The sequence below is a fragment of the Ruditapes philippinarum genome, unplaced genomic scaffold (assembly GCF_026571515.1).
Source record: "Ruditapes philippinarum isolate M1 unplaced genomic scaffold, ASM2657151v2 ctg201_1_1_1_1, whole genome shotgun sequence".
Classification (NCBI taxonomy): domain Eukaryota; kingdom Metazoa; phylum Mollusca; class Bivalvia; order Venerida; family Veneridae; genus Ruditapes; species Ruditapes philippinarum.
The window spans coordinates 144,180-260,237 of record NW_026867332.1 but is presented as its reverse complement, the minus strand read 5'-3'; the positions used below and the strand labels follow the sequence as shown (position 1 = coordinate 260,237).

At 32.3% G+C, this 116,058-nt stretch overlaps 2 protein-coding genes and 1 non-coding gene across 3 annotated transcripts; 2 read left to right on the top strand and 1 right to left on the bottom strand.

Moving 5' to 3' along the window:
• Window positions 1-17,851: 17,851 nt before the first annotated feature.
• LOC132735750 (metabotropic glutamate receptor 3-like) lies at window positions 17,852-39,739 on the top strand. Its single transcript, XM_060722742.1, has 13 exons — window positions 17,852-18,910; window positions 22,469-22,607; window positions 28,829-28,931; window positions 29,331-29,443; window positions 30,801-30,929; window positions 31,459-31,538; window positions 32,777-32,981; window positions 33,635-33,774; window positions 34,138-34,317; window positions 34,648-34,752; window positions 35,377-35,564; window positions 36,046-37,006; window positions 37,677-39,739. The coding sequence occupies exons 1-13, from the start codon at window positions 18,643-18,645 to the stop codon at window positions 38,168-38,170; spliced, it is 3,105 nt and encodes a 1,034-aa protein (XP_060578725.1). The 5' UTR covers window positions 17,852-18,642; the 3' UTR covers window positions 38,171-39,739.
• Window positions 39,740-39,751: 12 nt separating this feature from the next.
• LOC132735755 (uncharacterized) lies at window positions 39,752-113,700 on the bottom strand. Its single transcript, XM_060722747.1, has 13 exons — window positions 113,635-113,700; window positions 109,157-109,537; window positions 106,794-107,918; window positions 88,596-88,675; window positions 86,231-88,053; window positions 85,534-85,736; window positions 50,568-50,788; window positions 46,601-46,754; window positions 44,865-44,997; window positions 42,797-42,918; window positions 42,258-42,395; window positions 41,021-41,710; window positions 39,752-40,758 (listed from the first exon to the last, which is right to left on the bottom strand). Exons 1-13 carry the CDS (start codon window positions 113,698-113,700, stop codon window positions 40,696-40,698), a joined length of 5,199 nt encoding a protein of 1,732 aa, XP_060578730.1. The 3' UTR covers window positions 39,752-40,695.
• Window positions 110,514-110,599, top strand: Trnay-gua (transfer RNA tyrosine (anticodon GUA)). The gene is given in 2 exon segments: window positions 110,514-110,550; window positions 110,564-110,599. It is a non-coding gene; the product is annotated as a tRNA-Tyr (tRNA).
• Window positions 113,701-116,058: the final 2,358 nt, after the last annotated feature.

Genomic DNA, 116,058 nt, shown 5'->3' with positions numbered 1-116,058 from the left:
ACGAGTCATTCTCGGAGGTTTTCAGATTGCATCAGTTGTCTGTGGTTTTTTATTGTTTCTTTGAGTGGGTCTTGTAGCTGGTACTTTTTACGCTATGAAAGTAATCAGATCTTGAAATTAGCATAAAATAAATGAAGTGTCTTCAAATCTCCTTTATTGTCCGGTGATATTTTTGCTGTTATTTCAGAATAATAGTTAAAGGCACATTATGTCTCAGAAATTTATATTTATTTTCTTCTAGAAGATATGCAAACATGTGTTTAATAATGTTTTAATTATTGACTTTAAGCATATTAAAGGCTTATCACTGAAATTAGGTCGCCCTGAATGTGACAGCAAGCGTAATGTAAACAAAGTTTTATTTTGGTATATACAGAATTTATTTTAGTTCGATTGTGTAGGAAGCTATAAGCTTATAAAACACTTTCGAATCCGTTCCTGGAACCAAACAGTACTGAGCAATGAGTGAAAAAAATTCTTGCTCAAGGAACGACTTGCCCCTGACAGGGTTTGAACCTATGCGGCTAGCGATCATGAGATAACTAGTCCGACGCGTCAATCGCTCGGCCATGCCGCCACAAGTGTTATTTTGACTTCCATACAAAAAACTAAATCATTGTACCAATTGAAAATTGATTGCAAAAGAGCAAAACAGATTGGCAAGGCTATATGACCAATGTGTAACTTTTTGTTAACTGTTACAGTATAGCAAAAAATAAATTGTTATTGCAAACTCAAATAAAGAGCAATTTTAGGCATACTTGGCCTTGTTAAGAAATTGTTCAAGTGATTTTTACAATGAAGGACACGAATTAAAATTTTCTGGACTGTGTGTGAAACTCTAAATGACTTGTGTTCAAAAATCACTACCAACGTCGTTGATTAATTACTTGTAATTGTTCATCCTGAAAAAAAAATGATACATTCGTCAAGATTTTTGTAAAAATAAATAACTTGTTATAATTTCATTTGTTAAAATATTGTCTTCAAAATTCTATAGAAAATATTATGCATTGATACGTAAATCGTAGGCCAAGTCATTGATATAAAGTTTCTATAATGTCAGTTTCAATGCAGATCTAAGCATCATGAACAAAACAAATTTGTGTTCGTTTTTATGAGAGTAAATTATATTATGAGACTGTGAGCGAGAAAGGAAATTTCAACAAACCACGCGCACTTATCGCTTTTTGTCGGGTTTAATTTCATTGTAACAATCTTGACGTAAAGATAGATAGCATAGTACTTATAGTACTATTCTCAGCCATAGAAACGAAACAGTACATTTTACCAGACAGAAATGTCCGACTTGATTTACATGGTGGTTGGTCTCGTCAGTGTCGTCAATTGTCATTAAAATAGTAATGTAAACAGTAACAAATGTGTGCCCATTTTCCTTGATGATATGTTCACTCAGTGCATTTAAAGTGTAACTGCATTATATCCATGATGATAATTGATTGTTCTGTAAATTGTGAATAATATTTTTTATTTAAAGGGCTTCGTTATTAGAACATTTCTGATCCTGATGGACCTTTACTTTTATATTACGCAACATTTCATATATCATAACCCTGCGAACAATAATTAAGGGAAGTTAAGTTGTATAGTCAATAAATTCACGCTCTGAAATACGTATTCTTTTGTTTCGCGTTGTCTTTGACGTTGACGAGTTGACGACGTTCGTTTGTTGTTGTTTTTGTTGTTGCTGCCTTTTAGTACGTGCTGGTAAAGGTATCGAAAATAGCACTATCAGTGAAAAAAAGAGTTGTTTTAAATTATATAGAATATTTTGAAGTGTTCAGTCTAAAAATAAAAACTGCGTTTCGATTTAATTGAAACGTATGCTTTATTTGAGATATGTTCCGTATAATGTTACTTTAACAACAAATGGAGACAGTACGGGTTATTTAAACAGCCAAAATTATAAGCGGAACGTTAGACAATATTTGAAATGCTATATTAAAATATATTTAATTTATTTGAAGACTGTTTGTCTGCATACAATTCCCAAATGAAAATTAAAACAAAAATCGGAATAGTTCTTACTTCTTTTCATTTATGCAAATGTACTGAAAAGATCTTGGAATAAGAAAAGAAAACATAATTGAATAGACAAACAGGAAAAGCATTACCTTTTTTCTAGATCGAAATGTTATATGCGTTTTCTGATATAGCCGTCGGGATTCACTGAACTTCGATTTTGTTTTGACCAAATGAAAAGTTCTATAAATTTTCTATTTAGGGGTGCCTGAGTTGAACTTTTAATGACCACCAACCGTCAATATGAGTGTAATGATTTCCTGGAACGTGTTTTGAAAAATAAACCATCTAATGTCAAGAATAAAACTACCAGCAAATAAGTGAAATGTTGATAGGCATCAAAAATAATTCTCATTTCGAGAAACCCTCTACACAATCTACTTAATAAACTAAACGGAATTTCTGTTGAAATGCATGTACGGATGCATGTGTTCTTTTCACGATAATCATCAAGATAATGAAGAAGTTAATTTGTTGTCCATTTAAATACTACGTTCTTTTCTGATAAGTAAACAAACTAGCATGTCTTGATTTATATGATAGCATAAAGTGTTTCCGAAATAGTCGAGAAATTAGAATTGATTTTATTAATTGTGTAGTTTACGAAAGCAAAATTGTTTTAATACGTAATACGGAAAACGAATTAATCAAATATATCAACAGTTTGACAGTGTCACAATAATAAATGCTAGTGAAACTTGGTTTTCATAGTAATTAATTTACTTTTGACGGGTATATTATTTCCGTTTTTGTTTTTTTTTTTTTTGTTTTTTTTTGGGGGGGGGGGTTGGGGGTGAATTAATCTTGACAATGGGGGGACAATACCCATAGCATGTTACCATAGTTATAATGTATATTTTTCCGTTTTTACTTTTATTCGTTAGTTTCATCTCGTACTTGCCTTTTAAAGATCATTTTGTTTATTTAAGAATCCGTAGTTCTTGTTTCATATCCGTTACCATATAATATGTAAAATATTGACGGAAATAGTTAAACCAGTGATAGTGATGGTATCACCTATTTTTGATAAGATGGCGATTCGTGTGGTTACATAATGTACTTTTGACGGATTGCGTTAGTGTTTGTGTTGTTCGCATGGTCACAAAATGTACTTTTGTAGGACTGCGTTATTGAACGTGTCATTTGCGTGGACACATATTGTACTTTAGACGGATTGTGTTTTTGAACGTGTCACTAACCCGAGAATTCAAGATGTTTAATTTTCACCACAGGTCTTTAGTTATTTTGACAACATCTTTGTAAAGTTCCTCTAAAAAGACAATTTAAATTGATGACAACAAGTTACAAAATTATTTAAATTCAGTAATTATAAAGAACAACATGTGTACCTAAGTATGTACAAAATGCAATTAAGGCCAAACTACTTACATTTGGTAAAAACTATTCACTCAAGATAATATACAATACATGCATTTGTGAAAGAGAGCGACTGAAGTTAGTTTGTGAGTACACAACGAACACTGTCAGCAGAACAATCAAATATACCATTCCAAAAGTTAGAAAACATATGGCTAATATCAGATATGAAAATTACAGCTTCAGATAATGTTTTTTTATGTTTTGTGGATGAATTTCTTATCTTGCATGATATATATGCTTAGTACAAAATTACAAAGATATTTTGCTAAACCATTTCTCCAATGCCTTTTTTATTTCAGTTAACTAATCGAATGCTCTGGAGAATATGGCCGACTAATTAGATTGTTTATCCGCTTTATTTGTGATTTATCTCTATATAAGACAAAAAAGAAAAGAATTATCTGTTGCTGTTTGTTCACCCTTTTTTCAATTTGTCAAGTATGAATCAACAAGTTCAACCTAGTGTACACGGTAATGAAAAAACATTGTCGTTTTGTCGTGTCAATTTAACATCGCCAGAAAATATTTCTGTTTTATCGAGTATGCGATAATTGACAAACATGGGAAAAGACCAAGCTTTCAATGGACTTAAATGCTATAGATGCAGTCTTACGTTAGAATGGACGTAAATTATCTTATTTGAAATTCTGCCCTGGAATGAGCGGTGCGCTCTCAAACCTTCCGCGATTTCAATGTGAGAATGATATAGGTCGATTGATTGTCACTTTTTTTGCATGTTCAATATATTAATACAATTGGAATTTCTTGAACCCCCGTTTCGGTTTATACCTGTATTTAAACCTTTCGTACAATATATTAAGTTTGCAAAATTAAATCTATAATTGCTATTCAAAATATGCAAATCACTAACATTTAGAAAATAAAGTAGTATCGTCAGTACAAATAAAAAAACACTATTTTTAACGGTAATTTACGTCTCACTTACAGCTTGTACTCGTTTAAAATAGAAAAGTGGCGTGAAGCGTTGTTCACAAATAAAACTGATGAACAGAAAATCTTTAAACCATGACAAAGTATAGTAAATTAAATGTTTTAGATGTGATTTCATGTTCTTTGATGTATTCTTTAATATTTATTTGTTTTCTTTTTTATATTTCTTTCGAAATGAACTTTGGAATTTATTTCTTTGTTGTTATTTATTTCCCTAGTGAGAGAAGTGCATACTACGGTATCATAAGGAGACAAATAACAAATGCGACTTAAAGGGATAACAAGCAGATACATTGTCTACTTTAACTATTTTTAAAGCATGTTCGATATTAAATGAATCCTTAAGATTGTAATTGAAACATATAATTGTTAAATCGTTTAGAAGAAAATTATCTTTGTAATTCAATCAGGCAAGTATATGTAACGTCAAACACGTAAGTTGAATTTATGACATCATTTCTAAAACATCATTAGAATAATTATATTAATGAATCCGAACAGAAAAACTAGAACTTAAAACCACAAAGATACAAAACGAAATACCTAGTTTAATTACACGTTTATACGAATCATCAGGTATTTAAACAGAGTTTGTTTACCAAAAAAGAGGAAAACATACTATTGAATCCAACAAAAAAGTTCAACTCTTTATCATAATTGTGCCTGCATTATTTTTAAAATCGCATTTATTAAACACATAATTATATATATCTTTGAACAATATGATTTGGTGAATATAAAATATCATTGACTGCGAGTTGTAATGCATCATTTTACCGTTACAACTGCGTTTGGTGCATTTTAGACAAATGCATAAATCTTTTGTCATACACTATTAAAATGAACCATGGTCGTAGTGTCCCTTGTGCTTTTGTCAACAACTTAAGAATTCGATTTGAGACAATGTGCAGAATAAAAATGTTTGATGCATGAATGTAGATTTTATACACTCTTAGACAGTTTAGTGCATTTTAATTTGTTTACGAGTCGTTCTCGGAGGTTTTCAGTTTGCATCAGTTGTCTGCGCTTTTTTATTTTTTCTTTGAGTGGGTACTGCAGCTGGTACTTTTAACGCTTCGAAAATAATCGAATTTTGAAATTAGCATAAAATAAATGAAGTGTCTTAGAATCTCCTTTATTGCCAGGCGATAATTTGTGCTGTTATTTCAGAATAATAGTTAAAGGCACATTATGCCTCAGAAATTAATATTTATTTTCTTCTAGAAGATGTGCAAACATGTGATTAATAATGTTTTAATTGTTGACTTTAAGCATATAAAAGGCTTATCACAGGAATTAGGTAGCGCTGAATGTGAAAGATGTTGTCATACAGGAAGCATAATGTAAACAAAGTTTTATTTTGACTTCCATACAAAACACTTAATCATTGTACCAAATGGCAATTACAAAATAGCAAGGCTATATGAGCAATGTGTAACTTTTTATTCAAAGTATATCCAAAAAAAAAATTGCTATTGCAAACTCAAATTAAGAGCATTTTGAGGCTTACTTGGCCTTTATGGGAAATTGTTCAAGTGATTTTAACGAAGAAGGACTCGAACTAAAATTTTCTTGACTGTATGTGAAACTCTAAATGACTTGTGTTCAAAAATCACTGCCAACGTCGTTGATTAATTACTTGTAATTGTTCATCCTGAAAAAAAAATGATACATTCGTCAAGATTTTTGTAAAAAAAAAATAAATTGTTATAATTTTATTTGTTAAAATATTGTCTCAAAAATCTATAGAAATATTGTGCATTGATACGTTAATCATAGACCAAGTCATAGATATAAAGTTTCTTTAACGTCAGTTTTAATGCAGATCTTAGTATCATGAACACAATAAATATATGTGCTATTTGAATTGAAAGAAAATAGAGAATAAACAGTGAAAGTTGAAATACATTTTTGCCATGATTCGTTACAGTTTTTCGATTATATTCCGTAACTCGGATGGCTCAAGGAACATTTTGGAAATATCTGTAGAGGGAAAAATTATATTTAATAAAAGTATGGGACAGTCTTTTATGTATTAGGCAGAGATATATATATATATATATATATATATATATATATATATATATATATATATATATATATATATATATATATATATATATATATATATATATATATATATATATATATATATATATATATATATATATATATATATATATATTATCCAAAACTTTTTCTTATATCAACTGTTGTTGTAATAGTTGTAGCAGCCCAAGAGAAGTACAGGAACTGAGAAAGTTTTGATATATATTTTATTCTCAAATATCCTGGTTGATTATTCTTAAATGTTCCTAAATGTTCCTAAATGTTCCGTCAAACTGAAATATAGTACAAAACAAGACTTCTTAGAATTTAACATTTCAGCACAAATAGCAAAATTGATTTTCACAAGAGCAATATTAAAATCATCAAAAACCGATATAAAATACATGAATACGGCATAATTACATATACAGGTTGTCAAACGATAATAGTACTATGTTGGGGAATAATAAATACCTCTTTGGGCTTGCAATGAAACGCAATAAACGCAAAAATTCTTTGTCCGCCTTTTTTTCCACGGACATTCGCAATGTGCTACAAATGGCGCACAGATCAACAAGGGACGCAACCCGCATAAACTTAAACGACTCAATATCGTTGTCGTCTTGCCGCAGCCACAGTTGTCAAGCACCACTATTATTGTCAATATTGAAATTTATAGTCAATAAAACTCAACTTGACATTGAAAAAAATGAGCTTAATGTCACTTAAATGTTTTAAGTAGAATATGATGACATATGCCATGAATTGATAATGTAAGGTACAGTAGGGGATGGCTCTCTGACCCCACTGCACCAATTACGGGGAAAATAAATGGGCAACCTATGTTGCTGAAAAATTTAAAAAAAATAATTACTTACGTCCTGGTAAAATCTACACACTCATTTATTTCAGTAATGTATATTTTGAATTAGGGGAAACTTAAACGTAAATAATGGACAGTTTGTGAAAGCTATTTAATGATTGCCTATTAACGAACGATTTGCTTATCTATGATTACGTGTTAATCATTTTAGTATTCGTACCAGTCATCAAATCAATATGTCCGATTATTTGGAGTGTAGACAATGCAAAAGATAACTACAGATAAAAAATGGTACGCAAATTTTCTGTACATTTATACACTCGCTTGTAAAAGAAGTATTTTAGATTGGTTTTGATGAAAGTGAATAGCATTTATAAGATTAAGACACGTTGCAAGTTCTTGATTGTGACACTCAAGTTAATTTGAAATCATGTACTCGTTGGCTTAATTGTACACAATTCGGAATGCATCGAAAAATGAGAGCGCATTACAACTGAGAATGTGCAACTCGCTTCAACAAAGGTTGCTCAGTAAAAAATTAAGTGCTGTCTTCCTTAGGAAGACATAATGGTTAATGCAAATGTCAAAAGGACGTAAACAGTCAGTAATGACTCAAGTTTAATTTTTTAAATCCCCTTCCTCCGTACCCAAATATAGTGGCTTTTAAGTGTAACGTTTTTTATCATTCAATAGTCTCATATAATTCTTTCTTTAAAAAGAAATTTATGTTTGGTGGACATTTTTATGTTTTACTCTGTAGTCAATTTTAACAACGACATGCAAAGGTTTTGACAATCTTTGTCTTTATAACTTAATCATATATGTTCATGTTTACATAAAATAAAGATAAGTTTTGGTACCTACACATATCTGATATTATTACATATCTAAAATAAATCGGCTTGTGTTTGATAAAAAACTGATCTTTTCATTTTTTTGCAAATTTTTGACTCGTATCTGTACATGTTCTGTAAATAAGACGGGAAATACTTATATATTTTGGTGTGTAGTTATCATATCACATTTGGTGCTCAAAGATTTGCTCAATCATTATAGTTGATTTTCTGATATCGAGTGTGTGTCGAAATAATAGCAAGAGATGAATGACACACACTATCAAAATAAAAAGTTAGTGATTAAATCAGATATACCAAAGAAAACTCTTTACAATAAAATACATCGCACAAAAAAATGTGCCTCATACTTTGATGTAGAGGTTAGATGTCGTAGAATTAAATACAATCAATACAATTCTACTCACTTGTGGGAATAACAACCCATTAAACCTCTGTCTAGAGAATCATAGAAAGAATGAAGAAATAAATAAAGTCAATACAAAACACGGGAAAGTATTTGGTTTATGAAACAGCATGTGTCCCTTGTGATCTTTTTATATCTTTAAAAATGCAGGTTTTGTACGCATCTTATCTAGATTATCTAGTTTGTTTGTCCTCATTGGTTTTCTAATATTTATTTTCTTACGATTTCAAAAATTATGAGTTAATTTGTCTTGAAATAAAATGCTTTTTATTAATTTCCTTTAGTAGCTCATATTTCAAACAACCGAGATTTAATTTTATCTGTCGAGGGAAAGAACTAGGGGTTATTAAATGAATACCAATTAAAGAAGCAAACTCTTATTAATTTGCTCAAGGTAATCATTTTTGGTAATTATACTAATCAGTCGGCACAATATATGCGTTCATATTCCGTGTCAACAGATGAGTATAAAAGGTTAATATGGTATTACTATAAAACTGTATATATTTATGGAACATACTGTTTGATATTTGAATGGTTTTTGAAAGATTTATATTTACAAGTTTTATAGATTTGAAGTATTATGGTTTTGCAATGGTTTCATAAGAGCCGACACTTTCTTGTGTCATAGTGAGATTTACCCTAATACAACAGGACGAGTGTTCGTATATTAAAGTATATGGTGCAGTGAAATATCAGAGAGATCGAAACAAGAAATTTTCTAAGGTTTTAAAATTGCGCGTGTGGGACGAAGAAAATGCAAAACTATCTTCTGCCTTCTTTCGTAATACTCCTTTTAAAAGAACCTTGATCGTAGTTTGAGATGCTTATCTCTTTAACATAATTAGTCGATGTGCGTTAATTTGTAACACATCTCTTCCGTTGATTTCTAACCATTTCTTTCATAATTGTAAAATTGCATCCTTTAAAGTGAACCGTGTTAGGAAATGAAAAAAAAACACCTTTTGAAGACTACAGGTAACAGAACATAGTTCTTAAATATCTTGCATATTCTGTAATAAATCATGTTATATTGTAAACCAGAGACAATGAACGCACATTAACAAATTGGATGCTTCATTATTTTTTGTTAATGTAACAAACTATTAAGCATGCTGTAAAGGTTTTACACACTATAATTTGTCACAAAATCCGCTTATGAAAAAGGAAAGACCTAACACAATAATAATAACTTAGAACATTGTCATGCATCAATGTATTGTCTGAAGAATTGTGATTGCAGTGAATAAATAGCATGCAAGTAAGTAGCTGTAAGCAGGTCGGTATCACATAGAAAGCAAGCCAGCATTCACTTTTGTTCAAACTCACACGTGTCCATATTTTCCTGCTTTTGTCAACACATTTGGAGTGGTGTGACGGAGTGGTTAAACGCGTCGGACTAGTAATTTAAGGATTGCTGATTGCATGGGTTCAAACATTGTCAGGGGCAAGTATTTGTTTCCTTGAGCATGGAACTTTATATTCATTGCTTTAGTACTGGTTTTGCTCCATGATACGAGGGTGTTTAAAAAGCTTATAGCTTCCAACACAATCAAATTAAAATATTTGTTTAATCTAACAACTTTAGAATAAGAACTTTGGATGAAATAAACTGTATAAACATGTTTCAATTGTTTGATGAATGTAGACTTTATGTCCTCCTAGTCATTTTTTACTGATTTTTTATTTGTTAACGAGATCGTTCTCAGAGGTTTTCAGTTTGCATCAGTTGTTTGCGCTTTTATTGCATCTTTAAGTGGGTTTTGTATTTGATTACCTTTAACGCTTTAGACGTAATCGAAATCTTGAAAGTAGCATAAAATAAATGAAGTGTCTTCGAATCCACGGGGAAGAATCACGCCGTTCATTACCCAAACAAACACGATAGCGGATGCAGTCGAAAAGTAAGTTTTTCCTTTTACTCTGCAACTCGTGAATTTCTAGGTTCGTGCACACATCATTTTATTTCATGATGTTTCACCACATACTTCATCTGAAATGCGCGTCACCAGATTCGAACCGAGAGAATTTTCCACCCGTTTGATCGTGATAAGGCAAGGCGTCTTTTTTCAATTTACATCTTTGTATATTGACTGAAACTACTGACTTTAAAAAAATGTAATATATCGTCATTTCAGCATTCATGCCCATCCTGGCTAGATTTGCCGGTGTAAATATAAATATCGGGCATTTTCCAGAAATAATAACTTATGACGCACAAAATATCAGTGATAACATACGGCGCATTTTTCTACTTCAGTTGGTGGAGTCCAATTCTTAATCTAAGTAGATGTGAATATTTCAATCCGCTTATGCCCAACTTATCTAAATTTCTTCTACACCAGTATATACTACATTGAATATCATATCTTCTAACAGCATACAAAGATTTGCGTTTATTTCTGGTTTCACAGCTGTCAAATGTACAAATCAAGTTATGGCCTTGTTCAAAGATTTTAATATCTATTTACATTGGATATATTTCCTATAATCATTGTGGGTTAAATACGCAGATTTTTCACTTAATCTGTTGGTCACCAACAAACTACATTCTTATCATGGTCCAATAGTTTTTAAGAAACTTCAATTTGAAAAAAACCTAGATAAAAAAGCATTTTTTTTGATAATTTACTAACTAGAGCCAGAAAAGGCAAAGCCACTTAAAAATTTGAATTATTAAGTCTTGATATAAAGTAATCCTTAAGACTTAAATGTTTGGTTTTTTTGTCTAATGTTTAAAATGTGATTAATGCCCTCATTATCAGTGTCAACTTGTTTATTTGCTGGCCAGTGCACACAAGTTTTAATTTAACTGAAAAGGTGCTTGTGAGTCACATTTAGGCAACTAAAGTCACGAGTCACGAAAGTCATGAGTCACATAAAATACTACCAATTGTGTTTGAGGATAAAATATGGCTCATCAAAATTATTAAATGATTTCAATAAAGACACAAACTTTTTGATTTTACCATTTACATGTACATGTCATTTACATTCATTATGTCCTTGTCAATCACAGTTTGATATTTAGGGGGTTTGAATGATGTCTTTTAAAAAATAAAATCACCAACTATTAGTTACAAGAACCAGTTTTATTAAGTCTGGTGACGCGCATTTCAGATTAAGTATGGGGCGAAACATCATGAAATAACATCCTGTGAGCCCGGAAAATTGTGGATAAGGTTATACAGTTTGTACTTTTACACTAAAACATCACGAATTTCAGAGTAAAAAAGGAAAAACTTAATTTTCGGCTGCATCCGCCATTATTTTGTTTGTTTGGGTAACGAACGGCGTGATTCTCCCCTCTCTCCCCCCCCCCCCCCCCCCGGAATTAATGTCCTTTATCGCCAGACGAATATTTTGCTAGTGTTTGCGAATAATAGTTAAAGGCACATTTTACCTCAGAAATGGATATTCATTTTCTTCTAGAAGATGTGCAAGGAAGTGTTTAATAATATTGTAATTATTGACCTTAAACATATTAGAGGGTTATCACTGGAATTGTGTGAATCTGAAATATGTTGTCATATAGGTAGCAAAACAAACAATAAGTTTTATTTTATTTTTTTGCTTCCATACAAAACACTAAAAATCACTGCTACAATTGCAAAAGAGAAAAACAATCGGTTCGGCTATATGACCTTTGATAGGAAATTTTTCGAGTGACTTTTTAGGATTAAGGACACGGATTAAATTTAATGACTTGTGTTCAAAAATTCCTGCCACCGTTGTTAATTAAGTACTTGTAATTGCTCATCCTGAAAAAAAAACTGATTAGATCGTCACAACTTTTGCAAAAATAAATAACTACATGTAGTTATAATTTCATTGGTTAAAATGTAGTTTCCAAAATTCTATAGAAAAAAAGTGTGCATTGATATGCAACTCGTAGACCAAGTCATTGGTATAAAGTTTTTTAGCGTCAGTTTTAATGCAGATCTTAGCATCATGAACACAATCAATGTATGTGCTATTTAATTGGAAGTGAATTATTTAAGCAAACTCTTAGAAAGAAAGGAAATTCTAACAAACCACGCACACTTATCGGCATGTTTTTATGTACGAAAGTGTTTATATCTATTCCATGAAATTTCCTGCTATAAACGCATTTGAATTAGTCTGTCTGTCTGCCTGTCGTAATTTTACCAGACGGAAATGTCAGACTGGATTTACTTGTTGTTTGGTCTTGTCACGGTCGTCAATTGTAATTAAGTTATTAATGTAACTTATGTGACATGTTTCCTTAGAATCTTTAAAGGGTGGTTACATAATGATGATTATTGATTGTTGTGTAAATTTTGTATAATATCTTAAAAGGTTTTTATTATAAGGACATTTCTGAGCCTGGTGGATCTAAACCTGAAATTTACACATTTGCAACATTACATAAATCATATAAATGCAACAGAAAATTTTCAACAATTTTGTGTATGTTATAATCCTGCAAATCCTACTCTAGGACAAGCTGAGTCCTGTAAATGAGGGACTCAACACTTAAATACGCTATTTGCTTTGCAATTTTGTTCATGCTGACGTAATACGTTTCTTATTATTGTCTTCTTCTTATTCTTCTTCTTCTTCCTCTTCTTCTTCTTCTTCTTCTTCTTAATGGGACAGAAAATAGCACTATCCATTTATTTTTAATTAAATAGAATATTTTGACGTTGTGTTTCGATTTGATTGAAATGTTTGCAATATTTGAGATATACTTTGTATAATGTTACTTTAACAAGAAATGGAAACAGTGCGGGTTATTGAGACAACAATAATTTATAATAAGAGGAACGTTACACAAGATTTGAAATGTTATGCACGTTATATTTAATTTATTTGAAGACTGTGTGTCTACATACAATTCCCAATATAAAAATTAAAACGAAACTAGGAAATGTTCTGACTTCATTTACATGTAAACAATCTCAAAACAATTGCACTGAAAAGATCTTGCAAAACGATAATTGAATAAACAAATAGAAATAGCTAAACCTCATTTCTAGATCAAAATGGTATATGTGTTTTCAGAAATAGCTACAGAGAGTTTACTAAACTTGTTTCATGTCCGATTTTTTTTTTCGCTTGACCAAATTAAACTTCGAGAAACTATTTTCTGTTTAGGTTCCTCAGATGAACTTTTAATGACCACCAACAGTCAATTTGAGGGCAATGTTTTCCTGGAACGTGTTTTGAAATATAAACCTTCGAATGTCTAGGAAAAAAAACTATTAGCAATTAATTGAAATGATGATAGGCATCAAACAAAATTATCGTTTCGAATTGGACTCGAGAGAAGCCTTTCCAAAATCTAATTGAATTTAGTTTTGTATTGTATTAACTAAACTAAACGAAATTGTGTTTATAATGCCTTTTGTTGAAGATAATCATCAGGATATCGAAGAATATGATATGTTGTCCATTTGAATTCTACGTAAACTAAATTGTCCTGATTCATATCATAGCGTATAGCGTTTCCGAACTTGTCCAGAAATCATAAATGATATTATTTGTAGTTTACGAAATCAAAATTATTTTAATAAGTGATCAAATTAACTAAATATATCAACCGTTGGCTGTATCACATAAATAAATGCTGGTGTAAGTTAATCTTCATAGCAATGATTTTCTATTGACTGGTATATATATTTTCGGGGGGGGGGGGGGGGGTATTTTTCGGAGAAAGAACTCAGTTGAACTTGAGCAGGGGGAACAATAACATAGGCAAAAGGGGAAGTCAAACAATATGCCTCTCAAACAAGGGATAATGGGTCAGAGTCCTAATCGGATCACGTCCATATTTCTTCGTATGACATTAATACTGGTTGGTTCCAGGAAGGGGACTCGAAAATGATTATTATGAGTTACAAGAACTTGTTTTCGAAATCGAGCTTAAATCCAATACCATAGCATATACCTTAATAACATGTTTCTGGGGTTACTTGTGCCGTATAAGGCATTATATAGGTGTAGATCTAATTACAACTTATGTATACAAATATTTATTTAAAAACAAAACAAAGTAAACTTCGAAATGACTATCAACCTAGCAAATAAAACTGATACTGTACTTTGATTTAAAGGTGAATACCCTTGAGGGTTTAATGACCGTGTGTGTTTACTGTCAACATATAGCAATGATATAAATAGTGTATAATTTGAGGTTAATGATGTTGTACTAATTTATGGCATCTAAAAATATTATCATACATGAATTAATCTCTAACATCATCAACAACATATCTCTTTGTATTCTTAACAGTTCTCATAGCTTAAAACATATTTGTTTTTGTTGTTGTTTTTTTTTTTTTTTTTTGTTTTTTTTTTTTTGTTGTTGTTGTTGTTGTTTTTCCCCCACAATTATTGGATCTGAGGTCATACTCTTAGCTTACTGCCTACTGGCTTGATTATCCTTTCAACAAAACTATTCTGACTGATATGTTATTGATATAAATCAAAGAGAATTAATTCTGTTGATATTCTAAGTAAATAGTAATCAATTAATTCGTTGTCCTTTTATCACCGGCGAATCAATTAGCACTGAGCAATGTTCTGTGTTGGAGCACCATCCAGATTGGTGAAATAGCGGCCAACGATCGGTCAATTGTATGCTGCAAGTGCTGGCATCCTGAAGTGAGCACAAGATTACCAAAGTCAAACGCAATTAATTGATACGAAACTATTGACCTATGAATGTTTTATTTATGATTGAACTTCGGTTAAAATAAAAATCATGAACTTAATACGTTAGTAGATAATGGAGTCTTAGAACAATTAACTTTCATGGTGCATGTTATTTCTTATCAATGCCCATAGTGTTAAAGAACGGTTTTTCATTAATTCATATTTGTACATATTCGTGCTTTATTACAAGTAACATCACTTGTTGACATCAATATTAATACGAGTTATCAATATTTCAAAGTAACTAAGCATAATTACGTAGATAAAATGTATTTTAGATAATAGTGCACTCTTGTCATATTAAGCTTTACCTTTCGTTTGACAAAAACATAATATTATGTCAACTTGATTATACTGAAAATTGAAGAACGAAATCTACAAAAAAATATTTTTCAGTATAAATAAAGCAAATGAATGATCAACAACACAAGTATGATTTTGTTTCTCCTGTCTTGGGAAGTCAGAACTGTTTTATTTAACCAATTTTGAATATCCATAAAAAACAGTCTTAAAGTAAATGAATTTAGAATTGTCCTCTACCCACTATACCTATGATATTCGCACAACCTAGCTATCATCAGTACGATTTTGAACCCGAACAAAAAGAAACTAATGACAAAGCTTTAGTAATTGAAATGCCATTGTTGTAAATTTTTTACAGTAAAGGGAGATAATCTGAGGAGGAACTTATTTATTACCCAAAACAAGATAATCCCCCTTTATAAACGCTTCTCAAAACAATATTTGTTTCTTTCAGGGAGTCATATTCTTGACGAATTAAATCTATCTGCTTCATTCGAAGCTTTGACATGGTTCTTTAAAAAACTTTTATTAACTCATTTTAGAACATATTCATGCTCATCAAGAAAATATCAAGAGTTGGCAATTCCTGTCAGAATGAAGAATTATAAACCCTGCAGGCGGATACAGAATATATCCATCTGACCAGTGCAAACCAAGATCACCCGGCACATCCTTTTGATCATGGGTCTGTACAAGGACTGAGAACATAAAACTTTTTCTGAATTTCTTCTCAAATCACAGGATTTTCATTGGTCAGTGAACATTTTGTGACAGTTTCTGACTAATCAAATACCCGAGATCCGAGTTTGAGCTTAGAGGAATTCTTTATAACCTCGGACCCAGTTCGCTTTTTAGCCAGTATTTATCTTTTTACAATTTCTTTTTAAAATAACGAACGGTCTCAATATGTATTAATTTTCTCTTTTCATATTTTCAATAGAAAATAACAATATATAAATTAAAATTAGGATTGAGTAGGAAACTTTTAGCTTATAAGAAACTCTCTCACGAATGATCTTGTACAGATTTAAAAGAAGGATAAGTATTTTATATGATATTAGAATAAACAAATTAACTTAAATTTACCACTGAATATTCAGATTAAAGGCATAGTTCATTTAATTAAGAATGAAATTAGGTACATTCGTATTTCAACATCAGCCATTTAATTCTTTAGCACTTACAAAACTAACTTGCCCAATATGTGCTTAGTAATAATGTATTAGAATAGCAATAAATGTCATTTAATAAAATCAGTATGTTACTATTAAGTTTGTTATCAAAATTTTGTAAAGAAAGACGTATTGGGTCATAAATTATATCTACTACTGATAATTATTATCTCGGTATTTTGTTTGTGTGGTTGAAAAATTTAAATTTGAATCGAATGTTATTACAGTCATAAGACGAGTTTGACATCTAATTGTTGCATTAAATGTGTACTACAACACAAGAAATGACAATTACTTTCATTACTGGTTTTGATGTTAACTGCATCTAATGCTTCAGGCGTAAGTAATAGTATATCTCTATACTACGGTGTACTGTAGGGGCCTTCGTTCAGTATAATTTATAAAAAGATCACATTGGTGAAAAATAGGGGGATTCACAGTTTAAATGAAGTACACATGATCGACAGGAACTAAAATATATTATTAGAAGCTGTCGAGTATTTCTATATTTAATGTTGGTTTTACTTTTTTACTTCCGTCTGTTGATTATGAGGGCTTTCCATCATAGTTCTTTTAAAGTTAGTAGGTCTTGATGGGACTTCGTATTTTTCACATCACCTAATGGCTTCTATTTGACATAATGATAAGTTAGAAGAAATTCACGTTTGGGGAAAATGTACACAGAAGTATGGGAACAGTTTTTCTTCTGTTGTTTGATATGTATTTATTGCGGAAAGATGATTTAAATTTAACTAGAGTATCAAAACTCATCTTTATAAAGCAGTGTGTCATGTCTATCTCTCTTACTAACAACGAAGATTAAAGCATCTGAAGCAAACCGACAAAAATGCTGTACAGATAGATAATTTTGTTCACGTGCCTGTTATTCTGTTGTAGCTGTTGTTGTTGTTGCCTTCTTCTTCTTCTTCTTCTTCTTCTTCTTCTTCTTCTTCTTCTTCTTCTTTGTTTTTTTCTGAATAAGCTTATTATCATGAAAGTTCTTACTTTCTTAATTTTAATTATAAAGTGTACAACAAAAGAATACAAATATTACAAAATCAAAGTAAATGATCTAGTTACTCGCTTTTGCCCCTTTTTAAGTTTAAAGGTTGCTCTTCAACATCATAACCGGAAATTGAGCCGTGTCACGACCTCCAATGATGTTAAGAAAGACAATCAGTTGATAAAAATGTGTTAAGTAAGATAGACTTAATAGCCTCCGTACCGGACAAGTAGACACTTGATAAATAAACATTTAATCAAAGTATTGTGATAATACCGTACGGATGTACATTACATTTATTATCAAGTGATACACAGTTGAAACGTGAAAATTTATTTATATTTATATAGATAATGTGCATATTTATATGATTGATATTGTATTGGTCAGAATACATAACAATTAAAAGCGCGGTACTTTTTCTTAGAAAATGGTGGTGATGTGAATTTTTTGTTTTTTTTTTGTGTGAAAATATCACCATATTAAAAGTAGTATACAATAAAAGCAGACAATATGAACTATATAACATTATCAAAGGGAATAATGAATGAAATTATATATCAAATGAACATATATGAATATTACATTAAAAGGTTCATCTGTATCAACAAAGTAACCTATAATTGCTTGAAAGAAATTAAATTTTAATCATAGAAAGTGGATAAATTTTCGGATATACAATGGGCGGATAGTGTATACATCATAATTACATGCCTGTGAGTCAAATTCGCGTGGATAAAGATTTGTTTCGCTTGACATGGGAATGTTAGTTTACTCAACAAACATTATAGATACAGATTTTCTTCACAAAGTTTTATACATGAAATTCAAACATACGCACATCAACATTTATAACATGTGAATTTCACGAAAATATGTAACAGTTATTTTCAAGTTTGTGACGAGACAGATAATGCGTTTTTGCATACATATTTCAAAACATATAATTATAGAATAAGTTTATGTCTAAAATATAAAAAATGGATTGCAAAGATACTAAACATTTTGCAATAATTTGCATCTGCTGCCTTCTTTTAACTAGGTTTTCTAAAGTCAATGCTATAACCAGTAAAGTGTCATTTGTTAATAAAACTGGGGATTTTATCATTGGGGGTATGTTTCCCATACACGTACTCACAGAGAAGGGAAACTGTGGCAAAGAATTCAACGATCAGACCGGGATTCAGAATTTAGAGGCGTTTTTGTACAGTCGAGAAAAAGCAAACGAGCTGATTCTAAAAAGTAAAAGTAGGTAGTTATTTCATACTTATTACATAACCATGAAAATGATAAATTAATTAACACTTAACTGATTTCAACATTGACACTGGTGCAGACCAAAATCAGTTGGCACATTCGTACTGTCTGATAATTGGTCTGCACTGTTCGCTTTTTGGTCAATATATACATAGAAATGTTATCTACAAAAAGATGAATGGTTTTGTGCAGACTGAATGATGATGGGCGAGTCCATTTAATATATACAGCAGGGTAAGGCTAAGGTACGTGACTGTACCCATGTTTCTGTGTAAATAGGACCCAAATGAGGAAGAAGGTAAGTAAAACAAAATAGTCTAAGAAACAAGTTTTTCATATAACAGTAGTGTATGCTGCGGTTTTGTTTGTTTCATTACTTAAATTACCTGTTCTTTAACTTCTTGAAAAACAGATGTCACCACTCTTATGGAAAGATTTATAATTTATAGAGCGCATGCAAACCAAAACACGAAAAGGATATGTCAGTAATAACTAATATCGTTAAAAAATCTTATTTTGTTATAATACCTATTTGACTATTTATTACTTCCTCTACTCTAGTTTGCACTATGACACTCATCTTCATATTTTAGGACTGCACGCGGAAATTAAGTGTAAAGAGGAAACAGATTACAAAAAAATCACTTATATAATAAAGTTCCCCCTTGATGCATTTTTGATAAAGACAAAAAATACTTTTATACCATGCATAATTTTTTTCCTTATTTACCTATGATAGTGCCAGTACAATATAACTTTCTTCCTAAGCAGCAAGCTTTGAGAGAATAAGATTTAATCTGTTGTTAGAGGTGTTGCTCAAAAGATGTTATATCTAATGTTAATTTTTTCTAAAAGAAGAATTGCTACTTTTTTCTTGTTGTGAAGATGTTACCACTTTCCCGTGTGGTCACACTTCAAAGGTTGCAATGTATTGATTTTTAACGGGCACTTACAGATGCGTTACTGCCCGAACCATGTGTGTAAACCCCCGTTCACACAGAGCTGCGACTTTAGGACGATCATGCCGATCAAGCCACGATCTGAAAAAGTATTGGATCGGGGCCGATCGGCGTCGAAATCGAACAATTTTGCAAATTTTGGTCTTCATTACGACTTTACTACGATGTTCCGACGTCAAACGCGCTGCTGACACGCTTCAACTACGATGTTACGCTGACCGATGCCGACCAGCGGCCGCGTTTACTGCGTTTATACTACGCTGCCGCTACGACATTCAAGCTCGCACTACGACGCTACGCAGACCTGAAAGACTGTACAACGATATCGCTACGACGGTGCCGATCATATCACGCTTGTAGTAAGCTTCTGGTACGATTTTGGCGATTATATATAGATATCTTGGGTTTCAAAAATTATTTTTCATTTACTTCCAAACTTCAAACATGAACGGATGTATTAATGCTGACCTGATTCATCTGGCTTTACTTCATCAAGAACAAATATTGGTTGAAATTGAAATTGCGCAGATTTTTAAAGGCGTGTTAACAGGCGGGGGCGCAGAAGGAGGCCAAGAAGATACTGGGTACGGACATGGCTATCTGCAGATAGGAGGCTCCAGTTTAGACAATATGATACACTGATGAGAGAACTCCGAATGGAAGACACCACTTCCTCAGAGTATGATTGGTCAAATAGCAGCGCTATAAAAACAAACTGCTACCTGACAGGTCGTGGTATGATCGTCGTAAGGTCATGGTAGGTCTTCGTAAGATCGTCATGAACGTAGAGAGACCGAGGTGGGAACGTAGTAAGAACATAGTGGGAACGTTGTAGAAGCGTACTCGGTATGTTCCCGTCTGTACTACGCTTTTACTGCGCTCTTACTACGATCATGAAGAACTATCCACGATGCTTCCGCGCTGCTTGTACGATTACGGCGCTTCTACCACGCTCTTTTTACGACTTTACCCCGATTCTTGTTGGCCACGATCCCGCTACGCTTGTTTTGAGCACGTTCAAAATAAACGTGGCGAAAGCGTAGAGCTTTCCGATCATGAAGACGCTACCGCGATCATACTGCGCTTATGTAGACTCCACTACGTATCTCCTGCGATTTGTCACGATCGGCCACGTTTTCGGCCACGCTTTGATCGTAGTAGAAGCGGCGTCTATGTGTGAACGGGGGGTTAACGTTGCTGTCAAAACATCTACTCTTTTTTTCATGAGCATATCTTGATTTTTTTAGTGAAATCATATTTTTATATCCCTTGGAATCTTTGTTGTTGTAGTAAAGTTATACAAGAAATAGTACCTCTTAGCAATTAACCCTCAAAACTAGAATGAACCTCACCCAGAAAATTTAAGGCTGACTGGTCCTTATAACACTGGGAAAATGTTGTGTATTAAAATCACACCCTTTATTTCACATAAAGCTTTCATAACGCTTTTAGAGCCTATCAGAGGATGCGCCTAGATCTGTTTTGATTTTCCAATTGAACAATACCCCTCGGATTAAAACTAAAAACCAAAATATGGTAATAGTAATGAAGTAAAACATCTTCTAGCTAAAAATAATTCACATTCGTCTATAATATTCAGAATGCGATCAAGAATTGTTTCTGTTTTCTTTTGTTTTCTGTTAATAATAAATTTTCAAAGAATTACCCTCTCAACAAACTTCAACGTCAGCAGCATATTGTAATTAGCCAAATTGTATAAATATTAGACATCATTTTATGTAATTACAGATATAACAAAAGGTGTAAAACTATTTTATTACAGATATGTATATTTTATTACAGATATAACATCGAGGTGTAAGACTGTGTTTTACTACAGATATAACATTGAGGTGTAAAACTGTCCTTCATTTCAGATATAAAATTGGGTTGAAAAAAAAATGTGTTTCATTACAGATATAACATTGGGGTGTAAGACTGTGTTTTATTACAGATAAAACATTGAGGTGTAAGACTGTGTTTTATTACAGATATGACATTGGGGTGTAAGACTGTGTTTTATTACAGATATCACATTGGGGTGTAAGACTGTGTTTTATTACAGATATCACATTGGGGTGTAAGACTGTGTTTTATTACAGATATGACAGTGGGGTGTAAGACTGTGTTTTATTACAGATATGACATTGGGGTGTAAGACTGTGTTTTATTACAGATAAAACATTGAGGTGTAAGACTGTGTTTTATTACAGATATGACATTGGGGTGTAAGACTGTGTTTTATTACAGATAAAACATTGAGGTGTAAGACTGTGTTTTATTACAGATATAACATTGGGGTGTAAGACTGTGTTTTATTACAGATATAACATTGGGGTGTAAGACTGTGTTTTATTACATATATAACATTGGGGTGTAAGACTGTGTTTTATTACAGATATAACATTGGGGTGTAAGACTGTGTTTTATTACAGATATAACATTGGGGTGTAAGACTGTGTTTTATTACAGATATAACATTGGGGTGTAAGACTGTGTTTTATTACATATATAACATTGGGGTGTAAGACTGTGCTTTATTACATATATAACATTGGGGTGTAAGACTGTGTTTTACATTGTATTACAGATATAACATTGGGTGTGATAGCGTATGACACGTGTGACAGTGATACCCAGGCGTTAGACCGTGCACTTGAGTTTGTTAAGTTTCAAACTGTTCTCCAGCACACGACGGACTACGTTTGCGCGGATGACAAACCACCAAGGTAATTCTATCCATTTTCCAACATGATTTGGCTAGAATAATATCAACTGCAAAATGCTTATATAGACTAAGTTCTTGAGATATGCTGTTAAAGTTAACAGTTATATGTTTTATTTAGCTACGCATTCTCAGTTTGATAGAAAAGAAATGTTTTTGAAAACACATGTGTAGCGCCGATACTAGTATATGTCCAAACGTCGAAAAATGTCCAAACGACGATAAATGTCCAAAAATTGACGATAAATGTCTCAATCGCCGATAAATGTCCAAAGCTCCTTTAACGATAAATGTCCGAAAATTAACGAAAAATGTCGCAACAAATTAGGTGCTCATAAATGTCCAAATCGGTTAACGATAAATGTCTGAACTTTTCATATGTTAATTTGTAATTTATTGTATTGGATACTGTAACAGTCTATCCAACTAACCCGTGATTTTACCCTCTGGTTTACCCCCGACGTAAAATGTATCATACATTATTGTGCATGGCCAGTTGCAGATCCGGATGGGGCGCATGTGCCTTCTTAACTCACCGAAGCAATACGTTTTAGCATTGTTTGTGTTCTTCCAATATTTTTGTGCCCCATATAGCGTTGCCATTGTCCGTCCGAGTGTCTAAGTGTCCGTCCCGAAAGTTTGTGAACGGTATAGGGGCGTGGACAGAGTTGCATATTCCTTTACTGTCAAGTGGTCAAAAGTTAAGAAAAATATGCAACTCTATCTGGCAAACAAAGCAGTTAACCTGTATAAACCATGGTGAGCTAATCAAGGAGTTAACTGCTTTGACAGTTAAAATCTGACCTACTGATTCAACAGCGAACAGTGCAGACCTTGACAGGATGACGCATTTGCTTGTCGGGGGATATGGTTCGACAATGGTCGTTATAAGCATATACGCAACACGTGTTAAATGGGTTTTGTGACTTTTCTCTTAAGTGCTGCGAAGACGGTCCTTCTCATGCTACATTGATTAAAGACATTTGTATTTGATTATTACTCATTCGTGCGTGGTGGACTGAACGCCACTGCGAGGCCACCGCCTTATAAATACAGAGTTTTGAAAGGCTACTTACATGTATCCCTCCAGTGTCGACCCAGATCAGTTTGCACGCAAATGCGTCACCAGATGAGGGTATTCGCTATTAAACACCAGTAATTGGTAGTTAAGGTTTTGTATGTCCATACAGTGTGGCACTATCAAGATCAACCTACATGGTTATACATGAATATAATCTATAATTATATAATCAAGTAAATGTTCAACTAAATAAGGGGAAGTAACTGCTATATACCATTTTACAGCTTCTGATTGGCTATAAATATGTCGTTTGAACAAGATAATTATTTCGTGGGAACAAGATATTATCTCGTGGGAACAAGATAATTATTTCGTGGGAACAAGATAATATCTCGTGGGAACAAGATAATATATTGTGGGAACAAAATAATATCTCGTGTGAACAAGATAAATAAAGACACCCATGTGTCACATCTGTGCCACCGTAATAGACACTTGACGTAATAGTATGTTTTCTTGCTGTGCTGGTTGGATACAAACATGTACATTTATGAATTACTTATATGTCAAATATTAACTTAACAATATTAAATAAATAACACATGGCTGTCATTTTGCATTATGCTAACTGGTTACTAAAGCATTATCGTTTTTATCAATACTGAGTTATGTAAGAGTTATGTACCCCAGGGTGATATAAGAAATATTCCCCGGGAAATATATGCTAGGAGGGTGCTATTCGATGAGAATACATTGTAGCCCTATGGGAGTTTTACATTGAAGGATATATTGAGGTATAATAATATATAATTAACACATGACTATCGGGGTGATAGAGGATATTGTCAACACGAGAACTGGTATAATACACCGAGGCGCAGCCGAGGTCAAGGGTTGGCAATATCCTCTATCACCCCGACAGCCATGTGTTATTTATTTCATTATACCGCAAAAAACCCTTAGGTCAGCAGTCTTTGCCTGAAAGAAAATACAGATCATCACTTTACAATTATAGCGATTTTGATCTGTAAATGTTCGATATACACAAAAATAGTATATTGTATATAGATAAAAACAAGAGACAGACAGACAGACAAACAGACTAGGAAATAAATAATATGAGTTATGTAAGAGTTTTGTGCTCCAAGGTGATATAAGAAATATTACCCGGGTAATATATTCTAGGAGGGTGATATTCGATCAGAACACATTGTAGCCCTATGGGAGTTTTACATTGAAGGATATATTGAGGTATAATAATATAAATGTTTAAATGACACCATCATATAGCAATTATAATGTTGCTATTCGAATACTGTGTAATTTTTTTTAATCTGTTGACAAAAACTTTTAACATTTCTTCTCCATTCGACAAGCGTTATTTTGAAATTATCACAATTTGACAATGAATATTTTCATCTTTAAACTGTTTTTACACATATATTAACTGGTTTTACACTTGGTTATGTCTTGGTTGCAACTTCGGTAATGTACTGATGTCATTTCTTACGGTCTTCTGTACCATATATCTGCAATCTCGTACCAACAAAGGGCATCAGTACATAACCGAAGGTGCAACCAAGCATTGGCCCATCTAGATTCTCTTATAATATTGCGGATTTCTAATATTTAGGCCACTGAACCGACCAAAATTCAGCAAAAGTCGTCTCACGCTTACAACATTTGGCACATCCTGCATTATATCAGGTGAAATGTAAATTCTAGGTAGGTAAATGTCACATAACTGCACAACACTACTAAGATGACATCTGCTTAAGACGTATCTCATTGCCGGATTTTCGTTTATACAGTATCGCACTATCTTAACTTGTATAAGTAGTGGTAGATTTGTAAATATCCGTTAGTATATTATTTGTGAGTATATTATTTGTTAGTATATTATTTTTCGGGGGGATAGTGCATGATACAGAAGACGCCCAGTTCCAGAGGCGACCCTGGTTCTTTTAAGTGCCCGGTGTAAAGCACCAGTACAATGCACCTTGGTTTAACTTATTTTTTTCCCTTTTAATAGTAAGGGAGATAGACTGTATCCAACAATCAACTTATTTTCAAATACATTTTTTAAACTTTTTTTACAATCTCACAAGCATCCCGCTAGAGTCCCGGTGGTCGGTCGGGTGATCCAGGAACGACCGGGGTACGTCCGTAACTCTGTCGGCAACGTCCGGGATGATCAAGGGCTCTGCCGGGGCTCTACCGGTGATTGTCGGCACTCTATCTGACCGTACCGGGGCTCTGCAGGGATCATCCGGGACTCTGCCGACATCATCCGGGGCTGTGCTAGCATGGATCTCAGCTTTTATGATCTCTTTGATCGAAGACTTAACAGCGTTTGAATATCGTGTTAGGTCATCCGTCGTCCACTTACTATCTGCATTATCCGTAGTTTCAACTGGACTCTGCATGGATGGCCCGGAGTTCATCCTGGTTGTTATTAGTATGGAAATTGGGTATCGCCGTAGTGCTACCGGGGTTATTGAGACTGCAACAATATTTTCATCCCGGATCGTCTGGGGTGGTCCTGGGCTTTGCCGGGATGCTGGTGAGAACGCTACTTAAATCGGTACTTTTAATCCCTATAGAAACCTTTATAACTGGCTGATGCATTACTGTTGATCATAGAAATAAGTGCAATTAACATATGAAAAGTTAAGACATTTATCGTTAACCGATTTGGACATTTATGAGCACCTAATTTGTTGCGACATTTTTCGTTAATTTTTGGACATTTATCGTTAAAGGAGTTTTGGACATTTATCGGCGATTGAGACATTTATCGTCAATTTTTGGACATCTATCGACGTTTGGACATTTTTCGACGTTTGGACATATATCGGCGCTACACACATGTGCCTTACAGTATGACATACGTTACATTGACATCTTTTATGGTTAGGCTGAGGCCATGGTTAAAGTGTTTAAATATATCCTTAAAAAGTCAAAACTATTAATCTAGTGATCGCTATCCACGTGGGTTCAAACCCGGATGGGGCGAGCCATCGTTTCCTTGAGTAAGAAACTTTACACTCATTGCTCAGTACTGGTTGTTACCAGGAACGGATTCGAGGGTGTGTCTATAAGATCATAGCTTTCTACACAATCAAACTGAAGTAAATTCTGTATAGTCCAGAAAGTCAAAAGTTGATAAATCTTATCCAAGAATCAAATTTCTGGAATGTCGTTCCATTCCTCTAGCATAAATAGGCAAAATTAGCCCTGCCCAGTTTGTCCAATCACGACATCTCCGAAATGTCATTCCAACGGTCAGTAAAGAAAAAACATACCCTGTGTACTGAAACATGATTTGGTTAAACTCGTGTGCTAGTGCGCATTTCATAATTATCTTTGACAGGAGTTTAAAATTAGTCTTAAAACCGGACACTTTTTCGTTTAAAAGAAAATTTTCTTACTCATGACAGCTACGATTTATGAATGCCAATGCAGATGAACTTTGAAACATTGCGGATTTCAGTACGTCATGTTTTGTTTTTTGTTGTTTTTTTTTTTTGTACAACGTAGCTTTTCTCAGTAGAATGAATTCATTAGAGGTCTAAGGTATTTAAGGTATATATGATTAAAATTTTAATCGAAACAATCGAAACAATTAGTCCTAAAATCTTACGTTCTAGAACATAGGATACACTTAAGACTTTCTATGAAACGCTGCCCACGAATATTATGACTGTAACTATCCCTACTAACATGAATAAACTATGTATTTCATAGAAAATCATTTAAGGAGAAATTAGTGCAAATACTATGTATGTCTCACTTACCAGCAAATGCAATATTTAATTTATTTCGGAAATGGCCATGTATTGATTAAGCTTTATCTTGATTAAAAGTGGTCGGTTTGCGCGTGCATTATTGATCGTAAGTGAATATAATGTAATTGATCTAGTACGTTTTGTAATGTTTAGTACGCAAAGGTGACAAATATCCTTAAATATCATTACGGCATCTATGTTTGTGCAATCCGTTATAAAATGCCTTTTAGGCTTCAAAGTTTACATTATTTATGGTAAAGTGTAATTTAGGCATCAATGTTTACTCATTTTATGACAAAATGTCACTTTGGCATCAATGTTAACTATGATACAGTGTCATTTAGGCATCAATGTTTACGCAACTTATGGACAAGTACCATTTAGGCATTAATGTCTACGCATTTTATGATAAAGTGTCAATAAGGCATCAATGTTCAATCATTTTATGACAAAATGTCATTTAGGTATCAATGTTTACGCAACAATGATAAAGTGTCATTGAGCATCAATGTGTACTCATTTTATGACAAAATGCCATTTAGGCATCAATGTTTACGCAACTTTGGTAGACTACTATTTAGGCATTACTCTTTACACAATTTATCATAAAACATGTTATTTAGGCATCAATGTCTACACAGTTTATGCTACAGTTTTTATTTTGGGCACCACTGTTTACACAATTTATTAAACGTGTTATTCAGGCCTAACTATTCACGCAATTTATGACTTAACAACTTAATCCGTAAAGTTTTCACAATCTAAGATAAAATATCAAGAATTAACTTTATAAACATAATACATGATAACATATAAATTGATCAGAAATGTTTGCGCAATGGTTACCCAATATCTATACAGAATAAATGTTAACACAATTCATGACAAATATTACTAAGACACAATTGATCACATTATTGAGCATAAATAACTTTCGCCATTTTGAACATCATTTCAGCATTAATATTTTCGCAGTAAGGTCTGAAATATCACATGCGCCCGGTCATTTCCGCATTTTATGATAATTTATCATTTTTTATGACTTTTTACGCCAATTTATGATAAAATAGAATTATGAATGTTGTCGGAATCGTTGTCATCAAATCATATTATGTTGTAGTCTTATCTGTTTTTATGATCTACTGTTAAATCATTTTTCTGTTAACTCTATCCGGATAGCGTGTGTTCTAAACCAATTCTGACTTAACTAAGAGTTTATGTCATTTTAGGAACTGAAACTCCTCGAATTATGTATTTTATCGTACGCTTCATGTATAAAAAGTGTTATTACCGTATGAATATAGACGTTTTTTCAACTAGTATAAATGTTATATTCTTAGTATTAAGTATGTACATGGTCTTTTTACAATTACTTTACAATAGTGTATAAAGTCTAAGTGGTATTTTCTGTTTCAGTTATGTAAAAAATCATGGAAAACTTCTCGGTGTGGTAGGGGGATCATCATCTAGTGTGTCTATACAACTTGCAACGTTTCTGAGGTTGTTTAAAGTACCACAGGTTTGTCTTTGAAGCAATCAACACATTGTTTTCGCTGTAATGCTGAAAAAAGTTTAATCTAATACTGTTATGTCCAAAAATCTTTGTCATGAAGACTTAACACTTTAAGGAATTGATCAAGTGTTTATATAAATGGAAGTTTTTCATAACTATCATCATACATGTATATCATACTATAAATAAAGTACAGTGCTTTTTATATGTTATCTAAATAAATTACCGTCATATTTATATTTTATCTAGATGCATTACAGTGCTTTTTCATCTAGATCGATAATACTTCTAAATCTATTCTAGCTAGATACATTTCAGTACAATTTATATTTTGCCTACACAAGTTAATAATGCTATTCCTATATTGTCTAGATAATTTACAATGCTATATCTTTTTCGTTCTAGATTAGTTACAGTGCTACAAGCCCAGCATTAAGTGATACCTCCAGATATGAATATTTTTTTAGGACTGTAGCATCTGATAAATACCAGGCGAAGGCTATTGTGGAAATATTAAAGTAAGTCTCTCCTCTCTTTCGTTTGTCCCTTCCTTTTTCGAGTACAGTTTGTTAAATATTGGTTGCACTTCGCTCAGAATTTTGATAAATTCGGTTTTTCATACATTTTTGAAGAATCTTTTTACACACTATACTAATTCAGAATAAAAGGATTTTAAATTATATGGATTCAGAATGGTGTTTAGTTTTCTTAACCCATGGCTTGCTTATGACCACAGAATCTATCAATGTGGCATGTGCAGACCAGCGTTAGGCATCATCTCGATATCGTCTGACCATTTTCTCCAATGTTAGCTATTCCGTCATTTAATTTATTCTCCCAAATATGATGAATGGTTTTGTCAAGATTTATAAGATGAAATAATCCATTAAAGACATTTAGCGTGGTTCTGTTAATGGTGACGTAAAATTTAACAGAAATTAAAAACTTAATATGAGCAAGTTAAGCAAACCCGATTATATGAAAAATGACATGACATGCTGCATCAGATAAAGAACAAAAATGATTAAAAACGGGTTATAAAGTATTGGATGCCAGAAACTAGAACTATACTAGAAATATAGCAATAATTTTTGGTCTAGAATTTTATATGTGTTTTCATTTACTGAATGATACAAATATTAACAACTGACTTATTCACTTCCTTTATCAGAAATTGTTAAGTAGTTGATATATCAAAACAGAACACAGCCATTTTAACCAAAAAACATGTCCGACACGATCTAAAAATAGATTGGGGGGGGGCATGACCAAAGTCTCAGTTCCGATCTTGTTAATACATCCGGATAAGATTTTATTCATTACAAATAATATATCGTTCGTGATGGCTAAATGTGCGTAACTATGTACATAAAAGAAGACCCGGATGTTCACCGAATGACCTCCTATAGTGACAATCATGCACAATGCAATTCCTTTACATGTACAATCTCAAAATGTATGTTCAAAAAAGTTAAAAGTCAGCGTTTATAATGAAATAAAAAACAATAACTTGAAAAAAACTTGATTCAGAAGGTTAAATAAGTCGCTGTGTAACATGTCGTACAATTATAATGTTGCTGATGGTGTTGTTGATGCTGCTGCTACTACTACTAATGTAGCAACACTAGGAAAATCAAACTTGCTTCCTTACTAACACTTTTAAGCTACACTTTTTTAGGGGAAAGTAGAGCTGTTGTTGTTGACATGCTGCTGTTGCTGCTGCTTTACAGTGAAAATATCATTGACAATGGACTTTTTAGATTCTGTTCATACGTTTGCAGACATTCTTGATGACTTTGTCCATTGTTAATATCCAAAAACGAAACAGTTTGTAAAATATATATGAAATAAAATTATTGTCTTCAATTTGTGCAGGACCTTTGAGTGGAAGTATGTAATTGGTTTTTATGACGATTCGAGTTATGGCATTGAAGGATTTCACGAAATTACTGCGCACGCGGAACGTGCGAACATCTGTATTGCAAAATCATATAAAGTCAATAGGTAAACTAACTTCTGTATATTTAAATAAAACTACATTTACCTAAAAATGTATATAAATGTATGTTTTTGTATTGATTGATACGTGACTTAAGTTAACAAACACTTACAGGGAAGCACTTTTATTTTTTTTTCATTTTCGGAATAATTTGGTTTATATCACTGTCAATCAATTACATGTATTGTGAATATGAAAAAAATATAAAGCAAGAATGATCAATGTACAATACAGAAAGATACTTTGAATACAGGCCCAAAGTCCAGTAAAAAAATATACCCGTTTCCCCGTACTTCACTTCAGTGTTGTGATATTTTCCCAGATCTTCGGGATCATTGACTGCAGCACGTTAAAAGTGTTGAATATTAATTACCGCTCAAGTCGGTTCTTGGGAGCGTGAGGAATGTTGCACTTTTTTATAATCCCTCATGTACAGACTCAATCAAACCGAGTCAGTAATTTTCATGTAAATGTGTTGCTATTAATATTTTCGAGGGATAGCCCATTTTCCAGATGTGTATCATTATATTGTAGATATTTCAAGAATAAAGAGAAGTATGAGGATGATCTTCAGATGAAAATAAATGATACACTTCAATTCAACAACACGGAAGGTAAGTAAAAACAATCAGCTACAATTAAAAACTATGTTTATGTCAATGAAATAAAGGTATATTTGATACAGTAAGAAAGCACAATTCGAATGATTTCACTGTTTCACGTATATATTAAAATATGTGATTCATGTAAAACAGTTAACAGATGTAATGTAGCTAACATTTGATCAAAGGTCCGCTCGCAAAGCTTAATTGGGATTCGTAATTGATTTGTCTGGTCCTACCTTCGAGCAAGGCTTGATTTCTCCGTGACAATTGCTCTAAGACATTGAAAGCCTACTAGTAATTTGTCTCCCATGGCTTATTCAGAAATCATGAGGTGTTAGTATTCGGTCACTTGCGAAGAAATTGGTATGTAATGGTATGTTACCCAGGAAATCCAGTCCAGTGGCCAGTCCGCTGGAATTTGGCCAAACTTTGTATAAATCGGCAAAATACATGTTGACAAAGAAACAACAAACATTTGATTAAATCGTTTACTTTGCAATGATTGTTAAATCATGTTAAATTCTATACACATTTAAACTTACTTGAAGCTAATATAAATTTATTGGCAAATGGTCGACTTGAAAAATGTGTATTGTTTTTATTACCAACAGTATGTTAGTAATGCATTTACTTTTAGCTGTGTAAGTATCAAACTTCTTCTGATTACGTTAGTTAGAAGACACTTGATATCGATAATGGCAAATGACCTTTTGACCTTTGTGTTGACCTCACTTTTAAGACTGATCCAAAACAAACCCTATAATAATAATAATCCAAAAGTACTTGTTTGCTTTTAAGGACATTAACGATCGAATAAACAAAGTGTGAGCATACAGTTAAATAATGTGTAGTATTTAATTAATTAATTGATTAATGTTCTAGCTAGAAAATGACGATATAAAACATTAGTCATCATTATTTATGTTCCAATCATCATCGTCGTTATTATCATTTTTATTATTATTATTATTATTATTATTTTATTATTATTATTATTATTATTATTATTATTTATCATTATTATTATTATTATTATTTTTATTATCATTATTATATTATTATTATTATTATTATTATCATTATTATCACTATTATTATTATTATTATTTTATTATATTATTATTATTATTATTATTATTATTATTATTATTATTATTATTATTATTATTATTATTATTATTATTATTATTATTATTATTATTATTATTATTATTATTATTATTATTATTATTATTTCAACATTTCAGATAAGATCGTTGCAGTGTTATTCGTATCAGCTAATATTGCCAATAAGATATTTACTATAGCCAATAACTTGAACATGACCGACAAGTACATCTGGATCGGTAGCGACGCGTGGACGGGCCAATATCTGGTGGGCGGAGTCAAGCATGCTCTCGGTATACAGCCGAAAATTGAAGTAATAAAAGAGTTTGACGATTATCTAAACAGGTATGATGGTACAATTTAAAAATGATTAAAATGTCCCGTAATGCTGCCAAAAGAAATGATTCCAAATTGAGGTCCGCTTCTTTCATACGCTGAACAATTTTGTTTTTTACATGTACATATCAAAGACAAGCAAAAGTAATATTTTCATTTCGGAGAGTTAATGTGAAAACTGTTCAAGGATATGGCGATTTGATATAAAGTTTACTTTTTGTTATGTTGTAATGTTTTAGTAGATGAGCTAGGTTCACACAGTGAAAAACTATCTTTCATTTGGTAGAGAACTATACTCGGTATGCGATTTATAATGGTTTTATTGGGGGTAACTTAAAGTCATGAGGACTTTATTACAATTCAGTAGTATCTTTAAATAGATACACGGACGAGGTAGAACTGCTTTTACTTGACTTTCGGCATGCACATATTTTTCTGGGATCGTTGACGTTATTGGTAATCTCGTCATTGTAGATTGTCATTTATAACTCGGTATATTCTTATGTTGAATAAGCTATGAACAATGTTAAGCTAGAGGTTCCTTTAAATTATTTCATAATCTGGACGCGACTGAATTTTTATGACAATCATATCGCATCCACATCTACAACTTCTTTATGCAAAACGCAATTCATAATATCTTCTATGAAAATATTTATCAGTTTGACAACAACCCATGATGGTACAAACCCATGGTTTAAACAGTATCGTGAACATGTATGCAGCGACGAAGATCAAACGCCAATACGGAATACAAAACAAGTAGATTGCAAAGATGCGAAATTGTTCTTCAACAATAATGGTAATATATGTTACAATAAATCGGAGCTATTTTTTATATTTATTTATTTATTTTATTTTTTTCTGTTTTTTTAGTTTTAATGCAAAAAAAACAAGGAGAAGATGTCTTTTGATACAAGTCGTTATAAGAATATTTATGTTATCCAATTACGAATGAAAGAGAATATTTTTTATAAATTTAATTGCCAGTTGAACGATAGTTTAACCAACCTCGGCACCTAGGTCTTTGTCTTTTTACGGTGAGTGATTTTGTATCCAATTCTTAAAAAAAGAAATTGGAACAAAAGGAAAGAGAAAAACGTTTAAGGAAATATACAAATGAAGTTTAAATGTATTGATGATTTATGAATGTTTCTGTCGACAGATAAATTTAAGAAGAATATGAACACCTATGCTGTAATGGACGCTGTGTACGCGTTCGCGCAAGCACTAAGCGACCTTCATACTGACTTGTGTGGGAAAGATGAAAAGAATATATGTCTTGATTTAAAGAGTATAGAGGCTGAAAAACTGATGCGTTATTTGAAGAATGTGACATTTACTGGTGAGTTATATTGACATTGAAAACCTGTAATTGTAAAATTTTACTATACATGATGTAGGAGAAGCTTTGTATGCCAAAAATTGCAACTTCAGATAGCTTATGTATTTTATTTACTCATTGAAGTTTTAAAAATATATTTGAAATTACCTTTTGAAAGTTTGTAAAAGCAGCGGAGATGACTTCATTGAAAGCCTCGTCCCTGATGTAATGTACACAGATTCAATCAATTCATGTTCTAGTCATTATTCATTTAAGAGTACGATAGAATGGTTTGCACGACATTTCGTCTCTGGCAGTGCTCTCAGCGCTTTGATTATCGATATATTTTAGGAACTTCTGGACTTGAATTCCGATTTGTTAACAACAGTGGCCCAGCAAGATATAGTGTTATGAAATATACCAACAATGTTTGGAAGGAGATTGACAACTGTCAAGGTTCTAAAAACGTTTCTAGCGTTCTAATAATATAATAAGATAAACTTAGTTTTTATTTTTATTCCTTTGGTGTGCTCACTCAACAAATTTTGAAAAGAACAAAACATAGCATTTCAACTTAATTTTAAAGGCATGTTTTAGAATAGTATTTGTTTTAAATTGAGTTATATAAAACTATTTTATATTGACATATAACGCATAGTGATACCGGCTTTATTCATGCCAGGGAATAAACACAAAATACTTAGAAATAACAGTAAGCACATAAATTATGTTAATAAAATTATAGACATGCTGGTGTAAAAAGAAGATTTAACCCTGAACATGCTGAACATCTTAAATGGACTTGTCCCACTTCCATTTTTGGCACTGTCCATTATCAACTTTAGGGATATCAATTTGAATATTTAAAAGTTGTCAGCCTACAGTATAGAGCCTGGTCAGACTGTACGGATGTGCAGGCTGGCCTGGCTCTATACTGGTGGCAAAGACTTAATGCTTTCGGGTCCAGCACTTAAAGGGTTAATGAAAACTTTGCTTTGAGATTAACCAAATAAGGGCACATTGAAAAGTACTTGTTTAAAGATAAACGAATGATTTCTCAGTGATTATTATTTCTTTTAGTCACTAACTACTCATCAATTGATGACGACATATGGTTTCACAATCTAAGAAAGAAGAAGACTGATTATAGCGGAGTTTATAAGCCATCTAAATGTTCAGTTGAGTGTGGAAAAGGGGAAGCCAAACTGCTTCATGCCAATAAATGTTGTTGGACATGTAAACGCTGCGAGGCCAATCAATACCTACAGGTAATCTATAACCATTTCTCTAAAATGTCTTGTTTGGGACATGCCGTTTGTATTTTGAAGATTTCAATGACATTTATTTAACACTTGAAAGTTTTTGCCAAACAATACGGATGTGCTGGCCGGCCTGGTTCCCAGCTGGTGACAAAGCCATTTTTTGTGGCATTCATTCAAAATTAGTCATATTATGATGCATAATAAATGCAGGGGAAGGTTAATAAAAGCAAAAAAAATGTTTTTTATTGCAATCGATACATGTGTTTCTTTGTTGATGTTAATGTATATTAATATGTTTATTACCATCAAAACTATTCATACATTTTGATATATCATTCTTTTTGGTACACCCTCGATTTCTAAAAGCATGTTTTACAATGAAATCAGTTAATTATAGGACTGCAACATTTTAAAATGCTTGTTTCAAAATCCTTTAAAGTTAAGATACAATTTATTAAAAATGTACCATCTTTCCTTTGCTTGATAGGTTCGAAACCAAAGTTGTTTGGATTGCCCCGAAGGTCAAAGGGCAAACAGCTCTCTAAATGGATGCGAGATAATTCCAGAAACGGAAGTGGACATTGGCTGGATCATTTCCGCTTATACCTTCAGCAGCCTTGGTGTGATAGCTACTTCCGTCGTGGCGGCCATTTTCTATTGGCAGAAGCAGACGCCATTAATAATGGCCTCCGGAAAAGAGTTGAGTTTTGTGTTGTTATTGGGAATCTTGATGTCTTACCTGTCTACGTTTACTTTTGTTGCCGAACCTAGCGCGGTGTCATGTGGGGCAACAAGGATGATGCTTGGACTAAGTTATACAGTTGTGTACGCAGCCATTCTTGTGAAGACTAACAGAATATACCGAGTTTTCAATATCAATACGAGCAAGCCAAAGAAAGTTAGGTACATCGACGCAAAGTCGCAACTTTTGATAACATTTATGATCGTCTCGGTGGAGATTGTCGCACTAGTCACGTGGTTAATCCTAGATCCTGCAGACGACACCTATATGTACCCCACGCCAACAAAGAAGATTCGTTTATGCGATGACGCGAAAGATTTTGCATACCTTGGAGCTCTTGTCTATCCATTCATTCTCATGGTTTTATGTGTATATTACGCAATTCGGACGCGAAAGACTCCGGATGGTTTTAATGAAACACGTTATATAACATTTGGATCTTACTCATTCTGTGTTTTATGGATTGCATTCACGTCAATTTACTTCTCTGTGACAGACAAAACTATAAGAACTGTTTCTCTGTGTTTTTCGTCTTCAATAAACGCCACAGTGACGTTGATAACGTTATTCATCACAAAGACTTACGTTGTGATCTTTCGTCCTGAGAAAAATACGAGAGAGAATGTGATGTCACGAAGAAGAACGCATAGTTATGATACAGTCAATATGAGCAATATGAACAATCTAAGCAGAATGGCTAGTGCAGGTAAAGTTGACGAAATTAGGGACCAGTTCACGCAAATTGAGTCATTTAGTTTTTCATACTTGTGTTTTTAAAAAAAAAAACATTATTTGAATTAATAATTTAAATTAGAATTTGGAAAATTGGAATCAGAAAAGGAAAACAATAAATAGATGAAAGACAGTTTCAATGAAAGTTAAAGAGGGTAAAAACTAAGTTTTAAAAAAGAGAAAGAAGAAAGCATAAATCAGAGAAGGAGAAACCAAATTAAAGTTGATTTATTGTAGATTAATTTGAAAAAGAAACGTATTCATAATCTGTTTTCGTTTCAGTGTAACCTAGTAGTATAGTATAGATATAGTATAGTATGGTATGGTATGGTATGGTATGGTATGGTATGGTATGGTATGGTATGGTATGGTATAGTATAGTATAGTATAGTATAGTATAGTATAGTATAGTATAGTATAGTATAGTATAGTATAGTATGGTATGGTATGGTATGGTATGGTATGGTATGGAATGGAATGGTATGGTATGGTATGGTATGGCATGGCATGGCATGGCATGGCATGGCATAGCATAGCATAGCATAGCATAGCATAGCATAGCATAGTATAGTATATAGTGCTGAACGTTGAAATTGTGGAAATCATCAAAGATTTCACAAATGTACTTATCAATTATATTTCAGTTTCAACTTGGCATTCTGTGAATGCACGTTTCGACTCGGAAGATTCACAAAACCCAACAATAACAATCAGTCAAAAACCAAAGTTTTCAAACCACTTGTCCGTATCTGTTGTCTCAATGAATAATCTCGGCCAATCAGATGGCAGCGTGTATTCAAATGTGACCTCAATCTCCGCCCCTCCAGATCATCGTCACATGACGGAAGAGGAAGTGAAGGCACTGTCTGCGCCGTTTAAACAATCGTCGACAGATTTAGGTGATGAAAGACTAAAGCAATTTCTTGAAAAACACGAAAAGCCTGAAACCGATTTAGAAAACGGTATAGGGCCAGCGGCTAGCAGACGGTCAATGAGATCTTTCAAGTCCAGACGAAAACGACGGCGCACAATGAAGAGAACACGAAGTTTAGATGGCGCTAATGTGCTTAATATTCCAAATATAATAGTAACTACAAGTTCTCAGGAAGATAACTCTGTCAAAGTAGTGAAGCTGTGAGATCAAGTGATTAATGTATCACGTGATGAAGACTACGAGATCATGTGACTGAAGCTATTCGAATAGGGCAGCTCTTCTAAATTGTTCACAGTCATAATTATATGCTATTCGTTTTTGGGATGGTTTTTTACTGATGACAGTTCCGTGAAAATCGTGTAATAATTTAAACTATGCCAGATTTTTTCTATGTTTAGTAAACATGAAAGCATTTCTTTATTACCATACGAGTTTGTGATACAAATACAAATTTGTCTGTTAACATTACCTATGTTGGGATGCCTTCAAAGTTATATATATTTTGTGTAGCGAAAAATTAATTTAATAGGTATCAATTTATTTTTACTGTATTAATTCTTTAAGTCGTGTTATTCATTTAATTTGACTGTACACATTTAAATAACTACATATACATTATAGTACTTTATGTACAGAAAATTATTGAATTTATATTTATAATATACTGTATACTTATTGAGCGTCTACCATAGAAAAGGGTTTGAAATGGCTTTTCAGTTAGGGTCGAAAAGTCTCCTTAAAAAGTGGCCGAAGAGTCAATGGGTTCATAAGTCGGCCAAAGATCGTTAGTTAGATCAGTAGATGTAAATGTCTTACTTGCTTACATCTGTTTTTGTCGGGGGTTTTGTTGTTGTTGTCGTTTTTTAACTAAAGTTACAAGAATTTTATTATATTTTAACAATGAAGTATGCATCAAGACATCTGGAGTAACAAGCCGATGCCTCAAAATATTTTTCCTAAAATGACCGACTGGGCTTTTCATTTTATCTAACAATGCCTTAGACAATGCCCTGGTTTTAACAAGAAATTACTAAATATTTCTTAATTCTACATTATACCACAAAAGCATTCATTTCATAATACTTCAAATGAATTGTCGAAGATCATATTCCTTAACACTTATTCACAGTGACTTAGAAAAAGAGCCGCACCATGACAAAAGCAACGTACTGCGTTTGCGACCAGCATGGATCCAGACCAGCCGGCGCATCCGCGCAGTCTGATCAGGATCCACGCTGTTCGCTTACAAACCATATAACAAGTAGAGAAACTGATAGCGGACAGCATGGATCCTGATCAGACTGCGCGGATGCGCAGGCTGGTCTGCATCCATGCTGGTCGCAAACCCATTATGTTGGTTTGGTCATTCACGACTCAAAAGTATTTGGTTTAAATTTGGATTCAAGTTTGATTTCTCGCCCAACCCTATCACAATAGTTACCTCAGCTTTAAAATTAAATGTCCCTATAAAGTAGATTTAAAGTTTGACATGTATTAATGATTTTATTTATACGAGAGTGTGTGTGTAAATTATGTCAATATTAGTTAATAAAAGTTAATTTATGCTTTTATTGATATATGTATATAAATTCTGTCAATTTCAGTTAATAAAAGTGTATTTAGGCTTTTATTGATATATGTATGTAAATTATGTCACTATTATGGATATTGAAAGTGCCAAATGTTATTTTTATAATTCTATAATCAAACGCATGTACTATTAATATAGATAATGAATTGCCATATATTAATAATAATGAATAAAATGAAACAGAAAAACAACGCTTGTTTCACTTTATAACAGTTTATTTAATATGCATAGATACATAATCGATAACAATTGCACATCTTGTTTATAACAAATAGGAAATGCTACATTACACGACAGTAACGTAATGTGTATACATCATTTTACATGTTAATAAAGATTGAGACTTCATCAGAATGAAGGACAATGATCAATGCTGGCATGGAAGTCAGACGATTATATTGTTTGACGCTTTAATAACAAACAAGGGCGACAACTTTGTTTTTCATGTTAAGTACAAATATTGTTTTACAACGTCCCTGCTGCTATTACAAGTCTATTGGGCCCAATAGTTCACACATCTTGGCTGGCAGATTGGACAAATACCATTTTATGCTGCGTCGTTTTAATTATAATGCTTAATAAGATTTCATTCTTCACGACAAAGTCACGGGTGCAACAATATATATTTGGTATAAAATGATGTATTACTAGTAACAGTAAATCGATAGTGTCTTAGTCGGATAGTATTTGCAAAAGTTCAAACCATTATTAATAGAAGAGGTCATTCGCTTATTATTCATAATATACATATAACGATTTTCATGTAAGTTAAAGCATAAAAGAATAGAAACATACATATTCAGGAAGCAGACGGATTTCCAGTCATACAATTTCAGGAACTTCCGGTATAAATGAATTTTGAATTTTTACTGTGGATTTTAATGTTCAACTATTTCGAATAACTCTTTTTTACAGGACTGGTAATCTTTAACAGTGATACCATAATTACAAAATAAGATCGTGTTTTTCTTTTCCTGAATTTTAAATTAGTCTCACAAGCCATTGGTATATCAATCATTTATATTGTCTTCACATGAACTTTAAACATGATTATAAGATGATCAGTCAACCGGAACAATAAGAAGTCTGATGAATAGCTGCATTGTAAAAAGTCAATAGATTTTCCTCGACACTTCCTTCACTTTGTCGGCATTTCTTTTGACCTTGCACCAAGCACTTGTTTTGTCAGTTCTTCAAATGCCTGAAAATAAAAACAACGTGACAGTTTTCATACAACATCATGGAAATCGCTGGTAATAGATTGATCATATCAATAACTTTTTAATAATGACGTGAAAATACCCCTAATAATTGTTAAGTGCCTTTCGTAGGTTGTTTTTTGACTGATATACTAATCAAAAGTTGTTATTTATTTTACTTTGAGACAAATATGATCTGCAGCCAAACCTAAGTAGGAACGATAACACAAACACTTAAAAGTAATGAAAGTACGATCAACTTACGTCTATTTCTGCTAATACTGAAGGATCAATCTCCCGTCGAGGTGACGACAACGATGACAATGTACTTGATCGGCTGTGACTTCTATTATACCCTACCGAAGATGGCGATGGTGACCCGCTTTGACCGTTTTGCGTAAGTGGTAAACTTAAATCCAATTTTAAATCTGCCAAAGGACGTGTAAGGTCAGTCACACTACTCTCCAATGACGTAAACTCTTCACGATGTATGTCACTATTCACGCCATTTTCTAACTCTCCATTCATGTTTATTTCACCGTTTTGTTTCAAATTTGGCAAACTACCATTTAACGGAATTCCCTGCTTCCTTTTCACAGACACTTTTGAAAATGTTTTATTAGTCCATTTCTGCATGGTGTTTTTTATACCCGTTCCTCTCTTAGCGTCCTCATCTTCACTGTCAACCCCTCGTTCTAAATTGTGTGAATTAGAGGTGTGGTGCACCGGCGCTGACTTTCTATTTTGGTTGACATCGTAACTATCAGAGAACAATTTTTCACTTTCTACCTGATTAAGATCCGTGTCTATCTTTTGTAACTTATGAGTAAGTTCTTTCAACTGGTCTTGTAAAAACACATTTCTGTTCTCGTCGAGCTTTTTTGATTTTCCAAATCCAAAAATTCCACGTTTTGTACCACCTGGCTTTTCAATTTGTTTCTGAATTGTTTCAACCTGAAATGGTATCGTTTAAACACATAAAGAACAGACAACATAAAAAAACATTATCTAGAAATTAAATATGTTGAAGCTAATCAGACGTCCTATAAATGAAAGGGAGGTTACTCTTATTCGTCTATCAAGATAGTGAATACAGTATCATTAAAAGTCTGAAAAAGTGGAGATCTCTCGATAGTAAAAACAATAAATATAAATAGCTGTTAATCGAATTCATGTTTTAATTGAGCTGTTTATGATGGTTGAAAGTGCATGACATTTAACGCCCTCTACCACCAGCTTAATCTGTATTCAATCTCTAGCACATAAAATATTAGAATCAGTGATAAAATATAAAAAATAGTTAAAATACTTAGATGAAATACAGGATAATTTTTACATATGCCACTTATCACTTTACACCTGTTTCTGTAGGTATAATTATCATTTACTGTAGGAAAAAAAGGGAAGATCACATAATATGGTTTGGTTAAGTAAAATACAAAAAGGCACACACACAAACAAGATAATAGACAAGTATGAACCTTATAAAAATTTTTATTACCTTTAACTGTGTAGACATTCTCCGCTGTCGTAACCTTGTGACGTCACATGTTCTCTGTTCGTCTGACAGGAAATCTGGAGGATATGGTGAACTTGGTGAACGATCTGGAGAATCCATACCTTTGCTGCCTCGTTGTTTCTAAATATAGTAACATGGCTGGTTTTATTCGTTTGAAAGTACAATAGAACTAACATAAACCTTGCATTTTTATAAATATTGTCTTAAGATTATAAAGTTATAGAGATTTAAACCCGTCAGTCTGAGGGGTTGCCTATAAGTGTTAATGAAATCGGTATTGCAGCCTCCGTTTATAGGCGACTAAATGGGTTAGAATTACCGGAGTCTATACACCTCTAAGCTCCAGCAGGTAAGTTTGAAACCCCAGAGGTAAGCCAAAATTATCTTTTCTGTTTCGGCGCCAAATGACCTTAATTATGTTGGTGCGCCGTAAAACAAAACTTCATGGTTATGTCCAGACTGAAAGATGGAAGGTTTAGCATGGTAAGATTTGAAAATACATTATCATCTAGTATGTTTACCTTTTGCCTCTCTGCTTGTTTTCTCTCTAGTTCATATTTCTGACGTAACACTTCTTCAAGAAGTTTCTGTTTCACTTGCTTCCGCTTTTCTCCGACGTCATCTTGTCTGTTACTCTCGCATCCTGAATGTCAACAAAAATACACTTAGTACAAGAAACAGATCTTTTAGACACGGTGTTTTTCTATGTTTGAAATTGTACTTCGTTAAAAAAGCATTTGTTTATATGTATCGTAAACAGACTGAAGTTTTCATCGACAAACAAACATGTTTACATATCTCCAGCCTCACAACGAGTTTGCATGATATAGTGTTAAATCGCAAAGAACATATGTGTAGCAAATGGTAAATACAAGCGTCTGTTTGCACCGTATGTCTAAACAGTAGATTTTTAAACAGTTATACTTATTTAGCCTGTCATAGCCTAGAATGTTTTAGTTTTATGTTGTTAGTGTTGTTTCATGTTCTTCAACTGCTTACGTCATCGGTACAATTTTGGGTTATAAATACCGGTTGGGCATGTACTTATGTCCTTTTAGATATACTTCAGCAACAGGGTATAACAATCTTTAAATATAATCCAGCGACAGGGTATAACAATCAACTTTTATGAGCCATGATGAAAAATGCGAGTTCTATATGGCGCATCAATACAAGGATCAATTGATTTTGAGTCAGTTATCATAACAGTTTTATGAACAGTTCAACAGGTCTTTGCGCTTGATTTATTATTTAGAACTTACGCCATCTATATTTTGACAATGTAATTCTTATTCCAAGAAATTTCTGAGATTATCGATAACCGAAATGCCAGTTTGCCAAAAGGAAACTTCCCATTGATATATGATACGTTTATTTGGAACTGGTTTCTAAACGATAACAATTGTTTAAGAATTCAAATCTTAGCCTGTTCTTTTACATTTTCACTTGTACGACCTAGCAGTCGAGAATGAAAAAACTTGAAAACAGTCTCATAAAGTGCTTTTATTTTGACTAACAGAAACAAGAGGGCCATGATGGCCCTGAGGTCGCTCACCTGTATATAGCCCCCCCCCCACACACACACCCATAAGAAGATGTTTCATGCTAAACATCTAAGCTCTAGCCCATTGGCCTTTTTAAAAGAAGATTTTTTTTTCACTTATAGTTAAAAACAATGACACCCCTGGGGCGGGGCCAGTTTTGACCCCAGGGCTTTTATTTGAACAAACTTTGTAGACACTCACTAGAACATGTTTCATGCTTAATATCTAAACTCTAGCTATTTGGGTTTTTTCAAAGAAGATTTTTTAAGTTTTTGCTATACACATATAAGGAAAATCAATGACCCCCGGGGCAGGGCCAATTTAGACCCCAGGGCTTTTATTTGAACAAATTTGGTAGACACCTATTAGAACATGTTTGATGCTAAATATCTTAGCTCTAGCTCTTTGAGTTCTTTAAAAGAAGATTTTTTAAGTTTTTACTATATGCATATAGGGAAAATCAATGACCCCCTGGGGCAGGGCCAATTTTGACCCCAGGGCTTTTATTTGAACAAACTTGGTAGGCACTCATTAGAACATGTTTCATGCTAAATATCTTAGCTCTAGCTCTTTGGGTTCTTTAAAAGAAGATTTTTTAAATTTTTACTATATGCATATAGGGAAAATCAATGACCCCCTGGGGCGGGGCCAATTTTGACCCCAGGGCTTTTATTTGAACAAACTTGGTAGACACTCACTAGAAGATGTTTCATGCCAAATATCTAAGCTCTAGCTCTTAGGGTTTTTCAAAAGAAGATATTTTAAGTTTTTTCTTTCGGTTGCCATGGCAACCAGAGTTCTGCATGGAATTAAATTCTTTGAACAATTTTGAAAGGTGACCACCAAAGGAACATTCTTGTGAAGTTTGGATGAAATTGGCCTAGTGGTTTATGAGTAGATGTCATTTAAAGTAAAAGTTTACGGACGACGGACGACGGACGGACGACGGACGGACGCCGGACGAAAAGCGATCACAAAAGCTCACCCTGTCACTTTGTGACAGGTGAGCTAAAAAGTCCTGTCCTCTATTAATAGATAAGCTTACCTGCGCATGCTCCTTGAGCCGAATCGACTTCCTTCATAGCACTAGACGGTTGTTTAATAGCGTGTTCGAGATTTTCCAACCAATGTTCCATCTCGTCACGTGACTCCATAGACAAATACAGGGAGGTAAAATTCTGAAAGAAATATTCAAAGGAAATATATAATGGGGAAATAAAGTGTTGCTTTTATTTGTTTGATATAAGTGTATGTTTGAAAAGTAATTATACAAAATGACTCAAATGCAATTTTGAGGCTAAATTATTGATTTTTTTTTTTACTTTTTCTTACTTATCCAATTACCGATGAAAAGGTGTCTCGATGCAACCTAATAGAAAATGCTAAAAAATGAAAAAGTAAATTTCCGAATTACAAAAGCAACATGTTTTCTTCCGTTTCATTTCCGTTTCGCTCTCTTTTGTTCTGTTGATGTTGTTTGTTATCCTTCTTTTTTGTAAGTTATAGCGACCTTTTGCGCTTAACTGATAGATAATATTGCTGGCCTTGTTTATAGGTCTATAAAAACTTAGTAAAAATGAGATTATTTTGTAATAAACCCAGCTTGACATGATTCCAAAAATCATGATAAATATATAAACTTTAACATTAAGGGTGAGGCTGTGTTCATAAATCATGTAGACGAAATCAATTTCGTAGAGAAATACCAAGCTTGTTGCTGGAATAAGCAAAAAAAAATGCCTCACCCAATTTCATATCCATTTCAAAGCTGAATTGCAACTATTTTTTTTTTTGTAATTTGCGTTTATTGCAATCTTGCTAGACCAGCTTAATGAAATGAAATGCTTAAATACAATTTTTCTAATTGAATGTTCTTGTTTTGCAAGATTCCTGCCATTTTCTATCACGTCAAATAAGCTACTTTACAATCAATTGCAGATAGGTAAATTATATAGAAATAACTTTTTTGCAAATTAGTTTTTTGTTGTTGTTGTTTTTTCCTGCTAAGTTTATAAGAAAAACGCTTGATTTTATGCATAAAATGAAATTGACGGCATGGAAACACTTTTACTTAATAACAACGTAGCCACTTGTTTCACATGTTGTAGTTGCACGTTTAACACAGTGTGCACGTGTCACACGTGTTACATTCTCTGTAATTTTGTGAATACGTTAGTTTTTCTACATAGTTACCTCAGTATTTCTACATGGAAGTTCCAAAGCAAAATAATCAACCTCAAACATATAGAATTAATGGCTTAGTTACATGAAAGTCAAAATGCTTAAAAAATGAACACTTAAATCTAGGTTAAACTCTTTATGCAAGAGATCTCGCTTGTTATGATATCTGTTCATCAATTACAGAAGCCTCAAGTATGGAAGATCGCAATAGTCTAATTTGCTTATTAAAAAAACGAAATACTTTTCGAGAATTGTGCATCGTTTGATGTAGGTCTTGACTAATTAATAACTTGGGTGTAAAATTCCAGGTCATTCCCACTCCCCATGTTCCAAAAGTATTTATATGACTCAAAATGAAAAGCTTTGCACCGAAACCAGGCTTTAAAAAAACGTGCCAAAAATCAATTGTGGATTTAACTCTATAACATTTCTTTTTTTTAATCTTAGAATTTTTCCATTTTTAGAGGATAAGATCTATGCAAGAATTTCAAATTTTGCGTTTCTAGATTTAAGGACCTGTGAAATCTATCTCTTTTTACACACAAAAAATTACACTTGATTTGCATCTGCAGAGTTGGTGATAAAACATTTTGAACTTACGTCATGTGAAAGCTGCAGTACAAATCGTTTTCCTCTGAATTTGTCGACAAGACTTGTTATACTGTAACCATGGAGATTTAATACGTCAACAGTGACGTTGTCGTCTGACGTCAGGTAACAAAACAAAGTACCCTCATGTAGAACATACCAATATCTGAAAGTAAAATGAATATCTACGATAAAATGGCATAAAAATTGTAAATCCTTTGGCGTATCATGATTGCACGTGTAACACGTGACGTCAAAACCTGAATTTTAGCTTTAGATATGATTGGCTTACTGTCTTTTAAATGCTTATCCATTTCTTACACAAAAGCACTACATGCGGTGTAACGCTCGTCTGTTATAGGGCAACCAATTTTAACAAAAAAAACTAAATTAAAAGGGGATTTAACTCTAAACATATAATTTTCAGAATTGTGCCCCTTGTTTAACAATGTCATGATAAGCAATTTTTCCAGGTTTCATATTGATAACTTTTAAAATGATTCAATAATGAGCTACATAAATGTGTTTGAACGACGACAATATCGATGACGAAGACGACGACGACGACAACAACGACGACGACGACGCAGCGATCATAAAAGCTCGTTTTTTTCTTCGAATCAGACGAGCTAAAAATAAAGCCTATAAATTAAAATGCATATGTTTTAATTACATACATGTCAGAATGAATCCATTATCAAATGCAACGTTTTCAGTTACATAAAACAAAGCCAAAATTAAGTGAAATTACAAACAATAGAGGCGATAAATTCGAGTGCATCAATTTCCATCACAAACAATAAAGCCAATATACTCGAATGCACGTGTACGTGACAGAATGAAATATCGTGAAATTTGTTTTCATTATACTCCGATTTTCTCATCAATAAAAAAGAAATATATCTGAATTTTCTTCAGAATATCAAGATTTTTTTCATAAGTCTTATCATCAATTTGCAGGTTGTTGAAGAACTTACAAATTAAATGAATAGCGAATTCATAAGCGAGTGAGGATATTTTCAAGAATATTGTTTACATAATTATAGCTAAAAATAGCTCCACGCGCTCTCCACTGTGTAAATTGTTTATTCTCATGAAATGTTCAGTTCAAGAACCCATTTAGTGATTTATTCTTGTAGTAAATTAGTTGTAGTCGATAATCTGTATTTTGAGATGCTTAATTTCAAGTAATTTATGCTAGTTATAATTTAGTTGCCAAACTACACTTATTCCATGATGGAGAATACTGCATATATATATCGAGCTTGAATATCATATCCCATCAATTGATAAAAAGGTCTGTTCCATGAATAATATACATTTACTATGTTTTGACTGCTTTTTTTATTATTTTTCTTAATCCTCATAGCGTACGCGTATAACAGTTTATATTATCTCCCTTTTTCCATTTAAGATAAAACTAACATCATTAGCTCTTTATGTATTTGATAACCATGTTTTTATTTCTAATTTTGATGTGTTGAAAACAGAGAATAAATCTCCTTGATTTCGAAACTACTAACGTGTTGTGAAGACACAAATAGTAATAATATAATAATATAATTATAACATAATAACAAATTCTATAATAATAATAATATTATAGTATCGTTATTTAAAGAAGCTAATACATGAACATACAGAGTCGTAAAGAGTACAAAAAACAAATTTTGAATTTTATATGTAACCTTGCAAAACCGCATTCGCAACCAGAAATAAATTCAAAATACAGCATTACATAACAATCTGATTAATGTTGCATTTCTTATATTAATTGAACGTAGCTTTTGTGTCTGCTAACCTGCAGTTTATAAGAATAATACACTTATTATAAAATAATACTGAATGTTCGTGTTTGTGTGGCTTGTCTGTTTATTTTAAATGCAATAATAAGAATTTTCGTATCAGCAATAGCAATTTTTCCGCAAGTGACTTCTAAGATCTTCACACTAAACTCAAAGCCAATGATTTTAGAACGTATTACACAACCTGTACCTTTAATGAACCTACCCTCGACATGAAGGGCCATTCCCCTTTAAGAATTCTTGGTATTGAAATTTTGAAATTAGGAATTTTCAAACGTCAGACGGAAACAAACATGTATGTGAAATGTGAATTAAGCAGACAATGAATAAAAATCGTCTAAATTGTTTTCTATCGTTCAGTATCTTGATATTAAGTAACTGATGAAATGGTATCAGGTGCTTGACAAATTGTTCAAGATAAAGATTATAGAATCCGAGAAAAAAAAACAGAACGTTTTAACCTAGTTTACTTCACGATTTATTACGCTTATTACCTATATAACCTTGAGAGAGTGGAAATGCTCGGAAGTGGATATGCCAGGTTAAGGCCGTGTCTACACCTATTCAAGTTTCTTACATGTCACATTTAGATAAGCTAAATAAATGGCCCTTTCAACATTTTTTCAGGCACAATTTTTACTGAAATGTCTCATTAAGATAGCCCAGGATTTATACCTTTGTCTTTGCAAGACTATCATGTTTCTGTAAAATATGTGAAAAAAAAGCGGGAAAATGATGCAATTAGCTAAAACAGAATGGAGTTCATTGAAAAAATGTGACAAAAATTTATTTTGATGCAAATTCTTTATTTGATGAAAGTTATTCACTAAATGAACAAGATCATTTTAAATCCATTTTGACTCTACTTAAAAAAGCGCTCTTTTTTATTTTTTTACAATGTATTTATTTACATTTGTTATTTAATTTTTTTTGCTCTTCTGTGTATCAGCGTATTGATTCGTTCCTTTGACCAAGACATTGTAATCATTTACTGAAATTCAAAGGGCATGTACACTGAATCAACAACAAAAAGTCAGAAAATAATAAAAATAACAGCACTATCAAACCTTCGGGGCACATGTTTTGTGTCAAACCGGTGTTATCAGTGTCTTGACAGCCAAAAACTTGTAGAAAAATAGAACATGTTCTAACTTTCTTGCAAGAAATTATCTTCTTGGATGTCACATAATTTCTCTTTAAAACTCATTCAAGTAGGGTGTCTACACTATCCAATACAAGAGAATATGATACTTGCATTCAAGACTTGGATAGGTGTAGACGGGCTCTAACAGAGAGCTCAAGTTTGCCATTTAATCCATCATTCCATAATCTAGCGAAGAGATCACATTTAAGGTTTTTACTTATCTCATCCTTTAATCTTAACAGATAATTAAAACGAAAACCTAGATGGGAAAATCTTGTACAATTCAAAATGCCTTCGGAAACAGTTTTTCATTTAGATACTTTTTTAAACATTAGTAATTTCTGTTGTTACATATTTTCTTATTGCAGTTGTCAATCACCTAGATTTGTTTGAGATTAAGTAAGGTACTTTTGGATGAATGAAAAAGCTATATGTTGTTGAGATATAAAAATAGGTTTAAACATACATTTTTCATACTATTCGTGTTTTTACCAATTTTTATTCATTGAATTGATAAACCTTTATGGTGTTTTATTCATCAATCAATGAAAATCTTAAATACAATAGAAAGAACAGGTTCCTATCCTTAAGCTTATTTTATGATGTTTAGTCTATAATGCAATGTTGTAACGTACTCACGTAGTAACGTTGCTTTACAGGAAAGTAACGTAAGATTACAAAAAGTAACACCATCATATTCTATATATCTTTAAAACGTCACGTACAAAGAAGTATCGTACATTTTAACGCAAGTTTAAAAAATTTTTAACGTTATAATGTATCTGATAAATAAAAGTAATGTAGCTTACAAGATGTATTACAAGTTACTATCTAAGTTACAATTGTGGTAACTCAACTTACAAAAGCATATCGCTAGACTTTATAAAGAAGTAACGTTATTTCTGTTTATTTTTTTATTTATTTATTTATTTTATTTTTTTTTTTGCGTACGTCTAAAATGTGATATCTTATGAAACAGAAGTAACGGAAGTTATTATTATTGTTATGTAGTTAAGGAAACAAATTTTACCTTATCCACTGAGCACTGACGCTCTTCTTCTCAATGTATCCAGCAATAGTTTGCCTTTCCTCTAAATCTGTAGCAGGAATTTTCTTAACAACGAGTGGTTTGTGACGTTTTCTCATACACGTCGGAGAATCTGTCGGTGACGTCGCACCACTCTGTTCGCCACCTGACATTGTGCTGGAATTAGCGTTAAAAGACCTTGACCTCCGCACTTCTCTACAGCCCTGAAAAATATAAAACAGTGATTCTGTATTAGGAAAATAAAAAGCTGATTCCAATTACTAAGTGCCAACTGAAATGGAACTACTTTATTTATTATAACGCGCTCTTGTATGTTTATTTAACAGCCGATTTCTTTGTGAATGAATATTCCTGCATATCTTTGCATTTAAAAATATTCTCTTTTCAAACATATTGACTTTTTCATGACCAAAGTCCAATTTGAAACTTAATGAATGGAGATTTCAGAGACCTGAAGATATAAAACAAGCAGTTATAACCAACGGAAGGTTAATTAACTTACAGTGCATGAAGTCCAGACTAAAAAAATGCCCAAAGACAGAAGATAATTCTTACGTCTTAGAAAAAAAATATCATAAATCTTCAACCTTTAAGTATAAAATTATATCATTTATCTTAACCGGAACTTAGAGACGATGTTATAATCTCCAATCAAACTATAACAAATAATTATTTTTCAAAGAATGCCTGCAATGATGATGTTAGCGGATTGCTTTTTTATCTCCAAATTACGTCATTAACATAACATTTTTTTATCTTTCATGTGTACAGACGATATCGACAAGCTGTTCAAATAAACGATCATGACTGTTAAAATCTAAACATAATTGTGCTGAACAACGTTTGATCTTTTTGTAATGTTTTAAATGAGATGTTCAAAATGTTAAATGGAGAATACTTTTTAAAACTTGTAAAGTCTAGAACAATTACAAAATAACGCACCGACTTTAATGGGCGCTGTCACGGATTGTTAGAATACTGTAAATTATTTTAATATAAATCGATAGTTTCACTTCTTTTACTCTTTTAATATGGCATTCCCAAGTTTTTGAAGAAAGTTCCTTGCTATACGGGAATATTAAATATTTGTATGCGTGGAAACACATTTCCATTTTACATTTTTTAGTTTTGAAAATACACAATACAGATTTTAAAAATACTTTTTTCAGCTACAGTCCAAACATTGGAAATATTTTACATGTACATAATTATAAATATATGATTGCTAAAATGATGAATACTATATCAAGCTGGAATAAAGTAAGTTAAAATTAAAATTCCATTTACAGTGGCGTATACATACGCTTTAGCTATATTTAGCTTCGCGTTATTAGCAGAATTTGAAATTAAGGCGGGAAAAAAACAAGCAAAATCTGTTATATGAAGTCCATTTGCGTTAATAAAAAAACAAGGTTTTTTATAAAATCATTTATTTCACGTCTATTTAAGAAAATTCTATCTTCCTCAGGCAAACTGTAGCCCGTGAATGAAATTTGTTTGGGTTTTTATTGTGTTTTTTGTATCATATAAATTAGTTGTTGAGATAGGCAACACTTAATTTAACTTATTTATAACTACATTTGTATATATCTAATTACTCTGTCAACCATACTATCTTTTTTAATAAACAAATTATATTTCGCTCGGGCAAAGGTTAAACGGAGGTCAACATTTCCTAGTGTAATTTTACGCTTTTTTACGGATGAGTAATGCAAAAATTATAATGATTTTTTATCAACTCCATTCATAATATATAATATATCATGATATATATCAAAATGATCTTTACATCATGCAAAGGAAAATGGTTAAAAGGCCAGAAACATTGAAAGGTTTGTCGTCAAACTGGCAATTGAGATAATTGAACCCCTAGTTTGCTTTGTAGGAGCACATTTGTCTCGGGGCACATTTATCTTACGTAAGACCGATGCGGTCGCATTTGTCCCACATGAGACAAATGGGACCTCAAATGTCTACCCCAAAAAACGCATTTGTGTAACAAATGTGCTCCGAACAAGTTTTTTAAGGGACAAGAAAGCACATTTGTCTCATGTGTTTTTAAGGGACAAGAAAGCACATTTGTCTCATGTCATTTTTTTATGACATATTTGTCACATATTTCTCCACGGCAGAAATTCTTTTTTAGAATCGAGGTTCGCTGTTTCACCTCATGTCAAGTGTTTGCTTATGCTTTCTTTATGAAAACCTTAAGTGAACTATTGATTATAATATCTCTAATTCAAGAAATTGATTGGCTTAACCTGAAGGCGTACACTGAAACATACTAAATCCCGTTCACGATGGTACAATGGTGACAGCGCGATGGCACGACGGTACGTTGATGAAAAAGCCATGGTGCGATGGTGAAAACACATTGATACGAACGTGAAACAACGATTGTACGATAGTGAAACAACGATTGTACGAAGGTGAAACCACGAAGGCTCGATGATGAAAACGTGATCGTACAATGGTGAAAGACGATGTTACGATGGTGAAAATACGATGGTACGGTATGATGAAACTGCGATGTTATGATGATGAAAACGCGATATTATATTCTCTATCGTGTCATCGCATCATCGTGATTTCACCACCGTGCCATCGTGTTTTAACCATCGTACCATCTCAATTTCACCTTTGTACCATTGTGCATAGCTGTTCAGGGAGACAAAAATGTTACTTATGTCCAAACGGAACACTGTAATCGGTTGATATTGAATGATATAATATCGTGACTCGTTTCGCATCTCGCCGAAATCTCGCGTCGAGCGAAATCTCGCGTCTCGCTGCGCATCTTGTTTGTCGACGCGAGACAAGAAATGTATTCCAGGTCATAAACCGATAAGTAGTATTCCCTTTATAGTCTACATAAAATCACTTAAAGGCCCATTATGCCAGAGAAATGCTATTATTTGTATTCTTCAAAAGCTTTTTATTTTTGGTATACTTTTATAGCTCTAAAAAGTTACTCATTGGCTAATTACCTGAAGCATTTTTTCATCTGCTGCTTTTTTGCAGTTTGTACAGTTGAAGTGATTTAAAATTTTGTATTGAAGTCGAAATACTACTTTGTTTACATTTTCTACTTTTATGACGCATTATTTTACATTTATCGCAAATTTCTTTGGGTTACAAGCATCTAACTTCCTCAGAAACCATTATTTGAATATTAATAAATTCATACTTGCCCTATCTAAAGAAGTAAACATTTATTCATTTCGGAAATCTCGTGGTACGGGATACTTCGACATTGCGAGATCTCGTGTTACAATATCGTGTCTCGCTTCGTGTCTCATCGGAATGTCGCGTCTCGCTCGATTCTGAGTGGCCCGATATTCCATAATTATGGCATAACCCGGATTATTTCAGTAACTCATGCATGTTTTAAGTGCCTTTTCAATGGCGGATCTGAAAGAATGACGATTCTTATACATATATTTCTGATGAAAACAAAATAGTGTGTAATGGTCTTCTTATTTTCTTTTATAGATCATTTAAGGGCCTCCGTGGCCGAGTGATTTAAAAAAAAAAAACACTTGCCCCTAACCACTGTAGGCTCTCGACACATACACGGGGCGTCGAACTTTTCATGCGAGGATCCCGGTCAGGGTCCATATGCGGAATACATATCAGCATGCGCACGCAATTACTATCGCGTGCGCACGTAATAGTATCGCGTGGCCACGCAAAAACTATCGTGTGCGCACGTAACAAATAAGAAAATTCTATTTCCCCTTTATGCCACCGTAGATACTACCTTGTTTGTGCTAAGATTATTTCTAGTGCCATAAATCATTTATAAAACTTTAAGCATTGAAAATAAACGTATCACAATTAATAACGATAAGAACAGACTTGCTGCATATGTGTTTAGGTTCTGGATGCTGCACCTGTAAAAATTTTCATTGTGACATGCAGAACAGGTATATTCTTTAGAATCTAATATATGACTCCTATGCATTTTTGACTGACCGGAAGTGACCACAAAACGATATTATAAATACAGAAAACACAGAACAATCTGAATGGCCGGTAGCCGGTATACAGATGAGCGTAATCATTACCTTTTAAGAATTTTATTGAAAAATGTGAGACAAATGTGCTTCGAGTGTCCTTTCTATTGTTTGTCGAACACATCTGTCTCATTTCCAATTTGTCGCAAATATGAATGTTTACGAACACATCGGTCACACTTTGTGAGACAAATGTGCTCCGAGACAAATGTGCTCCTACATTGCTATCTACAATCAGATTCTTCCCATGTGACCAGTACCGACCACGATCAGCTGGCACAACAATGCTGTCTGATCATGGTCTGCAATGAACATGGTCTGCACTGTCCGCTTTTCATTGCATATTTGGAAATGTGTCCTGAAAATGAACGTATTTCATAAAGTTGAATTCTTGAATATGAGCCTGGAAAAAGTTGAAACTACCTCACCGGTTTTTCGAAGTAACCGTATCACTTTTGTTTCCCCTATCAAATTAACAAGCAGACACAGTCTTGGGTGCTTATTTAGAGACCTCCCAAATAAAATGTTTAACTTTAACTTATATCGTTTTAAGTGGATAACACCAGTCGTCGTTCAACAAGATAACAAGACAATATTTCATATTGCTTAGTCACCCAGACACATACACGTAAAAGCACAACATGGGGCCTTTTTTGAAGATATATTCATATAACTTAGCATCAATCCATATACAGCGGGGGTGCTGAATTCTTAAAATGTCGAAATAAACTTTGAAAAACCGAGTTAATAATGGATGACAATCTAGAACAATATGGATGAAATTTTATACAAACAATAAAGGGTTGTTTTTATTTTTTTGGGTCGTCAGACCAAACAAATAATGGTAGCGAAATTTCAGACCCTGATGCTGTTAATTGCAAATGCCGAAAAGTAGTCCGCTTTTTGAAGCGGTTACTTCCTTTTATATGTACACTAACGCCGAAGATCACTGCGTAAAGATGCTCAAATGACAGGCGCATTAATTTTCAATCAAAATAGTTCCCAAATGGTCGAAAATTTCTAATATTGTTTTATTCTTTATAGATATGCATGCTTATAGTAAGCTCCATGATTATTTACATCTGTGTTAAACGAAATAATAAGGGTTACAAACCATAATTTAGAATTTATAATATGTTTTTTTCTAAGACTATACAAATGATAAAATTATATTTCTATAGTTTTAATCAATATTTGAAATACTCATGTAAAATGTGCTCAGTGTACAACAATCCCCAATTTTTAATACGTTATCTTAATGGTATTTTAAAGATATTATCTTAATGGGAGTTCGTTAATTTATTACATTTTATGAATTTTTTATGTATGCAAAAACAATCATTTTTATCTGTATAATAAAAAGTTACATTCATACATGACCCAGTAACCTTTAACTTCGAAATGGAGCCAACAAACGTTCTCATTTGCTTAATATATTTATTTATATTAACCTAAACAACATATGTTTTTTCGTGCCAAAAAATGCGCGTTACTTGATGTTGAAAACATGAAACAATCGTGCAGTTTTTTACAGTATTAAAATGAATTTGTCATCATCAAATATGTTTTTATATTATAGATAGAATCGGTATAGAAATAACACATGGAAAAAAAGACATAATATCTGTATGATAACATGAATTGAGAAATGACAAAGATCACGTAATAAGAAGCGAGATTCTCACGAGAAAATCATGTTCGTAAGTGTAAATACTGCTTTACCAAGTACTATTGTATACTTCAATTCAATTAATACTTTAAATTTTGTTAAGTTTAAATGATTTAATACGTCCATGCATTGTATATAAATACTGAATAACCCCATCTTCTTCGTCTATGTTACAAAACAAAAACAAACAAAAAAACAGAAAATACATGTCAATACTTGAACTAAATATTATAAATGCTATCATTTTATTTCTCAAAAACTTTTATTTTTTGGTATCCTTTTAAAGTTTCCAAAATATAAGTCATTTGCCACATAGATTTACTATCTTTTTGCTTCTTTTGCTATTTTGTTAATTGATTTAATTATAGCGAATCGTGTTATATTACCATCGTATTAGTCTTCCCCCTGTTTCCAAAGACTGGCAGACGCTGAATATTCCGAACTATTGGCATCTTTTTTTAAATGCAACTAATATTTAAAAATAAACCCCAACATATAATTGTTGCGAAAAGTTATTATATAGCACTTATCATTTTTATTATAACACACTTCAAATCGAATATCTTGTTCAAGTGCTATAATTTATATTCTATGTTTTTTGTCTCCTACACTTGGGTTTATAACTCCTTCAAAATCTCTCAAAATCTCGTGAAAATTCCTCTCTGTGACACTTACGATGATCAGTCAACACTGCACGTTACATCCTTGAATTATTCTTTCACATCACGTTACATACATAATATAATATACATGTATACCACTTAAAGACCAGCTATTTTCAGAAACACTTGGTGGCGTCTTCGCGAAACAATATCCATAGCAAGATTAGAGTGTTTCTGTTAATCCAGACAAACATTTTATTTAGATGTATTTCAAGCATCCAGCAGAACTAAAACGTTGCAAAAATTCCTAACAGTTCATTTTCTAAGTTTAGAAATAAGTAATTTTAAAAGACTTCAGACCTACTCGATACTGAAAAGTTTGTTTTTAGATTATAACAAATCTGACCAACGATGATATGTCGTATTAATTATAATAATTAAACACATTCTATGGTAACAATAAGCAGATATTAGCTGATAGGATAAATCCTTTTTCAAATATTCCAGTGTCATAAACACCGACAAATATTCACATCAAAGCTTATATATAGAGATAACTAAATAACAAAAACGGGGGAAAAACGGGATATACGATGACGTCTGCTATCAGCTTACATTACAACCAAACTACATTGTAGGTATTTGGATTATAACTATATCTTTTTTGTAATCGTGTATGTAGAAAAATAATCGGTTATTTTTTGTAGATAGATGATCGTTTGATAATCTCTTCATTGTAAAGGGCAATAACAGATTCTATAGCCAATTATTTCAATCAATAAACCTTACTGATAAGTCTTTCGGCACCTCGTTAGTACAATATACGATGTTTTTGTATTGCTGACCAAAGATCGTCAAGGTCGTTGGGTCAAAACTGATTTACATGTAGTCATATTGAGTACACGGTTTAAATAGCTAAAATGATAAATCCCTGTAACTGTTTTGAATTTTAATCGTTTATCAAGTAAATTTAGTTGTTTAAGTCCTCCATTAATTCATGTAAGTGATTCATACAATGTCCGTTTCTCACGTTTCAACGGAAGCACCGTTTATTTCAATAAACACTGGCTTCTCATTATTCACTTTAAATCGAGTAAAAAAGTCAATTTAGAGTCTTCCTCTAACATGCAGTTGCTAATAATACTTTACAAGTTCAGAATGTTGGTACGTGATGAAAACGGTTTTTAACAAGAACCACCTGTTTCACGGAGTAAAACCGGAACTTCTTGAAACTAACACAATAGTCTTACTTTTTATTTTAAAATAGAATTGCAAAAATAATATTCAAATTTAGTTCGAATAAAAATCCGGCAACCTAAAAGTTCCGCAAAATATTTTTATATAAAATGAAAAATTACGTATTGCATTTGATAAGTAATAGAAAGAGCACTGAAACACGAGGCTATCTGATTTGTACGAGGGGGCGTAGCCCCCGAGTATAAATCAGATTGCCGAGTGTTTTGGTGTTCTTTCTCTTTTGTATCATAGTCAAACATAAAAACACGTTTCCTGCTGTCACAATATGAAACCCCGGGAAAAAGTAACCAATGAACGAGCATCTGTATCGCTTTCCCTTTCTCTTCCGTCAGAATATGTAAACCCCAGCAAAAATGAACCAATCAATGGACACGCTCTGGAGTGCGGGTAACTAATACCCGCACTCCAGTTAACGCTCTGTACATGTATATGTCTGACACATTTTCAACAGAAAACATAGTTTGGAGACCTTTCTGCTGAAAATATGTCAGAGTTAAATCGTGTACATATACATGCACAGTGCGTTAACTGGAGTGCGGGTATTAGTTACCCGCACTCCAGAGCATGCCCATTGATTGGCTCATTTTTGATTGGGTTTACATATTGTGACGGCAGAGAAAGGGAAAGCGACAGAAATGTCATATTCAGATGTTCGTTCATTGGTTCATTTTTGCCGGGGTTTCATATTGTGACAACAGGGAACGTGCTTTTATGTTTGACTATGATACAAAAAAGAAAGAACACCAAAACACTCGGCAATCTGATTTATACTCGGGGGCTACGCCCCCTCGTACAAATCAGATAGCCTCGTGTTTCGGTGCTCTTTCTATTACTTAAAATATAATAATTTTTAATTTTGTACCTTGATATATCATTTCGAATTCCTCAATAGGTTATAGTAATTGAGTAATTTAGCAAAGAACTTATGTTATTTGAAAACCAAACTCATGTTATACCTGCGCATTAACAAAACCAGTGTGCACGTGGGCTCGTGATATTTGTGAATGTTAAACATTCAAAGAAAAACGAAAAACAAAAGTGTATAGATAAAACAACAACACCGTGAAAGTTTTCAAAACACCCAAGTTGTAAAAACGGTTCGTTCAAAAATCAAACTTGCAAAATTATGCGGTAGGTATTTTATGACTGAAACACATTTTTATTGTAATAAACATTAAGTACAAATACATTTTAGAACTTACTAGTATATAGAAAATTGATAGTTACCCGATAAGATTGGAATTCACATAAAGTTCACAAGTGACTTCATGTGGCTAACATAAAAACGACCATTAAATGTTCGTGACATAATTACAAATTAAGAATGTACCTGAGTTTACTAACTAATTTAAACACTATAGAAGGTCGAAAGAAAATATCTCGAGGTGTAGTTTGTTTTCGATGATTTACACGAAAGCACGGGAAACTTGTGATTTATGTGCTATGGAAGGAAAAGTAAAGGTTACAAATGCCACACAATCCTGTCTACATAGTATCAGGAAGACAAATCAATCAAGTCTGTAAAATTTACAATATGAAAGCACGCAAAAACCACTGTTGCATTCTTAAAATAAAGCATCCTGTTTTGTTTTGTTTTTGTTCTGTTGAAATCATATGTTTGTTTTTTGTTGTTGAGGTTGTTATTGTTTGTTGTCTTGTCGTTGTTTGTTGTTATTTGGTGTATGTGTGCGTGTTTTTTTGTTTTTGTTTTTTTTGTTGTTGCTTTTTTTTGTTTTTATGTTTTTGTTTTTTTGTTGTTTTTTTTGGGGGGGGTGGGGTGTAAAAGGGGTTGTTGTCTTGTTGGGTTTTGGGTTTGGGTTCGTTTTGTGCTGTTGTTTTTGTTTTATGTTTTGTTTGTTCGTTGTTTTTTTTTTCTTTCTTTTATTGTGTATTTATTGTGTATTATCGCGTATCTTTCACTGCAGTAAAAACGTTACAAATGGCAGAACTACCAAAACTACATTTATTATATCTAGGTCAAACAAAATTATTCTGTGCCATATAAGAGCATTATTATGGGTCAAACATGTGTATATCTGACAGAATGAATAAGCGGTAAATAAGTGTCACGTATATTATAAATAATATGAAAATAATGTAAGAGCTATTAACCGACATTTTTGCATTTACCGACTATAAGATGTGCATGTAGTTAATGAAGTCGAACTAATTTGAAACTATGATGTAGAAGTACACTTTGACAACTGTGTTTCGCAGCATTTGCCCTTTAAACATAAATGACTGGAGAAGTATCAAGTAGTTATAGAGTAATCTTCCCAACATTTTGAAAAAAGTTAAAAGTTTAAGTGAAACGCACTCTTACGACAAAGCGACAGGGACATTTTCAGCTTCACGAATTCATTAATTCAACTTCAAGATATCAACTTTTCATTATATTTAATTCTTGAAGATCTTAAACGATTTTGACCTCATAAATTCACGATATACGAACAGACACGGATAAAGTTCATGAATTCACGTTTTTTAAGATGACAACTTCATGAATCCGTGAATTCACGATTTCATCTTCACGAAAACTTTAAGTTGAAATAGAGAATTCGTAAATTTATGAAACTGAAATCGTAAACAAAACATGACTTCGTGAAGTTTAAAGTGTGAATAAATGAAATTAGTGAAGTTGAGTAGCTTTAACCATTGATTCGCGAAGTTTAAATGTCACTTACAGGTGTTTCGTAGTTTTTTAAGATGATTTAACTAATTTACAGCTACACAGTCTTAAGGTTAAATTAGTTAATTTGGACTCATTCCTTTTATTTAATTAATGTAACGAGGAACAAAAACCATTAAACTTTAGATTTTATATAACAAAAAAAGCTTCCAAATTCTTTCATCTCATTTTTTTGTAAAAAAAAGCTTACTCAAAGCATCAATTTAGATAAGTTACATTAATAGAAAGTTAATTCAAATCTAGCTAAAACGTATGACATCAAAAGGAATTACATGATGCAAAGGCGTACACTTTGGAGAAAAGAAATTGCAATTTGCCAGAGATAGTGACGTAACTAATAGGTTCTTAATTGACACATCGACTCAAAAATAGTTTTTTAATGTAGATGATGAACGGTAAAATATACATTATAAATACTTTTAATTACCATAATTATTGTAATCAAGATATTTCAAATTAAGACTGTGTAAGAAAGTGGTTGCGGTTTTCTGTCAAAGATTTGATTCTTCTTTATTCTTTTTAGTGTCTTAACATCAATTCAAGACAAAAAATAGTTTTAATTCATTTCATCAATGTTTAATATGAATGCATCAAAACGATTTGTAAAGGAAATGTTTAATGTCCGAAATTCGAAAAAGAATATCCATGGAAACTATAAATTATATTGCATAAAAAATAGAGAACTTTTGACAAGAAACTAGTATTATTATGGTAATAACTCAACATGTTTAAAAAGAGTTCTGGTGGGGTTATAAATTATAAAATATAAATTACTTACATAAAATAATTATCCTTCAATGACCTAAATATGAATCCTTAGATTTCAGCTTTGGAAAAAAACACATCTTTATAATATTATCCCTTTAATTATGTCAATAAAGTATTCCGTTTGTAAAGCTATCTCATTTGTTTATTCCGAAATCACTTATCGTTCTTTAGAAACACTCTTCACATAGGAGATCCGAAACTTTACATCGTTCTGTACGAAGATCAAAATATATTACAGCCGTAGGATTTTCGTCTAAGATTAAATTTTCATTCCTCTACAAATATAATTTGTCTAAAGAGGGTTATAAATTATAAATCAAGTGGCGTTTGTTTGATTACGGGTGATACCTGGCCTGATATAGGCAAAAAGGTTACGCCAATATCTTTTTTTTCTTTTTTCTTCAGAAAATGTATCAGAATATAAGAATTAAGACTTTCACATATAAAACTAAACGTTGTGTCCTTGTATTATTTATACAATGGTGCAAAGGCCGTAAAAATAAGATTCTTTGATTTAAAAGCATAACATGCCTCCAGATGAGCCAATATATTTCAAGAAAATCAAGCTTCAGAAAAATTGTATTAAGACCTTAAGAAAAGTAAGAATATTTAAGATTTAAGTAATTATTTACATGTTATGTGCGATCAATAACTGATTTTGCAGTATTTAACACCATAGTTTACTGCGTGACTAACGCAATAAGGGCTTTTTTATACATATTTTGACATCTCTTTTGAGAAGTAAAAAATTAAAGCATTTATGGGCCTTTAAGCTTGTTTTAACTTCCTAAATTTTTCGCAGAATTCTGTAAATAGTCAATTCACAATCTAGATCACTCACGAAACATTTCAAAGCAGAACATTCGCCATCAAATAATCATAAACGCGTGGAATGTAAGCATTTTCAATTATAACTGAATAAAGATATAATAACAATGTCTGATTGTTTGCCAAGAGTTTAATCAAATTACGTATTAACGATTAAGCACCTGAGATTTTAAAACTAAGTGTTTTTATGTCATTCAGGGCAGAAATTATAAGTTAATGGTAATAAAATCTGATAAATATATAGTTATGCATAGTTTTATATATTCACTGAAGTGCTAGCGTAACTTGCCGGGTTTTATGAGCTTGTGATTGACAAGTACGTTTTTATTTATGTAAAGTTTAATTTATAAGACTAGGTCAATTGAAAGTGAAAGTACATGAAAAAGAAAAACGTGTATGTGTAGTTATTTGAGTTACAGGTCATCATTTCGTCATTAAAGATTATCTGAGATATCTGTTTAAAGGTATCTGTTTTGACAGAAATCTGCTTTGACAGGTATCTGTTTTGAAAGATATCTGTTTAAAGATAACATGTCTGTTTACAGATATCTGTAATGAGAGATATATGTAGTGAGAGATGTCTGTACATAGTGAGAGATATCTATAGCGAGAGGTATCTGTAGTTAGAGATATCTGTAGTGAGAGATATCTGTAGTGGGAGATATCTGTAGTTAGAGATATCTGTAGTTAGAGATATCTGTAGTGAGAGATATATGTAGTGAGAGATGTCTGTAGTGAGGGATATCTGTAGTGAGAGATATCTGTAGTGGGAGATATCTGTAGTTAGAGATATCTGTAGTGAGAGATATCTGTAGTTAGAGATATCTGTAGTGAGAGATATCTGTAGTTAGAGATATCTGTAGTGAGAGAGATATCTGTAGTTAGAGATATCTGTAGTGAGAGATATCTGTAGTTAGAGGTATCTGTAGTGAGAGATATCTGTAGTGAGAGATATCTGTAGTGAGAGATATCTGTAGTTAGAGATATCTGTAGAGAGAGATATCTGTAGTTAGAGATATCTGTAGTGAGAGATATCTGTAGTTAGAGATATCTGTAGTGAGAGATATCTGTAGTTAGAGATATCTGTAGTGAGAGATATCTGTAGTTAGAGATATCTGTAGTGAGAGATATCTGTAGTTAGAGATATCTGTAGTGAGAGATATCTGTAGTGAGAGATATCTGTAGTGAGAGATATCTGTAGTGAGAGATATCTGTAGTTAGAGATATCTGTAGTGAGAGATATCTGTAAAGAGATATCTGTAATGAGATATATCTGTAGTGAGAGATATCTGTAGCGAGAGATATCTGTAGTGAGAGATATCTGTAGTTAGAGATATCTGTAGTGAGAGATATCTGTAAAGAGATATCTGTAATGAGATATATCTGTAGTGAGAGATATCTGTAGTTAGAGATATCTGCAGTTAGAGATATCTGTAGTGACAGATATCTGTAGTGAGAGATATCTGTAGTTAGAGATATCTGTAATGAGAGATATATGTAGTGAGAGATATCTGTAGCGAGAAATATCTGTTTGGGGCGATATCTGTAAAGAGATATTTGTTTTGAGACATATTGTATTACGACAAGATATTGCTTTTAACAATTTCGAAATATACGCAAAGGGTAATGCGATCTTAATTTTAAATTCACAGTGTACATGTATAGTGATCCACTCAATGATGTAGAAGTTACAAGTCTAACAAATCTGCGTTTTAAAGACCTGAGCATCTTTCACGGTCAGACATTTGAAATCAATTAGTACATAAATCATTAAAACTGACACGAATGTTTGTTTCTCTCAAAGAAATGACCACAATATAATAACATCATTTCGTAGATTAAAGTGTCATTATTCACGCCCTCTTTATGTGACCATCGTCATTAATGGTCAATATTGATAGAATACGTGTAATAAAATAGTTACATTCCATCACAACAACTCTTGTTATTTTGCAATAAATCTCCTCTCCTCCGAATAAACCAGGAAATAACATTGCAAGACTGCCGATTTTAGGATGAAGTAGTGTGACGCGAATTTTGAGCACTGTGTCACCTCGTCATTAACACCAACTTCTCTATAAATACAAGTTACAAGACTAAGAACGAATCAGTTTGACGTTATGCTTGAAAACTGTGTCACATCGTCACCCATAAATCTCCCGCACGTCTCTAGATAAATACTACAAAACTACCTCGTCAGAACCCCCCCCCCCCACACACACACACCTCTAAATAAATGTTTAAAGACTAGGAACGGATCAGTGTGATCAGTATTTGAACAATGTGTCACCTCGTTAACCCCCCCCCCCCCACACACACACACACACACCACACCTCTCTAAATAAATGTTACAAGACTAGGAATGAGAAGTGTCACATTATTTTTTTTTCATTCAAGCATTTTGCAAATATTCTTTTTGTAAAATTCAAACAGTAAATTTGGCAGCAGGTATATAACTTTATACACTTTAAGATAACTGAAGTCCCGCAAGATCTCCTACTTTCTCGTGACACTTAGTGCAGCAGATTTCTATATAAAAAAACATGTATAACAGTAACCCGACACACTTCCCTATATCGTTTTCAATAAAACTTACAAAACATTTAAGATATTTACTTTCTTCATGGCGTCAACGTGTGCAGATATGCAAATTTTCTATCAGAATATCCGATTTCAAATAAAGATAATTTACATACTGAAAGCTTGCTTACAAACATCTTATAACCCGTATGTATAACAACAAAATTCATTACCAAGAAGAGTGTATCATGGATCAAATCTATCCCATTCAGACAATAAAACCACGATCAAATAGAAAAATACTGATCCAAATTTCTAAAAGAAGGCAGAAAAGTTATTTTCATGTACACTGTAAATGAGTAGTAAAAGAGATAATACCGACCTTTCTCTTCTTTAGGCCTGGAAGAATCCGTGCCGACAATATAGTTTTAAACATACTAGTATTCGTCTTGGAATATTTTATAAAAATTAACCACTGTCAACTCAGAGAACAAATTATAATTCCAAATCTAAAATTATTTATCAAATATGCCCATTCTTTCTGTGATTTCTTGGCCAAGTGTTTTTTTCACGGTCTAAGTTATCGAATTTCCACCCTTATTTAATCAAAGTACTTAAATGGTGTCATTTTTCAATGATTATTTCCCCTGTTTCTCGTTTTATTAAAGATAGTCTATCTCATTAAACACTATACACTATCATTATACAATGTCATTTTTATCTAATTATATAAATTACATTTAATTAAAGGACCATTGCATATGATTAGGTCTGTCACGTGACATAAGTATGGTTTTAATTCTAATGTCGGTCTAAACTTTAAAGCGACACGCTTATATATGGTCATTTAAACTGTAGCCCATTTAATATTTCCCAAAATGAACATGCAATGCTAAATAATGAAACCATTTAGAAGTCTCGGCATAAAATTAAGTGAACCTAATCTTTACGCAGCATTCATAACAAGAGGGCCATGATGGCCCTGAGGTCGCTCACCTGTATATACCCCCCCCCTCCCCCCGAGCCAATTTTTTACCCAAGGGCTTTTATTTGTTTATTTGAACAGACTTGGTAGACACCCATAAGAAGATGTTTCAATTGCTAAACATCTAAGTTCTAGCTCATTTAGTTTTTTAAAAGAAGTTTTTTAAGTTTTTACTATACACATATAGTTAAAAACAATGACACCCCTGGAGCAGGACCAGTTTTGACCCCCGGGCTTTTATTTGAACAAACTTTGTAGATATTTACTTAAAGATGTTTCATGCTTAATATCTAAACTCTAGCTATTTGGGTTTTTTTCAAAGAAGATTTTTAAGTTTTTGCTATACACATATAAGGAAAATCAATGACCCCCAGGGCGGGCCAGTTTTGACCCCAGGGCTTTTATTTGAACAAACTTGGTAGACACCCATTAGAACATGTTTCATGCTAAATATCTTAGCTCTAGCTCTTTGGGTTCTTTAAAAGAAGATTTTTTAAGTTTTTACTATATGCATATAGGGAAAATCAATGACCCCCGGGGCGGAGCCAATTTTGACCCCAGGGCTTTTATTTGAACAAACTTGGTAGACACTCACTAGAAGATGTTTCATGCCAAATATCTTAGCTCTAGCTCTTTGGGTTCTTTAAAAGAAGATTTTTTAAGTTTTTACTATATGCATATAGGGAAAATCTATGACCCCCTGGGGCAGGGCCAATTTTGACCTCAGGGCTTTTATTTGAACAAACTTGGTAGACACTCATTAGAAGATGTTTCGTGCTAAATATCTTAGCTCTAGCTCTTTTGGGTTCTTTAAAAGAAGATTTTTAAGTTTTTACTATATGCATATAGGGAAAATCAATGACCCCCTGGGGCGGGGCCAATTTTGACCCCAGGGCTTTTATTTGAAAAAACTTGGTAGACATTCACTAGAAGATGTTTCATGCCAAATATCTAAGCTCTAGCTCTTACAGTTCTTTAAAAGAAGATTTTTTAAGTTTTTACTATATGTATATAGGGAAAATCAATGATCCCCCGGGGCGGGGCCAATTTTGACCCCAGGGCTTTTATTTGAAAAAACTTGGTAGACACTCATTAGAAGATGTTTCATGCCAAATATCTAAGCTCTAGCTCTTAGGGTTGTTTAAAAGAAGATATTTAAAGATTTTTCTTTCGGTTGCCATGGCAACCAGAGTTCTGCATGGAATTAAATTCTTTGAACAATTTTTAAAGGTGACCACCAAAGGAACATTCCTGTGAAGTTTGGATGAAATTGGCTCAGTGGTTTATGAGGAGATGTCCTTTAAAGCAAAAGTTTACGGACGGACGACGGACGACGGACGGACGGACGCCGGACGAAAAGCGATCACAAAAGCTCACCCTGTCACTTTGTGACAGGTGAGCTAAAAAGTAGAAACGTCTTATCCAACGTTTTTGTCGCTACAGGAAGAACATACATATTTTAGTGATTTCATATTTTATTTTCAACATAGTTTCTTAAGCTATTTATGTCTGTATGTCTGTCTTTATGTCCTTATAAAATACATTAACACCCATTTTAAATGCAAGCCTCTTTAATCGGGATCGGCGTAATTTTTGACAAATGGAATTACTCCAAGACACTGCTGGGCCAATTATGTATATAACTATTATTGGATTAACATATTTTCATTTATAATTCGCACTAGGTATGTATGCCCGAAGAAGTGTTTATTTCACCGAGTAATACATGTAATTTTGAAATTTAATAAAAACGTTCGAAGGTTATTGAATATAGCTTGAATTAGGCTGTCCTCATTTTGTATCGAAAATTACACATAATTCTTTCTTTGTAAACATGTACACATACTTATGACTAATTTGCCCATTTTATGAGAAAATGATATAGTATTTGTAAAACGTATAACAAAAAACTTGAAAAATGAAATTTTGATAAATTACTTAAAATTGTAATGAAGCCGACTAGTGATTTAGCATATAGAATTATATATACGTAGTTTTATGAATGAATAGACATCATATATCTATATGAAAACACTGATTTATCATCAACTACATATGCTGTTTATGATTTTTAAAAAGACGCCTCTTCTCAAGGCAGGGGTATAGAAATAAAGTGTTTATGGTGTCATTAGATTCGCCACAAACAAGCTGTCTCCATGACTGTGGTCCTAAAATGTCATAAATAAATATTTTTTAAACTTTAAATATGCTCACAACTCAATAACAAATTTACTGTGACGTAATATATGAAGCGAGGATATTTGAATGCTTTGTAATATTTTTAAAACATAAATTACTTTTATAGAGTTGCTTTTTATAATGACTGACTGGCTGCTTAAACAGAATGGTCCATTAACATCTTTTATATGATGTTTAAATCTTCAAATAATCTTAAATGGTTTTCTATCCCTACCGGCAAACATAAATCAATCGAATGCACAGTATTTTCTTTTATGTTAAATAATTGCATATATACAGTACAGTATATTCTAATATGTCAAACAATCGCGTATACAGTATATTCTATTATGTCGAACATTCTATTATGTCGAACAGTCGCATATAAAGTATCTTCTCTTCTTATGTCGAACAATCGCGTATACAGAATATTCTATCACGTCGAACAATCGCGTATTCAGTATATTCTATTATGTCGAACAATCGCGTATATAGTATATTCTATTATGTCGAACAATCGCGTATACAGTATCTTCTATTATGTCGAACAATCGCGTATACAGTATATTCTATTATGTCGAACAATCGTATATACAGTATATTATATTATGTCGAACAATTGTATATACTGTATATTCTATTATGTCGAGCAATCGCATACGCAGTCTATTCTTTTATGTCGAACAATCGTTTAGACAGTATATTCTATCACGTCGAACAATTGTATATACAGTATATTATATTATGTCGAACAATCGTATATACAGTATATTCTGTTATGTCGAACAATCGTTTATAGAGTATATTCTATCACGTCGAACAATCGCGTTTGTTGTTTATTCTATTTTGTCGAACAATCGTGTATACAGTATATTACATTATGTCGAACAATCGTATATACAGTATATTCTATCACGTCGAACAATCAGATATGTTGTTTATTCTATTATGTCTAACAATCGTTTATACAGGATATTCTATCATATTGAACAAGAAACAAACAACAGACTGTATGTTCAAAGATACAAGTACGTGTTCATTATTATTAGAAGACAAAATTATATGTAATATAATCACACAAGTATTATACCAGAGCATACTTGTAAAATATAACTTTGTTGTTGTTGATTTTTTCTTACATTTAAAACATCGTGTGATACGTATACCGGGGTATTTTGACGAAATTAGCATACTAAAAAGGCACCCTGCCAGCTGATCATTGGAATACATTTACGTAGGTAAAGAAGTTACATTGCGTGTCTTGACTTCAATTAAATTTTGGGTAAGATGTAACTTTCTGGTCAAAAGGACACGATGTCAACAACTTTTGTAACAAACTATATTATTATCTTTCACAGGGGTGCGCGTAATTGTAGGGTATGGTTTGAACGAAGCGCTTCTGTTATGAAGACGTTTTTATATTTATGGGTGGCTTAATAGGGTAGCTTTACCCTAATTGGAAACCCTTTAAGTTATGTATCCAGCATCGTATTGTCTGTGCCATTTTGATATTTTACCACAAATTATTTTACGTTATACACAAGTATGCATATTTCGTCACCTTAGTGCAATAACTGGTTAACTCCTATTAAATTCTGAAGGACCTAACCCTTTACTCCACTAAGATACGATTTATTATCCTGCAGAGTTTTTACTGAACTCCGCAAGGAGCTTTCAGCTTCTCCAAAGTATATTTTATTGACCGTGTTCGTTGGGGTTTTTTTTAAACATATTTGCCATACAACGATTTATCTTGTTTATACACATACTTTAAATACACTTTCAAAATTTGTGGGTATATGAGAATTTAATAGCTTTGCAATAATATTTTTTGCGCGTTTCATTACCCTATTTAAATGAAATGTATCTACAGTTATGTGATTTAAGAGAAACATAATTACGTACGAAACTGAAACGTTATTTAAACTTAATAGTTACCTAAAATATGAATTATGTAATATATAAAAGGAAGTCTCATAATTTCAAAATGACTTAAAGTTATAAATAGAATAAATCAAATTGAATATCTTCAACGCAGGAATCCTGATTATATTTTAATTTGTATAAATAATAATATCCTGCTTTAAACTTTGAATTTTGGAAAAAATCAGTTGAAGATTCGGGGGCCTTATTATAAGTATGCTAAGTCTTAGTAGACAACGGAATTCGAAATACAGTGCCTGTTCAGGCTACATGAGTACGCTGGCTTGCCTGACCTGACCTGACCCGACCCGAACCGACCCGATCTGACATGGCATGGCCTGGCCTGGCTCTTTACCGTTTATCATATAGATATTACATTAAGTAGTTTGTCAGCATTTGCCAAAGGCATTTTGTATCTTGAATATTGCAAATGAAATACTGAAGTTAATTGAAATGAAATAAAAACACTCTAATGGATAATCATATTCATACAGAATTATTTCACGATCTCGCGTCAATAATGTAGCTGATGTAACAGTTGAGGCTGTGGTAATAGGATATGGGCCAGTGTTAATGATGCTGTTGCTACAATCGTGAAAATGAAATGACTGTTATGTCAAAATATGACAGCATATTAATATTGTAAAAATATGTGACACGCTCACCTATATACATAAATAATATGTAGTTAATGATGATGCATAAAAAGTACTGTCCCAATTGTCTTATGTAGTAAGGTCTAAAATATATTCTGTATTTCGGACAGCCCCGGCTCTTCTAAGTGTTACTCCTTGACTCTTCGATCAATTTTCTGAGAAATCCGTATTCGTCAGCGTTTGAATTTTTTTTTTAAAAGATGGTTTAAAAACACTCTTATTTTAATGCCTAACCTATTTTAAGACTGTTGCCCCAAACACAGTTTTTTTAATTGGCTGAAGTTAAGGTCGCTCGTTTTGTCATTATAGTGGGCATTTTGGTAATAATATACTCTATAAAAGGTAAATTGTCAAATGAAAATTATGATGATTGATAATTGACACAGTTCGAAAAAGAGCGAAACTAAAATTGCATGTAACTTTATACATTCAATCGTTCTCTTCACCCAATAGTGTTAACTTTAATTATATATTATATATGATTATTACTTCTTTATTACATTATTAATGGTCTCATTTTAAACTGGTTGAATATGATTAAGAATAGTATTGAAAATGTGTAAAATGTATATTTATATATTTATATACGACAGGAACTTTCGGTTTATTTCATGTCAGCAAGCTATCCAGCTAGCTTACTGCAGGTCAGTTGTTCTACGCAAGTGATCACTTGTGCTTGAAATAATAACTCAACCAGTAAAGTTTTCAAGTCGCTGTGACATAACCCGAACAAAACAAACGAAATCTATAAACAGTTTTTAGAAAATGATCTAACAATGCTTACCGCTCGCCATGAAGGATTTATAGTTAGTCTGCGCCTTAACTTTACTTTCCCGCTCATTGTTGACATGGACCGCGTGGGGCGTGTTGGCGGGACTCGTGCACGGGTGGCTGGCAAAGTTGCCGATTTTCTTGATGCATCAATATTTCCATTTAATTCCTCATAAGTATCAGTTATTAAACCCGTATCAGATCTGTTAACACTTTCTGGCGATTCAACCGCCGTAGCCTTATTACCCGAACTGGCCTGTTTGCTGCTCCGCCCAAAAGGCAGAGTAAATGATTTTAAATGTGCGTTTAAATTCAAAAGCACCATGATTGTCTTGTTTGTATATCAAATTACAGAAAACTAGTAGAATTAAATAATTTCCACAATTAGAAATCTACAGTATTCACAAATTCAATGTTCTTATTAAATCCTCCAACAATATTACTGTCATTATCATAAATGAAAAAAAAATGGTTTTGTCCAAACACGAGGTCCTAACCCTCGACCATTAGTTTATGTGACAGTAGTTACAGTCACGTGACAATGCAGCAGCTGGTCAAAAAGGCCCTAACAGCGAGTAATTTCTCCCCCTTCCTTCAATCAAAACATCATAATAACGAGGCTATTTTAATCCACTGTCATGTTTATATGAACGCACTGTTTATTTAACACCTCGCGCAAATGATTGCTTTTTTTCACGAGTCCTTCAATGTTTTACATCTATAATTATATTCTAACTTGAAAATTCTCCGAACAACTGCAAATTTTTCACTTTTTTTCTTACTTAAGAAGGTAAAGAAAATTTGGCAAAAGCATTTAGTTCACGCTGTGAAAGAACTGATGTAAATATTCCGTCATTTGAACTAACCAACGAAGCGACGAATGTTTTAATTCATGCAAAAAACGAGCTCGTCAAAGTCAGTGCACTGCTAAATAGAAGTGATGTCACTACCAAATACTGATATTAAATGTATTTAACTTATTCCCAGTCACCGGCAAAAATATGACGGACATCTGGTTCAATAAAAACAAGTATAAAAACACGATTAAAATTATGACAGCGCAGTTTACTTATGACTTTGTTTACAAAATATCAATAACCCCTACCGAGTCCCCAGCATCAATCTGAACTTATCGGTCAAAGTCCCGATAAAAAAAATCACAAATTATAAACAATGACCTGTGGTCCATGCAGTTTTTTTTTCCAGATAACACAACTATTTTAACCGACTGATAAATGTTTAACTCTCCTGATTAGGAGATTTTCGCAAAGTTTATCTTCGTGTTATTTTTCAAACCACTCCAAATCGGGCAGTTTTTTTTTTGTTAATAAAGTCCGAAGCCCTATCACTAAAATCCTCTGATGGTTATAAGACCAATAACATCTTTAAACAAACAATTTACATCCCAAATCCGGCTTACTCCAAGATAAAAATATAGCCATCCAGCTGTGGTCTAAATCTGTAATTAAATTCTAAAATAACACACGTGACCTTGAGTAATCGTTTGAGTGTCAAAATATTTTCAATCGATGGACAATCTTGTAGGATATGATAGATATCTCCGATTTCTTAAAAGTCTATTTTTCTATAATGCACTGGCATAACCTTTCGTATATCCAAACTTTCTTCTTTCACAAAGAAAATCTTATTTTAAGATGAATGAATACAATATTCAGCAATAGACATCTGTTATAACTTATAAAATTATTGTCATATTTTTCATAAACAAAAGCAAAAACCACTATATCTAGAACATTTTCAAAGTTAACTTCATGTCCGGCTTCAGTTTTAAATGGTACATCGTCCTCTATATTTCCCCTTCCCCAAATCCACGTGTGCCGGCATCCTTGTTGTAATGAAATGGTATTGAAGCAAAATAACCACAAGTATGTATAATAACTTACGAGGACGAACAATAGTAATAACAGCGAATAAGATAATTAATTGTCACATAACGCACCTTGACTCTCCTAATAGCTTTTTGATAGTTAATGTGCGTGCTTTTTTATATCCATATCGTCCGAATGTCAGTGAGTATGGCATAAACACTATGTTTGCCACTTTTTAACCAAAAAGACATTCGTTACTTTTAAGATATTTAAAAATATATCAACGCAAAGGTATGCCTTTTTCAAAAATAAGCCACAAGGTAGTATTTTTAGAAAATTTGCATTTTATATGCATTTATTGCTCTTAACACCTTCTTAGTGGCAATTTGTGAATACGTTTGCAGATTTAATAAGATAAAAAAACTGATAAAACAGAAAGAAAGCTCGAATGAAACGTTTAAGGTAATTCACTTACATCATCATTTTCAATGTTTGCTTAAGGATCATTGTTTGACCCTTGACATTCACTTATAAAATCCATTAGAGTTAAAAGAAAACGTCTGTTCTTTCCCTTTTATGTAAATATTTTTTTAGATATTGACACAGAAACTTCACATCTACATCTTAATCCATCGTTAATATCGTCTAGCTAGCAAGCATATATGACACGCAAAAAATATAGAGCCAATTGATCTTGATATTATATATACTTGTAATTCACTAACATCTTTGTTTTGTATTTTTGTCATACATGTGATAACGAAAAATTACCATAATGATAAAACTTTAACATTCAAATCTCATTTTTTAACAACGAAATGAAAAATAAAGTTTTCGAAACTTGTAGTGTCTTCCTTCGAAACAATACACGAATATAGATGAAAGCACGAAACAGCGTAATATAATATCGCCGCTTTCTTCCTTTCTATAAACTGTCTTTCCGAAATATAACTATAAAAGTATGATAAACATTACATTTTATGACGCCAAAAAACAATTTGTCGACGTAAAGACCGAAATAAAAAACTCGAACAATTTTTATGAATGATGACTTTTCACATTCGCTATTGTAATTGTATACGTGTTGGGTATAATATTTATTTTGTTACATAAATGCCTAAAATCACTCTAGTAAATTGAGCGAACAAAGACTGAAATTATGGTGTTCTGTTTCAAATATATACAAGCAATTATTCATACCCTAAAATTAAACTATCAAACTGGTGAAATTTCGCATATTTTCAATGCATCTTTGTAGTTAAAAGAAATTATCAACACAAAACGCGAGGAAACAGAGAAATCTTACACTTTTCATTTAAAAAAACACAATATTCAGTTACAATTTTTTTTGTGAAATTATATTTTTTTCGTACTTAGTTATCATATCAAGTGACATTTATAAACCAAAAAAAACTTTTTTCTTTGTAAGAGTTTCCAACTCAAGCTTATTAATGTCTCTTTTAGTGAACAAATTGTAGCCAATTTCATTTTTGTTATATAGTTGCAGATATCGTCCAAATATTTAACTCATTTTTCCGATCTATAGCTAAATCATTATCTAGGACGATATTGTTAAGAAATAAAGGGAACAAATACATCTCCTTGTCTCACACTTCTTTCGCAATTTAAATGCAAAATTTCCATCATTTATATACTTTTTTCACTATTTAACGAAACAGATCAAATTTCCCGAAGTTAATCTTACAACCTCAATAACAAAGTTCTTAAATGTTTACGCCACAATAAAACGAAATGTCATTTTGATATAATCTTTAAGAAAATAAATAGGTTTTGCATAAACAGGGTTCAGCTTCATTCATTTTGCTAACCGAGCAGATCAAAAGGAAAAATGATATATATACGTAAATCTATCAAGAAATGTTTAATATTTTGATTCACTCTGACAATTTTACATATTTCTTTGATACATGGCTTGAATAAGATATGCCTTAATTTTGTACGAACGTTCTGTGTGATTTATTATTCAGTATGAATCAAATGCGCCCATTGACTATGAATACAGTGAAAGCAGGGAAGTCGGTCAGTCGCACTTCATATGGAAATTAACACTGACATATACAAGGCAAGTCCATTGAAGAAGAAATGAAAACTGATGACATTGGCAAATTTGATGACAGCATTTAGGTGCATGTTAGGGGCATTACTGGTATACATCAAGTTTTTTGTTGAATCAAAGTTAATTATTATTCCAGAACATTTAACATTTAACATCATATACGTAAACACCCACATTGATATATTCAAGGAATGAAGTAAATTAATTCTACTTGCAAATTGAGATGAAATATATAACCCTTGGTAAAATCTCTGCCCTACGGATGACAATCATATGGTAAAATCCCCGCTAAACATACTGAAATGCATGATAGGTCTTTTGCCCAACGCAGAATGCGCTTGCGCGAAATGCTACTTCCGTTTCTATGGAAATGTCGTATTGTAAACATGTTTACATCCTCAGGAATGCTTGTTGCAACAAAAAGCTTTATTAATCGTCAGTTCGAAGTTAAATCACGACTCATTTCCCCTTGCATGCATATCCGCACTTCTCAGGCGGTGGGGCAGGGGTGGTGGCGGTTACAAATGACTGATGCGCAAAATTTAAAAACATTATAACGAATAAGTAACTATTCAAATCATATTTCAATAATAATCGGGATTTCCCTTCATCTTGAAACAGGAAAAGGAGTTTGACCTTGTCCGCAAAAAACACAAAACAAAACAAACAAAAAACACTGCGTAATTTTCTAACCAAAAATGATATCATTCATTATAATAAATGATATATATATATTGCAAAACATCTACATCCCGTAGCGTATATCTCATATCTTATCACATAATTATTTACAATATCTTGGTTAACCATAAATCGCATTGTTTTGTATCTACGTTGTGATGAGTGAGTGAAATTTTCACCGCAAAATAGTTGGTATGACAATATATGACATAGATCTATGATTTTTTTTTAGAAAATTGTGGCTTCTTACTAATGTAGTTATACACATAAAAAAGTAATTATACGCAGTAAATGTCATTGCTAATATTTTTCTTTTGGGATGTTAAGTACCGTTGTTGTTTTTTTTTGTTAATTTATTTAATTTTTATTTTTAAGTTTTACTTAAACGAAATATTTTGTAGATGAAGCAAAAAAAGCCTAATCTAGATATCAGAATCTCTAAAGAAAGCTCAACACGGAAAAATCGAAAATGTTGCATGCTCGGTTTTATTGAGCTTGTTGTTTTGACCGTACTGGTAATTGCAAGCTACCGTCCACGCCCCTAGCACCGGCTTAATGATAAAATTGCTCAATAATTTCGTGGAATTTTCATTCACGCCCTCTAGCCAGGCGATATCTTTTATTCTATTTTCAAATATTTAAAAACCCTTAACTTACTGAATATCTTAAATTGACTTATCCAGATTCCATTTATTTTAGAACTACCCCTTATCAATGTTGGGGATGTTAAAATGTTAAAACTAAAACTTGAAGTTGGTCAGTAAACAGTATAGAGCCTAGTGCCCTATCCTGGTGGCAGGGGGGGATTATCACTTTTGGGTCCAGCAAGGTAAGGGTTGCAAAGTATCAAAAAAATCATTACTACGCTTTTGTGACATTGGGTAGCCTGTTTAAGAGCTTTATTCTATTTTCTATATACATTATGTTATTTTTTTCCTTATCAAAATCGAGGTTAGTATTATACTTGTATCTAATCTATTAATGACGATTTCTTTTTTTTTTATTGTATCAATATTACTATGTAATACCACAACTTTTCAGAAACAGTGAAGAAGTTATTGGTCCTTTTACAGTAGACGAACGCTGATAAATCAAAGCTCGCGTCTTCTCGCAAAGGACACAAACCAAACGCCATTCATGTCTTTGTATTTCAAACTTAATAGCAAAACCTCGTGTAATTTATAGAGGTCAGTGGACAATTGGTCAGTGACGAACTGTATCATGCTACATCAGTTAATAGTCACCTGTCATATGTAGTCATTTAGATAATATATATTATTACAGTCTCCCTTAATAGGTGAAGATATTATCTCAATCTAAAGGTAAACAAAAGACACTTGCGTGTATAAGAGCGATAAAAGTTTCATTGACCATACCTGGTGTTAACCGTAAAATTACTGACCTATACTAACTTTGTTTAATGCATGACCGGATCATTGTTAGTCAAAGTGATAAGAATCGAGTAAAAATAAACTAACAATTTTAAAATTTTGACCATATGGTTAATATTACAGCGGTGTTACACTAAAGGTAAATAAAATAAATACTGACAAAGTTTAAAGACTAAAATTGCTAAAATTATATACTTAATTAATGGGGACACAATGCTGAAAAAATTAATGAATTTATGCCATATATCTGTGCAAAGGAATCACCACTGAATGAATGATTTCAAACAGTGCTAATTTCTAATTGTATTCTACGAGGGAAACATGATAAATTTTTAGAAAGTGCAGATCTCTCGACTTGAGAGAAACAAAAACCAGGTATAAAATCATGAAGGCTGAGTTTGGTTGAGTCTGATCATGGGAAATCCGAGATAATGAAAATTTACAACATTTCACATTTCTAACGCCCCCACCCTAGCACCGCTTTAAACAGTTTTCAATCTTTAACACTTTGAGTATTGAAACCTATTACTCCAGAGGATCAGAAATATAGAATAACACTGCGATGAACGGGGAAACCTTAGATTCACACAAAAATTCCCTTTATCATTACGAATAAAGTATTTTTATTATCAAGTTGTACCTAATTAGTTAAAATATTTTAAAGGATTGACTGTTATAATGGTCACTGACATGAATTTACACAATGTCACTTAAACATAAAAAAAATTTTATTGTTATGAATTATTTTTGCCTTTTGTAGATGTTGTTGTTTAATGGGTGGACGCAAATAATAATCATAATATACATGGTTCCTCTTTATTACTTCATATGTAATGTGTCAACATTATTATAAGTTTTATGTCAACAATCGATCTATAAAAAATCGAAAAAAAATGATATAACGCATTTATAAAAACAAAACTACTGAACTGAAATACAGCTTTAAACGTTGGTAGAAACGTAAAAAAACAACAGGTTTTGTAACTCCTTTACTCGTACAACAATAAGAGTCAGGCATTTCTTTGATTTTACTTGAAATTTAATAAAAATGGAAATAATTCATAACATTGTATGAATGTTAAGTTAATAACATAGAATTTAACGAGCAAACAAAATAAGCCATAAAATAGTAAATAAGCGCATTCCACGTCACAGTGCGATCAACCTATATAAGTTTGATAATACATGAGTGATCTAATATAATATAATGCTTGATTAAATAAATATCTAACATTAAGTTTGAGATATAAATCTATAATATCAAAGATATAACTCTATTTAAAATCCTCCCTGAGTTAATAAAAACATGTTTATGAGATTACGTTAATGCAGGGCTGGACCAGTTTGATAAGTTCAAACTTCGGGGGCAGGGGACATATTCGAATGATGGCCCCGGTCAAATTTTTTAATAACTTAGACATGGTGTTTTGAAGGTACTGATAACTTCTGATATTTCTCTGTCATTGTAATTCTTTCTTGTTTGTGTGTAGGAAATGAGATATATTTTTGGGTTTTTACCCGAAACTAAGCATTTTGGTAGCTTTGTATGTATTTCTGACTCTCCGAATGGAGGTGAAAAAGTTAAAAATCAAGCTTTGACAGTTGGCGCCAAACAAGTAAGAAACTTCAGATAAATTTTGTGAAAAATCTAAACGTATGACAGACACTTTATTTGTCATTTCTGAAAATGCCATAGCTTGCACTGCGTGTTACTGATATTTTTAAAGGAATCGGGCGGATTCTGGAGTATGCTGCACCTTCATGAAGATTGCCTATATTGGTATATTTTAGGTGTGATTTTGGCTGGGTGGGGGTAAATATAAATTGCTGTCAGTCATTTTTTGAAGGAGCAATGCATGCAAACTATTATTTTCTTCAATGTATGTCATATATCATTGAATAATGCTGTGCAACTGGTTATCTGCCTGTGAAACAGATTTTGAAATATTTGGAATTGTGTTTCTGGTCACACTGAAATACAAAATTTTTCATTTTTTGGTCCCCTGCCCCCTTAATTCGACATATTATCCCAATCGGAATAGCTCCGTCTTTATCTGAAAATTGACGGAAATCAACGGAAAGTTGCGATTGATTTTATGCAGTATCAAAGCCAGGGGAGGTAAGTAGTCACATTTTGTGACAAACCAAACTATTGACCACTTAAACAATTCATGTACTATGTATCTACCTTATTTATTATACTTTATTACTCTACAGAAAGGGATTACCTCGTCATCTTAATGCTTTCAAGACAATAAACTAATACAAGTTTTAGCATTTTAGATAAAATGATATATTCACAATCTTCCCATAATCCCTCTGTTTACCTCAGCCTCATCACCCTTTACCAACCCCACAAAAAACGCATCGTATAAAAAGCAAGCGAGACAAGTTTGGAAACAATAATGATGTATAATCTTTCCCTCACACCAAGCTGTCACCATTTCATATACGCCCTTGTGAAACGAAATGTGAAACCCGTCCAAATGTCCATTTATAGTTTAATTATGTGTGGGATAGCTGACATACTAATAAGAATTGTGTAGATTACATCAATTAAACCACCCCAAAATGTGGCAATAAATTAACCCATCCATTTGTGTAATAAAAACCTTTGAGAGGCCAAATTTAAGGCAATACCTTTAGTTTGTTTACTTTTGGTGATAACCGTTGCTAAGCGACGGAATGTGTCCATCTCTTGTTTCAATAAACATCAAAAAAGGACGTTTTGTATACAGAATATATAATTTTTATGACCTAATTTATGACGTTAACACGCTGTCACAACCATTGGTTGGTAACCGGGCATTTATGATAATATCGTCATCATTTTCAAGTGCTTTTGAAAGGAATTTCAGAATGTCTTCAGTACATGATTTGTAAACAATTACTGCATAATCCAATCAAGTGAGTTGTTTCAAAAATGTGTTTGATTCTGAGAAAATCTGAGAGAGAAAAAATGTGTTTGTTAACGCTCACTTGGGTATAAAGTATGATACGAAATACATCAAAAGCTTGCCGCCGATTAGTATAAAATTGTAAGACTTTTCCCTTCACGGTGCTTGGTCGTTAATAGTTTAATGTAACTATCTTATCTTTTTTATCTTTTAATGGTACATCTCTGGTAGCGTTAATGAGTGTGAAAAAGTTTGGCTGTTAGTGAAAGTGTAATTCTTTGTTTCTAACCAGAAAGAAAGAATGCCTGTAAATCCAATACCTGAACACAAGAGAGAAGAAAATTGCATAAATCTTTCATATATCTAAATATATTGTAAATGTAAGCAGGAAGATCAAATTCTCGTAAATAAAACAAAACAAAAATGTATCTATTTATATTAGCTCATTATCATAATCAATAATTATATTAAAATAATTCATCCGAAGTCAAAGTTGAAAACAACATTACGTCAATAATAAGAATCATTGAATGAAAACCAAACCAGACATTTTGAGCTTCTGTTTAAAGCTTTTCTAAACGGAAATGATAAAATAATAACAATCTCGAGGTAGATCATCTGTTAAACATCAATAAGACACCCACACTATGACCTGGCATTTAACCTTCCCCCAATAGACGTTAGAGAATAAACAGTCACGTGACTGTCAACGTGTGCACGTGCAAATGTCAGATACTGCAAAAGATATATTTTTGAAAATTAAACAACCTTTATAAATATATGATATTACCAGTAATTTTAACATCATATTTACAAAATAAGCTAAATATTAAAATGTCTTATTAGATCATTAACATTTTATTTCAATTAAAATTTTATATAATATCAAAATCTTATCATTCTAATAAACTTTTATTATCCCATACATATAAAACATACACTGCATCTTCTTGGCGCTCATAAAATTTAATTAGACTCGTATTCGTTTCTTAGAAAATAAAACTACTTCAACAATATAAAACAACATGCATTCAATAAAATTTTAGAATTTCTTGATCACTTTGAGGGTTTATTTCTAGATTTAGATTTTTTAATCTACTGCATAACAAGCATCGCTATAATAATAACATACGACGTATCTTTAAACAGTGAAACATGAATCAAAGACAAATTATTATATGATATGTCTGAACCTAATATTTTATCATTTTAAAGGAACTCCACTGAGGTCGCAAAAGCCTAAAAACATAAAATTCGATTTTTTTACTTAGATAAGCTAGAAAGAAATGTAAAAGATAATTTAGAATAAACTCAAAAATAAATTGAAAGTCGTATTTGTGCAAGTGTTAGTCCGATCTGAGAGAAAAAACATTGCAATGCTTTTCAATTTTGGGACATATTTTTACAATAAGAATAATTACTCTGGAAAAACGGAGTAAGCGAATGGTCTGAAATTTTGCACACAAGTTATTGGTTTGGACCCACAAATGGAACATTAATCTCGAACTAATATTTCCAGTCCTGTCACATCAAAAAACCTTAGTTTACTCCCTTTAATCAAAATATGAATATTCTTCATATCTATAAGATATATCTGAAAGATAATATTTCATTTCTTCGTATTTATTGTAAACGTTTCCCCGTAAAATTAATGTATGGGTTATTTATCTATAAAAGAACTGTTATATTATATAAGAAGACCGGAATGTAAACGTTTCCTTCACAAAAAATATAAGGGGATTTTTTCTAAAAATCAATGCTATAATAATAAAAAAAAAATTTTCTTTTATATTTAAAAAAGAAGTTTATTGTAACATGATGGGAAATGTTTTTGATAATAGATATAGAAAAGAAATCCCTACCTGGGTACATAAGTCCGCAATATGTTCCTTGTTTCAAAAGCTACGAACACACTGATATTTCACCAACAAAATTTTCCCACAACAATTTCCAGTGGTAATTCTAATAAATTTAGTTCACAATTGTGCCGTTTCCAAAAAAAGGTAAATTGATTTAAATACGGCTCACAAATCACGGGGATTTAGATATCCAAAGCAGCGCTAAATGCATGTTCACGAACAACATAATTTCTTATCAATTTCTCAAACATGCATGCATGAAATCCCCAAAATCTTGATTTTCGCTACTTCTTTATCGCAGGCCTCACATTTGGATAAGAATAATCACAGTGCTGGATGCGCTACATAGAGAAGACAGTATGTAGGCTGTTACAATGAGTGGGTGGCTAATGTTTGAATGTTTCATGTTAGATGTTAAGGCTAATATGAATGCATGTATTTTCTGACATGTAAAGAATGCAAGAAAGATTTACGACCATTTTTCACTATTTTCTGTTTAAACATTAATTTCCTATGCTAGAGTTAATGTCAATGAGAAATTTTATTTACTTGTTAAAGTTGGCCTTCTAATTGTTTTTACAGTAGAATATTGTCCTAAACTAAGAAAATAGGCTAGGAATCTCCAAATAATGCGTTGCTATTTGAGTTCATGATTCTAAACAGTGAAGAATCCCCTTCACGGGGTACCATGATAACTTTGATAAAGAGTGAATGTTTTATTGTTATTTATAGTTCATAACGAATGCAAACACTTACACCCGGTACACTCTCGCTAACAGTGATAGATAATTAGTGCACGCCCCGTCACGGTAAAATCTTATCTTTAAAATGCTTTTAATTTGAAGAGCGGGATATATAAATAGACATAATCTAAATTGAAGTTTATGTCGGATTGCCTTCAGGTATATGATTGCCGATCTATAATAATTGTTTATAACTTTTCCTAAACACCATTTTACACCAAGCGTTCTATTATCCTAACAGAAATAAACTGACCGATGCGTTGAATATCAACAACGTCTGGTTTGTGTGTAAAAGTCGGTGATTATTCCGTGATAATCGTCAGAAAATAATTAACAAAAAGCCATGTTTCTTCTAACAGTATCGTCAAAGTAAAGTAATGCCAAAATTAAATGATGTATGCGCCGGTACGACTGATTGAAAAATTACAGCTGGTCGTTTTTTCTTATGTTTCATTTTTAACCTTCAAGAAAAAGTGTGAAAAAGCAGTATAAAAATAGTAGCATTTCATACATTTTCTTTGCCAATTTAGATTTGACTTTCATTATTTCATTGGATTCTTTACTAACAAATATTTTTCATATAACAGAAGACATGTGTTTAGATTATTGAACAACTGTGTTTTGTCTAAAAAGTCAACTCAAATTTTACTCGGGAGAATACAAACAAAGAGCAAAGAAATTCTCCATTTTCCGTTTCCAAAAGCTGTACTGGTTCTTGGGCGTACTTAGGTATAGATTACAATTTATGAGACCTAGGTGCAAAGTCTCGAAGAAAAAAATAAGTTATCTTAAATGCTTAAGCGGGAGATCGAACGTTGTCGTCAAGCAGTTTTATCACTAAACCACATGCAATGGTATTCAATACTAAGAAAGCTCCTTGACAACTAATATCGTTCATCTACGTTTAACTTTATAATTGAGCCGTGTCACGACAAAACCAATATAATGGGTTTGCGACCAGCATGGATCAAGACCAGCCTGCGCATCCGCGCAGTCTGATCAGGATCAATGCTGTTTGCTATCAGTTTCATTACTTGCTATAGGGTTTGTAAGCGAACAGCATGGATCTTGATCAGACTGCGCGGATGCGCAGGCTGGTCTGGATCCATGCTGGTCGCAAACCCATTATGTTGGTTTTGTCGTGACACGGCTCAATTATGATGTTCTCAAATCACTCTGAATGAGTAATTCACAAGTTCATTTTGTTTTTCAAATTGAAGACCCCACTTCGTTACGAGTCATGAAGTCCGTTTAATTTAACAAGAAATAGTTTATTAAATCAATAATGTACGTGCGCTTCATTTTCTATCCTGACATTTCAAAGGCATAACACACCCACAACGTGCAGAACTTTACAATATAAATGTTATTAAAAAGCAATCATTGCTCATTTCAGATCAATATTTAAATTACAAAGACAATTTAGATACAGGATAGAAATGTATTGATCCCTTGGCCATACTTCCAGAAAATGGGGTGATTTGATTAAACTTTTAAACTGAAAATGATCGGCGGTAACCTGGGATGAACTTGAGATTTGAAACAACAAATTGTGAGTCACCTTTTCCCCGCGTGAGTTTACAAACATTTCGAGCTATTAACTCGACAGTTCACTGCGTAAGCCTATCATGTTATTTTTTACGCAAATGAAAAAGTAATGTACAACATATTATAAAGAACTGTGCACATAACATGATATTGAAATAGTCACGATAATACATTTTAAGTATTACAGAATACAGTGCTGGCGGTACACTCACGTCAAGATCGTTACTGTGACGTTTCACGTTACTGTGACGTTTCGCTATGAAAGACAGATAATAAATTTCAAACAAATAACTTCAAAATTGTAAATCTTAAGAAACACATTTAATATGTGACGGAGTGTATGCTACTTTGTAGGTTGTGGTTGTTGTTGTTGTGGGGTGTTGGTGATGATGATGATGATGATTTGTTTGTTTTGTTTTTTGTTGCTGTTGTTTTGTTGGTGTTTTTTTTTTATTTTTAGGGGGGGGGGGGTATAATTATTATGTTTTTTATTTTTTTATTCGTTGTTTTTGTTTCCAATATGAACTTGTCCTCTCCAATTAAAACCACCTTTCTCAAATAAAAAAACAATTTATCTATGTCAGGGCCTCTAATTTATTGTTCTTACTTTATTGTTAGGAAGAATTCAGTCTTTTGGCACACTTTTTCACTTGGCAAATATAATTATAAAGTACTTCCTGTTCGATCATAACATAACAACATTGTCAGAACATGTTCATGTTGTTTGTTGTTGTTTTTTGGGGGTTTTTTTCCCCACAAAACTTAAACACTTTGCATTTTAGTAAATTACATTGAGGTATTTTTTAATGAGAAATTGATAATGAACTGTTCCAGATTCAAAAGGGGCAAGCCCATTATGAAAATATAGCGTGGTAGAAGAGTTCTTTAAATAAGTAAAGTATGAATCTTAAAGGTCGTCTGAAAATATTGCTCGCTCGGTTTAATTGAGTCTGGAAAAACGGTTATTTTATAAAATCTAGAACTTATTATGATGGTGAATATGTCTTTTTCAATCAAGCATACATTAGACAAAGCGTGTGTTTTCTCAAATGTTACTTACAGATGCACTGGCCCCGTCTTGTTCAACTATCAGTCCCTCGCTACTGACTCCAGGCAAATCTTTGTTGTATATGTTGCCATCTTTTTTCCTGTAGGCTGTCAACTTGGCTCGTATAGCATTAAATAGATATCCTCGGTCATTTTGCCAAACGTGCGTTACAGCACGATCGTAGCGAGGCAGCTCTTCTGCAAAAACGAGTAAGTCTAAAAATAAGGAACGGTAATCGAATAATGAACAAGACTCTATCTTTTAACGAGTTGCTTCCCTTATATTTAAAGGTTTGTCAATATCCTCTGGAGGCAGTACACAGTTTCGGTCATTTAGTTTCGAATTGGCCAGGGAATTGGAATTTACAAATAAGAGACAGTTTTGAAAATGAAGTGGATATTTGAGGTTCTAAATATTTATAGTTACTATATTTTACATATGTTAAATATAAAATGCATTTGTTTCAGGTTTGTGATTAACTACTTGTGGGTTTGGTTTTAGTGTTGGTGGCGTGGGAGGTTAGCCGAGAAGCCTTGAAAACTGTGTATTGCCTCCTCTACAATATATGTTACTTGCTTTCTTGCGCAGAGTGAGACCAAAGACCTTAAAAAGAAAAGACACACTGTGATAGTATTTGAAATGTTAGAAAGAATGCCTTTTTACATATTTATGTAGATTTGCAAGGGGATATTATAAATCAATGTTTTACCTGTTGAGCCATAGGTAGTGTTTTCATTCCCAGAACTGATACTTCCGGATGTCAGAGTATCCTCCCCTGTTGATGTCCCAGACTCCCTAGCAACGGAAGGCGGGCATGACGAATTTCGAAATTTTCGGGGAGGTTTAGCGGGCGGTTTTTTCTTCTTTTTCGCCCTTGACCTCGAGTTTTCTGCAGCAGACGGTTGTTCGCCTGATGACACCGTTAACACGGAACCACTCTGACTAGACAATGATGAACAAATGCTATCATTCTCACTTTCTGAAGATTTACTGATTTTGTCCGCGTTTGAGATAACACTGTTTGATTCCATTTGTAATACGGTAAGCCATTTCATAAGGTCATTGTAATCCGTAGAACAAAGATAAATGCTTTTCGACTTTTCCTGAGTAATTTTGAATACGTACAAATGTTTTTGTTTCTTGTCCTGCTTTGAAACAAACACCACACCACAGCTGGATAACAACACCGAGACGTGGGCATTCTCGTCTGGTGAATTTGATTTGAAGCCATAGAAACAACCTCTGCAGACGACACACCAGAGCTTTTGCCACTTTAAATGGTGTTTATGCAGAAGAAAACCATGCATGCTGGTATCATGCAAGTCTCCAAGCTTTGCAAAAGGTTTGGAGGGTCTTCTGTTAAACATCCGGTCTTTTATATCAGATGCTCGACGAACAAGACCATTGTTAACTCCATTTTTAGGTTCATTATATTCTAATGATCTTGATAACTTCTTTGTTTTTTGCAGTTTGGAAACGTTCGCGCTGATGTCGACTGACCTACTCATCATTTCTTGATCCGTAGATGACTCACTTACAATACTTCCAACATCGTCATTTGAAAGAGAATCTTCTGATTGTTTTCGCTTTTTCCGTTTGAACTTCAAAAGACTTTCAAAACTTCCGAATGATTTCAACTTTTTACCGTTTTGCGGTGCTTGCGTGTTATTTTCCTGAGTCTGCTGTTTGAAATGCGTTGCTTTAACCGGAAGCTGTTTTGAAACTTCCGGTTTTGTTTCCTGACGTAACCGTTTCTTAAAATCTGATATTGACTGTCTTCTTGAATCGTTCCGAACTAATCCAGAGCGAGGACTTGGTTGATTTCCGTTTGTCGATGCCTCAACCCCGTATGAACTCAACGCAATGGACGTATCGTCCGAAAATCCATTCGTTTCAAGTTTCTCGTGAGGATCACGTGGGCTGCGCATGCGCTGAGAACGTCTCGTAGAATCCTGAGATGGAGTATAACCCATCTTGGGCAAAACCCCGTCAAAAGAAAATCGTCTGTACTTTGATTTAACATCTTCATCACCATTTGAGGTAGAAATGTCATTAGTTATTTCCGGATCAAGTGCGGAAGCTTTTTTCAGAACTCTAAACCATGTGTCAAGGTCATTTTGAGATTCTGTACCAAACACGTGTTTTCGCCCTGTACTAGAATCGTCAATAACAAATTGGTATTTAGATATACCCGTAATAGTTTGGGAGGACGTGTTAGTGTTTAAACCATTTATTGCAGTGTTATATACCAACGGACGAATGTTGCACCCCGGGAGAAGTATAACTTCCCGGGGTTTTGCCGAGCCTTCGCACTCAAATACACAAAATAACATGTCAACAACCACGCCCCAAACCTTGTTTTGTTCTGACTGGTCAATAAGCCAGCCGACATGATCTGGGATGGCAAGATCCGACATTGAAATGTTTTGCAAAAAGGAACGACTACTCTCGTCGGCATAATCGCCATTTTGGAATGCAGAGTGATCTACCTTGAGCGCCATATTGATGCCGTTTTGTAGAACGAGAAAATATCTGAAAATAGATGCAAAAAAAGTATAAAATATGTACACATTAATGAAAATATTGAATATTTTATTCAATTAATTTTACTTTATCAGAAAAGATCCATATTTGTACAAAAGTACTTGCTTAAAAAAATGAAAGCGCAATATTTTACTGACCATGTTAAAAGTCCCCCCCCGCCCCTTAAAAAAGCAGAAATACCTAAAATTAAATTTATCTTAATTATGCACAAACGTGACTGATATCATTATCAAGCTGATAGGTATATTTAATCAAACTTTAAATAATTCACTTGTGTGTGAGCATGGATCGTCTTACAGACTCTAACTTGTAACCGGGTTATACCGGCCACTGTTTACATTATTTCATGTACAAAGCTATTATGTTGTAACATTTATGTCAAGAAAATGCTGTTGTTTCTATTGTTGTTTTTGTTGCTGTTGCTGCTAATGCTGTTGTTGTTCTTGTTGAATAGTAGATTTTAACTGTAGCTTCAACAAATTAGCTGACAAATTAGCTGACAAATTAGTTGACAAAGATAATGGACTCACTTGCTCAAATTCTTTCTAGAACTGGTGGCAGAAACATTTTCTTCCCTGACGTGCAGCGATTCCTCTTCTGAATCAGTCGCCTGGAAAAATAAAATTAAACTCTTGTATATGTGTCCTGATAAACAAAGATACAAACAATAAATCAATCAATCAATCATCAATCAATTAAGCATCAATCAGTCATAAATCAGTTACTCAAAATAATTAAACAAACAAAGATACAAACAATCAATCAATATATCGGCTGGTCGATCAATCAATCACCAATCAATAAATCATCAATCAGTTAGTCAATAAAATAATCAAACAATCAATTGTCAATAAGATTAATATATTTATTTATTTATTTAATTAGCGTTTTTATTATCATTATATTATTATTATATTATTATTATTATTATTATTATTATTATTATTATCATTATTATTATTATTATTATTATTATTATTATTATTATTATTATTTGATTGTTGTTTTTTATCTAAAGGTAACACGAACACTTTTTACATTTTACAGCAAGTATTGTTTTCAGCTCTAAGCAAGAACGTCAGGTAGTAAAACTACATTTTATGATACATATCCATTTATTTTTTTATTGTTTTTTTAAGGTATGATTAATTGTTGAAACGTGACGTTATTTTTACTTCATTGTTATAAAGTATAACCATTATATGGCTATATATTTTGCGCTTGTCAATATAAAAATATCATAATAAATAAGCATTCAAAAGAACCCAGCTTTTAGCATTTATCATTCATTGCGATTCAAAATGAATACATCTCCACTTAATTAATACGTTGTCAGTTTTTAGCTTTTATAGTGGGTGTAAGTAAGACAAAACTTGTTGTTTTTTTTCTCTCATGAGGGATTTAACTTTAAATACTTTGTCGATTCACTGTTACAGAATACCTCATATATACACGATCAATCTCTAATTACAGGTGTTGTACAAACGTTGAAATCTTCGCTCTAAAGAAAAGCTAAACTTAAATGCACTTCTCAGGTACTCTAGCATATATATTTAAGTCATAAAATCAACATTATTTTAAAAATTATAATAACATTGAAAGTCTTTAATGTCCCCGATGTAGTGCTCTACTATGCAAACAATACAGCGTTTATTTTAATGGTGTTGTATTTACATTAAGAAATAAGTAATAAAAATTGAAACCCTGAGTGCGCGTTTGATTTTGATTAAGAATTCACATAAAAGGCTTTGAATTAATGTTAATATATAGTTAACGGATTAAGAATAGACAAAACTTGAAAAGTACCCATTGTCTCCTTTGTAAAATCGAAATAAAATGGGAGTAAATCTTTACATGGGTGTTAATATAGATGAGAAACATGTGACAAATCACAGATATAGTCATTTTTTATTTATTTTTTTCATTTCTTGTGAAATAAATCAGTATATCTCTTATTACACATGCACTACATGAACTTAGTTTTTTAGGGTAAATAGTTATGTTTTATGACATATTCTTTTTCTTATATCACAACTCAATCATGTGACACATTATCGGCTGGTGATTCTATGATCCAATACAGTCATGATTATATGTTTATACTTAAAGACACTTAATGTCTCAGAAATGAATAAATTTGTAATTCTTCAGAAAGGAAAAAAACGTGTTTTATAACATTTAAATAATAGTGTTAGAGAATGATAGATGCTTATTACCTTCAAAAAGAAACGCTTAATGTTAAATTATTTATCATAAAAGTTACAAAATGTAAACAAAGTAGTATTTTGACTTCTGTGCAAAATACTTAATCACTATATCTGTACTAATTGCCAAAAAAAGCAACAGAAGAAAAAGATGGTTCAGGTCATTGGCCAAAGAGAAAATTTTTAGAAACTATAAAAGTATACCAAAAGTAAAAAGCATTTGAAAGCATTCTGGGTCATAATGGGCCTTTAAGTCCCGCTTTTTCAATCTTATGACTGACTATATCATTGAAATATCATGCATCAACTCCGCACAACGATAATGTTCAAGGTATTATTTTCCTAATAATCGAATTATCTAAATACCTGAACCAAGTAATTTACTGATGGTATTCGTACTCGGATGAATTCACACTTTATTGATTTCCTGTACAACCGGAAGTTGCGCAATGCAATGCGCACAAGGAACGAACAAAAAAAGATATAAATTTCATACCATCAATAAATCATCATTTAAAGTCAAAAGATCCGATGTAAATAACAAAAACTGGACCTAATTTCAATCAATTATTTACCACAGCAAATCGATGTTTACATTTTGTAAATTATTAAAGACAAATAAATATTTTTGACCTTTTTCCCTCCATTATCAAGGTCACCATGTTACTGGCCACAAGTTGGCAGCGTTGGCATTCTTTATCAACTTAATTATAAATGACAATAATCTTCTATATCTAGAAAAGTGTCAGGTTATCTTTTAAACATATGTCAGTGGCCAACCATTCATTATAATATCATTTAATAAGGAATGTGTCATTTTTATCGAATTTTTCAGCATTTTATTGATGACTTGCAATTACAGAAGAATTATAACCTGTCAATTCAAAAGTATCATAACTTACTGATGTAGAATAATACGTAAAAACGTTGTTGTTATTGTTTTGTTTTTATTTTTTAAGGTCCGGGTGCGCAGGGCAAAAGTATTTAATAAGTTCATGCATTTCGTCGTATACAAGTGCGATGTAATCTTACAGTGAAATTACCAGTCAGCTAGGCTGATTTATGCATATTAAAAAACGTGCAACAGCAACGCGAGTTTGCCTGATTTTATCCGTTAATATCTGTTAATGTATGTCTGCGTATGCATTTTATTTGCAAAATGTTGTATTTATTTATAAAGTTTCAGTACTTATTGCACACTTTGCGAAAATCTTTATCTTGAATTATGAAAAATAAGGATTATTTATATCATATTGCACAGTTTGACTTTTCAATGAAACCCATGTATACACCGTAGGTTATACACCGTTATCAATACTTTAACTTCTCAAAATCCACTTGTTCTTAATAAATCTAGGACTTTAAAACAAAAACAAACAATTATGACCGACTTTCAAAAAAATATTGGGGTTTAAGCTAAAGGTTAAAGGCGCCCCAGCGTTTGTTTTGTTAAAAAAAACATCAATCACAAATTTGTTATATCTACCAGTGCCAGGCACAAACATAGGTCCTCTACATGATCTCATCAAGGATCCATATAATAAATGTGTAGATTTATCATAAAAAAATGATGTTTTATAAGTAAGATAACAAATCAATATTGTTAACCCAAACTGTTTAAGAGAAACATTATATTTTAAGTATCATTTTAAAGTTTGGTGTAACAATTTCGCTTTTACTACGTCGCAATGTATAATCGTAAAAGAAAAGCAAATCTGGTTACGAAAATTTTCAACAAAGTTATTTTTATTTATAGACTAATCCGCGTTAAAGCTCCCTTATTAAACGCGGATTTTCCTCTATATAATGGCATAATCTTCAACGCTTAATGCTAACCACGTGTAATACGGCGTTTCCTCACCTCTTCAGACGGCTTGCCAAATTATAATGGAATTTGTCAAAAAATATAAAGAAATAAACCATTTGACATTTGACAGAACAAAAACACGGACAAAATATAAACAAAAGATTACGTATACATTTGAATAGGTGAAAAAGAGAAAAACAAATTTCAAGTTTCAATGAAACGGGCCAATTTCTTAAATCATGAAATAGGTCAAATTGTTAAATGATGTGACCAAACCGCTTTTATTCTGCTGACAACAGAATTAAAACGTGTCGTGTATGAAAAATTGAAGTAAATGTATAACATAAAAGGACAGTATCCGTATAAATTTAAAAACATTATATATACGCAAAATGAAATTCTCTTTCAAAAGGGTTGTATGTTCTTGTTAATGATGATCAAAACGCGATGATAATCAAAAAGTCTTTACAAACTTATTCTTAAATGTTATATTGTTCTAGTAACATTCACTAAACCTACCCTAGTATCTTTAACATCCTTCCATTACAAGTTAATCGAATGATTAATCCAAAAACAATCTAAAATGAATAAATAACCACTCGGTCAAAATAACAGAACAATTCCACTGCATAATAATCCAACGTGACGAAATTATCTTTTTAAATGTAGTCTAATTATCTCCAAATTTGTTTTCCACCTGTCGTATAGTATACACTAATTCGTGTCCCAATAACTTTTATAACAATGAATGAACGTGAAAACACAATACACCGAAAGTATATAAAACACACCGAAAGTACCTTAATACACCGAATAATCGAAAGGATTAACTATTTATTTGTCAATCCACGGGGTTATCTGACTTTTAGCACAATTCTAACTACTATTGCCCACCTACGTTTTTGTAAGCCATAATGTGCTGGGGTGCTTTAAAAAATGTTTGCAAAACTAGTCAGAAACGATGAGTTGAAGAAATACGAAGTTTTCGCTTTTTTGTAGTCACATGCAAGTTTATCATTTGTTGACTTCTCATTGCAGACGAAACCCAATGTATATATTAACTGCTTAATTCGGCCACTTAACTTCTAGATTGATTCATTGGCTTCTATAATTGTTTCCCAGACATTTGGTATTAAAAAAGAAGATTGTTTTGACATATATACATTATTTTTCTTACCGGAATACGACACTATGTAGGTCGTTATAATTGTTTTTTCTTACATAGGTACGTTATGTTAATTTTATTATATCACAATAAATGTCACTTTTTCGTTACCGATCAACTTTTAACGACGCGTTGAGACCTTACATACAATTGTCATCGTAGCAGAGTATCACCCTTTGATTATCATATTAACATACTCTCGCATTGTTTTTATCACTGTGTGTGACTTTATACGAACAGTAGTATATCAAGGTTAATAAAGGCTTAAAACAAATACTCACTGGCTTTTGATATTTAAGAGCGTTTATCTGATACAGATTAACGTATTTGGAACATATCTTTATAAGCAAGTTTTAATGTGACAAATGTGATGGTTGAATATCGAACGGGTGACTTTTCACGTCAATAATATTTGATAAATAACCCAAGTCAGACATGTGCACAGATAATGTCTTATTAAACTAAGAGAAAATGGGCAAATATTTCATCAAAAAAGGTTTTTCGTACAGGGTCGAATAATTTTTTTTTTTTTTTTTTTTTGGGGGGGGGGGGTAGTGGGGAGAGAAGGACGTTGACTGGCTCCAACAATAGTAGAGGACTTGTGCATGTAAAGCAGGTGATTAAATGCATGTAAAGATTATTAAGACGATTGTCTCTGTGCCATCTGATGCCTTTCATGATCACTTCTGAGTTTATTATGTCAAGGAATGATACAAAATATAAAATGCATTGCTTTTTTACAGGAACAAAATACCAGTAATTAAAATAACGAGCCTTTTGATATAATGGCTCACATTCATAAATGAAATTTTACGCAGAATCTTCATTATTATTTTAAAGGTTTACATTATCATAGTATTGTCGGACAGTTGTTAGCTTGACTGTTGGATTTTGACAGAGTTACGGCCCTTTTCGAAATTGGAAACTTCTACATTATCCAGGCTCTTGTTTACTATCAATAATTGAGAAAAGTCGAGCACGCTGTTCTTCCGACAGCTCTTGTTTTTATTCTTGATATGTCGTTAAATACATTTTTTCCAACGACCAGTAATTAGTTAGTGTATTTGATATGCTAGCGTTAACGTTTTAATGCATTATGCTATCCATGTATATTTAATTGGTATTTTAATGCCCAATTGATCAATAAACACGGCAGTACTTTATCAGCTATTTTTTCAACAATTAATGTGGGTCTCAATATGGAATTTAAAATTGTAAGAATTTATTTTCATAGCTTATACTACGGTCTATTTTTCGTTACGTTTCATTCATTTTTTTTCAATTCCCCGTTTATCAATATTTTGACATTTCAGGCTTTATTAAGCTCATTATTAGTGTACAAAAATACGAAATCACTTTTCATTTTTCACCTTAGATATATATAAAAAATACACATTCCCTTGAAACCAAAGACAAAAAAGAAATGCAATAAGGGAAAGTGCAATGAAAAAAAGCACTCCAGATAAAACGCAATTTATCAATTTGTCAATGACGAATCAAACAAAAAATATCTTTTTTTTTTGGCTCAACATCTGAAAAGTTAGTTATACGAAAAATACAACTTAGAGTAATATGTATGAATAACGATATTGCATTATAACATATACTGCTATTTTTGATCATCATTATTATCTTATTGACATCGTATTGTCTAAATATATTCATTTAAAATCGATTATGAAAGAAGTTTTACTTAAGTTTAAGTCCGCTTCATGGGTGTGTCATATGATGAATTTGTACCATAAAGCCACCCTTGACACCTGAGTCATATTCATCATCATCATCCTCATCCTCATTATCATCATTTTAAGAGTGATAATTAGAATAATTATCATGATCATCATCAGCGTCATTCTAACCATCACTGTCTTATAAGCATTACCATTGCCAACAACATCATACTCGTCGTGCTCCTCGAGATCAGTATAACCACTATCATTATCATTATCATTATGATCATCATTACTATCATTATCATCATTATTATCATCATTTTCATAATCATTATCATCATCATTATCATTATTATGATCATCATTATCATCGTAATCAACAACAGAACGCCAATAAGATAATTGTTATCAATTAACAACAACAACAACGTCATCATCAACATCATTATTATTGAACAACAACAACAACATAATCATCAACAACAACAATAATAACAAAATTATCATCTTCACCAACATCATCAACATTACCATCACCATCATCATCGCCATATCATCATTAAAGTCAAACAAGTTTTCTGGAAAGAAGAACTTTTACTAACTCGTATATGTGTTGTAGATTTAGCAAGGCACCTGGTTAAGTTTTGATTTAATGATTGAGTTTGTATGAGAATTGAGACCTCATTTGTTGTCATTATTTATTACTATAAATCTGTTGGGGCTAGACTGTGTACCAGTCTGGGAGATGTTAGTATGGTAACTCTGTCAACAGGTACCTGCATAAATTATGGACAAGAGGCCTGCAATTGTTGTGTTTAGGGAACTCAATCATTGGTTACCATCATAAATATTCCAGGAATCAGTCTGTTTGTTTCTGGTACAGTTACTTGATCAACACTTGTCGTCATAAATATAGAAGGCTTAGATTTGTCAATTAACACTTAGGTAACCTCCAAATATGGAAAGTCAAAGTATTTCATATAAATACTGGGACAAGATTTTCTGGGGGGCAGTCAATATTCAAGTTTCTAGATTGAAGGTTGAAGAATAAGATTCAAAATGCAAGAGTGAGATTTTAAGAGCTAGAGTCGGGATAGGGATTTTTGAGAGTTAATTCTCAGTGACTTATCAACCATGTGTGAGGAAGAAACTTTAATTATTAATTGTAGAGTAGAAATTTAGAACATTTTATAACAAATAAACTATGAAATGAAATTAAGAACAGTTATTGTGTATATTTTATGTGGAATTATGGAAGTAGTAGAAATTATAAATTACAAGAGAGAAGAACTTATAACATATGTACGTGTTCGACATAAACCAACGTATTCATGCTATAGTTTATTTCTGGTTCAATTAATTTCAATCGCGTAATAATTGTATTTATTACTTTATTAACTTAATCGATGCAAGTTACTAAAGAAAAGATTTTCATGATGGATAATTTTCTAATTTACATGAAATGTTTCGATAAGTGATTCAATAACTTTTGTTGGAAGAAATCTGAAACCATTGTTATTATTGTAAAAATATTTGGGTGCAACTTCTCCTTTATGTGATGAGTAAACGACCGTCCGTTATCTAAAGGTTAGACGGGTTTATATTATATGAATTTGTTTTTTAAAGACACAAACTAAAGGACTGCGTTTCAAATAAAAGAATATTTCATCTCGAGAATACTGCTATCTTGAGGTAGATATTCTTAAATTCTGTCTTGCATATATTCGATTTCGATCTTCGCTTTCAGCACAAAAATGATAATTTGTCATAATTTAATCCGTGAATACAATACAACCAAAATATTTATACAAATCTCATAGTTGAGAAAAAAATGAATGATTCTTTCCGAATTCTTCTATTATTCGTTCAGTTATTGCCTTTTCAATTGAACACAATACCTCACAAAAATATTTATCACTTTCCGCTAATAATATATCATTCGCTGAATAGAGTGAAATGAACACAAACAACGGAAAAGAAAACATTGATCAATCTAAATAAAGCAATGAAAGAAGCGGACAAAGAAGTAATTTATTGGCTTATTAGGAGCTACAAAAGTCATAGCACATGTCTTGCACACTTATATGGTCTCTTTTTACATGTAATTATACTATAGATAGCTCACTTGACGGGATTTTAAAGAAAATTATTTAAATGGCGAAGTGAAGACTTAGTTGGAAGAAATCGAAAAACAATTATTTCATGCAACCAAAAACAATTTTCACAGAAATATCAAAGGATAAGTTGTAACCAAATTGTTACGGATACACATATTGTTTAAATGCGCTTAGAAAGAAATTTATCAGAAATATCCGTGAATGCATGCATCAGTTTATGAAAATAAGAAATTTGAAAATATAATTAAGAAATGAAAGGAGTTGCTGTTAGTAAAAACTCCCTAATAAACGATTTAATCAATCATTTTTGTTTTGAACCACTTATGCTAGAAGAGCGAATTCCACAATAACGTTGATTTAAACCACACATTTATTTCAACAGAACAAAAGAGTTGTATGTTAGATTATCAATATATCAAAATACCACCTGTAGTACATAGTAATTTATCATTTAATAAGACATAACCATCCTTAACAAAACTCTAAACCCCCAACAGTGTTTCATTTTTACGAAGACGAAAATATTATCTACTACGCAGGGTAGTTTTTGAAAACTTTATAGAAACTATGTTTGCGACTTTTGTAGAAGGCAAGGAGGAAAATATTTCCATTAAAGACTTTAAACATCTGAGTTTCAAAAAAATAACTGGTCAAAACTGGTGAAACACAATAAAAATCGCTCCTTGTGGAGAAACTAATACGTGTATACCATTGCAATTGAAACGCGGAACAATCCATATGGCAAAAAATCCATTTTCGCCAAACTGATTACTTTCAATATAATTTTTATTTTTTTTTATTATAGAACTAAAAAGTCAATGTGCTTTATCTCCTGGAGTCAATGCTATATAGATCCGAACTATTTTTAAAAAATGAATAGATGAACAGAAACATGTTCGAGTGAGAAAAAAATGTTGTTCCAACAACTTCTCTACACCTCATGAAAAATTCATATACTTTTTGATGTCATTTGTTTTATCTTTGTAAAATCTGAGGTTGAAAACTTCTACGATAACTAGATTATCAAATTAAAAAGTATGCTATTTTGAATAAAGAATATATAAACCATACCTAATAAGGAAATAGTTCGTGCAGTTATATCCCAATAATTATAACAACACACCACTTTCACTAGATTTTCCAGTCTCATTGTTTCAGTATCCGAAATCTAAATGTTTAAATCCCATTAACATTTTATTTTTTATTGTATTTTCACTTTATTTTTCTCAGGGGGTAAATCACCGAAGTATCAGCCATCTAGGCTTTTTTCGTCACGAGTGAAAACACAGAAAGTTAATTTGAAAAATAAAATATCATTACATTAAGCTACTTGGTATATATCAGAGAACGACATCACATAAATATTCCCTTTAAAACTCTCCTCTTTATGGTATATCAAATAGCGATAAAGTTTTGTAGTGAAAGTATATAAGCGATATATAATATTATATATTAAAGTGATATAACACGGTACGATGATATATATGTATTGATCGGCTATAAAAATGTCCATTGTAATGAAGAAATAATATTAGAATGCTTCAATACACTAATCGTGAATAGATACAAAACTATTTCCGAAACTAAAATATAAATATGGTATGGACTTTAAAAAAACAACACCTTACAGCTAGCTATTCCAGCATTTTATACTTATATAAACATAAAAATTTCAATCACCTTTAAAATCCCACCTCTGTACATTTATATACAATAAAATTATGATAAAATACCATAAAAACTCGAGTAAAACTTTCATTTATACTGAAATAATCTGTTTTAAAATCGATATTCAATTAAGATTGTGACATGCTCCCAATTGGACAATCTGTAGTTTATTTTAAACATACTACTGGGAATAATTTTCGTAATATTTTAAAGAGAAAACATAAATAATTTACCAATTATTGTATACATAAAAGAGGTTTGTATAGTCTAAAGGGAAAAGTACAAGTAGTTATTTAAAACGTATATTGTTATTTTGTGTTAAGATGATATCTGTGAGCAAGTCAAATATTTATAGTTTTAGTGTATACTACTGACTTGAGTTCTAGTCAAATTGTCACGACTTGTACGAATATGTACGAACTATATAAGAGCAACCCGACATATGTACGAAAAACCGGTGGGGACATTTAAACTTCATTAAGTCCCGAATTCACAATTTTAACTTCGTGAATTCATTCATTCAACGTACGGAATATACACGTGCAAAGCATTTAAGAACATGAAACTTGTGTGTTCTGCATAAAAACAGATTTGAAAAATATTCATGCAAATGTAGAACCAGCTTGTCAATACATGTTGAATATTTGCCCGTGCACGTGGTGGGTTTACAGAAAACCACTTGCCCCTCACCGCTGTGGGTTCGAATCCCGAAAGGGAATTTGAGTTCTTTCATGTAAGGAAGCTATCCAGCTAGCTTACGGAACGTTGGTATTTCTACTCAGGTGCCAGTCTGTGCCAGAAATAATGCACGGAAGGGTTCCTGATGTCTTCCTCTTCACGAGTAGAGCTGGAAAGTCGCCATATGACCTATACTGTGTTGGTGAGATGTAAAAAGGACAATTGAAACTTTTATTTAAATTTAACTACAATCTTGTTTCTAGAGGTTTCAAGCATCAAAGACAATTGAACGTAATGCCATACTCTTTTACTCATTAAGAGAAATTGACAATGACCAAACACAAACCAGAATGCCCAAAATAAGCACAACTAACTGACGCGTGTAAAGCATTTAAGCACGTAAAAACTTATGATTTAATGTACCAACCTCTAGACACAGGACACACGTCCCGTCATCCACATGTTCTTGTTCCATGACAAAGTGTTTGTAAGAGCTTATATATTTAATCCAAATTGAATACTAGTTACTCATGAAGTGGCATCCAAAATCAGATTCAAGTCAATTTGTTTCATTTATAATTAACACTTCAGCAAGACTTTTATCCGGTAATGAAAAATAATAGATAATACCGATTTTTGACGTTTTTATAAAACACTTCAGCAATACGAAAATTGGTCGAAAGATATTTAATGGAATAAGACAAACATTTAATTAACAAAACATAAGATAATCTTATTTTCCACTATAATAACTAACTATAATAACTAAACACTTGCAATGTATTACAGATTCTACAAAATTTGTATTCAATATATTGTTTCAATTAAAATATCAATATTTAATCAAGTTACATTAGAATAACTTCACTACGGTTGTAAAGTATACATTATTTCTGACAGCCTTTAAACACGCAAGTTATTTAAATTCACATAGTTTAGCAGCCGGTTATTGAACAAAATGCAAATTATCAGAAATTAGATCATGGAATGCATTGATTTTACACGATTGGGTTTAATATTGTAATTTAAGATAGTCTGGGCGCCGTGCCATGCATTTGTAATAACCCCAATCATTTGTTTATGACCAAACTTCTAATTTTCCGACCAAGCATTTTATTTCTCAACATTCAATATTCATTTCGTTTAATCCGCCGGATGAGTTTTTGGGCTTTAAACACACACCGACAATGGCAAGGGTATATGGCGAATTTCCAGCTTTAGGGTGCAGAAGAACTTTGGGTGTCCATTCGTGTAGTATGTTGGACGACTAAAACCACTGACCTACCGTGACCTGATGGACAGCTACCTCACAGGAACGAATTGAAGTTCAAGACGGGATTCGAGCCAACACAGGTGAGGAGTGGCAGTTAGCGAGATTAACCACTTGACCACATATGGTTTGGGATGTAGAAAGTGTACTCAACTGTTTAACGTTATGCATACGATATTACTAAAGCCTGTAGACATTATTCTAACTGAAATTATTCAAATTACTATAATAAGGAATCTGGCATACGTAAAACACATAATGTGCTGGCGTGAGACTGGACGCTTAAATACCACTAACTTCTCTCATCCCATTTCTAAACATCGCATTCTGTTGTAAAGCAAGCACTCTTTTTTATAAACTATGAAGTATTTTCAATCTGATTAGAATTCAGCTCTCCAGAAATTACGCTACGCATTTAGAAATAAGTACGACAAGATCTGAACTTTAGCCAGATTGGAAGTATTTTTGAAATAAATTTACTGACAAATGCTTCCGGGGGAAATAAATGAGATATTTTGGAAAATTCCACTTTTCTATGACTTAAGCAATGCAATATGTCGTCCTACGTATTTATCCAAACTGTGCAATGGTAAAGTTATTCTCCACAACAATGATAAATAACTTCAAAATTAATCATCTCATAAATAGATCACTGTAGGCTCAAGTATTTTATCAATGTACAAGGCCGCATTTTTTAACTATCCCAAATGATTAACATTTAAAGAGTGCAGACAAACTAGTATTGGCACTTGTCAAGATACAAATGTATAATAAACATTACAAAACATAAAAATTATTAATTAAAAAACGACGGGCCTAAAGTATCGTGGAAAAAAACAATTTATTAATTACAATATTTAAAATAACCATACAACGTTGAGAATTGGAAATGTGTTGTTATATAATTACTTTTAGCAATATCTAAAGGGCGACATCTTATTGTAAATGGTATTTATACATAACTATAGTATATATAACTATAAAATTATATCAATTTTGAGTACAAAGAATAGCTTACTCACGCGTTAAGAAATTCAAACCGACCCCAGACAACAGATTTTACTAACCGTGTCATAATTTCGTTTTGATTTCGTTTATATTTACATATCAAGTGAAATAAAATATATCATTATCAGTTATCGCAATTGCGTCAAATATCTAATATCAAAATTTAATTGAGTTTTCACATTTACATGAAAAATATGTTTGTCAATTCTCTCCAAAAAAAAGCAAACTGTATTGTACCAGGATAATAATTGGTCCTATGCCTTTGAAAGATAAAAATTTTTCATCACTTAGCTTAAAACTGCAATTTACTGACTGTGACAAAGTACTTCATTTTCTGTCAGTTTTATAAATGGTATCATATATCAATGAAAGTCATCTAAACTTTTCTTTCAACCAAAATTAGAACTATCCAGTCATACATTTCCTATAGGTAAAAAAATGACGGATCTCTGCATAACAGTATTAACCAACACAAGGGTGTCCAATCAGCTGCTCACAAAATATTCTGTTGGAATATGCACGCCACGTTCTAATTTCCAAAAATAGTAACAAACAAGAGTGTAAATGATACTTTTTCTCAAAGTAATAGAGATCGGAAGTTGGTGGACCTCTTTGGGTGAGGTCGACAGTCAGCGCTCACCCTGTCACAAGGATGATAATGTAACAAAATACTATATAATATGTATTTTACCTGAATTTCGGAACACTCCAAAAACAATCCTTGTAAAATACATTTCTCAAATCCTCTACACAATTCTTGATTGTTTTTGTTTTCTTTTCAAATTAAATCCGAACATTTCAACATTTTCTTTTGCGGTTTTAAACTAAAGAACTAAGCTGGTATCACTAATTGAATGTTCTACTCTATGAAATCAAAACAATATCCTTCCTTTACATCGAAATGCTTATCAGCATATATGTCAGGGGCAACATGTCAATCAAAGTTAAAGAAAGTAAGGTTAATCTATGATGTTATCATTGATTGTAATTGACTAAATTAACAATTTAATAACGATTTACACTTACGATTTCTTGTAATTTAAAACTATCGTTGGTAAATATCTACAACGGCCCATAATCTCTTCTGTTATATGGTTCATACGGCACGTATTCAATTTCAAGACCACAAAACTAATTTTTCATTACCCTGTTCAATTTTCTGTGACAAGTGAAAGGAATTTGACACAGTTTAATAACTTAAAAACAGTAGAAGACGTTCTTAGAGGTTTAAAGATGGGTATTACGTTTCAACTGATATAGGTATCGTTTATATCTTTAACTAGATATCCTATATACTTAAAAGGAATTTAAAATGAGTGCGATATAAGGTTGCCAATAGTATATAAATAGTGGCTTTTTAAAGCGAAGTCCTGCGTAAGAAGAGCTCATGGCAAGTAAATGCTTCCGTTACCCTCATTTACTTTCATTCTAGTCTAAAGGCGATCATGAAAAGTTTAAAGAAATGTTAACATTGATTAACGGAAGTCATAGAACACTGTGCTTAGTGGTCTTAAAAACGAAGAATAGTGAGCAAAGAGGCTGTGACTGAGTAGGCTGTGACTGAGGAGTAAAATAAATGCAAGCTTTTTCCATGTTTTTTTTTAACTTCATAAGCATCATTTTATTAGTTTGATTAACTTGATTTAGTTTAAGATTTACAAATTATTTCATTTGTTTTATTGTACAAGATACATTTTTGCTATATTGTTTTGTTGTTGTTGTTGTTGTTGATGTTGTTGTTGTTTATGATGTTCTTGTTGCTGCTGCTGTTTTGCTTTTTGCTTTGTTGTTGTTGTTTTTGTTATTGTTTTTCTCTTTCTTGAGGGAGGTTATTTGTTGTTGTTTTTATCTTTGTTGTTGTTGTTGTTTTTTTTTCTTTCTTGAGGGAGGTTATTTGTTGCTGGCGTTGGTTTACCTCTTTTGTGTTTTATAGGGGAGTGGGGGTCTCATTGTTTTGGTTTTGTTGTGTTCTGTTTATATGCAAAAATGATGTCACAGCAAGGACGGTGTTGAATTTAGGACAGTTGTACCATGTTAAAACTGGTGCAAAAAAAAACTGGGGAAAAACATGCTGTTAATATTGCAAACTTACGACGCAAAATTCCCATCTATTTCGAAATATATATACCTGGGGCAAGTCGACTATGACATAAAAGGAAACTGGCGGGGCAGACGATATAATAGATAATAAACTTACATCAGTAATCCATTTATAAAGGTAATAAAATGTTAAAATAATAAAATCAACGTTACGAAAGTTCACCCTGAGGTTATCTACAAGTTTGTTGGTTTTTTGATTAATGGGATCTAAAGATATACTTTTAAAGAACATAACAGTGATTTTATGTAATGAAGATCTAGATTAACACGTATGTTTTCTTAATGTAACGTACATTACATGTGTAATTGATAGTAACATTTTTTTTTAAATCTTCAAAGTTATATGTCAGGTGATGTATGAATAATTGGAGTAAAATGGAGCATTGCGCTACTTAGTACATCATTTAACATCTTATAACAGTTTACTAATAGTTTAGTTTTTGTAACACATTTTTATAGATTGAACCCTTACGTCAAATTTGGGTGATAAACATATATATTACGTATTTATTTTAATATACCTTATTTTGATATCCCATTGTATGTGATTCAAAGTTTTTACATGTTTAAGTAAATAATATACAACTTATGTCAATAGTATTTTCTAAAAAAGATGTTATTGTTCATAATAGAATTAAATGTTATAACGTCATTTTCAAAAACTTTACAAGAAAATATATCATATATTACAGAAGTACCACATTTAGTGATGGCTCACAAACTGTGCACGATGCACGTCATGTACAGATGCCACGTGCACGGAAAATGCAGAGTGTAGTATTACAGTTGAACGGAAATTTAAAGGTGCTTTGAACAGAAACTTTTGATGACATATTTTAAAAATGCTAAGTCTTGATTAAAAGCAAAACAAGATATTTTGGAATATTGTTTTCGTTTTTGTCCTCTATTAGCAAAATTGACGAGAGTCACTATCGTGAAGTCATATATATAGAACACAAAACTGAACGAAAATCACGTTTTTATATAACTGGCATTTTTGACTTGAACCTCAGTTTGTCCCGAATTATCTCCTGATTTCTATATATACAACACGTTTTACTATAAATCTTGTAATACAATATATTAAATAAAATATGAACTTACGTGTAGCAACCATTTTTGTTCTTTTCACATAAATATATAAATATTCCGTGTGAACAACAGAAAATTAAACCTGTCAAGCAGTATCGTTTTCTCAAAGTTTCAACAAAGTATATTCATATATTTTACAAGTTCTTTTTATCATATACCATTATTTATTGTATGTACGCCCATAATTTGTATAACGAGATATTTTCCTCTTTACACATCATTTCCCACAAAGCTACCCTCGATAGTAAATTATTTTTTTTAGTCAAAATTGTATAAATCATTCAGTTTTGTAAAGAAGACTTCAACTGAAGTACTCCTTTTATTGTCTCATTTACATCTAAAATGTGATTTCTATCTAAACAATCTACAAAGTATTTTGTATCAGATCGCTCTATAATCTGTACAATACTGATTTTTAAAAGGATAAAATTGTTGGACAATGAATTTACCGTCTAAAAATAATGAATTTATCCCGTGTTAAGGTTTGCGACAGTAAACTTTACTATATTGTTGTGTATAAAATTCTAACTTGTGCTATACACAGAATTAAGACTTGGCAACGATCTCAAGTTTCTAATTGATTATTTATATATTGATCACCTTTTAACCTTTTGTCAACTGTTTTGAATTAAAGTCAACTCTTTTTGAATATTTTACCATAAATTTTTGATAATATCTATGTTTCATATTTTTTCAAATTGTAAAGTCTTTTTATCATGTATTGAATACTCAAAGAACTTAATTATAAAAACAAAATTCATTTTTATGAACTAAAAATAGGTCTTTGTACCTTCTAAAGGGAAGGGAACTAACCTAGTTTTAGACGCAGAATTATAATGATTGGTTACTCCCCTTTGGTCAACAAAACAAAAAAATAATATCAATTTGTTTCTGAACCTTGCAAAAAAAATCAGAGATAAACACTTGATTTGCTTATTTGGCACTGTAAACTGTCATTTCGTCAAGTAACGGAGCAAGCTGGCCTATAAGATAACATGTAAACATTGTTTACATATGTAAGTATTATAGCTCGAAATGAAAACAATTTGAAGTGCACAGTAAACAGGCCAACGAACACTCTAAATCGCAATTCACATATTAAAGGGGCATGCCTCCAAATGTTTTCGGGAATATTTCATTTGAACAAAATATTTGAACTGTGAGCATCTACGCATCAAACTATGTTTTAAGTGTTAGGTGATTTTTTCTTTGAACATTAAAACTGTACCGTACAATCACATTAAATACTTGGGGAACGTTTAAGATTGAGCAGACGACAACCAGGGGTCTGTGTCTGTCTGCAATTTAATTATTCAGCCAGACCTCAATTTGTTGATACGGCAAAAAAAAGTACTTGTGATTCTTTTAAACTAATAATCTTTATGTTTTTGAAAATGTGATAAAAATTATATCTTTATTTAATCTTATATCTTTATGAAAATTGAACCAAAATAAAAATGTTTAAAAGTTGTAACTGTGTTACTAAATACATTATCTATTAGTTTTAAACGGCAAGGTTTCTCTTTACAGTCCGATTTGTTATTTCTTACAGTTCGAACTTATTTTGTTTGTTTAGATTTCTGTATTTTCAACTCATGCATGACAAAGCCTCTTTAATGTTTATGTCGTAAAACTCAGTTGGTAAAGAATTCAGGAAGGGATAATTTAGGCTAGGTATATCATCAATAGATATATTGTACGGTAGACATTTATAACTTTAAATTTGTTTACATGTAATGTACATGTAATGTACAGCAATGTGTTAAGTATGCTTTCCCACACAGCAAGCTGTCATACATGTACTTTTTTATTTATTGATGTATATGTAGTTATATATTTTTATGTCATTGGCGATAATTAAGCTCTTAAATACAACTAAGAAACGGGAAAAAACAAAATATTATATTGTTATGACGAAAAGCTTAAAAATGACGATAACGACATACCTTACAACTGTATTCGTCTGTGGAGTAGCCACTGGTTCCTGCTGATGTTGGTCTTTCAGTCTCATTCCTCCTAGCAGCAATGGTACCAGAACCTATTGCCTTATTTTTATTACGAAACTTTGCAACAGGACCACTAACTGCTGCTTCCCGAGAGCCAATCGCTTCATCAAGTTTGTCGTCTGATATATGACACGTGCTAGTATCATTTTCATCGTCAGTATTTTTACCAATATAGAAGTCAACATTTCTGTTTTCATTATTGGATTCAAAGGAGTGTAAATTTTGTAATGTCGGAAAAACAATGTCCATATCATCGTCCTCGCTTGAACTTTCATTTTCACGTCTGTTAACTTTGGAAAAGTCTTCTGCAGACCTTATTACTCTTCCAGGTTCTGGACCACCAATAGTTTTCTTCGTATCTAAACGTCTGCCTCCAAGGTCTTTACTTTTACTTACGTCTTTGCCGGTTCGTTTATAATTTGGCAGCAGGTCGAAAGACTTTAGCTTTTTCCTGATGTTTGTTGGCGTTCCCTGTGAGTCTGAACTACTATCTAAATAATTAGTGAATTTGCTGTCAGTTTGCGTTTTCGGTGGACAGTTTCTTGGACTAATTCTGTGATATTCTACTTGTCTTTTAGACCAATGAATGTCACTGCTTGTTTCAACAGTCCGATTGCTATTACCTAAATCAGTTACTTTTCCTTCTGTCGCACTATTTTCAGTAGCACCGGCAGCAACAACAGAATCACTGACGTCATCAACATCTCGTGAATGACGAGACCAATCCGAAACTCCGTAACTTTCCGTTCGTTTCGGAAGTTTCCTGTCCAGACTTTGTGACCCAATCTCGAGGAAAGTTCCTAAGTTTTCTTTACAGTTATTATTCTGTTTTAAATCGGCAAAACTAAAACTGTCGTGTTTCCGGATTTTTGCTTTGTCTTGGCGGGAAAAACATACCGAGTTATCGTCTGCTCCTTCCGAATTCCTTTCCCGAAATGCAAATGGTTTAGGAGTGACGGTAGAGAAAATATGACGTGATGTCCCGACGCGCTGTGATGCCATTTCTGTCTCTCGTCTTTCTTCCCGACGCCGACGGCGTTCTCTTTGTCGTTTTCGCCGCTCCTCCTAAATTCCAAATTGATTTGAAATTAATCAAAACATTTTAACAACATTCCATTCTCAAACAAAACTTCTTTGTGAATGTTAGCACAGAAACTAATAAAAACCTTTTATATATTTATATACCTCAATAAATATTTACACTAAAGATGTCTCTTTTTTTTAATAAACTTCATTTTATCAGCGCAAGACACTTGACCGAGTGCGGATCGTCTGACAATACAAATGACATCATTTTACGAAAGATGAGCACGTTAATATCAAAAACCAGTCGTTAATAAACTCCTTTAAGCGACTTATTGTATACAAATTGAGAATATCTAAATGAGGTCTGATCAAGAGTATTGGCGGTTATCAGGTGATAGGATTTATGAGAAGACCGTATTTAAAATTCTTCAAGGTTTTGGTATTCCATATCATAAATACTACATATAGAATTTTCTGAATGAATGAATCCAGTATCATTGAGGGCGAATTCTATATCTTTTATACATACAAATTATGTTGACTTGCGATATTAAATGTCAATAAAGGGATAATCCTCCACTAGATTATGCATTATCAAAGACCGAAAAAATTATTTCAAAACTTATATATACAATAAGTTATTACAGAATAAGGTCAGAGAACAAAAATATCTCATAACAATAATGAAAATAGTACTTCATTCTAGTTTAAAGGTAGGATGTCCTATATATTCATTATATACGGTAATTATAGTCGAACATTTTAGTATACATGTAAATGCATCTGTTCCTTTTCTTTTCATCCATTTTTATATATAGCATTTTATTTTTCTTATAATTATAATATAATAATAATAATAATAATGACAATAATAATAATAATAACAATAATAATAAAGATTATTATAATAATAATGACGAGGATGATGATGATGTTGTTGTTGTTGATGATGATGATGATGATGTTGTTGTTGGTGATAATGATGATGATGATGCCGACTACGACATAAATGATAACGAGGATTATTAATGATGTTATAAGGATGTATCGATGGCAAAGAGGAATACAGTAAAAAACAAACAAACCGAATGAACAGGTAATGGATACTGGCTGAACAAGTAACAGACACTGACATATTCATAATTAAAATTTGCTTCTTCTTTCTATACATTCGTAAATATACACGGACAAATAGGATATAAAATACCGTGAACTTTGAAGAAGATTTAAGACTGAGCTGGCTACCTTTAAATAACTTAAAGTATTTACAAACTTACCTTGAGGCGCAGCCGATCATGTTCAATATCATTCTCTAAATTACGCAAAATGTTTTGTAGAATGACAACTACTTTGTCATTTTTCTCACTCAATGGGTAATCTTCTGTTTTGACCGAGGAGAATTTATAGCTTTGTCCTGCTGGAGTGTCCTGAAAGCGCTCTGGGGGTTTAATGTAGAATAAATGATTAAACGAAGTTACTTGAAATTGGATCGATGGATCTTGCACGTGACGTGTTATTATCGGAGCACGTGATTGAGACATCGGCTGGTGCACGTGATACGATTTGTTCTTGTTTGACGTCATCTGAACGTGCAAAGTGTCGTTTTCCTGCATTTTTGTATGTTCCATCATCTCAAGGCAGATCTCTGAGCAGACTTTCTGAAAGAATAAAAATTTAATTAAATTTATTTATTTATTTGTTTGTTTAGAACTATTTATTTACTAATAGGACTATTTATTTATTCATTTATTTATTTATTTATTTATTTATTTATTTATTTATTTATTTACTTATTTATTTATTTACTTATTTATTTATTTATTTATTTATTTATTTATTTATTTATTTATTTATTTATTTAAAACTATTTATTTAGGACTATTTATTTAGATGTATTTATTTATTTATTTATTTATTTATTTATTTATATCTAAACAAGGTATTCACAAAGGTGCTAGTCGCGCTGATTGTTTAATCACGGATTTATGTAATATAAATCCGTGGTTTAATATTGTAATTTATTGAATATAATATCCATATATTAAAACAAGTCAAAAAGAAAGAAGTTAATTTGCTGTGTATATTGTAATTGACTATAATATAACAGAAATTCTTGTATTTTTTTTATTTTGTTCTATGAATATTTTATTGCATAAGTATCACGATTAAACAAATTTCAGGTCAAAGTAATTGTTAATTTACTTTTAAACAACGCCTTTACGTATCAAACCCACCTAACGCTATGAAGTGATTTAATGCAAAAATCTCAAATGCCCTTCATTTCAACGGAATTAAAAACATTCAGTACGATATGTCAGGAATGAGGTGGCTTAAACTTTACTATCTATTCTGCACATTGATAAGTGAAAAAGGAGTGTTTTGAATTTTAAATCCCTAATGACGTACAAATGTATTGCAAGGGACAGAAACGCTATTAGATAATTTCAAATATTTAGGTTACTTCCCTTGCATTTATAAATAAAAAACTCTGAGGCGCACATTAGACTGTATTTCAACGACCAATGAAATGAAAGAAAACACTGTTCCGGACTATGATTTAACCAATGAAAATGGCCCGCCGAATACTTTACTACTATGGAATACTACGATATTTGAAACACACATTAACGTGATCCCGTGATAGCTCAGTTGGTAGAGCGGAGGACTGTAGTGGTACATCTGTCATCCTTAGGTCACTGGTTCGAATCCGGTTCGCGGGACTCTCTTTTTTCTTTTTTTTTATATTCTATATTCTTAAATTCTTTTTAAACTGTCATCCTTAGGTCACTGGTTCGAATCCGGTTCGCGGGACTTTCTTTTTTTCTTTTTTTATATTCTAAATTCTTAAATTCTTCTTAAAATTAGACTTAATAATCTGGTTCAAATTCAATATATCTTGCCAATTTTATGATAAATCATAATTTTTTCGTTGCATGTTCTTAACCCTTATCATACCGTGTAAACTACCACACGCATTAACCCAAGATTTCCAGTTTTCCCCTAGAATTTCCTATCTCTGGCCAGTGATTAGCATTTAATTATAATAGCATGGCTTGTCACCATACCACTGATAGCAGCATCCTTGAATGTTTAATGATCCTATCACAACTAAAATGAAAATCTTAAGTTTTTCATATGTCTCAAATGTTCTCTATATACATTCTTGAAACATGATAGGATCATAAAACATTCAGGGATGCTGCTATCAGTGGTATGGTGACAAGCCATGCTATTATCACTGGCCAGAGACGGGAAAACTGGAAATCTTGGGTTAATGCGTATGACTGTACAAACGAATAAAACTGAAAACATTCGCACCAGCCTGGATTATTTATGTTTAACTTGACCCCAGATTATAGAAACAATTAAGATAATTTCTACTGCATTCACTTGTAATTATTTCTTATCAGTATGACAGTGCTGATTAGTGTATTCCCCGTTGTGTATTGGATTACTAACAAACTGTTGGCAGCTGTGGTAAAGGACATGAAATGCGGGATATGTCGGTGTTGTCATTAATTGAGAAAGATTTTTTACAGCCTTTATGGTGCGTTGAAAATTTTGCAAACATAAAGAAATGTCACCGCTGTAAGTCTTAAAAATAAATATACGGGGGGTAAAATATGATACACAAAGTGCTGTAAACAAGCTTATGTCATGGAAGATAGTTAACACATAAATAGGAGATAGTTAACAAATATGTATCACTATAATCATATCATTATTAAGTATGTCTAAGACTCACGGATAAACTGGAGTCTTTGGATTATAGAGAGTATAAAAATTATCCTGAATTATATCTTTTCCACATCCCCTTATACTTATTTGACTTAACCTTTTGCTAAGCATTTGTGTTCATGGAACAGCAGATTCATTGCGATTTAGATTGCGGTCACTAACAGATGGATCATCTCTGTCAATTGACTACGTACTGCAGGTAAGGCTACCTTTCTACACCTAAACAAAATCATCGCATTCACGTACGAGGACAGCTGTCACATTTCCCCTGCTATCCCCGAATTTCCCCGATCTCCGAGAGGTGGACTGGGTATACACAAATGATTGGTGCATGGTAAAACATTGCTATTTTAGTATTGCTAAGACATCAGATAATGGATGTTACAAATGAGGAATCATAAATATGGAGCTTGTAGGAGTACATTTGCCGTTAATGTTTTTTTGTTTGTTTTTTTCGTCTGAAGACCTTCATACATGATGATAGTTACTCTTGATTGTGTTTAAAGGCACATCATGACCCAGAAATACATACATGTATTGTTAAATTCTTTTAAAATGTCACGCATATGTTTGATAATGTTTTGATAATAGATTTAGAACATATAAGATGTCTAACAACTGAAAAAAGTAGCACTGTACGTGCAGTAATGTGTCATAAAGGTAGCAAAATGTGAACAAAAAAGTATTTTGACTTCCAAACAAAATACATATTCACTATAATTATGCCAACACAGCAAAAGAAGCAAAGAGATAGGTCCACTAAGTGGCAAATGAGTAAACGTTTGGAAACTGTAACAAGATACCAAAATAAAGTTCCTGAGTACTAATAATTATTGCATTTCTGACGCATTACGGGCCTTTAATGCTAACTATGCCAACGTATTCAAAATATAAATATAAGAATCTGTTTAAAAATGTGATATTGTATTTATCTTTTCGCCAGTGAATAAGATAAATCATATTACCTACAAAGTCTACGGAATGGTACTTAAATTACACGAAACTTGATCTTTATTCAAGAGAATAAAAAAAATCACAACAACAAAACAAATGACACTGAAAGTAAATAATATTTAACAGGTATCAGTCTTTTATTATTAAGTCTCTTCATGAATATATCAATACACTGGGCGGTACAATAACATTGTATTCACGTTTAGATTTACTATTTACAACAGACAAGAAAGGTTTGAATGTAATGTTTGAAGAAGATCATTTACATTCTACGATGATCATAACATAAAATAAATTTGCATTTATTTATTCCCTTTAATGCAGATGTTTACTGGCAAATTGACACCTTCTGATGGAATAATATTTGCCTATAAGATTATTAACAGAACGAAAAACTCGACCGATTGTCCCAGTTTTTGTTAAATTGAATAAAAGATTTATCTGTTTCTTCTATTATAAGCATGTCATAAAAATTTCATTACGGTATTTGTTCCTTAAGAAAAAAGTACATGTTCTGCTAGCAAATCGGTGACGGTAGTATTCTGAATTGAATCTGGGTGGTGTTGGATACGTGAGGGGGTTATTAAACAATTGAACGGGGAGGGGCTGTCAGGGGTAGCCCTCTGGCCTACTGTCGACAACTGAACCAATGCAGACCAAGGTCATTGATTTTCCTCAAAAATGAAAAATGGTTTTATCTAGAATGAAAGATGGACAAGTCCATTTAGCACGACACCAGCCTTTGTAATCCGTCAATTTAACTAACTACATCATGATTCAGGGATAAACTTAAAAAGAAATATGCAAATATATTATAATAAACTGTATGTAAATTTAGACATTTGTTACCACACACATTGCAAGAATTACTGGGGTTTCGATTGCATGTAAATGAATTTTAGTCAATTTGATTGATTTTTTGTCATAAAGAACGGTGCCGCAGTACTTGTCGAGGATTTTACTTAATTGAAAATTATTGGAGGGGATAAATGGCCGGGGTGTCGTATTACTATCTAACAAACAAATAAATAACAGCAAAACATATCTTATCGATTTAACTGACCTTGTCAGGGGATTTTAATTGATCTATGTATATACATGTATCGTATCCTATCTCACCATGAGTCATATTTAATTTCATCGTTTATTATTTAAGTTTTTTATTGTAAAAAAATCGCAATATTTTTTGTCATTATGTGGATAATTACTTTATAAACGAAAAAAAAATCAACACATTATACCTTTATAACAGAACGACAATACATGACAGTTCACTTAAAACACTAATTAAATATAATACTTAAAGACCCAGTCAGACACACGTATAAAACATCTGTATTACATAGCATCAAAGTATTTTGAGAGAGAGAAATTACAAAATGACAGTTTTTTGTTGTTGTTTTTTTTTTTGTTTGTTTTTTAATTAATGAATACCTGACTTTCCTTAGAAACGTGACTTTGTATATATGTTGATACGTACTGACTTAAAAAAGAAGCTATTTGATAATTGACACATATTTTGTGACTGTCTCTAACTCAATATATAGGTCGAGGAATGTTTTTAATAGAATGATAGCAAAAGTTATAACTTGAAAGTAAATACCGTCTAATTATAATGTATAGTCTTCACCCTTCAGTATTTGGTTCGACTTAATTTTGACAAGATATATAATTACAAAAACAAAATTACAACATGAACAGTATCTGCCATACATCTATACTCATCATTCAAATTTCTTTAGAAATAGGGGCGTCTTAAGATATAATAATTAAATTTCTGTATGAAGATTTTGTAACAGCGAACAAATATTTTATGATTTGATCAGTCAATGATTATAATCAAATATTTCGTCTGCAAAGATGTTACAGCAACAAACAGGTATATATATTCTGTTTTGATGGATATTGTGTCAGCCAAAGAAGTATGGTGGCTGAGTTCTGCCATTTCGTGTCTTCGTGCCGACACCCTCAAAAGTCGAAGGCGAAGACACGATAAGTGAGTGAGCATATTATAGTGTCTTCCTGTGTCTTCGCCTGCGGGATACACTAAGACACGAAATGGCAAAAATCAGCCGCCATAGAAAAGTAACGCATTATATAAGGTGGCATTTGAATCCCAACCATGGAGAGCATTGTGAAAAATTTATAACATGTTAATATAAAATACGTAAAATGTAGACTTCAACATGACTCGCACCCACTAGCACCGGCTTAAGCGCTTTTCAATCCCTCACTCTTGAGTATAGGAATTACTGGTACCGAAGCACCAGAAAAATACACGATAACAACCTTAATATCATGAAATATTTCCGTTTTTTGTATCTTGCATATTTAAGCAAATATTTAGTAATGCAATGTTACATTATACGAACATTTGATACAAGATATAAATCAGAAGTCATTGTCTAGATATATTAGTCATCACGCAGATAGGAAATATTTCGTCTAAGCAGTTTTAAATTGATACCGTAAAATGTTCTGTTATACGGTGTCATCTGTTTTCACACACAAAAAAATGTTCTAACGTCAAGGAATAATTTAGTTTGAAAGCATTTGGGTTTATAAAGATTTGTTTTGCGGCTTGCGTTATGGTGATGGTGAGGATGATGATGATGATATTGTTGCTGATGATTCTAGTTGTGGTGATGATGATGATGATGATCGTGGTGGTGATTGTATTTGTGGTGGTGGTGATGATGATGACGACGTAGACGACGAAGACACGACCACGACGACGATGATGATGGTGATGATGATGATGACTATGGTGGTGTCAATAATCATGATGATGATGATGATGATTATGGTGGTGGTAGTGGCGTTGAGATACCGGTGGTGATTATAATGATGATGATGATGATGATTTGTGATTATGGCGCTGACGATGACAATAATGAGGACGTTGATTCCGATACTCTATCATGTGGAACAAATGTTTTGTAAAATTTCAATAAACAAACATGTATACAGTCTTCGATTGCATTATCTATATGAAAATATTTCTAAAATTTCACTTCATGTCAAACTAAGCAATGGTGACACTTCAAAATTTATTGACCCTATTAAAATTGAAGTTAACAATAGATTATTTTCATAAATTTCCAGTTTAACTAAGTTATAGGTTGATTATGGTTTTGGTTTTGTAATATCATCATGACGTTAATGTTTTAACCCTGACCCTGCTAAGATAATTTTAATGGACCAGTCCTGCTTAGAATTTGGAACAGTCCAATGTTAACTGTAGGGATTTTAGCATTAAAAATACATAAATAAGGAGAAAAGCCAAGAGTAAAATTAATAGAGTGTAGATTGGCGAGACTGGTCCTTTTAATCATATAGCAAATTATGTTTAAAAATGTAAGAAAAAATTTAGAAAAAAGGCATACAACACTTATACAGTAGAAAAATTTGCAATATTTTATTATTCATCAAAAGGGTATAAAGATATATTGATTTGACTAAATTCATTCAAATTTATTCATCTTTT

What these genes read in the sequence shown, in the direction of transcription:
- LOC132735750 (XM_060722742.1), top strand. Translation starts at nt 18,643, where the DNA reads ATGGATTGCAAAGATACTAAACATTTTGCAATAATTTGCATCTGCTGC. An exon ending in GGTTGTTTAAAGTACCACAG is followed by an intron (nt 28,932 to 29,330) that starts GTTTGTCTTTGA and finishes TTTTCGTTCTAG; the next exon opens with ATTAGTTACAGTGCTACAAG. An exon ending in GAAGAATGTGACATTTACTG is followed by an intron (nt 34,318 to 34,647) that starts GTGAGTTATATT and finishes GATATATTTTAG; the next exon opens with GAACTTCTGGACTTGAATTC.
- LOC132735755 (XM_060722747.1), bottom strand. Translation starts at nt 113,700, where the DNA reads ATGACTCATGGTGAGATAGGATACGATACATGTATATACATAGATCAA. An exon ending in AATTAAAATCCCCTGACAAG is followed by an intron (nt 109,538 to 113,634) that starts GTCAGTTAAATC and finishes TTATTCTTTCAG; the next exon opens with AAAGTCTGCTCAGAGATCTG. An exon ending in GTCAGTGCTCAGTGGATAAG is followed by an intron (nt 46,755 to 50,567) that starts GTAAAATTTGTT and finishes TTTTACTTTCAG; the next exon opens with ATATTGGTATGTTCTACATG.